We start from the raw sequence: 144,179 nt of genomic DNA on the forward strand, positions 1-144,179 counted from the left end.
GCAGCTGACACAAGCGTGCCTTTTGTCCCGCCGCTTTACACGCTCCCAAAGGTGCTCCTGCATACATCACCCCTTTCAGCTCTCTTCCGAGTTTTCGGAGTGCAGCCCCCTGACCCAGGAGCCAGCCCAACCCCGGCAGGGCTCCAGCACTGGCACAGCCTTCCAGAATCTCACTGTGAAGCTGTACCTCATTTAAACCTGCATGCTCAGGTGTAGGCAAAAGGGGACTTAACAGCTACATTAACTGGTGCTTTTCCAGAGCCCTCTTTTTTTCCTGTCATGGGCCAGTGCAGCCTTCCAGCAGAATTTATGAGCACAGATGGCTGCCTGGGGAGTGCCAACCCCTGCCGCTGCCATAAAGAACCTTCACTGAGTGGCCCCCTTTTCTCTCCAGGTTGTGAAAGGAATTTAAACTTTTCCAACAGGTTACCATCAAGAGAATATTCTTAAATTAACACTGCTCTGGGACTGAGCAAACAAGGAGGTTGTTAGAAACATTTCTATTCCAGGTTTGACTTGAGTACAACCTTTTTATGCGTGTGTCAACCCAGAGGAAAATTGTATTTAACAGTGTAGTTCGTTGGGAGCATGAATACCTTCTCCTGCTCAGAAATTAACCCTAAAAATAATTACCTTGAGAGCAAACTGTGCAAGAGTCTGTGCTATGACACAGCAAGGGGGATCAGGCCACCAGTGGAGTTTCAGCAGGTGCTTGGTGGGTTTCTTTGAGAAAAACATTTCCAGATAAAGCAAATGGGGCAATTTCCCCTTTAGCTAAATCACTCCTTGGCAACAAAGGAGACACAAGCCTTTAGCATCCCCAGATTTTGGACAGGGATATGACCTTTGGAGCACTTTATCATTGCTTACAGCCCTCCTTTAAACTCTTAAGCAATGACTTGGGGCCAGGAAGGTCACTGGTCCCTGCCTACTCTTGAGCTAATGGTTACAAACACCTAGGGGGCAGGTACCTTTAACGTGCCAGTGTGGCCGCCCTGCTGGGAACCGTCGGGTTTGTTTGCAGAGGTGGTTTGCAGGATGAAAGTGCACGCTGGGGTTACCCAGACACACTGCTGGGAGCCCCACAAGATGTTGCTCTCTACTCCCCACCTTGCTGCTGGCTCCAGTCCTCCTACAGAGTTTAATTTGGTGCATATAGCCTTCTGTACCATGGATCTCCTGTGCCTTTGTCATATGGAAAAGCTGGAAGATGGCAACTTCCTGGACTGTAGGCACTTTCCTCAAGAAATGCCTTTCTCATGTAATGCTGGGACAAGGGAATCTGGTAATTCATGGCTAAGGTCTGAATATAAAACCATACGAGAAGGTGTCATCACTGGGTGATTGTCTCTGCTGCACTGGCTCAGGACCCTCACTGTAGTCCCAGCTTGCCCCCGTTGGGTGGTTGGATGTGTGGCTTGCTGACAGCCACAGATGGGGCGGTACTGTGCGTTCAGCGTTCACATTTACTGCACACCCTCCTTGAGGCAAAGGGGAGGATGAGCACACAAGAATGGGTTGCCTTGTTTCCTGTGCAGTGCCAAAAAACAGCTGAAAGAGCTCGTGATCCTGGGCTGGTGCTGTGCTTTGCTCTGGTGTCTCTGGGCAGAACCGAGGCCTGCCCTGGGCACCCCTGTGCAGGCCTGGCTCCTCCCCTTTTTCCTCCCCTCACCTGGTGCCACCAGCATCATCCTGGCCTTGCAGGACAGCAGACCCTACCAGGGTTCCTTTTGCACCAACAACCCTCTGAGCCACTTGCCCAGCTAGATCTATTTCAGTGCCATGCACAGATAATGTCAGGGGCTGAGGCTGGTTCCCAGCTGTGAGCTGGGTTCTAGAGGCGTTTATTTCCAAGCACAAGCATCTGCAGAGCTGGCTTGTGCTCCTTGCAGATGTCTAGTACGCCATCCTTGAGCTGAGAGACTGACAAGGGGTGTGAAGAGCAGCCAGGCTTTTACTCTCCTGCATACACAGGCAGAGAATGTGAAAACATCTACCTCCTCTAATTATCCACTGTGGTTTCCAGTACAGCTTTTATAACTATGGATGGCATGGCGATCACTGGTGGGAGGTGAAACTTTTTGAATTCTCTAACTTTTGCCCTTACTTACTGCATTGATTTCAAGCTGTCCCAGGTAAAGCAGGAGACAGAAGTCATTCCCCAGAGCAGACAAACTCCTTTCTGTCCTCCCATCTAGATCCATTTAAATGTCTGCTACTTAATTGCATCGTAAAGAATCCCAGCCCTGCCCTGGCAATGGTTGCTGAGAAGGCAGCGGTTACCTTGATGAGAAGGGATGGGGAATCAGTGTGACTGTGCCAGAGGAGCTAAGAGCCCTGAGAGGCCACCAAGGGAGGTTCTATTACCTCATGGTCTCTTCTGGCTTCATGTCTGCTCAGCATGGGCAATGAATATTATTATTACAAAGAAGTGTGTCATCAAGACATTTCTCTGCATTTATTCAGGCTGTCAGAAATAAACTACTGGAGAGCAATGCTAGCTCTAAATAGCTAGAGAGATTGGGGAAATTGTGGTTTGCTCACAGTATTTGGGGTGAGGAAGCAAAACTTCCTCACTGACAGCAGTCAACCTTTCCTTACAACCTGTATAACAGGAGTGTCACAGCTGCACAGCTGCAGCTGCAAGCCAGCATTGCTGTAGGATTCTGCTCTTCCTGTTGACAGACTAGATGGTCCTGATCCACAGGTCTCAGACTCAGCACCTTCCCATCACCATGCTCACAAATCCCTGAGAGTCATCACAGCATCTGCAACCTTCAGGGGAATTCAATTGTGTTGCTTTCCAAGCGGCACAGTGCTGGGGTTTCTGCAGATGAAGAGACAGGCTGTCTGCCACCTAAGAGAAATAACATGCAGTAAGATCGGTGTTAGCCACCAGTAAGCTGCAGCTGCCTGTGCAAGCAAGGCAGCCATATTCTGTCTCTCTTTTTTTTTTAAGAACTGTAACCATGTCTACACAGATGAATTTGTCAGGCTTTGCCTCCATCCTTATGAAAAGATGTACCTCCCTGTCCCTGTGGATTTAGGATGATGTGGGAAGAACCCAGTGTCCCATCAAGTTCTGCACTGAGCTTTTGGGTGCCCCATGTCACAACACTCACTGCATTGTAATTGTAAAAAAAGAAAATGTTGCAAATGGAAAATGCAGCCTTTTCCTTTCCTTTCCGGTCTCAAACTGTCGAAAAACCAGAAACTAGTTTCTGACTGTATGCTTTTAGGAGAAATAAACACCTGAGGGGTCCCTCTCCTGGTGTCACTGCTGCTCTGACCTTCCAGGATAGTGCAATAAATACCAAACTTTCAGCACAGCTGTTATTAAATATAAAGATTTCAGCTTAACTCCTGCAATCCCCTTGACAATGTTTCTGGGGCTTGGCTCCCTGCAGGCCCAGGTGAGCCTGAAAAGGAGGAGCCTGAAAAGGAGAAGGGCTGGTGCAGGTGGGACAGCAGCCTGGGGATGTGCCCCAAAGCCAGTGCCCAGATCCATCCTCCAAGAGGCTGCAGAGGGGGGATGCTGCCCCAACAGCTCCATGGAGTGTTTAGAGAATTCAGGGGGAACTGTAGCATGTGAAAGTGCAAAATTTATTCATCCCAGGTTGGCTGCCAGTGGCAGGGCATGGATGGGAAGGGGAATCAGGCTCTGGGAGGTACTGAGCTGTTTGCTTGGGAGGTCACTTGTGCAACTCTCCTTGTCCCAGAGATCAGGCAAAGCCAAAAGCAAATAGCCCCATTCAGCATTTGCAGGAAGAACTGGAGACTTATTTCTTGTATGATTTTAAGGGGATTATTTTCTTGCAGCTGTAAACCAGGGTGAGAAGTTTATGGTGACCATGGGGTTATAGGTAATTTTATCCATTCCCGTATCCTGCATACTGCATAAGCCTTTCTGCTACCCTGACACACAAACCTGTAAAATGGAAATTTGATAATTCCATAATAAAATGCACTTATGTAAAAGACACTGAAATAAACCCTCTAGAGCTGTCTCTTAATTGCTGCAGGTTTTCTAGGATTAACTGCTTTAATGCTATGGCAAGAACATTTCCTTCTCTCTGCTCAGATTCAGCCTCTTGTTTGATTCCATGAACACCACAGGTTGTGAGGAGATTGACAGGTGTGGGCTCAACTTTCAGAAATTAACCAAAGAACAATTCTGAACATTCAGAAGGAAATTCTTAATGTCAGTTAATCCAGTGCTGCCTCCTAACCTCTGCAGAGCTATTCCACAGATGAGCTTTGAACATCAAATATTTCCTCATTAGCCCCAAAGGCTGCCTCACCTCTCCCCAGCTCCCAGGCTTGGAGTTACTCCTGCTGTGACTGAAATCACAGGGAAAACTAAAGGAGTGACAAGTCTCGAGTAGCATCAGTAGGTTGGTAAAGCAGCTGGCACAGAGAGGGATACAGCTGGTCAGGCCTTTGGACCATCACAGCTTTCTGAAGCTCTACCAGGGTAAAATGTAACTCAGCTTGCAGAGAGGCAAATGCGTCTTCCATGGAGTTCCCCAGGGTTTGTCCCACAGGCTCCAGGATCCCGAGCCCAACCTGTGGATCCAGGTGCTCCCCATGGGCACTGAAGCCCAGACCTGCCCGCGCACTTGTGCCCATAGAGGCTGGCACAGCTCGGCCACCCTGCCTGCAGGACACCATCCACAGCCCTGCTCCCTTTGGCAGGCAGTGGTGGGCCAGCAAGGACTGTGACTTTCACACAGGCGTCATCTGTCTGCTGTGTCATGGTAAGAGGCTGGGAAGGAAAGCAGGAAGGTGGTGTTCTGGGATGGGGGTGGTATGTGGGCAATAGAAGAGGCAAAGCTGGAGGAAGCCAGTGCTCAAAGAGCAGTTTTTTTTTTTTTTGAGGCATCTTCGTTTCATTCCTTCTTTTAGACATACACAGAAGTTGGGACTTCACACTTTTAAACTGACTTTTAAGGCTATGTTTGGATTTTCATTCTCACCAAAGAAGCTGTGCTGCAACCCTAAGGCACACCTTGGCACACAGTGCTGCTCAGCTCAGCAGCATTCTCCTGCTGAGATCACATCTCTCCTCAGTTGCCCAGGGAAATGGAGAAAGGCAGCATCTGCCCCGGCAGAGCCTGGCTGCCAGACTTGCAGGAAGAGAGGGGCAGGATCTGCCTCTCAGTTGATGAGGTGATGGAGGAGGTGTCAGGCACTGCCTGAAGTCAGGAGAGTTGAACAGTACTTTTAATTAGTGAAAAGGTACAGGAGAAATGGGCATGATACTGGGTAGAGAAAAAAAAGCTAGGGCAAAGTAGGTAGTGTTGAGGGAGACCAGTTTTGAGAGGTTGGGGAGTTACCTCTTTCCACCATCCATTTACTTGTGATTTTCTTAGGAGTGTGTCACAATGTCACTGTCCCCTTCACCCACTGCTCAAACACTCCTGTTGAGCCTGAGACAAACCAACACCCCTTGAGCTGGGCTTGGCTGGCATCACTGTGCTGCAGCAGCTGATGGAAGGGTGGAAGCTGAGCACCCTGTCAGTTCCACTTCTCACCTCTGGCAGAGTTTACCTCAGTCACACACCCACCCCTACCATTCAAATAAATGTTGTAGTAAAATGGCAAGTCCTCACCAGTAAATGAAAGCTGTAAATGTTAACATATTTTTGAAGTTACTGTACTTTGTCTGTACATACAAATTTTAATTATTGGTAGAAGTAATTTGTTTGGTATCTAACTTGGCAAAAAACAACCATCTCATTCCATTAGTTTTGACTATCCAAAACCATACCCTCCATTATTGCATGGACAGCAAAACCCCTTTCTCACACTCGCTCTGACAGAGCTTCTCTGGACTGCAGAGCCAGCAGCAGCCCCTACTCTCATTTGCATGGAAGAAGAAACTTGTAGGTTCGGGTCAACTCAATTAATGAGTGGAAAAAACCTGTTTCAAATCTTTAACATTTTTTTATTGCTCAGAGAAACAGACAGGAGAGACTGAAATGTCATGTGGGAAAACAGAACATTTAGAAACCTAAAAGACACTCATCACATGAACAACACATTGTAGATGCGTATTAATTAAAAAAAAAATAAAAAACATTAAGCTGGAAATACAACCACAAGGGATATTTCTTGAACAAATATCAAGCTTGATATTTCCTGAACTAATATCAAGGAAGAGGGGAACAAAGCTCAGCCAACCTCTTCCAAGTGTTCACTGGACAGCAAGAGTGAAGAAAAGCTTCTTTGTATTCCTGGAGCTTTTGACTCCTGTAATTATTTCCTAAATCATGTAGAGTGCCTATGTTAGCAATATTAACATTTTAGACAAATGATCTGGAAAACTAAAACAAAACAGAGTAGTGTGTACACTGAGGAGAAAGAGAGGGCCAAGTGACTGAACTGTTTTGACAGGATGTTTTTAGATTAATTTATCATTAATCTGTTAAGAAGAGTTGCTTTTAGCAGTAGTTCTTGCAAAATGTAAGGTCATTAAAGCTTTCATGTGCTCTACTGTGCAGCAGATAATTAAAGGCATAGCTAAAGCAAACTCAAAGCAGGAGTTTTGTATGGAGAGGTGTACCCGGTTAGCACAAGCATTGAGAACAGGGTAGAGAGTGAGAGCCCCCATGCTGAAATGTCTCCATTTCTGCAGGTACTGAACTGATGAAAACCAAACTAATTAAAACCATGCATCTACAGATGGCACAACCACATCTTCATTCTGCTTTCAGACATTCTCTGATTCACCCAAGTCTAGTAGTTTAGTTATTCTGACTGAAGTTGATCATAAATCTGACCACTCTGAAGAAGGTATGGTTGAGGCGTGGTACTAGAAACACTTAATGATCATGAACACATCACCAGAATTCAGAGAGAAGAAGCCTGTGCCTGTGACCACTGACAGCAATGTACAGTTCTATTCATAGTTCTACTGGCCTAAAGACCAGTATTAGGGCACTGCACCAGGGTCACCCTCGCTCATTAATGGACCACAGCAACTCCCTACACCCCTTTACTCACGTCTGTTGGCTTGAGTAAACATGGTCACATGCCAAAGATTTTATTTCCTCTCATACACTGACTTTGCAGGGACTTGTAAGGACTTTAGTTAAGTTATGCAAAGATAACCACCAAAGAAATACATGGACACCAGGTGAGGCTAACTTTGCCTTGTGAATGTCTTGCTGCAGCCTCTTTTTCATATGGCCCCTTAGCTTAATTTACAGTTATGGCTCTCAGAAGATCACTGACAAGAAACCTCACAACTGATGAGGTCATACAGTCATGGTTCCCAGTGGAAATATGGTTTTTGGCTGCTTAAACAAATTCAGAACCTAATGGACACTTTAACTACTACATTCACCATAAATGCAACAACCTTAATTTTATTTATCCTGAACACTTAATCAGAAATTTTGTATGCAAACCTTTTCAAGGCTAGTGTGCACCAGCAAACTAAGAATTGTGTCCATAAGCAGACAGAAGCAAGGAAAGCATGAAATGGAAATGCCCATGCTAAACTGCACATTAATAAATGGATGTACCACTGCAAATCAACTTTTCAGTTATCCCTGTGGTCACAGCCTTACTGGCAGGCATGTTCTATCACTCAGTACAACTACACTGGACAAACAAGTAACGCAGGCTTTGCAACACCAAAAGCAAATGCAGTGGAGCAATAGCAACTGTGAGATTTATGTCCATGTTACTCTCAGTTTAGTATGATATGACATGGTACCAACATGAGAACATGTTCCGCTTTATGAAGCCAAAAACCATCTGAAATGCAATGCTGCTTCAACTCAGATAAGCATATCTGCTCTGGAAATCTGCTAAGTTCAACTAGTCATGTCCTCAGTCTGTTTCAGAATAAACATGAGATGATGTTGACTGATATTTTTCTGATCTTTTTGCTCCTGTAAGTCCCTTGTTGAATCATCCAAAGACAAGTAACAGCTATAAACCCAGCAAACACTATTTATGTTTAAACATTTACTGAAAAAACATTAAGTATAAAAAGACAGGGAGATTTTCAGTAATAAAAATGGGAGGTAGACACATCAGTTAAAGGTGATTTGAAGGCCATTCACAATCTCCCTTGGCACTTAAGTAAATACTAACTTGTCTAAATTCCAAAAATATGATGACAGTAAAATGATTATGTCTCTGTTATAACTAAAGATTAAAAAATCAGAAAATTAAGAGACCATGAGCACCTGTGAAAACAATTCTAAAAAGTTTTTTAAAAATTGCTTCCATTTCACTTGTGTGGAGAAATTGAACAAAATAATTACTGTTGTTTCTCTGAACCTCTTGCATCACAAGACAGAAGATCAAGAACAAATCCCAAATGCTGATGACCATCTCCTCTGCTCTATCATAGCCTCTTTCTCTGCGTCACTGTAACACAACTGTATCTTAAATACATGTTTGGGATGTCATGTGTAGGCCACACCCAAGAAAAACAATGATAAACTCCAAGAGAAGAGACAGAATTATACAATACTGTATGACACAAGACAGAAACATTAAAATTTCTGCAAAAAAGAGATCTTTAAAAATTCCTCCTGAAATACTAACTTAATTCAGAACAAATACTGTGCTGTGTAAAATCTGACACATATTTGCTAAACATTACACGTTAAAATAACTTAAAAACAGGAACAAAGATTTAAGGTATTTTCAGAGAATTTCAGAGTTAGCAACCTCTCCTGTCAGTAAGATGCTCAAATTGTTGCCTCAAAGTCAGTGGTGCATTTTATCAAAAGACATAAAATTATTTTAATCTTATTCTAAAAATAAGGACAGTAAGTTTACTTCTGTCTTATTTGCATGTACCTTTCTTTTTAAAGCCTATGGCTTAGTGTTCACAAATTAAAAAAAAAAACCCTATAAATACAGAAAAATAAAGCTTAATAGCACACAATATAAAAAATTACAAGTTTCAAACCCATTACGTTGTTATTGTGGAAAAGTGCACTACAATTAATCTGCAGGTCGGAGACGCTTTGATCATGTTCATATTTTCCATTATTAAATCCTTAAAAGTTTTTCATCTTCTCAATTAAATGAGAAATCTTTGATCCACCAAGGTTTTGGAAGCCAAATTCTTCTGCCCAAGTGTATTACGAATAAACCTAAATATCTAAGAACATTTTGGAAAACATGTATTAATGAAGAAATACTTACACTAGTATGTTTCAGTATCTAACATAAAATAGTAACTTCAGGTTATCTTTAAATTGTAAATAATATGAATTAGGTGCTTAATTTTCTTTAGCATTTTTAAAACATTTTCCACTACCTTTCTATCCTTAATTATGATTGAATTATGTTTAACAGATAGTCCCATTTTCTACTGAAAATTATTTGTAACCCCTTCATTCAGGATCACCATGTCAACAAAATTAATTTCTCACAAGTCTATTTGACAAAATAAATTAAAAAACTATTTCATAAGGTCTCAGTATAATCTTCTCTCACTGCATACTGCTAACTCACTGCATTTATTATCTAGTTAACTATTTAAACTGCCGTATTGACTCCCATTTAAAAATATTACTTTGCTCTTAAATTGAAATTTACCTCTTGTTGCAAATATGTTAGAATAGCTGCTAAAACAAAACTTTGGGAAGCTAAATCCACAACCGAGAAAAACAGGATATCAAAGATGAGCAGTGTTGTTTCATTGCCATAATAGAGAACATCAGTGAAAGAGTGTCCTTCATCTATGGAAAGAGAATATTTTTTAAAAATTAGTATTTCTGTGAGTTGCAAGTTTGTGGAGTGCATCAGTCTGTGCTGAGGAAGCTGATAAGAAAAAGGAAGATCACAAATAGAGCAATTTATGACATTCTATGGCAACACAGAGATAGTCCTGTCATTCTTTTGAAAATTAATACAAACTTTCCACTTACAAAATGGCATCATACTGATGAACACATTAGGTAAAACCCATGTGTCACACACAGCTCTATTTACTCCTGAAATCTCAATCAGATTACTTTAAAAAGTTGTTTTAAATCAAGAAGCAGATGTAGCTTCCTTGTCACTAAAATTTTTTGTAGCTCTTACCTCTGGCCCCAACTCAACAAAATCATAAAAACATATGCTTAATGTCTTATTTAGGAGGAGGTTCAGAGCTTTGCATTATTTTTGTTTAATGGTCCTCAGAAAACAGGTCTTTTAAGGTGAAAATACCTTTTTCACAGCCTAAGTACTCTAGACCATTTATCTACCTCTTTATTTTATCAAAAAGCACCACTTCTATAAGATAAAAGAATATGTAAACAATTATAAAAAACATATTCTTTTCCCTTTTCCTACTTTTTCAAAAAATGTCCAATACAAGTTTGATTGGAAACAGTGTATTTTCATTATAAATTGTGTATTTCAGTACCATAAAATCCTGATTTATATCTAAACTTCTGGAAACCATAGCAGTCTAAACTCTCAAACAGTGTATTTCTATCAATGCTTGTGATTATGAACTTCATAAACGTGGACATCTGTCACTTTCATCTACCTTAAATAAAAAACATCACAGTCAAATGACAAATTATAAACAGGATTTCTATAACCTAAAGAACTTCTCTTAAATACCTCCCTCACAAGTAGTCACTCAATGATCTCTCCTGCTGTGAAGTCCGTTTTAGATTGTAAATCCTGGGAAAGAAATCTACATAGAAACCAGGATACTTAAAATAGTACAAATACCACACATCTTTTTACCATTATAAAAAATACTTTTCTCTATTGGTTCCATGAACTCCATGCCAAGAATTCGTTCAAGCAGCAGCTTATCTTTGACAATATAATCCATTTCTTTATGAACCTGTAAGAAAAAGAAAAACAGCACTTGTTTTATAATTTCAAACCTGCTACAAAGTGAAGTACAGTTACTTAGACCTTTATGAATGAAACAAAACCCAGTGGTCTATTCCAAGACAAGAATAAGAACATAACAAAAAAGGATTTGTCATCTTTAAGTGCAGTCTGCACTGCTGGACAGCACTTCAATTGTTGTGGGTTTTTTTTTTTTTTTTGAATGAAGCACTGTTCTGGATGCCATAAAATCTTTAACAATAAATCTTAAATCACATAAGCTTAAAGAGGAACTACAGTCCTTTAGATTTACAATTTTTAGTCTGTAGTTAGAGTAAGTATGTTTTCCTTAATATAGTAATGTCAATATACATACATGATCAATAAAAGAACTGAGAAATTTGTTCATGGCATTGTAGGCCCTTGTGCTTTGTTCCAAAGTATTTGCAGATGAGTCCAAAAGCCTGGCAGGACCACGTTTCTGAAATACAAGATCAAGACTTTAACAGAGAAATTTTGTATTTTAAATAACATTTAAAGAATACCAGTATCTCACTTACTCTTGTTAAGGTTTCATGAATCCAGTCATAGTTTAGTCGCATTTTTCTTGAAATGGAAATCTGAAATGTCTGGCCATCTGTGTTTGGTAACAAACCTCTCTGACTACACAGATTTTCCTATACAATAAAAGCAAGTGTAAATTAACATTATTAATGTCATTCATAGACCTAAAAATAGTCAAAAGCTTTTCATTTCCTCTCTTTCATCTATAGATAATACTTTATATCTCTAAATATTTGAAATCACTGCACTCTTGTTCTACTGCAGCCAGATTTCCTTAGGACATGAAATCCTGACCCCTGCTGTCACAAAGTCATATTTCTCATTTCACCTGTGTTCAGTTCATTACCTTCTAATAATACATATTCTGATATTTATTCTGAAGACCTTTCTTTTAGGTCTATAATTTCTTCTCTACTTGTCTCTTTTTTTTTTGTTTCTTTGTTTTGGATTCATAACTGTTTCCATTTGTTTTTCAGGTCACATTTAATAAATCTCAGAAACTGCAGGAAAATAAAAAATTCGACATCTTCATGGGGAAAACCCCGTTTTCCCCAAAATTATATTAAAATAAGCAATTCGATTAAAAAATTGTAGGAACACATAAGTCAAAAACATTTTAAATAAGATTCCTCTGTATTTCAGTGTTTGAGATTTAACTTTCACATGGTTATGTTTTTTTCTGTCCACTTAACATTGAAATAGGAATATCCTTATTTAAGGTACTTTCTTAGTTGTCCCTAAAAAAATACAAGAGTTAATGAAATTTAATGCAGTTTCTGATCTTGTATTAGACATTTTATATTTGCCCAATCTTGCAGCAAAGATATAACATATGACAAACTAGAAAAAATACTTATGCAAATTAATTTCTAAAAAGAATGGGTTGTATCACCATAGTAGAAGAGATGGAATAAAGGAACTGATCGGCAGATTACAAGTTTCTGCATTAGTGTTTCAGATCTGTCTCTTTACAAAAGCCTTTTGGTATGCACCTTTTTGAATGTGGCTGTGACCTTATGAAAAGCTTAAATATTGAAAAGAAGGTTTTTGACTACATGAAAAAAAGCTTTTTAGAGAAACAGGAATTTTATATCCTTGAAATGTGAAGAAGTAACAAGACAAAATAGTGAAATAGTGAAGAAAAAGAAAGATGAAGATCTTGTTGAAAGAACTACTGAGTCATATATTTACATACTAACAGCTGCTATCTTTAAGTAACATGGTTCAATGTAGTGCACAATTGCAGATCCATAATGGAAATGTGTTTGGTCTTTACATAAAGTAAATAAATGAGCAGATATAAACTTGAATACTTTTACTTACTGCTTCTCTTTTCAGGTTCATATTCATTTCTTCCATATTGGTATCTGCATGTCCATGCACTGAGCGACCATGGATATAATGACCAAAGCAGTTGTGTGACAAGAGAAACACTGAAATCTAAGAGATGGGGGAAGAGAGAACACTTTAATCAACAATTATAATTTTATTTTTGATCTGTCTGAATTCACAGTGAAGATCAGTCAAACCAGCCAGTCCTGCTACAAATACAAAGTAGGCAGGTACCGAAAAAAATATGGGAGAAAAATATTTAGCAATTCTTTTACTAGTTAGTTTTATCTATATATAACTAGAAACACATACCAGCTTCAAGTTTAGTTCATCAACAGCAAGGATCTGCTTAATTCCATTGAGCCAAGAAGTTAAAGCTGTTAAGATTTTTTTTTATTCAAAGGTTATTTCTGTGCTACATAATACATATGCATGATTCCAGCTGAACTCCTAAAAGACTGTATTTAACAGAACTCCATTCAGTATGATACAGTACTTATGTGTCACATAAACTCCAAAACTAATTCTTTTCTACAATCCAGGAACTACATGGGTGTTTCACACAGGAGGAATAACCACAGCTGGAAAGATTGATAAAAGAGGTAAATCAGTATTTTTAAGAAATTTTGGGCAAATGAGGTAATCCAATCTATTCTGACTGCACTCTTCTTTGGTTAAAAGGGAATTCCTGCAGTACAAAGCTTCAAAACCCCTAATTTCTGTTACAACTTGTTATTTTTGAATTCTGTATCAGCACATATAATCAATTTAAACTAAAAAAAAAACAACCAAAAAACCTAAAAATCAGGAGTTTAAAAGAACATATTGATACCTATGCTTCTGAATTTTCCAACTAAAGTTTAACTGAAATCTTGCAGAGTTGACCAATAAAATTAGCTGAAGGAAACATCAGCTTTGGCTGTTAGCTAGTAATCTAAATTAAATTAATAAATATTACTTAATATTCTTAAAACTATCTTTTACTACTATTCTACTAGGTACTATTCTATTTAAAATGCCACACTACATATGAGACAAAGAAATACTTACATTGCTCACACAACACAAATCAACAAATTGGCTTATCTTATCTTCAACAAATCTTTCATAAATCACAGCAAAAAATATAACCTGAAATAAAGCAACCAAATTTTCTTTCATTACTTCATTGATGTTATTAAGCCATTAATTTCACTACTTCACACCCACAAACAACAGACTTCAGTAGTGGCCACCATTGCACTGGACTTAATGAAAAGGGATTGACATCCTACTTCCTTTAAGAAGTAAAGTGTTAGTAAGAACCTGCTTTTAATTTTGAACTTGTCAGATGCTTCAAAGTTGTTTAAAATAAAACAAAGTATGTGCATAAATTTATATCTTTGAGAGGATTAGAATTCTGATCCAAAGTCAGATGTGTCATATCTCAGAAGATTCATTTTGAGTCCCAAAGGTGTACTATGCTAAAACAACTAAACATAACAGTTAAGAACATACCCCATGCTATGATAAGCAGTTTGGACAGTCTAGAGATTTATTCTAGCTTCCAAGAACCAGCCTGAAAATGATAATTCAGGATGTCACGTGTTTCACATACTTGTAGGATGGCAATGGCTACCCAGAGTGCAGCAGACACACCAAATCTTAAAATGCGGCTCCAAGGAGCCACATAGCTCTCACTGCTTCTTGTAAGACTGGAAGAAGCATCCATTAAGGCCAGGTTTGAAAATCCCACCACCTGAAGAGATAAGGTCAATATAACAACAGGTGAGAATGAACAGTATTAATTAGGATCCCGTTGTTTCCATCATAACAGGAAGTAAGAAAAAATAATGAAAAATGGACCTGGGAAGAGTAGCCTGCTCACTATGACAGAGCTCAATTGTGTGATCCAAAAGTCACTATTGGGTTCTACTGAAAATCTCCAAAAGATTCTACTGCTGTAGTGTACAGAGATATAACTTCTGCCAAATTTCAGCTCTTTGGTACTATATATTCCAGTGTTAAAGCAAATTTTCATGTGCTTTGCAATTCTTAAAAGACTGTTTTTTTTTTAATTGTATAGAAATATATTTTCCTCCACCATCTGTATAGTTGAATCTATTTTAAACAAAAAAAAAAAAATCCAAAATAAAAAAGATGAGAGGAACACTATGTGTTGAAACACTTAAGAGTGAAAAATTAGCGAAAATCTTTCATAACAGAAGTTGCACCAAAATATACTTGTGGTGGGTTGACTATTTCCTCATGTCCTAGTGCTTGTCACTTGGGAGAAGTAGCAGCCACCTCACTACATCTTCCTTTCAGGTAGCTGCAGAGTCCAGTAAGAATAGGTGCTCTCTTTACTCCCTCTCTTTTAGCATTGCACCTAAGTTGGTCCTGGCCAGCAAAAATGCTCACATAGTCAATCAAGAAAGTTTCAGGACTTTTATTATTTAATTTAAAGGAAAAATTTTAAAAGGACTATAAAGTTGAACGAAAGTGTTAAAATATGTATAAGAACCTCACAAAAACAACTATATGCTACACACTTTAAGAATACTTCCCAAAATAGAAAAAAACTACTAAACTACAAAAGAATAAAGCCCAAACGTTTTTTTAAAAGCTAAAGCACAGTTTCTCACATATCCTGAAGCTGTAACAGAAGGCATACTGCCATCGGGAACAGAACTGGCACATTTTATTTCCTGTATAATAAAAGGGTGCTGCAGCAAATTAGCAGGAAGGAAGCTCAGTTCAGACAAATATGAAATCAGAAATAAAACTGCAGACTGTGGCAGGAGGGTGCTAGTAGGCAAATAAAGAATTGAGTGTGTACACAGATTTATCAGTCTCTTAAGCCCTTTAAGGTAACTCATCACTTAAAAAAAACCAAACAAATCTAACAAAGATCTCTAAGGTAATTAAAGGTTGGATATTTTTTAAAGTCTTCCTTAATGAAATATTGCAATGACCTATACATACCCATAAATTTAAAAATGCATTAAAGTAATTATTTTACTAGGTTACATGATTTCAAGTGAAATTAAAGGTGATTCACTATTACCACAAAGAATGCAAGAATTAAACATCAGACCCTTACATTACACTCTGGTTGTGAATTATAAATGATAATAATAATAGTAATATTACCTCCAGAAAAAAAAGAACGGCAAGCACTTGAAAGAGAGGATTTATTTTCCTCACTGTCTGAATTTCATTCCATTCATTTGCTATAAAGTATGTCCTCCATATGCTCACAGGTGCAGCAGCACTTTTAGTAACACCTTCACCTAAAAAGAGTATGTACAGTAAAGCTCTAAAATTTAATATCTGAGAGTAATATCTGAATTTCACCAAAACTGCTTATACAAAGAAGCATAGTTTGAATTACCTTCAACTGCTTTAAGAACTTTGCCCTTAGGTCTTTCCCAGTCAATAAAGAAAATATCAATAGCAAGTTGTGAAACCAGCAAGTGTAAAAATTGTAGAGCCTAAGAGAGAAAAGTAAGGACAGAAACAGCATATACACAAAGATGGAGGAATAGTCATTGCATGGATTATTCATGAAACATAACAAGCAATATCTTGATTATACATGAGACTGCAACTTTATTACCAACTTTTGATAATAAGTTATGTGATGATGTCCAAATTATGAAGAAAATACAGCAAAGTAACAAATTTAAAAAATTGACTTTTTCCCCATAACATACTAACCTGGACTATGAATTCCAATTCAGTATAATACCCACAATTCATACAATAATTGTATGTGCCATGAAGACAGAACAGTGTGCTTGCTTTCTTGATATGATGCTATTTTATTTGGATTTCTTTATACCTTAATCCTTGAAAGAATGATTTTTCAGTCTTTCTTTCGTGACGTTCTTGAGATATTTATTTTCCTATAAAGACTCCACAAAATAAATTTCTATGGAAAAATTACTTAATTCTCAGAAGAACATAACTATTAGGACATAACATCCACACACTAATAACTAATAACTGTACAAGATATTTAAAAACAAGCCTACTTGTTTTTAGGAAAATAGGATACATACATAGAAGCAAGCTGACAAGGATTTTATGGTGAGGAAAAAATTATTTACCTTTAAACTAAAGGCACATGCTACGTATGTAACAAAATCTTCTTCTTGAGATGGAAGAGGCAAAAGGACAGATACAAACTGCTGAGCCTATAATTGAGAAGTTACATTGAAACAGTACACCTGCATACATGACAACATAATAAATGCTTAAGTGTGAATAAGCTTTTCCAGAAAAAGATCAATGAATGTGTAAAATATTTTAAGTGACTATTAAACAGACTGCAAGTACAACAAATCCTAAGGAAAAAAACCAGGTGAACACAAAATTTAAGCACACAAACCAGAATGTTACATAGAACTTGCCTCAATAGTCTGACAAGAAAAGGAAAAAAAAAAGAAAAAAGAAAATTAATGTCCATGTAAAAATATATTTAATATTACTAGGTTTTTATACATCCAAATCTGGAAGAACACTTACTTTGAAGAATACAAGCCAATAAATCCCTGTGCCCACTGTGACGATAAAGAAAACGTTGGCAAGGTCTCCAGCATAGAACAGTAAGAACTTGAAAACTGTCTGCAATTATAAAAACATGCTGTAGACATCTGTAAAACTGTTAGGTAATGCATATATTCATAATGCATTCATATAAAATGCTATGTAGCTCACATAGGAAACTCTAGTACTGAAAAGTAGCCCTGAACAAAAGCTTTCCACTGTGGTTATATATCTATGGTATTTTCACCAGCTGAAACTCCTACATGCTGGCTGTTGTTCAAGGAAGAATTAATCTGAAAACCAAGTCCACTCAACTCATCAGAATAGCCCTGTAAATACCTGTATTTTTCAGAGCAGCATTTCCTGAATGACAATATCAGAATCAAAAAGAATGCAAAACACCTACTTCCTCAAGTGAGCCTAACTCTGGGGCACAGTTCTATGCAGCTAGGCTAGAAATGATTTCAGTTACCTTCAGAAAACAAATGATTATTATAATCACAGGGAATGGCAGCAAAGGTGCCCTTAAAGAGAGGAAGAGATGTCCCATTTCAGTCTGGCAGCTGTTCATACCTGCAAGTCAATTATAGAGCTTCCTGTCCGCCTCTTCCATCCAGCAGTCTTGAGAAGAGACCATAACACTGCCAGTCCACCCAACACACCCAGTGCAATCTGAAAATAACAAAAAATTATTTGCAGATAATTTTTGCACAAAATATAGAAGTAAATCATTATATCAAAAAATTAAAGGGAATTACAACTTACATCAGTCTGAATCTGTGCCTCTCTCTGATTCATCTCATAGCTGACTGCGAAAGAAACCTGAATATTAAAATACAAAAAGTAAATATACACAGAAATTCTGAAGTGCTACAACCATGACAGACAGTGGTAGCTTTCAGTTTTAGTTGGTGGGAATTCCCATCTAGGGCTACTATAAAAGTACCACAAACATATTTTTTTATGCATATGACCTGGTGTGCTCTGTTGCCAGGCTCAGTACCAGCATGTACTATGCAACTCTTACTGCAGATTTTGCCAGCAGTAATGCTGGGGATGCCTGCCATCTGCAAGATACCAGCTATACCTATTTGTAATTCTTTCAAATGTGTATGATTTTTTCCTCCAGAAAGGAGACACTGAATGTCTGATACTTTCCCTTTTATCACTGATTAAAGGTAACCTTGATGTAATTAGACCAACATGCAAAATCATGGTAAGCTTGCACAGCTCAGATACTAGGGTTTTTTTTTCAACTTGAATGAAATCAAAAATTGTCATGCAGCATCAAAATTGTTCCCTCTAGCTTAAATTTAACCTAAGACCTCTTTTGACTTTGGTTTGAAAAATTTGTACATGGAAGAGAAAATGTTTGCCTTGGTTCCATAATATTCTGGCCTGAGTCTTTGTCACTGCACAGCTAAAATTAACACAGGCATGATAATAAATAGTTTTTCTAATTAAGTTTAAAAGAAGTGTCACCCCTCCCCCAAAGCAATCCCTCCTTCCTGACATCTTGTCTTCCCCAAACATTTATTCCAGTCAGATAGCCATCTATCACTGAACTTGGATTTAAATCTAAATATCCTCAGTTACTACAAGCTCAGTGTTTACGGAAACTGGAAACAAAATTCAATGTATTTTTCAGTTGCATAAAATTTGTTAAATGGAACAAGACATCCAAAATTGGCAATACCCAAACAGATCTCACATAGATATAAGGATGAAATAATATGACAGAAAACTGAGGAACTGAAAACAATTGTTCCTACCATCACAATCTGAATTAATTACTTTCTGGATACAGTGCTGTCTCAGCAGTTAAATAAAGACATCACTTAGCCAGGGAAAAAAGTCTTGATTTTTCTGTCTTTCTAATTCTCTTGCTTTCATGCAACTAATGTGGAACTCAATGAATGCTGCTAGCACAAACTTCTTCTAGCCAGATGTCTATTTGTACTGGAAGTCTGAACAGTTGAAGGTTGACAAGCAGAAAATGCTAATATTAATTTTTTTTGTTCTACCACCCTAAGATCAGTATTTTTACTTTTTAAAGCAGTGTGTTCTAACACACCAACAAGACAGAAGAATGGGACATCTGTGCTGCTGCCCATGAAGGCAAGCAAAAGGACAAGTAGGAAATGTCCCTTTTGCATCTGCTACAGCAGAATTTGGTGATTTTCAGTACAGAAAGATGAAATACTAAAGGATGCTTTAAATATATTAGCAATATTTTAACTTAAACTACACATGACCTGAAATGTTTGTGTCATAACAACCTTCTTTTAATGCACTGTTCTAAATAAAAATACTAATTCATTGCATAAATTGCTTGCAGTGCTGCATAGAGTCCTTTATCTGTTATTTTATGTGTGTAAAATTTTATTTGAACTGTAGCCTAATTTAGCATTATAAAACCAATTTCAAATTCCAAGTGTTTCAAGTTAAAAAAGACTGAAGATAAACTGAAAAGAGAATACTTTTAACTGATTTGTTTTAAAAGGTTTTAGTGAAAACTTGTAACTTCAAAACTCATCAGAATTAGAAACTGCTTATTAGATTTTTATAACCCACTACCAAAAACTGGAATTCCAACAGAAGTAAAAGTATAATTAAGGTAGCACAAAGATCTCACCATCACACTCTGGGTTTCAGGGTTTTGGATAAGCACATCTGTATAAGCCACAGTAATTAGAGGAGGGTAGATGGTTCCTCTCTGTGTATGGGATACCAGACGGATACTGCAGAAATACAGAGTAGATTTTTAAACCGAATGAGTGCTTGGGAAGCAATCATTGAAACTCACAAGGAAATACTAAATGAACAGAACAACCTGATCAATAAAATGGGAATTTCTAACCCAGTGACATGGCACTTCACATTTTAAAAGTACAACTGGAGTGTACAAAGGCATGTTTCATTGCGTTCCCAAATATGCAATGGAAAAACAGCACATATTGCATATTACAAAATACATAGCAAACCGATTTAAGGCAATAAAATGCAGACTGTACAACATTGGCTTTATTTTCTATGTACTATATATTATATGAGTTAATCACCTTATTGTTATTTTGCTAGCAATCCGAATTACCCTTGGTGGTTTTCCCAAGTCATTCTCTTTTCCACTAAGGGCATCCACCAAAAAAAATCGACGAGTCAAAAGCCAGTTGTTCATATTACTGCCTAGAAAACATGACAGTTTCACATACACATTATTCAACACACAAAAAGAATGAACTGTATTAGAAACATCATATATAATTGTATAACACATAGTAACTAATGAGGATTTAAAATTGTTTATTTTCAACTTATACAAATATATAATGAAATGAGATTATTTATGCATATTACGGATTGGAATGGTGTATGCAACCAAAGCTTGCACTTAAACTATCAGAACTTGCCTGTCAGAACCCAGAATGTCCCTTGGACACTCTTGGATATTCCGGGCCCAGGTCAAAAGCATTTGAGACCCTGGAATGCAGCCACAGACCCCTGTGGCTTTGAACCTGATCCATGGAACAATTTACCAACCTTGCAGGAAGAACAAGAAATCACAAAAGTTTAGATATTATAGTAGAAGTAGTCACAAAGTGAAAGGAAGAGTTTTTGAGTGCTGTACAGGGGGGTTTTAGGCCTTGTACAGAGGGGTCTGAGTTTTGTACATGGGGGTCAGAAGTTCTAAGATGGAGGGATTTGGGTGTGCCCTGTCCTCTTTCCTTCTTCTTCCTAACCTCCATGTTCATGGTGATGTTGGCGCTCACAGATTGGTTTAGAGTAGAAAGTCACTGTTCAATATAGGTGATGGGATTTGGGGAAAAACCATAAACATCTAATACACAATGTATGAAATAAAAGAAGGCACCAGCCCCCTGGGTGTCGGAGTGTGCCCTTGCCTGACTGCTGAACGGACCGCAGCAGCTCAGGGAGAAATCTTTTCGATAACACACAATAAACTACCTTGAGACCGGACAACAGAAGACTACTGAGTCTTGCTTTGAAGGCACGGGTTGGAGGAGAGACTTTTCCACCTTTCTGGGCCACCCCAATCAGGGAGTGAGGCCCGACAACACCAGACCCCACACTTGCCCACAAATACTACATTTTTAAAACGGAAACAAGTTATGATGTGTTGTGGTATCTTTAAACACAACACAGTAACAGTAGTTAACATAGATTATTTCTATTTGAAGTTTCCAGATTATTTAAATTCATAGAGATGTTACTATCACCATCTTACCTTGATTAACAAACTTTTCATTGTACTGAAGATTCAAATTTAAAACTGGCATGGCCCAAAGCTGTTGCTGTCCATTGCCACCATTATATTCAAGGAACAGGTCATAAAAGACTGGATTAGCAAAATCCAATAAAATCTTAGAAACTGAAATTTTGCACTACAAGAAAAAAAAATGAAAATTAAAAGATCACTTTTAACCATTTAGTTAGTTTGTCAAGCTGTGGATTCCTTCCCTACAGCCACTTTTTTACCCCATTAAGAGTGCACCTGTCCAAGCCACGAGCAGAGAGCTTCGTGAGAATGCTGTGAGAAATGGTGTCAAATGCTTTACTGAAGTACTGATAGACAAGGCATTCCAGCTATGTGCAAGCAATTACAAAGTACTAATGACTTTATGCAAACTTCTTGGAAATTATTGCAATTAACTAGAATGACTAATGTGGAGAATGAAGCTCTTAAAATTTTTCAACAGATTTGGAAAAAATATCCTAGCTAACCTCACAGACATAAAATTTGAAACAGCATAAACATTAAAGTCAGGAAACATAAATGCTGAAGTAATGAATTCTGGTTCTGGGCCCACCAGTACAAGAGAGAAATTAGGCTACTTGATGCAGTCCAGCACAGGCCAGTATGGTGAGGAAGAGACTGAAGCATCTCTGCTATGAAGAAGAGCTGAGACTCTTGTGCCTGAAGGTAAGAAGGCTCAGGGGGATCTTATCAATGTGTACAAATATTGTACAAGGGAGGGCGTACGAGACAGAGCCAGGCTCTTTTCAGCAGTGCCCAGTGATAAGACCAGAGGCAATGGGCATAAACTGAAATAGGAGGTTCCCTCTGAGCATCAGAAGACAGATTTTCACTGATACAGGTTGCCCAGCGAGGCTGTGGAGTCTCGCTCCCTAGAGATCAAAACCCACGTGGATATGGTCCTAGGCACCCTGCTCTACATGGCCCTGCCTGTCTTGTGGACAAGAAAGCCTCCTGAGGTCCCTGACTACCTCAACCACTCTGTGATTGTGCAAAGAAGATGTGAAAGCAGGTAACTTTTTGCAAATGTGAACAACCATGCATTTAAAATACTCATTTGTCAACACTGTTTTCTCCAAAGCCACATGGGGGAAAAAAGAAGTAATGCATACAATGGATAAAAATTATATTAAAAATACTCATTAAGTTACTGATGTATCTATTCAAACCCAACAATATTGACTGTTATTAATACAGGTAACACAGAATCAGAATCAAATACTCAAGATTTTAAAAAGTAAAAGAGCCCCATACTCAACTAGTTCAATGATCCTAAATACAACATGTTTTCATTCTGTCTGAAATACTGAAATATGGATTAAACAACATTAAACAATATGAAAGATATTGTTAAATATCTTGATAAATAAAAATATTTAACAAAGATTTGCCAATGTTATTTGGTAAACACTTTAAATTTTCCAGAGTAAGCTTTGACAGCTATGACTTTCCAAGACTTTCACACCACCTAAATAGCAGCCATAGTTTTGTATTTTTACACTTCAACACATAATGTGGGGAATGGTTTTCAGTGTTCATTGAGTTAATAAACAATACTAATACATAGCTATGAGATGCTGTGATTATAAAGATGCTTCTTTCTCCACTCCATTGCCAAAGAGACTACCAGCTTCCCATCTAACATATTAAGTGACAAAAATTAATGATGATTTATCACTGGCAGAACCATTTCTGCAGCTGACATAATTTAGTGTTCTATTCCCTCTTCCTTTCCTGGTGTTTAGTAAAGTGTGAAAATCCCAACAGTGTTTTTTCATAGTTAAGACAGGTAAAGATTCTCTTTCCTCTGATGAGTAATCTGTTCAATTAAAATACATTTTCAATATCTTTACTGAATTCAATAAATTCAGGGCATACTATGAAGAGTAAATGGGAACAATATTCAGGCATGGCATGACTAGATTTGCCTTCTTTCCATATGAAAACTGGCCAAAGATGGTGGTAGGAAACTTAGGAGATATGATACAAAGCATATGGCTGTCATAATTCAGGCACTGTGTTCTTCCACTGCTAAGTCAGCAACCTCACAAATACAAATGCCAGTTTAATTTATTGAGATTATGCTATGTAGTAAAAAAGTTTTGTGATGAAGTGAAATAATTAAAAAAACCCTACACTTAGTTCATTTAATTTCCCAAGAAAGAACTCCATGTTGCAGCCTATGCCTAAACTCCAGAGGTTCTTCAATATGCACTAAATAACTAATGACATACAAGGCAGTTTAATTCAAATTTGAAAATAGCATTTTATATCTTACTTACATTTTGTTGGTAAGTTGTTCCAAAAACATAAGCTGCATTCAATTTAGTTTGGGTATCAGGACAAAGCTGAATAAAACATAGTTATAATTTGGTTAATTCAAAGGTATCATCTTCTCATGTGAAAAATATTTACAAGCACTTACGTAGTAAGAGTTCTCACAAAAGATATTTTCCTATTTTTTATAAGAGAAGGATTTATTTTAGGGTAAACACAATTATTTGTTTCACTAACACTGATGTGCTGCTTAAAATGCTAGTTTAGCTTATTCATACTTGCATAGTATTTTTCAGTTCCATCACTGAAATCTGTGGACAGAAGCATCCAAACAGGCAAGAATAATCTTTCTATGGACTGAATGTTCAATGCACTGTACTGCCTCAAGCTCAATCAGAGGCTTCTGCTAAATTCAAGTATCCCATAAGAAAAGAAGTCCACATTCATACAGCCTGGTTTCTCTTAAGCTGGCATTCTCAGAGAATCAAAGCTATAGCAAGTAATAACTTTTTTCTTTTTTTAATACAACACTTATAATTTTCAGCAAAGAACACCAGATTCAGCTGAATCCAGAAATAAAATGGTCCAAAGTCTAACGTGGAGGCCAGAGCCATTTTCCCAAATGAGAATGAAGTCTAAATTTGCATAAAACACAATTCCATTAGTGTGAAACTGAAATTCTGGGAGTTGCTACAATTATGCATTGAGACCACTTTAGCATTGTGATATCATCATGCACAATCTATTGCATTAAAGGAGGCTTTGAATTGAAAAGCTATTCCTTTCCCATTGGCTCTTGATAGCTGTTAAAAGGTTTGCCCTGGAAAATAAATGTGCCCCATATACCTAAACTTATATGTCAGAATATATAATTTTCTATGCATAGTAACTGTCTTAAACACTAGTTTTCCTTAAAACTGGAGACACAGACATAAGATGACTCATCCTGAGGCAATAACAAAGTAAATACTGAATGACAGCTGCTCTTCCGTAGACACAGAAACGTTTGAAGTGATGTGCTCCAACAGAAAAGGAACCAACAATTCCCAATTGTTCTTGCTAGTGTTCCTATTGTCTGTCTAGGGAAATACTGAGAGTGCCTAGACCATCACTGGACTGCTAAACAAATTCTATTCTGAAACATGTTGCAGCTGCCCACTTTTCTCTTTGATAGACTAATTACTATTGCACTTTCTAATTGCTGCTTACTTGCATTTTTCACAGCCTAACTACACAGTGTGGAACTGCTGAAGTAGAATGTCTGTGTCTCTGAAATCTGAAGGTGTAGTGTCCAAGGGTACTTCCAGCCAGTATTCCCCCTTTCTATGTAAAGTCTCCCACCATGTATTTATAACTTTCTGTTATGAAAAAGGCACATGCTGGTCAGAGTGTGCATTTTATATTTAAAACAAAAAGAAATAAGCAAGCAAAAAAATCCCAAGACAACGCAAAGAAAACGGTGTAGATCAGCTTTCCTACCTCCCTTGACAGTGACATAACCATTGATTTGATTGTCACCCCCATGATGTGTGGAAATAGTTGATAGCATCTAATAGGCACATACTCATAGCATCATCTATAAACACATGTGGACACAGAGCTGAAGAATACACTTTTCTCAACAAGAAAAAGAGGTTTAATAAGAAACTATACACGAGCAACTATGCTGAATGGAAGACAGAGATAGCTGGTTCTAAATGATTAACACTATTTTGCAGAGCTTTCCAATATGCCAGATTTATACTGGTCCAAAGGATGAAGGCAGTGTTGATGAATTTATAGTTCTGATTTTGTAGAGATCATTGTGAGCAAGAATAAAGGGTTATTTTCCCTTACCTAGCTCTACATTTATGAACTGTCATTAGTGTAATAACCAAACTCTTGGCTTTTGTCTTAATTTGGCTAAAGGCACTCAGAACATTGTGTTATCAAGAGATGATAACTATAATTAAACATACCTGTAAGAGACCTCCTTCCAAACTTTGCCACTTAAGAAAGTTTCCTGCTGCATCAAATGAGGCTGCAATAAATTTCAGCTTTACATCCTGTTCATGAAAAAAAGATAAAGACCACTGAAACTGCCCAGAAGTGGACATACACATTTTAGAGACGGCTGTCTAATTGTTTATGTTTCCTAAAACTTTCAGCACAATCCTTAATTTTTAGCCCTTCTGATTTTGTTTTTAATTTTGGGTTTGGTAGTTTACTTTTTTTACAAAAACATACCATTCTTCTACAGCTTCACTGGTGACATGGAAAAAAAATCCAAAGGAACTTCTACATACATAGTCATGCCCTAACTTAACCAGGAATCTATGCAGATTTCTAATGTATACAATGCTGGAATCTAGAGGGCTTCCAGGACCTTCAGTGTTAGGAGGAACAACAAGTATTTTAGTTATTAAAACAACTGCTACATTGCAACATTATTAAATTTGAAACATAGCCTTGTAGAATATGGCTGGAAAAAGGCATAATATTTTATTTTTGAGTCAATAAGAAAACTCTAGATAAATTTGGCAGTATAACTGACAAACAGGTTATCACTAGTACTATTTTCTGTAATTAGCTGAACTTGAATAACCTATTTCAGTTATGCTATTTTACAATTAATTTGGAAAAATAAGTCACTGTTTGATTTACTATCTGTTTCTTCATAAAAATGTGCCAATTAACAAACTACTTAAGCAGTTCATCCCTCCCAGGGATGGATATCTGGTTTTGTTAACATTATTTTTCTCACCTCTTTTTTTTTCCATAATTCACTGCAGTAAGAGGAAAAGGCTGGAGTAATACACTGAATCCATCTCTGCTACAATCAGCTTGTAGAGATTTGTAACAGAAATACTACAAATAAATTGAGTAGGGGAGAAATGTGTGTGTAAGCAACAGAAAGTGTTAAACACCACATAACAGTGATGGAGAACACTGTTCTCAGCTACAGAGCCGATAACTGGGCTGTGATAAAACCTGGCACAGACAACTTGTCAGCAAAAGACCCAGCACTCTGACACACTGGGAGGGTGGCAGTAAAGACACAGCAAATCACATTTACCCCTCTTTTTCACATCAGTTCACCATGAAATCTGAAAAAAGGATGTACATATTTTAAAAAAAGACAAAGATCAACTTTGCGTAGATTTATGAGGATGGAAGTAAACAAGACTCTGAAGGAAAAGACAGTGTCAAAACAACTATAAACTCCTAAGGTGTCTAAAACATTTGTCTAATTACTAGTTTACCACCGCCAATCCAGATCCTTGGGGACACAGTGAACACTTAAAAGCTGGCATCCTTTGTTCCCTGTGCCCTGGTCAGACCACACAGGCAAGCACATCTTAGCCTTAAGAGAATGTGGGTATAAGAGCGTAAGCAAAGGAAGAGACTAGACATTATTTTAGATAAATATCACCTTCCTCTTCCATAAGATCTCACGCTGAGTTTTGTTACACTAACTGCCTAAAATTTACCTTTAGTACAGTCACATCTATAATAAATCTAAACATTTTATGTGATTATGTCCTCTTCCTAATGGATGCTTCCCTATGTCTATTACCCCACACTTACCTTATCTGTTCCCTTAAAAGTGAAGGTTGTAGGAAAATGATTTTTCTCAAGCACTTGGGATGCTAATCCTGGTTGGTCACCATAATATAGCCACGGAAGATTATGCCTCCTGAAAAGAATTACAGTGTTTTCTCTAAAGAAACATAATATTTTTCATCAAAGACCATTTAGAATAATAATTTCCATACAAAGCTATTAAAGACGTAAAGTTATGGAAAAGGCAACTTACCAGTAGGGTATTGAATGAATGACGCCTACCCTTGCTGTACTGACAAAAATATACTGAAACAAACCACAGGCATCAGTACTTGAAGAACTCAATGAATTCATATTCATCACGCACATATTTCCAAGAGCTTGGCATGCTGTTAGATTAGAGTACAACTGCAGTGGAGAAACACAAGAATGCAGAAAAAAAGTATTTAATTTCCCTCCCTTTTGTGAGGTAGTCATAAAATTAATGTTATTTTTAAGAAGCCACTCCTAAACCTTTGTGTTCATTTGAAAGTAATTTCATTTTGTCAACACCTACTATTTTCTTCCACATATTCAGGTACCGTATTTTTATAGATCTGCAGATGGCAACATGAAATCAATACTCTCACTTTTTCAGCTTATTTTAGTTGCATCTGCTAGATGGTAAAAAGTGACAGAAATGTCAAAATCTGCACTTAGAAAACAAAGTAAGAATCAAAATATATAATACCATTTAGACTGTATAGCAAAGATTACTCCTTCAAAGACCTAAAACTGACAACTACAGATGCATGTAGTATTTTCTCTTCAGTTTCATGTACTGTGATCAATTTTGGTAAACACACCAGTGCCAAGCGGTAAGCAGAGGTGACACCTGGCATCTGTGTGCAGGGGTCATTGCACTGGTATTAACTTGCCACCTCCTTACCCCCATTTTGTGGGTCAGACCAGCAGCTGCTCATCACAGTCAGGCAGCACCTCTGAAAGGCTGAGCAGGGTGAGGCAGACAAACAGGATAAACTGATGTCAGTGATAAAGAATGGGACCAGTGGGAGAATACATCTCAAAGCTGTGTGTATGTGATAGGAGCAGCTGCAGAGGTGATCTGGGAAAATTCTGAACAAAAGTCTACTGAAATACTGACTGAGAAAACACCACCTGCCAACCTGGGAACATGGCCTGGGAGTCTGAAACATCCTTGAGAAGTGCAGCTGAGTACCTGAACTTCAGAGATCACTGAGATACCATCAGTAAGCACAAACCCAAGGTATTGAAACAGCAACCTACCACCTGGAAAGATGAAAAAAGAGTCTAGACGAGAGTGAGGGTAGAGTAGGAATAGGCAACTGCAATTGATGGTTGTAAATGAAAAAGTAGAAAAACAATCTGGAAAAAACAAAGACTAGCCTGAGATATAAAATGTTGTCATCTATTGGCTGCTCCAGGTGGTGCTGCCCTACACCACCTTATTTGTCTCTGATATAAAAATTACTTTTTACCCAAAATGGAGAGTGAATCTGTTCCTGCCTCTCATCTCTCTCTCTCTCAATCTCTACACACAGAGGAGGTCCCCTACACAAACTTTTCTGTGAGCTCTCCTAGGCAAGTTACCAGACTAGGGATGCCTGACTGCCTCCAGATTCTGCAATGTCGATCATCTTTGAAGTGAAACTGTATCTGTCATCAGTTTTGAGGCCACACTCCTGGGAGTGGTTTCTTGACTACTGTACTGGTACTATTTGGAATAATACACACACATATGGGTAATTCATCATAAGTGCCTTTGCTGCTTTCCTAGTGATCATTTTGTAGCAACTTGTAATATTGAAATGTATGCCTGCTGCTACTATTGACTGCTGCTACCACTGCAGTACACATATAGACTTGCTTTACCAATCCTAACTATACTCACTTTACCAGTAATAACTTGCAGCAATCTCTAATAAAAAAATGTAGGAAATAAAGATTCCATGTGCTTGTGTATTATGGAATCCTGCAAATCTTTATTGTGATCTTTAGAGACTTCTAGACCAGGTAATCCTTTGGGTTGTGACGGATAGGGACAAAAAGTAGAACCTGAGAAATTGAAATCTGATCTTCAGGAGAACAATACAGAAGGAAAATGAGAATGTGTGATAACAGAGCTGGTAGAAGGGAGGCAGAGGCACATGTCCTTCACAAGTGTCCGTGACTCTGTTGCTGTAGCCACTCTTTCACCCATGGTTACTGTCACCCAGAGTAACATAATGGTAAATAACACTTGCATACAGAAAGCAAAGCAAAGCTGAAAAGGGTGGTTTCATGGTTATGAATAACTGAAAATCAACTAAGAGGTAAAGAACAGGTGCCAGTAAATACTGGATATGTAAGAAGTTAATTTTCTGAGTGATCCCTTACTGGATATTCTCATTTATATCCAAATATATGGACAGTAGGTCACATACTACTGAATATTGAAGGATTTTTTTCTTTAACACTATTCATCTTGTGAAAATTCCAATGCTATAGACTTGAATTAATATTGACTAGCCCTCAATATTTCTAAGCATTCTATATATATATTTATTTCTTTTCTATTCATATCTCAAAATAAAATTCTTTAAAAATAAGCAAGGTAACTTCCAAATATAAGAGTGACATGCTTTTATAGAGTACCATTGTGTATAAAAAAGCAAACTGCAAACACTAATGGAACTCACCCAACAGGCAAAGGCTGAGGACTGAAGGTTTTTCAGAAACCATGCTGATGCCAGTGTTATACCCTGTAAATAAGAAACTTTTTCACTGTCTTTGCTCACAACAACTCATTCATAATGTAACATTCTGGAAAACTATGTCAACTAGAAGATGCTACTTATTTTTTTCTAAGAGCTTTCTGTCCTTTGTAAATATCTCAGTCTAACAATATCAGTTCAAAACACAACCATAAAGCAGTAATTTCTTTCACTTCACTAAATTAGAAAAAGTATACAGGACAAGAGCTGAAATATTTAAGCTTTGAATATGTATTCTGTGACACAGAAGTTTTCTTTACCACACAAGGGAAATATTAACAATTTCAAGAGTAAGATGTTGACTTGATGGAAAAATCTAACTCAGGACTAAATTTGCCAAATTAATTACTTCACAACCCCCTTTTTATAACTACTCACATTTGAACTACACATAGCATTCATATATACTGTAAGAAACTGAAAAGACATACTTTCAATAAAATATTACTCAGAAGATGGCATTTTCAGGGAGCAAATGAATGTTTGATATCAGAAAAACTGAAGACTGCTTTTCACTTTCTTTCAAGTGGCAGCTTTTAACATCAGTTCATTTAGGAGCAAAATACATTTCTTAGCCACATAGCATTTCCTGAATTCAAAACTACTTGGAAAATGGTCCTAATAACTTTGAGCAGATTTCACAATTCATGGAAGTTCACTAGCTAAAACAATGAAAACCCCTTCAATCTTCTCAATAAAACATATTTTCATTCATTAGCCAATTCAAGGAGTTCAGCAATTTCATACACAATCTCAAACTTTATAGGCGCCCATCTTCTTCTACAAGCTCTAAGATCAAGCAGTAAACTCAAGCCTTATATTTTTTTTTCAAATGTTTTACACAAATACAAATTTTATATAGTAAAAAAGTCCAGAAGCATTCATGGACACTTCAGCATGCTTTTGTGATACAAGAGTGTGCTTTAAATGCACACAATTAATACAAAACGTCGCATTCTACTTGTTTTGATACTAAAGTAATGTCAATTACTTCCCTTTTCACTTTCCAAAATGGCATGAATTTTTAAAAGCTTACTCCATTATAACAATGCTTACTTGATGTCCATACCTGCACTCCATCTTGATGCAAATGACCTTACAATCACTGGGATCAGACAAAAAAGTTGGAATTTGAAATACTTACTGAAAGTAAATAATGAGAAAGCTTGAAGGTGTTTTAGAATAAATACACTTACTAGCTGTGCAAAACGAACAGCTGCAACTCCCTTTGGGGGTAAGCCTTCATGAGCCAAGAAACACAATCCCCCAGTCTGAAAGAAATAAAAGAATAAAAAATATTAATAAGATATTAATGCACTTGTCAAAATAACTCTTCTTTTTCTGAACTTCAATACAATAACCATTCTTCTACTTACTAGAATGTTTGGGCTGTTGCAGTCACAAGACTTGCTTACTTGGATGAATGTCTTTTCACATCTTACACACCTATAGATCACAAACATGAAGAATGCACTTAAAATGTAGTTAAGTATGACATTTAGTCCTCAGAGAAAGTTGATTACATAGCTTGCCCAGGAACAGCATCGGGAACTTCACTAGTTTGAACTGAAATTCAAAAGTTATTACTGATTTGGTTCTACTATCAGTGAAGTAGAAAATAAATTAAATAATAGTTTATCAGAATAGGAATTCTCTTCTGCCTCCAATCCAAAGCCTGCTTTTTAGTCACACCAAAGCAAGACAAAAAAACCAAGCTGCTGTCCATATAAGGACTTCAGTGAGCACAAAACATGATGGGTTTGATACAGGGTTGTGGATTTACAATTCTCCGCCTTCAAAATTGTCATCCCAAAGATATAGTCTGTTCCTTGGGAATATTCCATTTAAAATAGCATGACATGCTCAAATTTATCATCACAAAAGGCAGAGAGCACCCACCTGCTTCCTGATGCATCTGAGGCAGAGAAGGACTGCTCACTTCCATTACAATGTATGCACAATGCTTCACTAAGCAAAAAGCCATCAACGCTTCTTTCCACTAAGCAGAAAAGAAAAGCAACTGTGATAAAACTGCCTGATGCAAAGTGCCACACAGTTCAAGATAAATGTGAAAAAATTCAGCATCTGTGCAGATCTAAAATAAATTCAGAGTTTATTCTGAAAAAATCAAGAGCACAACATGCAAATAACATCCACTATAAATGAACATTCATGTATGTGTACACTGTTTATAGCTGTGCACATGCAGTTTAGTTTTAAATGAGAAATGTAACATTTCATGTCTAGTTTCCTAGACATTAAATGTTCCTGTTATTTATTCAGAGTAAGATTCAAACAAAGGCCTCACTGCAAAGCAAAAATTCAAAACAACATGTTTGCAAATTATTGGGGAAAAAATTACATTTCATATGAAATGATTCACGGAAATGTCACAATTTCAAGTTTCAAAACTCCATCTTCCATCAACTATATTGTCTGGCAAGAGATTTCAAATCTAATTATTAAAAAAAAATCCAAAGAGAATTAAAAAAAATACAGTACTAATGTTCTTCCTGCATGTCAAATTACAGAATCAGCTTTGCTCTCAATATTTTACCATAAAGGCCCAGAATGTATTTTGTAGCTCTCATAAAGTTTAAGGCAGAAGGCTGGTATTCAGTGTTTTCCAGATTCCTAGGAAAATTTAAAATTATTGATCTGGAAAACACTGAATCTCCAATATACTCTGTTAGAAATATAACCAAAGTAGGCATTTGTAATGCTTATTCAGAGAATTACAGGCATTCCATGTCTTTGAAAATAAGGAAAATTAGAGGTCCCAAGAGCTTTTATGTTTTACACCACTGATGAAAACTCTACTTTGCTCTTATGTTTCTACTATGCAAAATACGCAAAAATCCATTTAGCACGAACACTAAATTTAACATTATTTTTCTGTCTACTGAAAATCATCTGCAACTACTAGAGAGCATCAAGTAAGAAGCACAGGTATAGGGAAGCACATCTCAAAAAGTCACAGGTACAAGTGTCTCAGGGAGGCGTGAAGTCCACTGACACTAATGCCCAGCCATTTGCTTGATTTGCTCAGCCTGTTCTCTTCCACCTACTCATGTAGGTATAATTCCTTTCCTGCTCTTTATACTTCAAAACAGTGTAATGTTTTTATAGTCTATATAAATTGTTGACATTGTTTTTATTCCAACTTTAATGACTCCGTCCATTGCCAAAGAGCTTGAAGGAAGTGATACAGCAGTATTCATTTATGGAATGTTTGCCTAATAGTTTTTATTGCAATGAGCAGCGGTACAGATTTATCTGTTGTTTTTCACAACAATTGAGATCAAGAGCAATGCTGAATTTTTACATTGGATATGAAAACATGCAAACTTTTCTTTCTTACTGAACAAAAGAGTATATCTTAGTAAACTCAAGTATCTAAAACAACTGCTATCATCTCATAATTGGCATACATTTTTTACCTAGTATTTCATTATTGGGGCATTTACAATTTCCTTTTGAAGTCAGGCCTTTGGGGCAAGTAATACAATTCCATCCATCTTGAGTAACTCCACTCTAAAATAAAATAGAAAACTATTAGAATTTTCAAAAATATAGAGATCACCCAATATCTGTGAAGAATGCCTTATCCAGACTTTAGTTACTAGAAAATGTGTTCAGATAAAACATTGATAACACTCACGAAGCTTTTAAAGATAAAAAAAGGCTAAACAATCTGGCAAAAGTAATTTCTAGCAGACATACAAAAAAAAGTCAGGCTCTTCCTAACCTGTTAGCTTACATCCTTCAGGGAAAATTAAAAGTAGACTGTTTAAAAAGAGATACATTGAATAAACATAATAATGCATACAGAGACATTTTGCATATAAATTGCATACTGCAATTGCATATAAATATACAGAAGTAATGGAAATGGAAGAGTTCTAAGTGAAACAGCTTATATAATTGTTTGGAATTTTGTACCTACCCAAACACTTCACATCCATACTGATTTTATACCATGAAGTAACTGCATTACAGATAAAAAACACTGAGGAAAATGAAGACAAATGCTCATCCTCAAGTGCTACTGATGTTACTCCCTTCTCCACTATGACCATTTTATCTTTGCAAAAGCCTTGGCAGCAGATCAAAGGCAAATGCCACCATTGCAGGAAAGAGGAAAAACCAGCAAAAGATGACAACACAAAAGGATATGTCTAACACAGCAAGAAGATGGAAAGAAAAGGGAGATTACCTACACAGCCCATTAACCACTGAACACCTAACTCGGACAAGTAAGCTGCTCTCCTGAGAGTTCTTCTATAGCTATTAAAGAGAAAGAAGTATTCAGGAAGGCTTCACCCTCAAAAGTTGATTTGATGGAAAAATACATTTCTTTGCTTACTATAGTGGGAAAAATCTGATTTAGCCTGCTGTCTCTGGATCAATGCTGAGATTATGACACAAAATTATAACTTAATTTGTCAAGGAATGTCAGAAGAACTGATCAAACTATAATTATAATTAAAGTAACATAGTAGGAGCAGCTCATTTCAAATTAAGAAGACAAAATATTGTGGATTATGAAGATACAGCCTAAATATTACAATAATAATATTTACATAAATAATCAGTTAAGATACCTATGAGCTGAAAAGCATCTTTAACATGGTATAGAGTTGTGCTCTCTGGACAAGGACAAAGCAGAGAAGAAAGGCAGTGGAAGAAACTTAAACACTTAAAAAAATTCTTATTTTGTCTGTGGGGTCAAATCTGTAATGGAAAAAAGCCTACAAAATAATAGAAATAGACAACTCTAAATTGAAAAAAAAAATACTGCATATTAGCATGGTCTTAAAAATTCCCAATCAAAGACTATTAAGCAAAAATATTTTAAATTAATGAAAAATAATTTGCAGTCAGGATAAAATTTAAAATTAAAAATCCCATAATGGTTATCATTTGTATTCTATCATTATGGCAAACATGAAACATTCAATACTTACCATATTTTCGGGGCATTTTTCACAAGTAAAAGAGAACCCACCATTACCAGAAACCATCCTGTATCCTGGCTCACATTCACAGGAACTACCTAAAGAAAAAAAAAACAAATACACTTTTAATCTATATAGAACTGACTGGTTGTAACAGAATACTAAGAACAACTACTATTGTTCTCAAGAGATCAAGATGGATTATTAGATAGACACATAAAACACTTGAGTGAGATGTGAATGAAAATCATCTTGCTTTTTAAAAAATGCTGATGTTACAGTTTGCACAGAGATGTTTTAGGAGAATGTTACAAGGCCTCTGATCTACCAGGGTGGAACAGGGACCCAGAGCTTGTATTTTGTGGGTTTTTTAATTAAACCAAATTTTACCAGTTGGTCTGTAAAAGATATAATTTCTCCACCTAAATCTTGCCAAAGCCTTTCCTCTCTACAACACCAGCATTATGTTTGTATGCAGGTTTTATTTTTTCAATTTGCAGTCCTAAAACCAAAATGTGTTCCTATGAAAAGGTTTTTCAAAATATAACTGTTGTATGAAAAGCTGTTTTAAACCCAAGACTTTTAAAATTGTGCATAGGGATCAAGGTTTATATTGAATGGTTTTCAGTGAGTGAACAAAACATAACATTTTGTATGAAATTAAACACGATTTTCATGGCACAGTATAATGCCCATCTGCTAGTGCTAAACAACTTTTTTTTTTAGAAACTTTTCCTGTCTCAGTGTAATGAATTGCTCTCTGTGTTTTTAAACACATACCAGAAACCAAAATTCATTATATGTACTAATAAACTTTTTTTATCGTTGAATCTTACTGAACTGCGCAGGCAAAAATAATGTCAAATTCTGTGGAAAGTTTTATAACTTTAAAGTACATTCTAATGAGACCAGAAACATTTGTCAAACTGATCAAACATTTCTATTTAATTCTAAAGAAGAAAAAGCCCAATTGGATTAGATCAATGAAGAGTTTGAGATGTGACACTCACAGTGACAATACCTAGATTTTTAGGCATGTTACCTGAAAGCAGAATCCAGACTGATGAGCTAGCCAAAAAGTGTATGGGCAATCACAAGTGGAATTCAGTCAAGATGCAAACATCACTGAGCAGCACCTACCTACACTGCTCCAGTTAGAGCTGCAGGTAAAAATTAACCCTTGAGGTCCCCTTGGAATTTTCCTCTCCTTGAAGCCCTTTATTTAAAGGAAGATTCAGCCTAAAAAGGAATTATGGATCTAGACAGCCATGTTATCACGGGATCTGAAAGCAAATAGTGTATTTTTTTCCAGTAAGTGAACTATGGGATTCATGGTGGTGGTGGAGAAGGTGAGCAGCTTTCACGCAGCAGCTGTGAACGCAGCCCTCCACATCACTGCTTCCGACCGAACTACCAGCTCTGGAGAGAGATGTTGCTGGGTCTTAGTCCCAAATTTGTACACACAACAGGGAACTCCCACTCTGGTTGGACTGTGTATTTTATGAAAGATGGACCCCTTAACACCTCCTTATGCCCTAAAGAAAGCAGCCAACTATCTGTATTTTCCATTTAGTACTGTCAGGCTGTGCTGTATCTGCTCCAAGTGCCCGTGTGGGACTTGGACCGGCTCAGGCACAGCCTGAGGATCTCAGACACTTGGCATCCCAGACATTCAAGTCTGACAAGGAGTTTCAAGTGACAGAAGTGCTCGAGAACATAAATTCAGGGTCCTGTAGAATTTTGCAGATGAAAATGCAAATGCAATACAATGCTTGAGGAAAAAAAAGGTTATTAGAAAAACGCTGAAAGTCATTTCTCGGAGGTGTATCTCCGATACACCACGGCTGTGCTGGGGCCTCTCAGGTCTTCACTGGGTCCCGGCCCTTTCGCGGCTTTCCCAGACCTGCCCGAGGGCGGGTGTTACACCGCCACAGCCTGACCGCGACTGAGCACCTCCCGCTGCTGGGGGCGGATTCAGCGCGCAGCGCGCGAGCCCCGCCTCCCCCATCGCTCACCGCCGGCGCTCTGCCGCTGGTGGGCCCCGCAGGGCGCGCAGGCCAGGCGGGAGCTATCGAAGTAGTGGTCGGCGCCGCAGTCGGCGGGGCGCTGGAGCGGCACGGAGAAGGCGCGGGCGGGGGGCAGCGCGGCCGACACCGCCATGAGCAGCGCGGCGGCGGCGGCGGCCCCGCGGCCCCGCGTCGCCATGGCCACCGCGCGCCCCGCCCGCGCGCGCCGATTGGCCGGAGCCGCGCGGTACGGCGAGCGCCGGGGGCCAGCCGCCGCAACAAGCGATGCGTCCGCGCGGCGGGGCGAGGGAGCGTGTACTCGCCTGAATTTGCGTGTTTGGTCTGCGGAGAGTTTTGTTCGTCTTGTGCGAGACCGGGAGCGAGAAACGAGAGGACATCGAGGCCCGGTTTGCACTTTCCGGTACCTCGTTTCTAGAACTGATGCACAGTGTATCATCCAAAAGGAACACGTGTTCGTAATTTCTCCCCAGAGAGGGAAGCGGTAACAAGGTGAAAACACAAAATGCCAAGAGCAATGGATGCTCAGGCAGTGTTACTCCCCTTTACCTTTTACACCTTTGTCACACTCTTGTTCACATCCCACAGAAGCACAGAATGAGTCCGGTTGGAAGGGAGCACAGTGGGTCACTTGGCCCAACCTCCCTGCTCAAGCAGGATCATCCCAGAGCACAGGGCAACACCGTGACCAGAGAGTTCTTGAATATCTCCAGTGAGGGAGACTCCACAACCTCTCTAGGCAGCCTGTCCCAGTGCACCGCACGGTAAAGTTCTTCATGCTCAGATGGAACTTTCTGTGCGTGTTTCTGCCTGTTGCCTTTTGTTTCATTCCTTCAGATGTTACCAAAACTTTGCAAGACACCGTGTCCTGGATTTTAGTTATTTCTCATTGTCCCCCTCCTGCGTGCTAGTTGCCTAACTTATGGTTTTGGACATTAGCATGCTTTATTTCTCACAGGATTTATCTTGTTGGCTCAAAAACTGTTAAAAGGTTGAGTTTATGCTTTCAAATCAAATTACCTGTCCCCAAGGCTCGTGTTCATGTAAATTTGACTGTGTAAAGACGTAACTTTTTACCAATGTGCTTGATGTGGAAACCTCCACCTTGTACCCCGCACAGAATAAACAATGTCTTTTTTCTAAACCAGACTATCTGGGTAGAAAGACCTCCTAGAGTCGGCAACATTGCTAGGTGAATCGACCAGAAATAGCACAGGTATTTTTTTTGCTACGTAACATGGAACAGACAAGTACTGGATATGCATAAAAAAAACAAGGGAGAACGTAATGTCAGGGAAGGCAGGTAGGATAAACATGAGCACAAATACACCTCGCTTGCACAACCAAAGTACTCTGCCTCTGCCCGTCCCTTTACTTCATCTTGAACCTTTCCTCCTTCTCCTCCATTCCTCCATCCCTGCCTTCTCTTCCTCTCACAACCCAGGCGTGAGCCAGCCCCGAGCTGCGTTAGAAGTCGTGTCAAGCTATCGAAAGAGCGGTGAGTGGTGCCTGAGGCTCGGCCCGCGCCGGCCCCGACGGGAACGAGCCTGAGCACAGCGCACAGCGCAGAGCGCGGCAGCGACGCTCGGTCACCGTGTGAGCGATCTCCACACACGGATCTACCACCGTACAGGTCCGTCACTGTGCACCCGTAGAACCGCAGCGATCCGCTACTGCACCGCTCCCTCACCTCGACCTCCAGGGCAGCGCACCCCCGCCTCCAGCGCAGAGGGCGCATGCGCACTGCCCACGGCGCGGCTCGCGCCCGCGCGCTGCAGCGGAGGGGGCGGAGTCGCCCCGCCCGGAGGGTGCGCGCGCAGGTCCGCGCTCGCGCAGCGCCGCTTCCCCTCAGCGTTGGGGGGGGGGCAGTGGAGGCGGCGCCATCTTGGCGGAGCCGTGCCGGGAGCTGCGGGGCTCGTCCGAGCGGCGTGTCCGGTGGGTGCGTGGATGGATGGCGTGAGGGACGGAACACGCCTCCCCGGGGTGCGGCGTGTGGCCGAGGGCGCCGCAGAGTTTGCCGGTTCTCGGTTACCCGACTCTCGCGGAACCGGTGTGCGGCCGCTCCGTGTGCCCCGGCCTTCTCGTGTCCCAGGGCTTCCCACCCCAGTTTCCCGCTCGCATTGCTTCCCTCAGCCCTGTCCCGGTGCCGGGAAGCAGACGGGCTTCTTCGTGGGGGCGGAGCACCGGCGGCTCGGCGGGGCGCAGCGCGTGTGGCGCGGGGCGGCCTCTCCTCGCCCCGTCCCCCTCGGCCGTTCCCGGCCCTGCCGCCCGCGCGGGTCTCTCCAGCAGCGCTGGTGCAGCGCGGCGACTTGCTCGGAAGCGGTTCCGTGCTACATTCGACCGTGTAGCGGGCCCAGCTGCAGTGCTCACTCATGTTTTCCTAAAGCACTGTAAAAACTGCTATTAGCAGCAGACTACTTCCTCTATTAAGGCTTTTTGAACTACAAAATAAGACACCTTCCCCTGTTCCGCTGGTTATTCTATATTGGTCCAATTTCGTAGACGGGATGTTTCTGTGGGTGTTCTTTCTAGCTTACAGTCTGTGTAATCTTTCAGTGTTATGATAAAAATCCTAGTCTAGTGCAGACTTAGTTTCCTACTGTGTTTACAAGTTGTGGATTATTTTAATGGCTTTAATGTTTGGAATTTCCTGAGACTGGAAGAATAGGTATTGTACTGTTTTCTAGCCAATTTTTCTCATATATAAAATTTCATAAAACTGTACACTTCTGTGTTTTTAAGCTGTGGCATGAAGTTATTTATTTATTCTCCACATCCTTGCTCTCTGAAGTCCTTGTTCAGTTAATGACTTGCTCTTACTTTTCATGACAAGTCAACTCTTTTTGGTTATGCACTTTAAATTTGGATGGCTTGTCTGTGTTTTCTGTCCGTGTGTGATGCTTTACTATACAGTCAGTAAGAGCTATTATTTGAACTTGCATTTGTTTACGGACTTCTTAGAGATCCCATTATGATCTGGGACCACTGTGTCTGGTTTTCACCACTGAAGGTTGTGTATTGTATCCCTGGCCCATCGTGGAGAACTTGCTGTTTATCACCGAAGAATTGTGGAGGAGAGCTGTTGTGAATGATGTTTAAAAATTGGGATAAGAAAGCGGAGTTGTGAATCCAGAAGTACTACAGATTAAATACATCATGAAGTAGCAGGGCAGCGGATTTGCTTTTTCAAGACATGAAGGTGCTGTATGAAAATTCTGCCCTTGAATTCTCCATGCTTTTTTGGCACTGTCATTGCATCTGTTGAGAAGACACGTTGCAAAGTGTTCTGGGTCTGGCTGGGATGGAGTTAACATTCTTCACAGCAGCCCATACAGTTCAGTTTGGATTTGTGGCTAAAAGAATGTTGACAACACATCGGTGTTTTGGCTGTGGCTGAACAGCACTTGCACAATATCAAGGCTTTATCGATTTTCCCTACTCTGTTCCTGCAGTGAGTGTGCTCAGAGTAGGTAAGAAGCTGGGAGGGAACGTGGCTGGGACAACTGACCCAAACTCACCAAAGGGACAGTCTGTGACATGTAACATCATGCTGGGCAACAAAAACTGAGGTAGAGGAAGAAGGATTTTAATGGTTTTGGTTTCTTTGGGAGGATTTTTTCTTGGCTCCCAACGCAGTTGTTAATTGGAGGAAGGCTGGACATCAGTCAGCCTGTGGGAGGTGGTGAGTGATTTCCTTTGTTTTGTGTTCTTTCCACTGGTGAAACTGTCTTTATCTTGACCCACAAGTTTTGTCGACTTTGTTCTTTCCCATCCTGCTGATGGGGATGAGGAGTGAACAAGCAGCTGTGTGGGTGCTTGGCTGCTGGCTGGGGTCGACTCACCACAAAAGTACAGAGAACAGATGGTCTTTAGTGAAGTTTCTAAATGGGCAGTTGTTTTTGGTTTGTTGTGCTTACAGAGTACTGGTGCAGAAGTGACATGGAGTCTGTTAGTGACAGAATTTGGGCTTTGCTCTTGTTTTGCTGTGTTCAGGTGGAGCGACAGTAATGGTTATTGATAAGTAACTCGTCATCAGGATCTAGTGCTTTATAGAGCAAGGTTTGTAGAAGGAGTGTTCTCAAATGCTTGGAGCATTGGGCTGTTGTGTTTGTTTTAAAGCAATGCAGTCATTTGCTGCAGAGGCTTGTGTTCTGAGAATATTGTCCTATTTATTGTGTGATGTTAGAAAATCAGGATATCTTGTTCTTAATGATTGAAAGGCAGTAGAGTAAAGATTTAGGGAAAATACTGAGGTTGGCTTTGTAAATTCAAGTACTTCCTGAAGTTTCTACTTGTTGGATATTTTTGCTCTCTCATTTTGATGGGCTTCACTGTGTATGTAAAGTGCAGTGCTGGACTGGTGAGTAGCATACTCTTGTGAAGTTTGAAACCAGGTGGATTTCAGAAGAATGGATATGTCGTGTAATCCTGAGATGGACCTAAGCACCTTTCAAGAACTCAGTTGAGAATTGTTCCCTCGATACACTGTCAGTCTGTTTCATTGCAACAGTTCAGTGTGGCACAACTGAGACCAAGTAATCTCATCGTATTTACATCATTTCCAGAAGTCAACTTAAATTTTGAATTTCTTTTGCTTCTAAAATGGAAACAAAGATGTGGTGCATGGCATCTTGGAACATGGAAGGAGTTCTTCACATGGGTTCATAACATGCTTGGCTTTAGTATTAGCCACTGCTATGGATGAGCTGCAGCAGTGTAGCACAGTGTGTAAAGCAAAGTACAGGTATCAGCCATTAATTATCTTTCATTTTCTTTCCACAGTTAAGTTGATTTTACAGAATTTATCAGGTCTCCAAAGCAGAAACAGGTAAGCTGTCAAAAGCTTAACACTTCTCACTGAGTATTGTGACAAGATCATACACAGCCTTTTTTCCTCACAGACTTGTGGCTGGCAACTAGGATATGCTTGTGGCCACTGCAGTTAAAACTGTGACTACGCCAAAGAGACAACATTTTTGAATGCTGAGAAAAGATACATTATTGAACAGAACTGATCACTGGGTAGAGCAACTTGTCAAATCAGTAAAGTCATCACTGTTTGTGAGTTACTTCATTTTCCAGTGACATAGTTACTCTTTTTCCTTTCTCCTTTTTTCAGTTAGTGTCCTGGTTCAAAAGTAAACCGGATTTTTTTTGTTCCTTAGGAGTAGGCAGAGATCTCTGGCACATAGTAACTATGCCGTGAAAGACTTGAGGTGTTCTTTAGGTATTGTGGATGGTGAGGAGTGACTTAGATGGATTTTGTTGCCCTTAGGATAGGGAATATTGATAGATTTGTGCATGAGTGCTGGTGGAGTAGCTAATTGTTCTGACTAATCAACATTCAGTGATTTGTTCTAATCTTGTTCTCGTGAACTTGTGGGTTTTTTGATACCTTCTCTCTTGATGAGACAAGGGCATTCATTAAAAAGGCTCTAGCTTCTTAAGTGATAAGATACTGTAACAGCTGAGTATTAAAGACGTGCTATCATGTGTACCTTTTTGTCTGCAGGTGATTTTTGCTGTGGGTTGAGCTCAGCATGGCTGTAGTCATCCGTTTACAGGGGCTTCCTGTTGTTGCGGGTCCTCCAGATATTCGTCGTTTCTTCTTGGGATTGAATATTCCTGATGGAGGTGTGCATATTATTGGAGGAGAGATTGGGGAGGCTTTTATTATATTTGCAACAGATGAAGATGCACGGCGTGCCATGAGCTGTTCGGGAGGGTTTATCAAGGACTCACGCATAGAGCTCTTTCTCAGCAGCAAGGCAGAGATGCAGAATACCATAGAAATGAGCCGGAAACGATTTGACCGTGGGGGACGAGAAACTATGTCTGGCTCTAGAAGAACAGGTACTAATGGTTCTAGTACATCAAGTATTGGAGATATACCACATTTAGTTACAGCTTCTCCAAAAGGAATAAGAAAACCTAGTTACGGGCCACCAAATCGCGTGGAGGCTGGTTTCCATACCAACGGCACAAGATATGGTGATACGGGTATACCTAAGTCAAGCTATCAGTTAAGAAAGGATTCTCACCCGTTTAACCCAGATGATCGTTACTTATTTCTACGTGGTATACCTTACTCTGCAACAGAAGTTGAAGTACGTGCTTTCCTTTCGGGGATACGTGTGGATGGAGTGATTCTGATAAAGCACCGCAATGGTTTAAACAATGGTGATTGCTTGATAAAATGTGCTACACCTGGTGATGCCTTAGAAGGACTTAAACGTCATAGACAATACATGGGTCAGAGGTTTATAGAAATTAGTCCAACTACAGAGGAACGGTGGATTGAATGTGGTGGACGGATAGACATGCCAGATGAAATGGATCACTTTTTGTGTGAAGACCATTCTCCAAGAAGTTCAGGCTACTTGCATTCAAGGAAGCATTCTCGTTCAAGATCACCAAGGAGACAAAGAACACATTCTCGTTCATCTCCTAGCCAGGAATATTACATACACTTAAGAAATCTCTCTTTTAATGTGGAAAAGAGAGATTTGAGAGATTTTTTTCCTGAACTGGATATACACAGCAAACAGATCAAGATTCTAACAGATAAGCATCAGAAAAGGACTAGAGATGCCTTTGTGGTGTTTAGGAGTGAGAGAGAGTATCAGGCTGCTTTGGAATGTCATAGAAAGGTTCTTCTCAATCGTCCTGTGTACATTTTTCCAATTTCAAGAAAGTCAATGTTGAAAATAATTGACTCTTGTGAGAGGAAAAGATCACTGGACAGAGATCATCTTGGACAGGCCATATCAGAAAAAAATTATCGGGAAGGTCATTCCAGCCCTAAGAATTGTGTTTATGTAAGGAATTTTCCATTTGATGTGTCAAAAATTGAAGTGCAGAAGTTCTTTGCAAGATTTGATATTGATGAAGATGATATTTACTTGCTCTATGATGAAAAAGGAGTTGGACTGGGAGAAGCACTAGTGAAGTTTAAATCTGAAGAACAAGCCATGAAAGCAGAAAATTTAAACCGTCAAACATTTCTGGGAACAGAAGTGTTAATAAGACTTATTTCTCAAGATCAGATGCACAAGTTTGGTGTTGCTGCATCATTATCTGCACCAAATGAAATGCATGGTCATTCACATCCGTATGACAGAGGTGACCTCTCCCGTTCAGTTGGTTCACCATCTGGGCCACCACAAGGGCCACCCATGCATTCTTTTGGTCCCCCTGGGAACTTCAGGCATCATTCTGAATTTAGACATCCCCCTGAGGAGTTCATGTGCCCTCCTAAGGATTTTAGGGGTCCACCACCCCTCATGGATTTTGGTGGTGACAGTGAACCTTTTGGCAGAATGGAGTTTGGGAATAATAAAATGGGAAATTTTCCTGAAGGAAGATTTATGCCAGATCCAAATTTCAGTGGTGGTTCTGAACGTGTTGTGCCTATTCTGTTGAAAAATTTACCTTTTAAAGCTACTCCTAATGAGATTCTGGATTTTTTCTATGGCTATAGAGTGATACCAGAGTCAGTTTCTGTGCAGTACAATGAACAAGGATTACCTTCCGGTGACGCCATTGTTGCTATGACAAACTATGAGGAAGCTATGGCTGCTATTAATGAACTGAATGATAGGCCCATTGGTCCACGGAAAGTTAAGTTGAGTTTGCTGTAAAGGAGGAAAAGATGCTCTAATAACACATTCTAGGTTTGACAGTATTGACAGTTATTTTAACTTTTAATTGCTGTAAGATGCAAAACAAACAGTTTCCATCAACGGTTGTAAATAATACCCAGTTCAGTTGTTTAGCTCTTGGTTGAAATACCTGTAGGACACTGACTGTCATACATCAAGGTATGAAAGGATGGAGTTGTAATGCTTTGGGTTTTTATTTTTTAGATTAATTCCAGTCTTATGTCTTTGCATCAAATAAAAACGTAAGTGCTGGTTGACTGACCACACAAATGGTTCAAATAGAAGATTTTCAGTGCTACCTGCATTAGTCAATGACACTTCTTACTGAGGTTAGCTTAATAAAATTTTAAAATTACTGATTTTATTTTTGTTTCTTTTTGTGTAAACTTTACAGGTTTTATTAGGTTTCATATGTTTGCAGGCATTCCTGTTTAAGAGCTTGCTGTTCTCATTAGCTAGCTTTGCAACTTTTTTAAAATAAAAAGGAAATTGCCATTTAAATGTGTGTCTTATATTTAAACCTTGTATAGTTAATGATCCCAGTTATTATGCTCAGCAGATCTGGGTCTTGGTGAGAATGATGCTGGCTGCTTCGTCTGGAAAGAGTGAACTGGTAGTTTGTCAACACAGTAAAGGATGGGTAGTTGACAGAGATTGCAGAGGCTGTGTTGATCAGTTTTTTTCTCACTGTAGTACCTTGGGGCAGAAAATGAAAGTTGGAATTAAATCAAGAGTTCTGACTTCAGTGGTTTTGTTTTATCTTCACATGCTGTGTAATATGAATACTAACTGGCTAATGATACATTCCAGGTCAATCTGTGATTAGTATTAAGTTACATCTGTCACGGGCAACCAAGCTGACAACCGGTACTTTCTTGCGTAATAAAAGAAATGCTTATGTCAGCATTTAGAATGTGTTGTTTGCATTGGTTTGTTACCAGCATATTTAAATTTTAGGAAGAAATAAAAGCTTGGAAAAGCTGTGTCTTCAAAATTAAGGCTTAGTAGGAAATTTGATTGTGTGGGCAAGGACTTTGACATTACAACTGTGCCACATAGTATCTGCAGTACTAAAGGATAAGTCTCAGTCCCCTCAAACTGAGACAACAAAGTTACACTTGGCAATGAAAACTTCTAACCTTTGCTTGTTCAATAACCAGAATTTCTAAACTCATGAAGTTGCGAGGTCTCTATTTCAATTCCCTCCTCAGAGCAAGTTTTGGCTCAAATGGACTACTCAAGGCCTTGTCTATTGCATCTTGAATAACTTAAAGGACAGAGCTGTCCAGGCAGCCTTTCTAGTGAATGATCCCCCCTCACTGGTGGTCAAACCTTTATTACTTTATGTGAAGTCATCATTGGGATTGCAGAACTTCCATGCCAGCTGTTTGGTAGAAGAAAACAAAAAGAATGGAAAGTTTTTTTCCGTAATATTTAAAAGGTTAGTGTAGGTTTATTTCTTCTGCATATTATTTATTTTGTGTTTTAAGTGCCAAGAACAAAGCTTTTTGAATGATAATGCAAGGTCTGTATATGTAGGTTCCTCTGAGCAAAGAAACATAACGGCCAAGTTTTCAAATTCTGAACACATACTGGTTTTTGCTTTCTGGTAGGAATTTGCTTCAGAATCATAGAGTTTTGACTTCTCCTCTGAACTTAAAAGGAATTAAAACTCAACAATTTTGTGCTTTATTTAATAGCTACTTTAAAAGAGGTCGAGCCCAAAGATGTTGGAGGAAAAATAAAGACATGAGAATTCTCAAAATAAATGTCCCTGACCATCATGTTGAAAATTTCATTGTGACTATTTTTGTAAGCTAGCATCTGCACTACTGAGCTGTGTTGAAAATGTGAATACAACTAAATTCTCCAGTTAATCAGTTTTAGACAATCTGTTGATTTTAAAATGCTTCTAGTTACTACACAATAGGAGATTTCAAACTTGGAGGCTGGAAAGGTAAGAGAGTTTAGTAGGTTGCTTTGCCAGTAAAGTGTGAGATTGATTATCTTTTAGAAAAAATACTGTTTTCAGAATAGGTTAGGAGTAATTGCTGACAAGATACCATTTGTTTTTCAGATGGTAAACTTTCCCTCCATCCAGTGAACATATAAAAAGTATCATAAAGCTTGTCATGGCAGAGGTCATAATTATGGCATTACAAAATGGTATTTTGTTTGCCCTGTAGCTGATTTGTATTTCATTTAAAGCCAGATTAGAGTTTATGACTACCGTAGGGTAATCTGTAATGTCTGATTGATAGACCAAAAATTTTTTTTTTTGCTGTCTATAAACAGCTGTATCTCAGAGGATGCACTGAAGCATAGGGAACTTGGGAAGGGATGCCAGTACATCAGTTAAATAGTAAGGTTAATAGGACAGCTGGTTCTTAGCTTATAGCTGTTACCTAGTTGGTCTTTTGGGTCTGTGCATGCCCATCTGCCTCTGTTCCCTCTGCCTCTCCAGACTGGGCATTATATTCTGATTCTGCCTGAATAGATGGTATAGGTGCATGGTGTGATGACAGCATTTCCTGATAATAGGGATTTATAACATCAGATGTTTAGTGGTTTGGAGGCACTGTATTTCCACTACAAAGGACAAATCAGAGACTGCCTATAATTACACGGCTTGAAATCCTGTGCTTCCTTTTTAAGTACCATCCATATAGTAAGGAGTAACAAATGAAATGCTACAGTTTGTGCTGCTGATATAGAACATGAGAAGCTTCCTTAGTTATACCTCCTTTAAAGTTGCTTTTGCTACCATTGTCAAAAAATTCTGATGTAAAAAAAAACAGTTTCTGTTGTCAAACACTAGAAATAGTGATCACCTGCAAAAGCAGCTTGAGGCATTTAGGGAAGGCCTAACAGGAGAGTGTGATCAGCACTCGTAATCCCAAAGGAATGTGCCAGTGTGTTCAACAGAGAGGCAAAATAATCTAGGCAAGAATGGATACAAGTCTGCATCATCTAGGTGCCAGTAATTAAAAACACAAATGAGTGAATGGAGTAACTGCAAGTCAGTCTTACAGTAAGCACTTGTACCACGAGAAAATTCTTTGCAGAAGGATCTTTAGGTAGTATTTAATTCTTTACTAACATCCTAAATTGTTATTCTGGCTGTGAAGTATTTTAGTCAGGAACTTTTAATCTGTAGTTTTGAGTTCACAATTTCTCTGCAACATGCAAAGGTAAGACATGCATGCAGGACAAAGTTGCCTAACACTGTACTTTTCTGGAAGTTTTTCTGTGATTCCTGAAGTTGACTTTTTTTGTGATGTAGGGAGAATGAATTTTATGCTTGTGAAGTGCATAATCTTTTAGAGGGCAATTTATCTAAACAAAACTCCTTTTTTTTCAGAATTGCTTTCTCAAGGCATAGTACACAAATATTTGCTATTTGTATATATGTATATTATATGAAAACCTGAAATTGTTATGAAGTTAGCCATCTGTTTGGAGATGGACTACTTCACTGTAAAATGGTAAAGTGGTGATCACCAGAATCATGATGTGATAGGACTATTTATGGAAGTGCCTTAGTTGCTGAAATAAATGGGAATTAATTACATAGATACTTTTTAAAGTTTTGCTCATGGGTATTTACTCCTTGCCAGCAGTTAGTCGATGTCAATGGTATGTAATGCTGGTGTAAAATTATTTTTTGGGTTTAAAACAACCCTATATTGTGAACTTTTCACTTATTTAATCTCATTAATTTTTGGCAAAATCTGTTTTTCCACATGTCAAAACAGATATGCATTGCATACTTTGTATCAGTGGACAAAAGTAGCATCAATATTATAAATGCATTTCCTTTTTTTTTTCCCTGTAACTGAAAGAAGATTTTGTTATAACTTAAAATTGTTTTCCCAGTCACAAGTATAAATTCTTCTGCATTTGTTCTTTAGCAGATACTAAAGCTGGAGGTGAACAGTGTGATAGCAACTGTGACAGACAACCATGCACTGTTAAAAAATGAACACATGTAACCTCTAACTCCAAACAGGATAAGAAATTACACTCAAAATGTGTAATTTCTTGTATGTTTGATGGAACCTGTAACTGAGTCATGTAGCTAAACACGTGAAATTTGAACTATGTATAGCATGTCAACTAATATAGTAAACATCAACTGCATAAAATATCCACTAATTTTATCATGAAGGCACTTTTATTTAAAAGCAAAGCAGCATTGAACATAAGATACTGGGCCAGGTCCTTATTTGTGACTGTTCATTCTGTATGTGTAAAGGAATCAAAAGTCATCTGAACCTGATGAAAGCCTGAGAAAAATGAAAGTAAGAAAAAAAGTACACCTCACCATGCCTTCTGCCATCCAGGGTGGATAGCAAAATGAAATCTTAACAGGTTGTTGCTGCAAATAGTTTCTTAATTACTACAGTTACTTTAGGATGTATAAACCCAATTATAACAGTTACAGCTAGAGTACTTAAAAAATTCAAGAGGTGTATAGCTATAGAGGTAATATATTGGCAAAATAACAAGCAAACAATGTTCATAACTGCTTGAAAGCTTAGTGCAGTTTTTGGACACTTCATCACATAAGTTTAAGCAAATGTGATTACAATATAACATCTATGCAAACATAATACAGGCATCTATTTAAATATTTAATTTTCTAGCTACTGAAATTGCCCATTTCAGTGGATTTTTCTTCCATTCTTTGAAACTGGTCATTTGTTGTCTGGCACTCTAAAATCAGTGCTGATTCTTGCTCCTGCTGGAATTCTAAATATATAGCCCTGGTGAAATTTCAGATCCAACATACAAAAGCCTTTAGGTAAAGGGTTTTTTTCTCCCCCTTAATAAAAAAGCCCCTCTTAGAATAGTTTTGTTATCTCACTTCCTTAGTAGCATCAAATTCATCCTCATCATCCTCCTCTTCATCATCTTCATCATCCTCCTCTTCCTCTTCTTCATCTTTTCTTAGTATTCTGCGTGAAATCTGATAAAACAAAAATTCCACAAAAGGATATCAACTGTTTGTTTTCTGCAAACAAAAAATAATTCTCCATTGGCATTTTCAGCCTAAATGTCAGGTTTTCATTTGGGGGAGGGGGTAAGATGTTTATTTATTAACTCTTCATAACATGCACACCAATGGAAAAATGCACAACACAGAATAAAAATACTATAATCATTTTTATAAGCTTATAAGCTAAAAATATCCATGTAGTCATTCAGAAGTATTATAGAATAGGGAAAATGGTATTTTTTACCAAATTAATGCTAAAAATCAACAAGATGCAGATCAGATTTTCCTGGGTTGGCTGCTGAAGCAGCAGGCTAAAGAGGAGTATTAGGGCCTAATCCTACCTTGAAGACATCAGACTTCGTCAGTTAAAAGCTCAAAACGATGCTGCTCTAAGCTTTTTACCTTTTTTTTTTTTTCAAGAATGAATTAGACAAACTTATAGTCTTGATACATAGATGAACTTCTTTCCCTGCCCATCAGTGTTTGCCTTTGGAGTGACTCCTCTTTTTGGTTCATCAAACATTAAAAACAAGTGCCAGCTGCCAAGCTTTCATCTCATTTGACAGATTCTGCAGTCTGTACTTTTTTTTAATGAGGGCTCAATTTAACTCCTACTGAAGATAGATTCTTCACAGACAATGCAACATTTACAATTTAAAGAAAGATACTTTTTTTTTTCCTATCCCCTTAAGAAAGAGAACATTGAAGACAGTTATCCAAGTCATCTGGAATGCTTTTGAAAAATTTCAGGTTCAGTAGTTCTCTAAGGGCATCTGCAGCTCTAATTTGGGTTCTATTTTCTGTGTCTTCTCACATACAGTGATATAATAAAAACCTCTGTACTGAAGACAGAGCTTGCCTTTTTTTTAAGCAGCCCCCTATTTTAAAGGTCCTTAAATGCTCATTATTAAATTGACTTCTGACATGTTATAATTCATACAGCCATGTATGTAATGTAAGTTTTTTGTGGGTGCATAAAGCAAACTGTAGTCCTTGAACTTCTGACAGAAGAAAAATCCTTAATCTTGTTCATGCTCACAAAGTACATGATTTAGCTCAAAGCAAGTATTTGCTTACAAATTCCTGAACACAACAGAAAATGGAGTTTATCATTGGGTGAAGCTGGGTTAACTTGAGTTGAAATGTCTAAAGCAGCAGTCTCTCATTCTGTGAGAGAAGAAAAAGTCAATGGGAGTGATTTGTAACTGGAGTTTAAGGAATGCTGCAGATCGAGCCTGTTAAGGTGAAATGAATTTCACTGGGCTAGACTAATTTTCTAAGTTTTTTTCCTAGTTCAGAGCATCTGAAATTCTTCAGCAGAATTTGCATCATATTTCTGAAGAAAAGCTCCCCCCTTTCCTGAAATAGGAACTGTTATGGCTTTATGAGTTTTTTCTGGTCACTACTCAAATACCTCTGACCATGCAGCAAATAACGAAATAGTATATTAAATATTATCACTGGTGGTGGTAAGATGGTTATCCCTAAGAACCAAACTGGATTAGGGAAGGAAGATGAGAAAAGAAATTATGCAGTTTAAATCCAAGTTATTGTGCCAAAGAACTAAAACATACCATTGTTGAAATTTATTATTTTATAACTTAATGCAAAAAAAGAAGAATATTAATTTTTTTTACCATAAATAATTTTATGTAAAAATTAATTCTGTGAGTTGCATGTAGGTGATGACAGTCCTTGCTTAAGCAGTTCAGCTCCATCTTTCACTGCAAATGCTACTTCAGAAACATGGCAATTCTCTCCACATCTTAGTGCTGGAGCATTTGGATGTAGACATTTTGAATAATGGTTAAAATGATACTTTGCTGTCCTACAGAATGTCAGTGCAAAAGTTTGTTATATTTAATGCATGTAGATAAAACTTATGTAGTTAAATTTGACTTTAAATATCTGGAAAAGATCATTCTGTTTTGCTATAGTTCTAAAATATAAGCTGTATCAACTTGAATTGGCAAACCTGAACGTTGAGGATAAATTGCCAAGTGAAGTGTTGCAAAATGAAGGACATAGCCCTTTGTGATAAAATTAATCAGGCTCAAGGAATACTTTCGATTTTTAACATACAGATAATACAAAAAGTTAGTTTACAGAGCTAGAAACAAATTCAAGAATGGTTTGTGTTAAATCCTCTGAAAATACCTGAACTGTGTGACTAGCACACTTTATTCCATCTGGTATGCAGTGACTTCCCACACTGTCCCCCACCTACAGGTTTGTGTGTGTGTGTGTCTGTCTGTCTGTCCTCCCCTGCCCCACAGACTTGGGCTGTGTGATTCTGTGAACTGCTTCCCACATCATTTATACTGCTTGACATTGAAAATTGCAAAGTACTACATTACAGACAGTAAAGGATTACTGTGGAGCAGGAAACTAGATGTGTCAAAAAATTCAGACTGAAAGATCCACAGAAAAGATAAAACAAGTCACCGGCAGGTTTTTCTGAATACAGCATTTTTTTCTCAAGAGATGTTTGGTGATTCCAAAGATTAGAGCCCTTAGTGTAATTCAGCACCATGCTATTTACAGAATCAGAAAGGGCTGCTCTTTCTTCACTGCCCTATGGTGACTGCATTAGTAGGGTGTTCCACCCCTTCTTCTGCCATATGATCCTCCTCTGCAGATACACTGCACAGCCAAGTAAGATGACCTTATTTTTGAATTGCATTGCAGTTTCCCTCTAGTTCTAGATGACTTCCTGTTCTTTTCATGTAAGTTAGAGATTATGAGAACACTAACACCCAGAGTTATAATTAGGAGTGGTCTAGGAAATGAGAAAGGTTAACCTGCAAGTTAGTCAAAATGGAGTTCCACTTCACCTCTGGGAGAAATCATAGTGTACATACTCTCAGTTTTCTCGTTTTTTTTCTCTCTTACCTTTTCTGAATTAGCTTGAATATGAAATTTGCTTGAGTGATAGAGAGGACTGGCAAGTCAGTCAAAGTGGTACTTCATGCACTGACTCACTAGGTTGTATCTCTTCAGATGACACAATTCATACTTTCAACAGAACAGCTCAACTCTAATAATTGATCTGTGTTGAGAGCAGAGAAGGTGTAAAGTGTGTACAAAGTCAAGAAAAGTTCTCCTTACTACAGTATCAATGCATGATTATATTCAAAGAAGAAAGGTAAGATACATGCATTTTAAATATGGCTTTGTCTTTAACTGAAACACTGGTAAGAATCATTGTAGTTACAGGATTACAGTTGCAATGCATTAAAAATAATTTAGCCATTTTGCAATGTCTGCAAGTTTGCTGCTGTAAACAAGTGGTAAAGATATTTGCAAGGTAGCTGGTCCAAAAAGAGTGGCACTGTCTTCAACTGTTTCACTCATTTTTATCATCCTTTTCCTCACTTGCTGTGAATTTTCAGAGTATACAGAGAGGTCCGTTGGTCATGGGTTTGCTCTGCTGCTAGAAGGTATCACTAGTCTAGATTAGGATCTGGTAGAGAGGCCACACTCTAGAATTTGAATACTAAAAATATGCAATTATTTAAAGAATGTCACTACTCCTTCAAATAAGCTCCTAGATCTCTTCTCTGCAAGCTGCCACAGTTTGTTGCTGGAAGACTTAAGTATTGCTGGAAAGAGCATTTGTCAAAAGTAAGCAACACAGCTTTAAGAGCTGAGGGTTTTCTCCCTTCAATGATAAAGCTGCATTATCAAGAGCTTATTATGATATTTATGCCATTGAAAGTTTCCTTACATTTCTGATGGTCCTGAACTGAGTAAAGACAGTGGATCCATATGCATTAGCTAAAACATTATCTTAAGTAGAGCTTTAATATAGTGATTTAGTATGTAATTTTTTTCTTACCTGTGCTGTTCTCAGTGAAGATTTTGAGGAGCCAGTTCTTTGCAGGGGGGACTTGGAATTTGCACGAACTATGTCTAAGCGAGACTGATAGTCTGGTGGATAAAGTGAGCTCCGAAAAACCTAATCAAATGGAGAAAGCTGTGACTTAGATGCTTGCAAGCTAAGAATCACCAAGACTGAAGCTTGCAGAAATGCAGCACTGGAAACCTGATCTAGAGACGTGCATCGACTGTAGTTTGGACTGATCACTTTTAGCTGAAACGAAGTCTTTGCTTAACCTGAGACACATCAACATACTTATGTGGTCAAAACTTCTTTAGAGGTTTGGCGGCATTTACACAGGGAAAACTGCAATGATTTCCCACCAACATAGCCTGAGTTTCAGGCTAAGCTAGAATTATGAACCCCAGCAACTCCTTCAGGCTCTCCATTTCTTGCAAAGATGAACTCAACCCCTTCACAAGCAAATCCCCGCTGTTCGTCACAACTGCATCAGAAAAATGTTACTTGCAATGTACACGAGATGCACAACTCAAGAAAAATTTGGGAAACCTCTTAGAATACAGGGGAGACCATGACATCCATTATATTTTCAAGTTATTTCAATAACAAATACAGCTATTTGTGCAAGACTTTAAGTCAAGGAGATTGTATATTATGGCCAGTATTTTTATGAAAAGTAAATAATTGTCCAATTAACAGGAAATTTAAAATGAGATTAAAAATTTGGTTGTGAAAGACAAAGTACTGACTTTAAGGAGATTTCTGAATTGGTGCCATGTGACATTATAATTGCGAAACTAAAATAGTACAAAATTGCCATGGCATAGTTTAAATGAAGTAAAATTACCAAGTAGTCTTAAATATGACTGTCACTGAAGACTCATGGTTTTTTAAGTCTTGTGCTAACTTGGTTCTGAGCTATGTCATAGACAGAATAAAATTATGACTGGTAGGTTTACAAAAAAAGACTGAAAATGATCCAACTTTTTTGACAAACCAAACATACATATACGACACACACTTCCATGATATTAAGTTTAAAGACCCAACATCCAGAAGAACTGCAAGACTGAATAAAGGACTGAAAAGCATATCTTGGGAAAGAGAGACTATAATTCAAAAAGAAAAGAAAGGGTGACTTGAAGCTGGTTACTGCCACAAGGCAAAAAACCCATTGTAGTAAATAACAAATGTCTCTTAATTCTAGAACAGCCTAACGAAAAGCATTAAAAGATGAAAACAAGCAAACAAAATTCTGGTTAGAGGGAGATCTTTAACGCAGTAATTAATCTCTACATCATCTTATCACAGCAGTGTAAGATTTTTTTCTATGTGCATCTTTAGAGCAAGACTCACTGCAGAAGTGTTCTTTAAAAACTGTTTTATGTTTAGCTGAGCTTGGAGTGGCAGGTAATTTTTTGAGTCTCTTTTCTGTGTTTTGTGGGAAAGATTAGATTGCCACTGCAGTTGCTCCCTGTTTGTGTTCCCTGAGATTACACACCTGCATGCTTGCTGAAGAAGTGCAAAAAAAGAAAGCTTGGTATACATGAGTTTTTTCTAGGAACCTGAAGTTTTTATAGCATTTTTCTGTGTGGGACATGTGTAGCCGAACTGTGAAAACTGTTTTTATATAGGAAATAAACAGAAAAACAAATCTCAATCACTCTTACCTCCAAATCTTCATTTTCATCAATATTTTGGATATTTTGATAGGCAGCAGTATATATCTCTAAAGCTTTCCCATGGAACAACATTTCAATAGTTATAAATTCAGAAAATATGTTCTGAAAACAAATTAAAATATTTGTTTTCTTAATGCAGTAAAGTATATTTGCACTTCATAAAAATACCGTATTCTGTGTTTGGTATTTCTGTGATATAAATAACTGCATGATACTTAGTACTTTTAAACAGTCAGACCTAAATTTTAGACATTAAACATAAATTCTGGCTGGGCTATCACTTACGCAGTTGTTATTTAATAATAAATTCCAAATAAATACTTCAAAAGTAAAGAGGAAACATATTAGGAATAACATGTCACTGAAAAGTCACTTGATAATCTCCAATATGTATTCCCAAGAGATCATCAGTCAGAAGTTTTGCTGTTTTGAAGACTTTTATAATAGGCTGAGGATAAGTTATCTGTAGATTCTCTATCTATAATTTACAAATCTGTGAAATATTCATGAATACCATGAGATTTGCATTTCAGTGAATAGTAGAATGTTGCTAATCTTGCCACTGACTAACTATAGTAATTTTACTATGCAAGATGAAATATGAGCACACATACTTTGATGTCCCTTATCTTCTGTTTCTCAAAATTATCAATGGTTTCCTCTAAGTGCCGAGTTGTGCGAGTAGCATCCAGTGTTGCTCTCTGCAGTTCACATTCAGCCTGGTAAAGTAACACAAAGGTGAAATTAGTCTTGCATTTGATACAAAGCTATTTGCTGTAATTGCCATGATTTAAGTCCGAGTTTGCAAAACAATACATATCTGTGTTACAGTATTTTAAATCTGTAGCTTAATGAACATATGAAGATGCTTTCTACACTGTTGTGACTTTGATGTGAAACATGAAAAATGACCAGCTGCAGCCAGTCAGCAAAGTCCCTCTGCCCTGATTCATTTTCTATAATAATCATGGGATAGTTTTACTGAGCCAGTCCTGACATCCCACTGACAACACAGTGACTGGGTGTAGGTACTTAACCCAGCGCAGGCCAGAGTGGTGGGTGAGCAGGAAAGATAACCCCTTGTTTTCTACTGCAATTAACCTGCTGGGTCCAGAAAGATTCTTTTCCAGTACAGTGTGCTGAACCTCATCTTAGTAAGTTTTTACAAATTATTTAAATAGACAGTTATAGCAGCAGCTGTAACTAATGCACTTACCCTGTAAATATCTCAATCTCAGGCTAGAGTTACTGTAATTTTTAGATTCAAACGCATTTCAGGTATTTTATGTTCTTAATATTTCTGTATTATTAAAATATCTTATAACACACATCTTCAGGAGGGCACTGGGAAAGGGACACATCAACCAATTCCTAACACATAAATACAATTTTTTTTCTTATTTTGTCACTACAAAAAGCATTTTAGATAGCTATTTTAATTAGATATAATTATAACTTTATAGAAGGTTCACTACCATTTAATGAAAGACATTGAAACTATTCTGATTAAGTCAAGCTTGAGAACTGTGTACTATTACAAATTAACAATGTACAGCTGTAAGAGCTTGCACTTGAAATCTACAAGATTTGGGTCTAAACTTCTGTTATTTTCCATACATTATTGGTCAAACATCATACACTAGTGATACTTACAGGCTCAGTCAGTAAGTATCATCACAAATCTGTTTTGTCATGAGATTTGGAAGTAGTATATGGCTCAAGTACTGTATCCTATGATAAAGTTGTAAGGTTCTTCCCATTTCTACAAAACTGCAACTGGAGAGGATTTTTTTTAGTGGAAAAAGACACCGCAGGTCCAGTTCCTGTAATCTAGCTTTTAGTGTTACATGTATAGAAACCTAAGGCATAAGGCATGCTCTATTCACTTCTTTGATTGTAATCTGCTAATCTTATTTTACAGGATTATCAATTTGAAACAATTTCCTTTCAAAAACAGCCTAAAATCATAGACACAATTCTGCCATTACAGGGCAAACAAAATTGATAATGATCTTTAGTAATACATAAGGTCACATGTTCATCTCTCTCTTGATTTTGCCCAAACCACAGGAGGGAAGAAAAGACATTTTGTTTATGTTCAATTACTTCAATCGGTCACTCTGGAAGTGATGGCAGCTATTATGCATACACAACCCTTACATATACAAATACAGTATGTTATTTCTATGATAATCAAATACACCTCCTCAATACATCTTAGATTGGACACAATTTGTGCACATATGGTTTGGGAGAGGAATTCTGGTTGTTTTACAGTGAAGTGTCTAAAGTTGCAGAGCCTGCATAGTTTGCACAACAGCAGTTTGGTATTTTCTCTTCTGAACACTCACCTGTGACTGGAAATATTAGTAAAGGAAAAAAATGGCAATGTAACAATCAATATTCATGAACGTGTTCATTTTCACTTCTACTTTTACTGTGAACTATTTATCTTAGTTATTTCAAAACATCTATATATTTAGTGCTATTATTATGTTGTCTGAAGCCTCTGGCTGTAAGATGTAAAGGTTGTTAGAGCCTTGCTAGAATTCAAGTATCCAGGCCAAAACATTCCAGGAGAGCTGTCTGTTTTGGACTGAAGGCTTGGTTATTTATATTTAAAAGAATAAAATAAAAAGCAGGCAACCTACAGTTTAGCAGACTTCTTCAGGAAAATAAATCTATTTTGATTTACAGAAGTGTATTTTTAAAAATCTGGTAATGTTTTCCTTTCAAAGCTGTGCTAACACACCATTTCTAAGATGGGAGTGAGTACAGATTCTTTGCTATCTGTGGCCAAAGTTGTTCACTGCTGCAACATCACAGTTGCTCAAGAATAAGAGAACCCCTGCAGGAGCCCAGCTGATGAGCTCTAATGTGGTAAAGCCTCTCTCAGATCTGAAAGCTGACCTGCATACATCCTCAAAAGCAAATTAACACATTCCTGCTTCTAATACCTTTTTATGTGTTTTAAGTGTCAATCTGACCTTTTTAAGTTTCAGTCACTTTAAAATGCGGAGAGGCAGCATTTGGTGCTTTTGCCATGTGCAGAATTAGACTGTACTGAGATTTTATAACTCTTCAGGCAAAGCCTTAAGTGTACGAAACAGGTGTTACAAGAAGCTAAGTCACAGAAGAGTATTTGGGAGAAGCTTAGAAAAGAAACAAGAAGAAATGAACTAGGTGCCAGTGACATACCCATGAAATGAAATGGGAATTAGCTCGAGGGAGAAAAATGGGACCAGTCTCCCTTTGGGAAAAAAACAGCTTGTTGTTATAATTTACTCCCTTAATTTCAACAAAAGAGAACTTTGCAACACAGCTCAAGTTCTAACCCTGTGGCTGACACACATCTGTCTTTGTTACATGAGGAATTCTAATTAGTCATGACTTGATTTAACTGATTTGATTAATATTAAATGGAAATTCTCTGGCGAAGACAAAAATAAAATGTAATTTTCCTGTGTTCTGTTTGACCAACGCAGTCATTTTCACTCTTTCTACAGTCTCATGCCCCAGTCACTACAAAGATCCTGAAGATTCTGAAATAGAGTTGATAAAATCCAACAATGAAAAGGACTGCTTAACTCTCAAGTCCAACACTAAAATGTAATAAAAAGTAAACAGCACATCATGAAGCTACATCCTGTATCATAGTACACAAGCATAAAGGGACTGAAGTAGGATTACCGTGATCCCATTTATTTTGGTATTCCTTAGATTCTGATTGCTTCAAAATTTGAAACTTTAATGAGATTTTAATGGAAATTCTAATTCAGTTTGATGGAGGCTTAATTTTTCCCACCGTGATACAGAATAATGTACTGGGGAGGGTGACTGGTCTTTGGAAAGGAAGAGTAGTCTAGTTCAATATTCTACTAGCAGAATAATAACTTTCATGCAGCTGGAGTAAACTCATATCCCATCTAGGTACCAAGACCAAAATGGCAGGGAGAAAAACAATAAATCCACAGAAATAAAAAATAAATTGTCTGATTACACTTACTTTCAAATAGTTCCAAATTCCTGGATGTAATTTATGCCTACCTCTCTTGCATAATATGTAAAATAATTCATAGTTTCTTTTCAAGTCAAAAGTGAGCAACTACTGCTCTGTAGCAGCTGTAAGTCTTCATTAAGTTTAAGAAAAGATTCAACATTGGAAACAGTCCTCTTCCTTAGACTGTTATTACTACTTCCTAAACATAACAGTTTAATTCCAAAGAAATGTAAAAAATATTTCTCATCGTGATTAGAAATGCAGGATACAATAATGTGTAGATCTGATGGATTCCGCTGACGTGTCTTTTCCAGTTGAGATAATTGCTTGGCTTCTCGGTTCTTCGCTGTTAAAGTTGCTCTAAGATCATCCTGGAAATAAAATGTTTTAGACATGTTTGAAATACATCTAGGATAATACAAAATATGCTCTCTTCATACATGCATTGCCTAGAAAACATGAACAGCTCTGCTTCAAATTAAAACAGATTTTAGTGATCTGTAAATTGATCCTATGAAAGAGAAGTCAGTGGGGACTGAGAGAGTTTAGCACCTTGTGCAACTCCCTACAGCACATGTTATAATTGAAAATGTGGGGAAGGAAAGGAAAAGATATTCACAGCTTTACATGAAAAGTATAGCAGATGGTCACAAGCTGAGATCCCAAAAGTGTTAAGAAGGCAGACTCATTCCTGACTTAGCAATAGATTAAATGTGGTACTTAGAAATAAAAAGCAACATCAAATAAATTGGCATCATTAAAAAAAACCCAAAGCAGGCAGCAGTCAGTACCAAAGAGAAGTTATGAATATAACTGCTGTCACTGCTGGCAGTGGAGCTGCTGATTGGGCTGGAGCAGAAGTCTGATGAGGAGTGGCTGAGGGAGCTGGGAGTGTTTAGCCTGGAGGAGGCTCAGGGGGAACCTTATTGCTACAGCTCCCTGAAAGGAGCTGTAGCCAGGTGTGGGTCAGTCTCTTCTCCCAGGCAATCAGTGACAGGATGAGGACATATAAGCTGCACCAGGGGAGGTTTAAATGAAATGTTAGGAAAATTTTTTCCATGGGAGGAGTGGTCAGGCATTGGAATAGGCTGCCCAGGGAACGGATGGAACCACCACTCTGGAAGTGTTCCAAAAAGGTGTTGATATGGCACTCGGGGACAGTTTACTGGTGAACATGGTGGTACTGGACTAATGGTTGCACTCAATGATTACAGAGGTCTTTTTCAACCGAAACAATTCTGTGCTACAAGGTACCATATTCCATGGCTGAATTCTGTGGCTGAAAGGGTTAAACTGCATATTTACATATATGCATTTAGTGAAGTGTTTAAAACTGTTTGAAACAAAATACATCCAAGTAATGATGGAGCTGGAGAAGATAAAACTTAACTAATCTAGAAAAGGCAGAAACTGTTGATAACTGGTTTTGCTCCATTTCCAAAGGAGTAGAATGTAATTCTAGGAAGATCTGTGACAATTTAAGAATGTTCATCTACCAGTTTTCTCAAATTTTTGTTCATGCTATAAAATTGTTTTGCTAAGTGGTTGGTATTCATGGAATGTAAGATTATCAGTCAAGTATTTATCACTCCACTGATGCTGGTATGGAGAAGGTCATTAATTTTGATGGTTCCAGTTTAAAGGAGGAGTAGTTTAGAACAAGTAGAAATACAGTCTAAAGTCTAACAAAATCTGAGGCAGGATTGGGCATGCATTTCAAATGACCTTTCACTCTAAAATACGACTTCCCATTTATTCACTACTCCAGAATGGAGTTACAGCTATTAGAATCTATCATATTGGGAAGTTGTCTGTGCTCTTTTCTTGGATTTCACAGTTTTAATGCTTGTATGTTTCCATGACTCAGAAGGATATGCAACTAAGAGTACGTCTTTCTAATATGTATGTCTTTCTATGCAACTAAGAGTAAGTTTTGTGATCCTGTGACCAGATCACTACTCAGTGACAAGCACACGATTGAAAAGTTTCACAGCGCTGTGTGTTCCTTCAATAATGAGGCTGCACATGAGGTCAGGGTCAAAACATACAGTTTCTTCCTTGTTTCTATCCTTACTGTCCATATGTCCTTGTATATAAATGTCATCTTCCTTCAACTCTAGGGACACAGAGCTGGCTTCTGATAATAAAAATTACTTCATGTTCAGCCCATCAATGCTGATTTTACTGCTGTTCTTTCAGAAGGGAATTTACCCAATCTCTAAGGTCAAAGGTCAAAGACTACTGAGAAGGCCTTTTGCTTTTATGAGAACCATGTGGCTACAAGAAAAGCAATAATACAAATTTTTCAATTGTTTTTTCCAGTTGTAAATTTTAAAGGTAGAGAAAGAGAAAAGAACTTATTTCTTTTTGAAACAACAAAGTTTTCCATCTAATGGTCACAGCTGCACGTTTAGTCCTATTTGATGACTGAGCCCTGTTAATAGCACTTACTTTCTAGGCCCATTTAAAACAGTCAATCAGATTTAACACTGTGGCTTGAAAGGGTGCTGTCTTTCATGCAAAGTGTACTTGAGGATGCAAAGTTCTAGAGTTACCATTATTAAATTCAGTATTTTCTTTCTAGCATGTAGTGACTTTGGAAATGCCTACAGGGACTGAACTGTTCCCTCCTCTACCTCTGTTTTCTGTAGCAACAGCCACCATGAAACATATTTCTCTAATAGATGAAGTGTGACAAAGAATTAGTGCTACTATGGCCATAGTGGTAAAGCTGTATACAAGTTTTGGATGTACAAAAGTAAGGCACAGTTACATACATATTTTGTCCAAGAAAAAAGTGCAGAAAAAAAAACCCAATAAAAATATTAAAAAGCTGGGGAAATGTAATTGATGGTGAAAGAATCAAGGTGTACATTACCTAACAGAAAAAAAAAAGAAAAAATTGTTTTACTAGTATCTAAATACCTTCATCCAGAAAAAAAAACCCAGAGCATTGCAGAGCTCTTACATCTCAGTGGAGCATATAAAAAGAACTAAAGATTAGATGAAGTCTTTCATTTAAAACATCACAAACATCAACTAACCACTAACTACTACCAACAGTCCTACATTCACCTCCAGTGTCTTTAGACCAAGCGTTGACATGTTTTTGCAAAATATGCTTTAGTTACACTCTAGGAAAAGTGGAATGGAAAAGGCAATGAGATAAAAGGTACAAAGAATATAAAATTATTCATAGTCCCTCTAGGTTTTAACTATGAATTCAAGTCACATGTAAGAACTCTGGTCACCCATCTATTTTCAAATCATACAGAAGTACAGCTATAGTTTGTCCACCAGACAATGAGCTGGCAGAGCTTCATCACTGTACTGTTACCTGCTTTAGTCACTGAAGTTATTAAAGCAAATCAATCCTTTCTTCTGCACGTGGATCACCTTGGTTTTATGATGTCCTGTTTTACATGAAGAAAAGGAACCAGGAACAGAGTTGCCAAAAAGCAGAAAAGTGAAGATTGATATATAGAACAATGAAACAGAAAGAAATCCTCATCCTACATTTAAGCTGTGTTACAGGACAAGAATATTGTTTTAGCTTCCACTGAAGCTATTCAGCATTGTAAACCAGAACAAGTGAATGAAACAACTTTACTGCATTAGCAGATCAAGGACAACACTACTCTGATTGACCCGGACCTCTTTAAAGCATTTAGCAGCACAGGACTTTGATGTCTTACACCACACAAAAAGGAACAGTTGTTTTTAGATAAAGCACAGAAATACTGCTGTGTACTTCCTTGAACAGATCAACTGAGTAAGCAGCAGTGAGAACATCCCCTTTATAGCAAGTGGCTATAATGACATACTCTGCCCGATTTAACTTAGTCAGCTAATGTAGTTACAGCTAAAGCAGTCCTAGAACTAGCAGCTTGTGCTAGATTTACATGAGTGACAAAATTTCCTTTGTCACTAAATATGTCCCAGTGATTACAGATGATAACTGAAGACCAGGTAGTTGAAGTTTTAACCAAGGTTTGTGGTCAACGTGCCACGGGAAAAAATAACCATTTAATGGTGTACATCTTTAGAGAACTCTATCTTAGTTCAAAGGTAAACTGGCAAAATAGTTGATCTCACCTACAGTTTAAAAATGCTCTTGTATTCCTCACTATAGGTAAAATAAACATTATGCAATGCTTTCTGACATTCTGAAAGGCAAAGACCACAGGAAATTCAATTTACTGTTGCAAGCAACAACTCAGTTTCAGTTGCTTCTGTCCTCAGCATTACTGGATATCAGTGGCAGAGCACCTCAAGAAAGTCTCTTCAATGCTTTGGAAGCCCCAGGCATTGCTGTAATGTTTTGTGTCTCCTCAGCAGCCCTACTGCCACAAACACATGAAACTTGTCTTCCACCCTCAGCATTTATACCCTACAAAGTACCCGGTTCTAGATGTCACAAATTGGTGACCATTAAGATATCAGGTTTTAGGCTCTACAGTCTACAACTCTGCTAAGGACTACCACAGGTAGTCCTACTCAAGTGTAGGATGCATTTTCTTCACAATTGTTTCTCTAACCACCAAGTGACATAACTGTGAAATAAGTTCCAAACACTACTTGGTTCTTCACCATATGAAAAAGAAAATCACAAAAAAAACTATAGGGAAACTGCTGGCTTGAGATGCACTGCCACCATCTACTCAAATTAATGACGATGAACATGCCGCAAGATTTTTGTTTTGGTATTTTTGTAAAATACCATCAGATAATAATAATAATTTAAGCTTTTGATTTATATAGATTATGGTACAGACATATAGATCAATTACAGATTTGAGTCTGCAGGATTAAGGTATTATCTGTATAAGATACAAGTATTACGAAGATCTACTTTTATTATCTGCTTATTGAAAATTCCTTGCTCAAGCTTATCTTTCCTAGAGGAAAGAAACTTACAGGTATTTTAAGGGAATATTTCAAACCCCTATAAACATTGTTTCAAAAATATAGTGAATGAAGAGACCTCAGATTTTTGTGTATCTTCAGGTCATCGTGATGACTTAACAGAGAGGGATTTAGGCACTACCTACTTATCAGGTTCAAAAGTGTTTTCTAAGTTATGAACTTTAATGTAGAACATAATTCTGAGTTAGAAAAGCTGTTAAAGGCAGCATATTGATGACTAAAAGCCAAAGTAGTAGTAGTAGTAGTAATAATATCACCATCATCATCAAAATCACACAATAATAAATGACATTATCTATAAATAAAAAGTCCTGAATTTACATTATCCAGGAAATTTCGTACTAATGCCTTTTCTGAGCATTTGTTTGTGCTCGAAGAGCCCTGTCTTCACATCAAAGCTCTTTCCTCCAACATATATATAGCTTCAGTTCAGATGTCTAACTACATAATTAAGCTAAACTGATTACTGAAATACAAAAAATCAGAACCATTTTTCCCATAAAGAAGTTTTCAACTGAGTGGCCAGAACACAGAAATGCACCTTGTGAGAAAACACATGTTTAACCTACCCTTTTAAGTTTTACTATGGTCCCATAAGATTTCAGAGGTTCAACAACCTTGGCTTCCAGCCTGTCAACCTACAAAGAGAAATCACAAGGTTGCTAAAATCATCCATATTCATAGTGTGTAGAAATAGGAAACAATTACTTTAATAGTGACTCATCTTATTACAAATTAAATCCATATATGCTGAAAAAATATTAGGATAAGGGTTTTTAAAAATTTTGTAAAAACTACAGTCAAGTACATTAACCAAGAAGGAATTTATTTTCTGAAGAACTCGAGCTGATTTCTAGTGGAATTCCTTTTTTCTTAATTAGATCAGGATAAATGAAACATGGAAAATTATGAATACATCAAACTGAGTACTAAATACATCCAGCATTGCATCTTGGAGTTCTGTGGCTTTCTGTCTAAAGATCAGTGTATTTGCTGTACATTTACTGATAAGGTTACAGACTAAGCAATCTTTACTGTACAAAATGGAACACTTAAAAATAATGGAAACAGCATCACTGGTACTGACTGCACTAAAAATGCCAATAACAGGGTATGTCATATGCATAAATGCTCTTACAGATGAGTGGTTCTGAATTTTTGTTTCAGTTCTCCTAGTCAGAAAAACAGCTACATATGGTCAGACAGGCAATAGGATAAGACCTGCTTGTCAAATCTGACAAAACTGTCTGAGTGGCCCCAGTGTAATCTGCCAGTGACTTATGGACCATGAGTAAGTCCTGTGGCCCATCACTGCTACATCCACATTAGGACAAGGTACATACCTCTGGGACGGGACAGTTCCCTCTATACTGATACTGGTAGTCACCAGTCAGCCAAAATCTATGCCAGCTGAGCAAACATTTCTCCTTGATACCATCTACCAGTGCACTATCAAACAATTTCACTTGAAGTGCCAATAGACTAGAAAGGAATAGGTCAGTAAGGCTCTAAACAACACACGTGTTACACACAAATAACCTGCCCATCTTACTTACTTACCCTACCACATGTTGTGGTACCTCACACCTCAGTATTTGTATATCTAGCACTGCAGCTAAAGACCAGAAATTGATAATCCTTGTAAGATAATTTACTCTTGCCCATTTTGTCAGCATACAGGAAAACTGTTAAGTGACTTGATGCCCAGAAGAAACAAAGCTGAGATAATATATTTGGAGGAGCAAGCAAAGGAGAACTTGATTTAGAGACTAAAAGCTTTTTTTTCTGCTTCTGCCTTTTTTCTTTCACAGGGCAATGCTGGTTTACAGACAGGCATGGCAGGAGGATGAAGCCAAATGTCAGCTTTTAAAAAGACATTTAAAATCAACAAAAGCAAAACTCTAGTTGTTACATGTGTACCTCAAAATTACAGGTTCAGAGCTGAATGATGAAAACAGAGAGATCATGCAGTCTGAGTTCACATTCACCTCTGGCCACAATATAAATGTAATAGCAGAGGATAATTTGCTATTACATCAACTGAAGAATAAGGACCTACATGTGGCTCAGCTGGAGCCAGATGTATAAGAGCGTATGGAAAAATAAAAATCGCACACACCCTAAGGTTTCTTATTACTTCTTAAAAAATCCTCCCTAAATAGACTGTTAAAGATCCACACATATTCCTTGTATTTCAAACTCTCTGCTTCCCATATTAACTACTTTTAAAAGGTTTTCTTTTTCCACTTTGTTATTATGAAGAGATGACTTGCAATGCTCTTCAAAATAAAAAGTCCTATCTGAAGACATAAAGAATGTCTCTTCTTATAGTGGGTCTTAGCTGTTCAAAACTATAAATGGGAATTTTCTATGTTCTACTAAAAGAATAGATATATACTCCAAAAACTAGTTTGAGTACATGTAAATGAATTTCTATATAACCTCAGTATTTGGAATTCTGCATCGTATGTTACAGTTTGACTGGCACCACACATAAATGTGTAAGTGGCATAAACACCTTTCTTTGCACTCTCACTCATCTAACAGAAATTTGATTATATAGTCCCGTATGGTCCAAATCAAGTTTGTATTTTTAATGTTGAAGTACAAACTTATGAAATCTACAGTGGTCCCTGACAGTACCTCTTCAATACTATTTCTGATAATGCTCAGCAAAAGGAAAATGACTGATTTTGCCTCAGCTGCTGCTAGACAACTCAAGTCACACAACTAAAAAGAACACTTTATTAACCATAAATCATAATCTAAAGTGTAAGACCAATAAAAAAAAAAGCTGCTTTTTCTCAAATACTTTAAGTGTTCATATGGATAGTTTTCCTGTCTTCAACAGTACTAATTTTAGGCAGTTTTCCCTGACGTGATTAGGAGTGTAAATGATGACTGCTTTGGCAGCCTACCCTGCTCAGACATTAATATATTTAGACGTGTTTTCTCCTGTTTCTCTTCTGATTGCAGAGTGTATGATTTCCCTTCTAATCACAGATAAGTAACTGAAAAGTTCAGATGGCAAACACAACATGTACAGCTTTAATTTTGTACCTCTGCCTGGCGATAATCTTGAAGTCTGGAGAATTCATCTGCAAAGTTTTTCAGTCCAACTTTTAAGTTTGGTGTCTCTGTAGCTGCATATGCATATATTTCATTTACTAGAAGATCTGCTTTGTCTCGTAGTCTGGCAGTTTTACGTACATATCCAGCAAATATTTGGCACAATTCACCAAAATGTTTTTCCACATTTGAAACAGCATCTTGCATTTGTCTAGTCTGATTGTCCCTGGATACCAAAGAAAAATAAGACAGGCAGAAATGTTTACAACACATATAGAAAAAAAACTATATAATTATACTACTAATAATTTGGATATCTCATTTCAGTGCAAAGCAGAAATTTATTCTGAAAAAGAGAATGTTGTAACTGATGTAATATGTGCTTATTTATGAATGCATAACAAACAAACAGAAAAGTAGATTTACACTTAAAGATCCAGTAGACAAAAACCCAAATCACAAATCTGCTTGGAAGTTTTCCTCCTGCATTTGAGCAAAATCTGGCTATTACTAATGGCATTAGTTACTAACACAGTGATAACACCTGCAGTCTCAAACAAGACTTCTGCAAGACCACCCCTTCCTGCAACAGCCTTCAATCTAAACAGGCAAGCATTGGCTGGAAAAATTAGGCAGTAGAGGACAAACTGCTAAAGATATTAAATGTTCTTTAAATTGCAAACAATTACCAAACTGCACTACAGAGGATAAATACCACCAAGAATTAAAGAAGAAAGGTGAATGGACACAAGAGGTGAAAACTGTAATACCACTGAAAGGACATTAATCACACTAATAAATTGCTTTATTTTAAACTACATAAATCTAATTAATTTATTTGATCCAATGCCTGTAGGTTTCATTATTAATGATTTAGATAAGTCATTCCAGTAACTCACAAATTTCACTTTGTATTTTGCTTTCATATTCCTATATTATTTGATGGTCATGTGAACTCATGCCTGTTGTTGATCAGACTGCATCAGCTGTAAGACAATTCAGCTAACAGTGCCTGCCAGATACTGGGTCCTAAGAAGTCTCTACGGTCTAACACAAGGTTCTTGATGTGAGATGGCAGAATTCTCTGCAAGAGGATTCACTCCTACCACTATCTTGGCAAGGGACAGAAACAAAAATTCCCTTCATTTCTGTAAGCTATCCCAATACTGCTGACTAATATTTAAATACTGACTTTGTATCACGATACATGAGGATCAAAAAAATTCGAGAAAATGTGCTACTTTGAGACTAAACAATACAATCAAGTCAAATGAGGAACACCTTTACTTCAGGAAAAGTATTTCATGCCAAAGTTCTGCCTAAGGCAAAAACCCAGTTGGGTTGCTTCATGGCAAACTGTCTGGAAGACTGTTCAAAAGAGATTCCATTAAGGCTAAAAAAAAACCCCATGGAAGTTATTCAGTCCTCCAGGACATGATGGAGCACAGAACCAGTTAAACAGGGACGGTTTCACCACGTGAGTAGGCAATTAAGAATTTCATTCAGTACTAATAAAGCTGTTTTTCAAAACTGCATTACCTGATAAAATCTTCAGTAAAAGGTATATATTTCCTATTTTCTTGAAAGATCTTCATATCAGAAAGTGTTTCCCTCCAGGAGGAAGACATAATCACCCACTTTACAATTCAGACCTTACAGTACACCCATGCAACTAGTATTTAATTTTGGGACGTGAAATACTACGTCTTCTTAAGTGGGGATATAAAAGTTTTTATTCCCCCTCATTATCGCGACCGCTTAGAACTGTCCACAGAAATTCGCGAGAGGTCGAAATAAATATCGCAGCACATCTTCACTCCATCTCTGCATAGCACACCAGGCCTGGAAAAGTTTTGCGGCCTTTACCGGAGGAAAGCAGAAGCGGCCCCATCTCCTAGGGAGGCAGATGCGCTAAGAAGGACCGTGCCCGCATCGCTCCCCGGTCCCCGCACCACCCCCGGGCACGCTGCTGGAAGCAGGGCCTCCTCCCCCGCAGCAGCCCGGGGCTCCCCCGGCCCTCCGCGGCCCCGTACCTGGCGTCCAGCCCGCGGCCCAGCAGCATCATGGTGGCGATGGCGGCGGCGGCCGGCGGGAAGCAGGGAAGGAGGGCGGCGCTCCGCGTGCGCTCGGTTTCCATGGACACCCGGCCCGGCCCCGCCCCTCGGCCTGCGGGACGGGAGGCGCCGCGGGGCGAGCGCAGTCCCGGAAAAGCAGAATCAGTGCGGCTGGAAAGAAGCGCTGAGATCGTCGAGTCCAACCTCTGACCGAACACCACCGTGCCAGCCGGAACATGGCACTGAGTGCTGCGTCCGGTCCTTCCTTAAACACTTCCAGGGACGGTTACTCCACCACCTCCCTGGGCAGCCCGTTCCAGTCTCTAATCACCCGTTCTGTGAAGAAATTCCTCCTTATGTCCAACATAAACCTCCTCTGGCTCAGCTTAAGACTATGTCTTCTTGTCCTGTCACTTGTTACCCGGTAGGAGAGGCCGACCCTTGCCTGGCTACAGCCTCCTTTCAGGGAGCTGTCCAGAGCGAAGAGGTCCCCGTGAGCTCCTTTTCTCTCCGGCACAAGCACCCCCGGCTCCCTCAGCCGCTCCTCGCAGGACTTGTGCTCCAGACCCTTCCCCAGCTCTGCTGCCCTTCTCTGGACACGCTCCAGCTCCTCAATGTCCTTCTTGTGGTACGGGTCCCAGAACTGGACACAGCACTCGAGGTGAGGCCTCACCATTGCCGAGTACAGAGAGAAAACCCCTGCCCTGCTCCTGCTGGCCACACTATTGCTGATACAGGCCAGGATGCCATTGGCCTTCTTGGCCACCTGGGCACATGCTGGCTCACGTTCAGCCACTGGCAACCAGCCCCCGAGGTCCGTTCCGCGGTGCAGCTTTTCAGCCCCTCTTCCCCAGCCTGTAGCACGGCAGGGCGTTGGTGTGACCCAAGTGCAGGACCTGGCATTTTGCCTTGTTGAACCTCATACAGTCAGACTTGCCCTATTGATCCAGCCTGTCCAGGTCCCTCTGCAGATCCTTTCAACACTCCTGCCCAACTTGCTGCCATCTGCAAATTTATTAAGGGTGCATTTGATTCCCTCATCCAGATCATCAATAGAGATACTGACTAGGACCGGGACCAATACTGATCCCTGGAGGACACAAGCAATGACCGGTGCTTCCCACACATGAGCGCACCCAAGAGCAGGGGCACTGTCAAGGCCTGGGCTGGTACAGGAGCAGAAAGCCAGAAAGCTCAAGCCTCTCCCATTACCCCCCCCCCCCAAAAAAAAAAAAAAAAATTCAAAAGGCTAACTTGTCTTCACCTAAGGAAGAGCTGTTGAGGTTGGGCAGCCATGGGAAAAATCCCATGGAGCACCAGAAAAGATCATAAAAAAAAGAAGAAGAAAACACAACCAAATTAAATCGAAAACATAAAAAAAACCCTTAACCCCCTCTTTGTAGTAGTAATGTATGGGAAATGTGGCTTCAGGACTGTGTGGCCATGATCCACATGACCCCATGTCAGAGTCCCTGCACATGTTGTATGAGACTAATGCAGAAAAGACTCTAAAGGAAGAGAGTGGGAATTGTGCTGTGTCCAACACAAAACCCTCTGGTATTACAGTGGTCCATGAGAGCTAAGGACTTGGACAACTGTCAGCATGCTGGCACAGAGGTACACGGCAACAACTTCATGCAGATAACAAACTTTAATTTCCAACTAAAACCAATGGCCAAAAGTAATGAACAAGGTGGGTAACGGTGATGCTCCCCTGGCATTTAGCAGGTTACAGGTTTAGTGTATCCATTGAGATTATGTTACTACACAAAACTGTACATGTGCACACACATGCACGCACACACACACACACACACACACACACACACACAAAGAGGCTTCTCCCTCAAGGGTACCTAGAAGATCTAAGGGTCAAAGGATCACTCAGGGAAATTCAGTCTGAAAATAGTCCCTGCTGTGGGAGAGAGTGGTGAGGAGCACTCAGACCAGGGAATTCTCCTTGGATGGAGGTCATGGTGCAGAAATGTCACTGTCCTGTTGGCTGGGGACCCTGTCTGTGGACCGAGGGCTTCTGCCTCTTCCCATTCCCTCCTTGAATTGTGAAAGGTTGGTTGTCCCCATGTGTCAGCCATGGAGAAGGTGAGTGCTACTACCACGTATGTATGAAAAGAACTTGATAGGCTTACATGAGCAAGTGAATAGAAACTGATTTAGTTAAAATTTGGTTTTTAACTTTTCTTTTTGTTTTTTCTCTTGAAAATAGATAATTCAGATCACTTCAATGAAAACTTTAATTCACACAAAGCAAAATACTCTTCAAATTATGAGGATTTAATTAGTGGTTTGGACCAACTTAAGCTAAAACAAAATGTTGCCAATTTTTTTTAAGGCAAGTTTGTGAAACCAGTGGTAAAACTCATTCCAAAGGTTTGCAGCCTTTAAGGATTTGGTAGACTAATATGTCTAAATGGAAAATGTCTTTCAGAGGATGCAAGGGTGAGAGGGCAGCTGTTACTTGGAAGTCTTAATTTCTCAATTGCATATCAATGAGGCTTCAATGTTTATTGTTGAATCTTCCCACAATTAATAATCTAAAAAATCAACTAAATGACCTGCCAAATAATGACATCACTATTATTACTGTGCAGTCCTGTAATTCTCTGTACTGTAGCAAGATCCAAGTTTATCACTCTTGGATCTTATTCATTACACACAACTACCACTGAATTACAACTCGATCACCCCTCTCTTGAGTGCATCACACTGCTTGGTATCAGGGTGCAGTACAATCCATCTCTGGATGGATTTTTTGAGGGAGATTTTTTTCCCCAAATTCTCCTTCAGTTATGTTATTTCTGCTGTCTGCATGTTGTTTATGTGGCACACTCTCTCACACATACCATTCCATTTTATTCCTTCCTTCACCTAACTCCATTTACATCTGAGCACTTTATCCTATATGCAGACAACTGACATGCCAGGGCAAGGCTTAGCCTGTTAATTGTTTTTTTCTCACAATTTTTGTGCTCCGATACCATCCTCCTCTCAAGTGCTTAATTACAAGTCATTGCCCTTGACATGTTCTTTGGACCATCTCCTGGTCTCCTGAGGTAGTCTTGTCACTTCACAAGGACCTGTACTCAAGCAGAACCTCCCACTCACAAATTTTAAGAGCTCTGAAAGTTGAAAACATCTATTCTACTACATAGGGCATGTTTGGACTTAATCACCCAGGAATGGTCAAGCAAAGCAAGTTCCAGAATACCCAGAAATTCTTAATAAACAGCAGAATGGTGCTATATGAGGTACTATACAAACAGTAAAAAGATCAGATTAATTTGATTTGCTTCAAATTATGGGTCAATGAGAAACAGAAACTGCCACTCAATGAAAGGCTAAAAGACTAAAATAAGGAAAAGTTACTTGTGATTAAAGTTCAAGAAGTACTTGTCATTGGAGTAAGACATGAAAGAGGAATCACAGCTCATCTTCAGTTATTGCAAACTAATTCTGCTTCAGTCCTGAAGTATGGTACTTGGCATAGACATTAAAAAAACTTAATTTATATATGCTGATTTCATACATGGTTTGACTTAATAGTTCTTAATATGATGCTGTAGATAGTCCTGGAATATACAGCCCACCAGCTCCAGCTGCACAGAGAAAGTTGAAAATAATGTCATGAGGGCCTGTTGAGATTTTGAGTCATCAGAGTGTACAAGAGCACAAGCTGCATAAATCATGGAGTGGAAAAATATTTTTGTGTGATGATTTAGAAATAATTATGGAGAATTATGTTAAAGTTATGCCAAATTTCCTGCTCATTACCTCTAAGTAAGTTTCCAGAATAACATACTAAAGATGATGACATCTTATAAATGACAAATTCTGCAGATAAGAAAGCCCTGAAATATCCAGTTGACAGTGTTTTCCAATATTCCTCCAGAGGATAAGCAACAGACTCTTCCTGACTTAAATCAGCTTGAGTAAATTCTCTGTACTGGTTTATTGAACAACACTATGTAACTCCAGCAGTGTTCAGCAGCAGTGAAGAATTGCCTGTCATTACTGCACAGAGAAAACAGGGTATGCATAAGTCTATGGAAACTTCAGAAAAACTAATTGGGATAGAATTTCTTCCATCATATTTAGGGAATGCCTTAGCCCTTAGTAAGGTAAAACCATATTTCTCTGTTGGAATTTCACCAATGAATATGTTCTAGATATATGTAAAATACCAACAGAATGTTTAGTCGACTTTTGTTTTTGCTAACTCATGTTAATTTATATGGTATAGTAATTACAGAGTGATCCATACGGGTCCAGGGGTTCATCTGTGCACCGTGTTTGATTAAGTCTGTATGTAGATGATGAGCTGCCGATATAGTCATGTTACTACTTCTTTTCTCACAGTGTGTTTATAACTTTAGAATATTTTTTGCAGTCTTTAAACTTTTTATATAACATTCCATTTTCCTGTTCGCCTATGGTATCAAGTATTATTATATGTATTAAAAGGCAATCATTGTAGACCTTGAATGTCAAACAGCATTATTTTAGCAGAGAAGTTTAGCTCCTAGCGGATTCAGCATTGTTTAGATTTAATAATTTCAAGCGTTTTCTCCTTCTGTAACCATTTTTGTCTTTGTGCTATTTCACTTTGGGCCTGCAGCTCCCTTACTCAATGTAGTAACTAGTCCACCTCTTATTCCTAGCTCTGTGTTTTCTCAGGAGCAAAAAGCAGCTTTTGGGAAACATCCTTCTCTGATGCACAAGCTTCCAATACCAAGTTTCTGATATCTTAATTAAAAATCAGTTAGTTTGTTAGAGAAAAAATTGTCAACATAATTAGAAAGGCAGTAAAACATTGTTTCCTCAGGCTAATACCCGCAGGCCGGTATAACCTTCTGTCATCCATTTTGTCAGTGTTGGTGAAAGCATAGCAGCCTCTTGATGATTTATGCATTTGCCTGTTGTTTTCTTCCTTGTGCAGTAGAGCTTTAGCCACTGTCAGAGGCAGGATGCTGGGCTAGCAGGGTCTTTGTTCAGCACAGGCACTTATGTTTTTAAGGTGTTATTTTTTAATAAACAAAGAGGAGTTATTTTGTTTACTTGAGTTCCTTGTTTACCTCTGTGTAAGTATTTCTGCTCCTGTGCTTCTCTTTATGCAAATTAAGTTCAAATGTGAAATGCAAAATATGTCTGGAACATGCTGCTGTACAAGTTGGTTTTTTTTGTGTCTTGCTTTCAGTGATTTGTTAGACAGTAAGGTTTTGTTCAGTGTTACTGCCACTTTTTTCTACCATGTAAACTTTCAGACTTGTTTTTCCCAAACTCTTATTTATGTAGTAGGAACCTGAGTCCTTGGCTTGCTTTCCCAGCCTGACTAATCCACGTTGTTTCTGGTTTATCATTAAGAGCTACTGCTCAAATATGGACAGATGAAGATGTCCTTTTTTGACCTTGGTTTATGATGTTTGATTCTCTATTTCAGGTAATCATATTTGTTGTGATGCAGACCATGATCTCAGTAATGTTTGGTGAGCACTGATTCGTATTTCAGGGAAGGAATTGGAAAACATCTGTTTCTTGGATTCACTGTCTACGTGATTCTGAATGTTGTTATTCATTGGTATCAGCAAATGGTGCTCCGGTTTTTGTTAGTTGCACTGTAGAAATCCAAGTTTAGGCTGTCAGAATGCTTCACCTGAAGCCTGCTCATGGTTCCTGAGCTGTGTGGCTACATTGTGAACATTGCTGAAGACAAAAGGTCTGTACCAATCTGCTTCTGCTCTTGGAAAGACAGGGCAGAGGGGACTTTTGGAAAGAGACTATTACTACACATCTCCATGGAGATCTTTAGTAAAAAGCAAAGTATTTATTTGAACTTAGGTAAGGAAAAGCAGTTTTGGGTAGCAGGTCCGCTACTCTTTCTGCAATAGAGTCTCCCCTTTCTTCACTGTCACAGCCTGCTCAGCTTTCCAGGGCTCTGATTGATGAAGGTAGGCAGTGGAGCCAGGCTGCTTTGCCATTCCCCTCAGGCTAGTGCCAGAAGCAATCTAATCTGCCTTTTGTTTTCAGATAACTGTGTTAATAAACACATTAATTAAATAGACACTGTTATTATTAATATAGTACATAGTTTTAATTAGTAAATAGGTCTTTTTCCAGACATACTTTATTATTGAAATGAGTGAGTCAACAAGAACAAGCAAGTCAGAGTTATTCACTTTCAATTTGGTCTTTATTAAACTATAAAACTGGTGTCAAGTCATTTGGCTGCCTGAAAAGTAGAGCAGAGAGTTATTTGATTGCCCCATTCAGCAAGCAGGGAATTTCTCCTAGGTCCTTCACAACTGAAGTGAGTGGAGTTGGAAGAGTGATGATATGGATGGAGCTCACGTATTTGAACCAGGAATCTCCAACATGTACCAGGTGCAGTGCCTTTGATGGCAGGTTCTTCATGTCGTCTGCACCAGACTTATGCTGGTAGTCATGGCAGAGTTCCTGAAGGATGTCTATAATGCTCTCCAAGAATGAGGTCACAGACAGGGCATGTTTCTAAATTGCTTTTCACATAAGCAACTTCTTCCCAGAAATCCCAACAAGTGGCAGGGGTTGTCTTACAACCTTTCTGTAATTCCTGGCTCAGTAGGCGTAGAGGCTGCCCACCTCTGTGCTGTGTGCCTGGATGGGTCCTGTGGGCCTCTTGCCGAGCCACTGTGGCTGAAATAATGCAAAGGCATGAAATGGCCCTTGTGAGTGCTCTTATGGCATGGAACTGAGGCTATACATGTCCTGAGATGTGGTTTATGAGATATTTGCAAGCCTTGCTGCAATAATGTTGAAGGATGGTAGAGAATGCAGGGAGCTAATTGCAGGGCAAATGGGCATGGCAAGCCCAGAGCAGTTTCAGCCAACTGGCTTTTGTGATCATTCCCTGGAGGAAATTATTCCCAGCACTATGCTTATACTTTGTCTGAGAGAGAACAATTTGCAACTGACAAAAATAGGGTAGTGATAAGGCAATTAAGCAATACTTGGGTTTGTCTCATGGCCCTATGACATTTAACAGTACCAAAGAACAATAGACCCAAAGAATCAGTAACACACAGGATCTTTTCCAGGTACATCTAGGATCTCTGTGCAGATCTGAACTGCAGATCTGGTCTTTTGATCAACCTTGAATTTGCTCTCAAGTTTATAAATATTTTATAAGATTTCAAAAGGAAGTTGGTATTGGTTTCATTTAAGTCCGTGACAGTTCTGTCATCAGCAGTAGGAATAAATTTTTTTCCTTAGAGAATTCTTTTCCTCTTTTTGCAGTAGTAATATTCCATTCATGGCAAATGCCTGTACCAGGAATATTTTCTGCAGCTGAAGCGTCAGCCTAGAGTGAGGCCGTGCTGAAGACGCTGGTATGTGATAACAGCTACCACTTGGTGGCATCCACACCATACTTTATTTAGCTGAAAACTCCACAGCCAGCAATCTGAGAAAAATTTGGGAGTACCTGGCTTGACATTCACTCCTTAAGGGTGTTTAAAATATCCTTATCCTTACACTGGCCTGGATTGGTCGGGGCCTGACATGCATGACCCACTTTCTGTTTGTATTGTAGTGTGGGAGTATACACATTTATTAACTTTGCAGTTGACTCAAATAATCAAAGTGATTAAACTCTATCTCGCTGCCCTTCTTTGGAAGACTGTTCAACTATTTTTTATTCACAGAAAACATGCTTAAACTCTTGGATCCTTGGTCTTGACCTTGCTGCTTACCTTACCTGAGTTTAAAATAATGTTTCATTTTAGACAAGTCAATTAGAAGTAAAAATAGCATAGGTTAAGGGGAGAGTGTACTTAGAAAGACTTCTTGAATCTTTGATTTACACTTCAAAGGAAAAATATTCAGACTCATTCTGGAAAGCATAAAACATTGGCATTACTAAAGAATGTTTATTAGCAGATATAAGCAACTACAGATTCACTTTACCTAAATTTTGACATTTAAATGAGACATCAGAGATATATTTCACCTGCCAAAATCTTAATTTGAAGGTCTTTGTCTCTGAAATGTCATATAGCACAACAGTCACATTCAGTTTGACTCTTATGAGTACCTCACTTCAGATTTAAAGTCGCAAGCTTGTCCTGCTTGCATTTGTTGTCAGAGTACAGAGAAGAGAAGCAAACACAGGGTAAGTGGTTGGACTTGACAGGTTGGAAAAATCTTTTCCAATGTAAACAGTTTGGTGATTCTAAGACTTTTTTTTTAAATGCTTGCTAATTATAAATTGATTTTTGGCTGGTTAGTGCATATATCCTTAAGTGGGCAATTTTTCTGATAGTCAGGTGTAAGGAGAATCAAGAACTTTTCAGCTGTTCAAGACTTGGTCTTCAAGTCCTTTGTCACTTCAGGGAATATAATATAGCAATGAGCATGGTGTGAGATATAACTTAATGACATTTAGCTGTTTGTGAACTGAAACTAGAACAATATTTCTGCTTTTACATTTTTCACACATAAAATCCACTTATGATGGAAGTGAAGTAATAAATAAATTAATAAATAAAAATCTAAGAAAACGGTATACTTGTAACTTGTAATCTAATTGCATTACACAATGATAATTGAATGGTATCTTGACATTTGAGTGCTATTCATTCCTTGCTTTCATGCTTAGGTTCTTCACCTTCTTGGAGGTGAAGTTAGAAGGTATGAGGGTTATCTCTTTTTTTATTTTTTACTTTAAAATAAATTTCACTCCTGATTTTCATTCATTGGGGAGATTGTGGAAATCAGGCACTTCACAGTGTTTTTTAGCCTTTTTATCCCCTACTAATAAAACCAAAATAAAATTGAAAAAAGTTTCTAAGCACTTGATAAATAATCATTATTACTAGATGAGATTGCTACTACTTTTGGAGGAAATAAAAGATTTAACTATCAATTGAAACTCACTGAATTATTTTGTGGTTCTTTCATCCTAACCTGATCGATCTCCCATTCCTCTCAGTGTCCTGTATCAGTGTGGCGAGGGTTGGGCTTTAAATAAAGCACTCATGTTGGTATTCTGTTAATTTTCAGTTTTATTAAGCAGGCTAAAGCAATAATCTGAATTAATTTCTTCTTGAAAGTCTGAGAATCCCAGGAGCAATACATGACACTGTTCCATGTTTCAAACCAAATAACTGATGATGCTATCAAATAGCTGAATTTAGAGAACACTTCAAAATTCTCAATACCTCATAGTTCCTCAGATCCCTCTAGTCCTTTGACATTGCTTGTAATTGTTGTTAGGTGCATTTTTAAAATTATGAGAAGGCCTGTATTGAGGTAAACTAAAGTGTATGTGTCAGTCTGCTTCTAGAGGGCAGCAAATGACTGTGTTTTAGCCACAAGAGAAACAAAAAAAGTCACACACAATTCTGCCAGCAAAACCAAAGGCACAATCCAGCATCTTGTAGTCAATAGGAAAAGCTCCCACTGTCTTTGATGGGAGCAAGATCAGGACCCTGGTGCTTTCCTTGCTTTCTTCCCACCCCCACTTTTTCAGTGGATAAATAGTGTGCATAACATTCATTGGACCCCTGTTATCAATTGTTAGTTTTTTAAACTATGGACTATGGATGCAAACATTATGGTTTTTATTAACATTCTAAGGCTACAGATCATTTGGTATAAAAAGTACATGACACAAATGTAATAGTATATATATTAATATGAGCTCATTGGGGTTTTTTATCTGTTTTGTTCTGTGGTATTTAAAGGAATGTGAATTAATTCTTTGCTCTGTCCACACATGGTAGAGAACAGTGGGGGAGTGTCCCTTCTTTTGGAAAAAAAAACCCCACCATTGGTAAATTCACAAGTATTGCTTAATACAATCAAAAGAAAGAAAAAACGTTGTAAGTAAAGTATTTATTTTAAATGTATTTCACTTTTACTTACATAGGTTTACATAGGATAGGTTTACATCCTATAGCCCTCCTTATCACAGCCCTGGTATGTTCACAAAAGCTTATACCAATGTAGTGTAATCTAAATGGTGATGAATTGGCTAAACATCTAATGACTACTATATTTTTCTCAGACAGTGATCTATCTCCACAGAAGCTGTTCTAACTTTGTAGCTCCCAGGATACCTTCCTCTTCCTTTTTATTCCACCCCCCAAAAAAAAAAATACACAGTTCCTTTTCAAAATTTCATTAGTTGAATTTGTGCAGAGCTAGAAGAATGGGAGCAGGTCAGATAGCAACTTCTTTAGAGAGCCTGGTTTGACTCTTTATCTCTTTGTCTCTTTGCTTAGGATGAGCTGAAGTTTTGTGCTTTCCATACCTAGGGGACAGCCTGGCTTCAGATATAAGCTGATGAAATTGTTGAGCTTCTCTAAGGTGTGATTTATTCCTCGTGGCTATCTATGAATGTAGAAGACTGAAGGCAGCCACACTTCAGTACATTCTGCTAATACAAACTCTGTGTTGTTGGCTGGGAACATGGGTTGTATATCCTCTAGCCTAGAGGGCATTTTTTCCAAGTATCAGATATCAGAAATAGCAGTGTAACAGAATCAAACTCTGGCTGTTGTCATTTTAGTGCTGTCCAGGTCAAGAAAGGGGATTGTTCCAGTAGAGATGGAGAAACTTTCTTTCAGCTGTGGAACATCCCAGAGCATTCAATCGGATGGTTCTGGTTGAGGGAGAACCACCGTGGATTGTGGTTGCTTCACTCTTGCCAGTGATGACCTTTCTGGGGAGAGCTGGTTCCCTTGAGGGTGCTCAGAGTCCAGAGCTGTGGCAGGAGGATGTGTGTGGTAAAACACTTCTCTTCTGGAGTCCAGTGAAACCTGCAGCTATTATTTTTTGTCTCAGAGATAGCCCTTACTTCTTTCACTAGTGAATGATTCTGGTGGCAATCCTTGTGCAAATCAGGTCTCTTTTCAGTTGCATTTTAAAACATTGTACTGGAATTGCCTTTTCTAGGTCCACATTAGTTTTTGCTGTGTTTCTAGTGCTGGTCCTGGGTATCTGTGTCTGAAACCATTTACAGTTCTGATTCAATTTTATAATAGAAAAATCTAAAGAGTGACTCACACCAGAGTTTCGATTTTTCTTTTCAATGGTTATGAATAAAACATAGCATAAAGGGAAAAAAAAGCTTTTGTTGTCTACTTCTGAGGGTACAAAGGAAACATTGAATATTCTGTGTGACTTAGTGCCTGAAAAAATCACAGCAAGGCTTCTAGAAAAGTCAAGAGGTGAATACTTTAGCTAGATATGATATCTTTGAGTTGCCTCAAACAGGGTACTGTAGAATTTTGCACCCATAAAAAGAGAGGGTTTTTTTCTCCAAAGTTTAGTTTTAGCTTTTGGCAGTTTGTATATCTAGAAATTATGATGTTAGCAGTCACATACTTGTTTCTTAGAATAGAACAGTTATTCATTACTCATTTCTGAAATATTTGCACAGATACTGGCCCACAGCATACTGTAGTTTAGGCAACTAAGTGTATTATTTCTTGCCTGCTGACTTCTCCAGCATATGGTACTTTATTTTGTTAGCCACAGAAATGCTCTATAGCCTTGCAGTAGCTTTGAGTGTGGTTCATGGCTTTCAACTTTAATTATGCTTAATAACATAATACATATGCAGCAAATAACATTTCCCATATTTAAAGTGTGGTTCTATTCTGAAATGTGATGATTTAAAGATAATTCAACAAATAAGTTCCTTGTGCTAGTCAAATCATAACTTACTACTATACCCAATAAATTTTCATATCTGCCTTTCCCTTATGTGGTGGGTTGACGCTGGCCAGACTCCAGGCACCCACCAAAGCCTCTCTACTGCTCCCGTCCACAGCTGGACAGGGGAGAGAAAATATAACAAAGGATTCATGAACTGAGATAAAGACTGGAAGAGATCACTCACCAAATACCAGCACAGGCAAAACAGCCTTGAATTAGAGATATTAATGGAATTTATTACTAAGAAAATCAGATAACGGGAAAGAAGATATTACTAAGAAAATCAGGATAACGGGAAGTAAAATAAGACCTTAAAACCACCTTCCCCACATCTCCTCCCTCTTTACCAGCTCTGTCTCCTCCCCACAGCAGTGCAGGGAGACAGGCAATGGGGGTTATTGTCACTTCATCATCTGTGTTTTATCCTGCTGCTGAGGGAGAGGAGCCCTTCCCCTGCTCCACCATGAGGTCCCTCCCATGGGAGACAGTTCTCCATGAGCATCTCTTATGTGGTTTCATCTAATGAACAACAGCTCTGTGCAAGCTTCTGCATCCCATGGGCAGCAGTCCCCCTCAAACTGCTGCAATGTGGGTCACTCTCCCAAGGGGTGCAGTCCTTCAAGGACAGGCTGCTCCAGTGTAGGCTTCTCTCTCCATGCTCCCACAGCATCACAGCCTCCTCCAGGCATCCACCCTCTCTGGCGTGGGTCTTCTCCATGGGTTGCAGGTGGATGTCTGCACCTCCATGGACCTCCATGGGCTGCAGGGGCACAGCTTCACCATGGTCTTCCCTATGGTCTGCAGGGGAATCTGACCCCCAGTGCCTGGAGCATCTCCTCCCCTTCCATCTTCACTGACCTTGGTGTCTGCAGAGTTCTTCCTCTCTCGTGTTTTCACCCCACTCTTCTCTGGCCTCAATTACAACCATGCAATAATTTTGGATTTTTTTTCTTCTTCAGCATGCTATTGCAGAGGTGTTACCACAATTTCTAATTGGCCCAGCCTTGGCCAGTGGCACATGCGCCTTTGGAGCTACCAAGGATTGGCTCTGCTGGACAAAGAGGAAGCTTTTAGCAGCTTCTCATAGAAGCTGCCTCTGTAGGTCCCTGGCTCCCAAAGCTTGGCCATGCAAACCCAATACACCGTAGCAGGGCAGAACCAGCAGAGTCGATGCCCATGCTGGTACTCTACCCTTCAACCTCCGTGCAGCAATGCAGCTGGTGCATTCAAGGGTGAGTATACTGCCCTGTGGCAGCTCTGTGAGCTCTTCCCTTATTATAAAGATACCCTATAGGATCTCTGCCTCCACCCAGCTGAGTTTTTTATACAGTTATTATTGGTTAAGCTATCAGAAAAGTCTTGAATAGACCTCAGTAAATGACTCAATCTTTTGTTCACATTTCAGCAAGGACATCAATGAGAATCAATAAAAATAATTTAAAAATCTGCGGATTGCTGTCACTTTTTTCTTTCTCATGCTGTAGAGAGATGATTGTGCTGAGGTAGAGTTTTTGTTTTGTTTTGCTTTCTTTCATTTAGACTAGAGGATTTTGTCAGCCCTTTTAAACTAGCCATGCTCTCATTTTGATACAGAAGAAGACAAGTAAGCCAGCTTGACAGGCACAAGCTCAAACACAAAGTGATCAGGAAGTTAAGGACAGAGATAACAAAAGAAAAGTTGAGACTTCGTTTAGAGCTGTCAATAGCTTCTTAGTATATATCTTAACTTCTATCAGGGCATAAATATGCTGTGGGCACAAGAGACAGCAGGGCTGTGTGCTGCCCTTGGAGCTGCAGGTGCAGCAAGGGATGGGGAGGTTGGTGCTGGCTCTGAGAGCCATGCAGGTGCAGTGTGTGCTGGCTGTGGGCTGATGGATGTGAGCTGGTGTCTGCACAGCAGTGCACTGTGCATAGGGCAGCTCACCTGGAGTTCCCTGCAACAGGCTCCCTTCTTTGCACAGGAGATGGCTTAATTTTCCTACAGAGAAATGGTTATGAACCGTTCTCATTTTTTTGCACAAAACTGACAAGAAGCAGGAATTTGGTCCTTTTACTTTAATAAACATGACCACCTTTACAAGCCAATAAAAAACTCCAAGCCACCTCAGACTGACATCAATGAAATAAACAAAATAAGCCTTTGTTGCTGCTTTGAATTTCCTAAAAAAATCCATTCAATATCTCAATGTGGAGGCAGTCTGTACAGTAACATGAACTACAATAAACTCATCCCAGTACATGCTGAAGTTTCACGTACACACGGACACGCACACACATAAAAGTAAACCCTTTAACTTAATCAGAAAGCAATTGAAAATGAAGATTATTTTTCTTAATTACATTGAAAATAACTTTATTTTAAATGGTGTACCAGTTTTCATTTCAAATTCTCCTAGAGATGGTGATATTGGTTGAAGAATTCATGCCACACTTTTTCTACAGCTTCCTCAGTATAACAATCTCTGGTTTGTTATATGAGAAAGGTAAAAGTTGATTTGAAAAGTAGCACTAAGCAGGGCAACTGTTGCTTAGACTTCCTTTCAGAGATCAAGGCAGCCGAAGGAAACGAAATCTTTTGGCAATAGCCAAACTCAACGCTAAGAAGAAAATTCCATACCCTAAAAATAATTTCATAAAAGATTTTTCTTGTGTCTCTAGCCAAAGTTGCAGTAAAGTTCTCACACAAAAAAGATAAATCATTGATCATTTTTCTCCTTTAAAAATTGCATTAACCCTGGCCTCTCTGCAGTTTTAAATTTAGATCAGACACTGGCACTTAAGAATAACCCTGAAAGATGTGCAAATGGCTTTGTGAGTAGGGATGTTCTCTGCAGAGGTTTGGCTAGTGCTTGCCACAAGGCTTGGAAATGTAGTACCAAGGGCTGTTTTGACTGGGCCTGGCCATCCTGAGGTCATGTTCTTCCTATGGAGTTTGTCATCCTGGCTGCACAGCTGCCAGCTAGGGAGCATTTTGGCAAGTCACCTTCTTGCTGTGATACTGAATGTTCAGCCCTTAACACGTTCCAGGTGGAGAGGAGAAATGGGATGCTTGCTTCAGTGAAGACAGTAATGGAATGTGCCTCTTCAGACTTGCTATAGGTTATGCAAAATTTTGCAGTTAATCATAGTGGATTGCTAGATACAAGGCAAAAGCAGGTCTGAAAAGTTTCAGTATGGCTTCAAATAAAACACACAGAAATTTTTTTCTAACATCTATAAAAATGAAATTCCTTAAGAATGATCAAAAAATGCACAATAGAATTTATGCTCACCTCCAAAGCTCGAGTAATGACAATGGCAAATTAGTGTTGTTTTCTAAGGTTCTCTTTGATAAAATGACAGAAGATATTGTGTCTGTTAACAATATATTATATCCTTTTTTCATTTGAGAAAATGAAGACTTTTGAAATGGGCATGTTTTTATTTTGGACTCAAATAATGGAAATATTAAAATGTTTCCCATTACTGTTTTTAGCTCCACAGTTTAAAGCAGTATCATCCACCATATGCATGATTATTTTCAAGACATTAATAATACCCCATTACTAGTGTCTCTAGCTCTAAGAGACTCCAGCTTTGAACTTTGATAATGCATCATCATGATATTGTATAATTTGTAACAGATAATGCTGAGAGTGTATACAACTTAATGAAAAATGGAAAAGTTATTTGTTTTCAACTAAATGTATAGTTCCTGTACTACATAATACATGAATAAATGTAATAGCTAACTTATTATTTCTTCTTGAGGTTGTATGTAGACACTGCATCCTGTCTGTCAAAGAGCTTAAAAATTACAAGGGAGATTTAATGTTGCCAGCCTTGAAGATGAGAAAATAATGAAGCATGTCCCTAAAGGTGGTTAATTATATATTTTTCATTTGAAAGAAACTTAAAATGTTCTTTATCTCATATAAATTACTGTTAGGTATGAACTGCACAACTGCAGATTTATATTCTACCATGAAAATGAAAATATAGAAAACACAGAGATGTTTCCAGTGACAGTTTTCACTGCTAGAAGATTTCTATGGATACATTTTTAAAATTAAAGCAGTTTGGGTTTGTGTGTGCTGAAGCTTAAAACATAATTTATTAATTGAATGGTGAATTGCCACAAAAAGCTTGTGACAATTTTTGGCCATAGGCATTTGCACATAAAGCATGCTTCATGGAAAAAGAGGAGAAAAATGGAAAGTGATGGTGAAAAAAATGCTGGTAATTTAGTAAATTAGAAGCATGGTTGGAAGACTAGCATGTCTGAGGGATTCAGTTGAGTGTTTGGTCTTATTTTGGAAGTTAGAAAGTCCCTTCTTATCTCTAGTGTGGCAGCAGAAGGATACATTCCTGGTGCAAACATACTTGGACGATTTGCAGAAATTTGCTGAAGACTGATTGTGCTAAAGGTGAACTTCAATTAAATTTATTTTGGTTTTATATGCAAGGAGGTTTAAGAAATGATTAGAAAACCAAAAGAAAGTGAATATTACAAATGTTAAATATAATTTAAAAAATAAAATTACATTTTATCATTTATTTTTAATTTGACCTTTTATTTCATAGTAACAGGAATGCATACTTAATAGGAAAGTGAATGATATGCTAAATATAGCCATATTTTTATAATATTTTGTTTAAGGTAAAGTATTATTCCTTATATTTTAAAAGAGCTAAAACTGGTTTATTTGGTTGGGTGTTTTTTTTTTTAGCATCTCTGTTCACAAGTTCTTGTTTTTCCTTCTACAAATTCAATATCTTATTTCAGGGTAATAGCACATAAAAGTAGAGAGTACACTTGCCTGAAAAATTAAATTATAGTAAATTACACTTGTTGCACTGGTTCTACACTTCTGCTAGAGAAAATGCAAACAGAACTAAACAGCATTTTCTCTTCTGTCAACCTTGTGCTCTCTGAGTAGGAGCTTGATATTTTTACTGAGGTTTTGAATTAAAGTAACTGCCTGTTTCATCTCCACACTTGGTTTGGTGGGGGCACGGTGTATTTTATTTTGAAATTGCAGCTATATGACCATTTACAGCTATCTTTCTTTGTGGATGGAAAGTGACTTCAATGAGAAGATGCAATGAAGTGCTTGTAAGCTGGGCTGTAATGGAGCAAGGGGCTTGAATAGGAAAGAGAGGTTAAAGTCTTGGCTGGATGTAGAGGTCTGGAGGCATTGGAGAGTTCCAGCAAGCAGCTTGGTCCTTGGTGAGCCATATACTGTGCAAGGCTGGGGAACTGCCACCAGTTGTTTTTCAGTCAAGGAGTCACCTGATACTCCTTTTTTCCTTCTGCTCCATACGCAATCAGTCGCCACCTTTGTGAGAATGTTCATTAAGCTGTTAGGCACAAGGCTGCAGCCCCAGCTGGCCTGGGATGCAGCAGGAGAGCTTCGTCCAGCTGTGTCCAGCTTTGTCCAGCAGCCTGTGGGGGTCCTTTTGGTTCCTTCAAGGTCCCTGGCTAGGCCTCAGAGGGTTGCACCTTCCAGAGGAGAGGCACAGCTGTGAATGTTGTTCTCACTAGCTACAAGTTGTCTGTGCTGGCACAAATTGAAGTCAAGACCTCATGGGCAGCTGCTGGCTTTGCATCACCTGAGTGAAGTACAGGGCAGGCATGCTGGGTAGCAAATGAGGGCTGCTGTTGAAATTACAATGGAAGGCACTCAGGGAAATACATCCAGTTCCTGGGAACTCTTTTGAAGGCAACAGGGTGAAGGATAACTTTGAAATTAAAAGTTGACATTTTGCTTTTCATTGAGTTTCTGGCGTATTGCTGGTGTCAGTCACAGTTTTGCAGCAGTGAGAAGGTGTGACCAGAGACCCCACACCTAGGCTTATCTCCCTGGAGACTGGGCATCCTACTGAGGCACACAGGTTCTCTGAGACGCAGTGTCTGTAACAGGCTTTTAAGTTTGCAGGAAACCCCCACGGCTTTTATGAGATGCAGGTAGAGCAGCAAGCCTGGTTGCTACTAGTGACAGAATCAGGCCTTTATGTGGTTAATAATATGCTCTGTGCAGCTTTAGTAATCAGTTGAGAGAAATTTTGGCTTCTTTTGAAAAATCAAAGTGATCATTAAATTACACTGAGCTGACACCAGAAATGAGTCAGAAAGGATCTTGATCTGAAAGCTTCCCTGTAGGGCACAAACATGCATCCTCAAGCTTTTCTCTTCTTTCACTGGGAGGGCTTGCCCTCATCCAGTTCATAACTCTTTGACTTTCTGCCTGATATTGGTAACTTTTGAAAAGTTGCCAAGGGGCAGAATTATCTGATTCACAGGAACATTTGCACGTTCTCCAAAAACCCATTTTATTTCTCAATAAGAAAAATTGTTGTGAACTCTCGTAGGAGAGTGATCATCATTTCCTGCTCAGACCATGGGGAAAGAGGCAATTGAAGCACTTAGCCTGTCTATAATCATGATTTGTCATGCTGTCTGGAATCTTTTGTTGAAGTGGATGAATGTAGCAATACTGAACAAACAAAAAGTTGAGGATAGGGCTATTGAAGCTGGATTGATCTATTTATGTTTACACTTCATAGACTTTAATTGGTATGCTAGGCTAATATTTGCTTCCCCACGTTTCTGTAGGATTGCTGTATGTAGTAAGAACCCAGGCCAAGGGCTGAAAAAATTATGAGGTCATATTTGCAGTGGAAATTATTTTGCTGCAATGATTGTTAACAAGGAGAGCAAAACGGATCAAATAAATTGCTGGTTTCCCCAATAAATGCCAGTGTTACTTCTTCTAACATGATCAGGAGCTGTAAGGAACAAAAATAACATTTAAAGACCCTCCTTGGTTTCCAGAATAAGCACTGTGGCCCGAGTGAAGGGATAGTTCATACTTCATGCTCCTCTCCATATTTGACCTGGGAACTATTTGCGTGAAAAATGAACTTTGCAGACAATATGAAAATAATTAACAGAAAGGCAGGACTCTACCTTTTATTTTAATTTGTGAGCTGCCAGAACCAGATCTTTGATGCTTCCTGTGCAAATGGCCTCTCAACTTCCTGAGAAGGGATAGTCTACAGTTCACCGTCTCACTTCCTCGGACGGAAGAACCTGAGTCGTATCGCCGCGTGAGAGCTTCTCTCTTCATGGCCTCCTGGTTGTCAGCATCTGTGAGCAGATGTCAGAGGCTCTCCCCGGGGTGGGCAGGCTTACTGCTCCTGTCCTTTCACAAGAGGATACTTCCTGACACTGTGTTTCTGCGTGTGTGCGCACATGCCTTCTCTCTAAACCCTCTCAAGTGAAGTTAAGAAGCAGTTAAACAAAGTTCTCCAGCTGAGACCAAACAGATCTGTTGCTGAATAGAATTCCTTAGCATTGCTTTCACAGACAGAAAGAGAGGAACAAGTTCGGGCAGATACAGAAAACAGCAACTTTGCATGATTGCAATAGATTGAATAGATCTATAGCCCTAAAGCTAAAATTATCCATCTTGGTTTGAATCTTTTGTATCTTTGTGTTATCTTTTATGGGAGTGCTTTTCCACTCACTATCTAGTTTCTGGGATTTTAGAGGTTTATTATTTGCTGAGGCCTCTTTTTGAGACCAGTACCTCCAGCAGAAACCTGTTTGGCTGCTAAACAGTGTAAAATTTTGGTTGGTATGATAGAGGGACAAGGTGCTAGGCTGTCCCCAGCTGGAAAAGCTGGCTGCTCTTGGGAACTATTCAAGTAAGTCTGCACAATCTAGGAGAGACTGAGCAATTTTTAATAACTGACTGAACATTAAATCCTCCTGTAGCGAGCCACTGCCCTCTTTCTTCTGGTTCTGGTCTTCGATTTCTAATGTAAATTTATTCATGGCCATTTGTGTTGGTGTTTTGCTTTGATTTATTTAGCTCTTTCCAGCCTGATGTTGCTCCTTTTATATTCCTGGAAAGAAATTGTATCTCATGTGAGACTTTCTTTTGCTGGGTTAATAACCTGAACTCTTTGACTCTTCCTCCTCCCCCCACCCCCACTTCCCTCCCACCAACAGTTCTTTTAGATCATTCCAGCATTTCCCCCCACTTTTTTTTTTTTGGTGGAAATTGGTCACCAAGCTAATGAACAACATTCAGTTAGAATTTACTGCTGACAGTACTGCCAATGGCAGTAATGACAAGCCTCTTTTTGCATTACAGAGTTAATCCTAAATTGCATGACTTGTCATGCCAAAATCACCTCCAGTACTGACACTTTGTTTAGGATCAGCCATATAATCAGTTAAAAAATGCTATTTTTTAAATTTCTGGGTATTAGTAAACCAACTAGTAACAACATTTCTTGTTATTAGCCCTATGTGATGGTATCAAAACTGAAAGAGGGTAGTTTTACATTAGAAATTAAGAAGAAATTCTTTACTGTGAGGGTGGTGAGGCACTGGAACAGGTTGCCCAGAAAAGTTGTGAATGCCCCATTCCTGGAGGTGTTCAAGGCCAGGCTGGATGGAGCTCTGAGTAACCTGGTCTAGTGGAAGGTGTTCCTGCACATGGCAGAAGGGGTGGAACTAAGTGATCTTTAAGGTCCTTTCCAACCCAGACTATCCTATGAATTTATGACTGAGGCTGAGGTAAATAAATGAGCTCACTGTGTAGCTCAGAAAGACTAATGCATGGCATGATGGGATTAATAATTTTTAATTTCATTACTAAATGAAATATAATTTTTTATTGATGCGAAGCAGCAAACATAGCTGACAGAATGCTGGAAATAATCAGAAAGGGTATCCAGAATAAGGCAGGGGATTCTGAATGCCATTTTGGTCTCTGCATGTCAAGAACAGAGAAGGTACAAAGACAGATAAGATGATTAAGAGGATGGAGCATTTTCTTTGTGAGGAGAAACTATAAAGGCTGATACACTTAAAACAGGAGACAAGAAGGTTGGGGTTGCAGTGTGATTAAGCTTTTGGAAATTGTGGAGATATTGGATAAGCTGAACACAGAATCGCTTTTAAACAAATTTCTTGATATTAGTTATATAGGGAGCTTGGTGAAGCCAGTAGGGGACTGGTTTAAAACATGAAACAATACTCTTACTTCAAAGACAGGGAATTGCTAGATCTAGCTGCTACAGAAGTCTGTGTACACAGTGTCAGCAGGCTCAAAATATATTAGTTTGTGGACATCAGGTCCAATTAGATCAAATGACTTAGAGCCATAGACACTCAAATTGTGAACAGTTCCAAATACAGAGAATCCGTAATTTCTCAGGGCTCCCTGGTCCACTGCTTGACCACCCTTCCAGTGAAAAAGATTTTTCTAATCTTTAATGGAAAATTTGCATGTTTCAGCTTGTGTCTGTTGCCTCTGCTTGCATCACCGTGCACCTCTGCGAAGAGAGTGACTCCATCTTCTCAGTACTCTTCCATCAGGTAGCTGAAAACCGCAGTGTGATGCTCCACTGAGCCTTCTTCCTGCAGGTAGAACAAATTCAGGTTTCTCATCCTGTCTTTATACCAGCTCCCAACCATACTGATGGGTCTTCATTGGTTTTGCTGCAGCGTGTCCATGTTTTTCCATTGTTTATTTTAAATAAATGTGTTAATTTGAAGCAATAGCATTTTGAACTGATAGCTTCCTTTTAAAAACTTTTATAAAACTCATCTCAAGGAGTTTTTAAATCTGGAGAGACACTAATATCATACTCATCCCCAGCACTGAAGTATATGACATCTGGTCACTGATATTGCTGATCCTACAATTTGGACTTTCAACTTGAGAGTGCTATAAACTTCCAAATATTCAAAGTGACATTTGCAGAAATATTCTTCTTCCACCTTCTAGAAATAATGTCATAAACATTGTCAAAATTCATTAAGTTTAAAGGGCAGGAACATCTCCTCTCTGTATAAGGGGCAGGATGAAAGCCACATACTCCAGAATTTTGATGAGAATTCCTCAGTTGACTTAAGCTGGCTGTTCCAGTAATGGTAAAGTTCCAGGTATTATCTGCATCTCCTGTAGAGACTTTCTTCCTTTTACTTCTGAGGTAGAAATCCATTTTGTAGCTTGAACAATGAAATGAGTGATCTTCTGGCATTAAGACTGAAATAATGATGGTGCAGTCAGTCCACGGAAGAAAAAAAACATTTAATTGTCTTATGAAATCTAAGGGCCAAATGTAGTTCCTAAGGTGCATATCTGCATTGTACGCACCTAAAAGAATGTAGCAACTTACAGGTTTTCCTCTCTGCAAGCCAGCAATAAAAGTCAGATATCTGCTATGTATTGATTTACTCCACTGCTCCTAGTCTGAATTGGGTAATAGCTTGCCATTAGCTCGCAGTTCATCATCTTGTGGCATCTAATCAATACATCAAGTGGTAGCTGCAGTTAATCTTATTTCTACATATCAATGTACAGATCAGCACAGACTTTTGTTTGTTTCTCTTCATCCTCTTCAAGACTGAGCCAGGAATTCCTATTCTTGATGGCAGGATGGATCAAAAAACCTACTGCATTCCCTCCTTCCCCTTCTGTAATTTCCCCATACCCCAGACTTGAGCAATTCATATCACTATCTAAACGCAAATTTAATCTTAATCTAAATTTAGACACTCAGTCTTCTCTTTCTTCCATCCTTTCCATCATTACACATTTCAGGCGTATCATCAGCTCTTTCTGTACGTGACTGGCACTTGGTTTCGTCTGCCCAGCTCTTTCCTGGAGCCCCCTTTCCAGTCCTCTCTCTTATAGTTTCCCACAAACATTTACTTGGGTAGTTTCTTTGTCCTTCCTTTCATGAAAACAGCAGGCTTTTTCTTATAATAATTTTTTGTTCTGTACTGCTTTTTATGTTCCTGACTTTCTGGTTGAGATACCTGTACAAGACTTAATCCATAGAATCAAAGAATCCTAGAATGGTTTGGGTTAGAAGGGACCTTAAAGATCATCTAGTTGCAACCCCCCCTGACATGGGCAGGGACACCTTCCTCTAGACCAGGTTGCTCAGAGCCCCCAAACCTGGCCTTCAACACTTTCAGGGATGGCACATCCACAGCTTCTCTGGTCAGCCTCACCACACTCACAGTTATAAATTTTCATGGAACAGATCCTCCTAGAAGCTGTGCTAAGGCACATGTAGAACAGCGAGGTGAGTCAAGACATCCAGCAAAGCTTCACTAAGGGCAAGTCCTGCCTGATCAAACTACTGGCCTTCTGTGATGGGATGAGTTCATCAGTGGTCAAGGGGAGGGTTACAGATGTCATTTATCTGGACTTCTGTAAAACCCAGAAGCTGACTTCTGTTGACACAGTCCCCCACAACATCCTTCTCTCTAAATTGCAAAGGGATGGTTTTGGTGGGTAGACCATTTGGTGAATGAGGAAGTGATTGAAGAGTTGCATACAAAGCGTAGGGATCAACAGCTCAAGTTCCAGTAGATATCAGTGTCAAGTAGGGACCCTCAGGAGACCATATTAGGAAAAGTGTTATTTAATATCATTATTAATGACATTGACAAAGGGATTGAGTATAGCCTCAGCAAATTTGCAGATGACCAAGTTGAGTGGTGCAGTTGACACACCTGAAGGAGGCAATGCCATCCAGAGGGACCTGGACAAGATCTAGAAGTGGGCCTATGGGAATCTCATGAAGTTTGACAAGACTAAGGGCAAAGTTCTGGGGATGAACAGATGGAGAGCAGCCCTGCTGGGAAGGACCTGGGGTTGCTGGTGGGTGAGAGGCTGGATGTACCTGGCAATGTGCTTTTGCAGCCTAGAAAGGCAAACGTGTCCTGGACTGCAGTAGAGGAGCTGTGTGCATGAGGGTGAGGAAGGGGATTCTGCCCCTCTACTCTGTGCTGGTGAGACCTCACCTGGAGTGCTGCATCCACCTCTGGGTCCCAGCACAGGAAAGACATCAATCTGTTGGAGCAAGTCCAGAGGAGGCCACCAAGATGATTGGAGGGATGCAACACCTCTCCTATGAGGAAAGGCTAAGAGAATTGGGATTTTTCAGCCTGGATAAGTGACAGCTTAAAGTTAACTAAATCCCAGCCTTATAGTACGTGAAGGAAGCCTACAGGAAAGACAGAGAGTGACTTTTTGCAAGAGCATGTAGAGGTAGGACAAGGGGGAATATCTCATATGGTCCAATAATTTAGTTTATTTTTTTAATGCAAATTTTCTAGTGTAAATGAATTGGTGCATGTGGTACAGCAGCATCCCTGCAGTCACGGTCCCCTGAAGGCTGAGGTCACGGGTAGCTCTGACTCATGTGTTCTGGCTTTCACTCCAGGGAAAACAGGCGATGTCAGGTTGAAGGAGCTGGTGTGTGTGCCTGCCTTTTGCCCAAGTCCAAATTTCTGGAGTGCATATTACAGCCCAGGGAGATTGGAAGTGCTCCAAGGTGCCCCAGCTTGGACACAGCCTAAAAGGCAAGAACACTCAGGGATTTTGTTATTTTGTTTTCATTACTTATCTATATTTGGACCCAATTCAGACAAAAATAGAAAGAAAACACAAGCCCGCATTTGTGTTACCTGTTTTACAAGTCACTGCTTTTAGTAAAAATACATTCACGTGTATTATACAAAGCAAAGAAATAATGCTCCTAGAAATAACTGTAAGGTCTCTTTTTGAGAATATCAATAAAAATAGAAACAAGTTAAAATTAAAACAAACACATATCTGATATAAATTTGACATTTATGAGCCATTTGCTTCAGATGCACATTTGACAAGTCTGTATGGATCCATCAGAAAAAAAGCTCCTGCGCTCTAGAGGAAGAGATGAAAAAGTATTATAAGAGAGCATGTGAGTCACATGAAATGGCACTTAGACCCACAAATGAGTAGTGTGGGCAAATCAACTGAAGACATGTGGCACAAGTTATGAAATTACAGCAACAAAAAAAGGATGAGATGAGCGGGATGCCGTGAAAAGAAGGAACTGCACAGCAATGGTTGAGCTTACTTTGGATGGGCTGCTAGCTGGTGGGAAAAATAATGGATACAGCTGGATAAATTATTGAGTTTTGGATGAATTTTGCAGTGAGGTGCTGACATGAAGTACTTGTCCTCATGGCTATTTTCCTTCATTTATAACCTGGTCACCCATCCATCTCCAAACATCACTTTCTTTATAGTGTACACTTCTGAAATTGTCCCCCTCAAAACTGGGGAAGTCATTGGAACAATAAAGAAAAATATAGAGTTCTTTCAAGAACTAATAGTTTTGTTATCATGTGTGAGTCAGCTTGTGTGGGAGTTGAAGAGCTTTGTAGCACATTTTTTAACTCTGTGCAGCTAGTGAAGTTTAGTGTTTAAATGAATGCCTGTGAAAGTTGTTTCATCCAACTAAATCAATTTATTTTAAGTCTTTGCAACAAATCTGTTTTTACAATCTCTTTGGTATTGGGTTAAATTCCTCAGTGTAAAATGAATTGCATATCAGATTTTGCATATTACGAAAGCTGTACCCACAGTGTTTCCAGGCTTGAGAATATTAATTGGTGGAATTTAAAGATGAATACAGATGGCAAGCCTATTAATAAATGATGGGTAGGGAAGTACACACCAATTCTTAGAAAAATATTGTATGTGGAGTGTATGGTGTAGTTTAAGATAAGCAAGATTTTCATCCCCAAAGAATTTTTATATATTTGCAAATTAGATCTAATATATGTATGTAATAGAAAAGGATAACTCTGCAGCAGGTTGAAATTGCTCACTTTTAGTGAAAAATAGAAATAGTCTCATTAAGACAGAATATTAAACAACAGGCAGAGTGAACATCTCTTGGCTGAGTATAAGGAAAAAAAAATACAGCATCTCTCTATGCAGTGTAATACTGAAGAGGCAGTCCTGTAACATCCAAGTGTGTACTCTCAGAGCTCAGTGCAGATGTGCATGTGCTTTGCAAGGATTTATGGGCTGTGACAGAGACAGTGCAACATTTTATGAGAATATTGTGAGTGCCAGGACCACTGACCAACCAAATGCTGCTGCTGTATTCATACGTGGTGATAACCTTGGTCCTGGTTGGGGTGCATGTGGATGAGAAGCTGATGGCAAAATGGTACTCAGTGAAGTCTACTTTGGAGTACAATATGTATGTGTAGTCCAGGGAAAGTAAAAAGCTGCTGTGTCACTGAGGTGATGCAAATATGTGCAGAGCATCCTGGCACAGCCTCAAGAGAAGAGCACCCTGTGGGTAACTTGATGTTGACCCATATTGCTCTCCATGCACTACTGGGAACTCTTAAGAGTCATGCAGTGACTTTTGCTTCTGTGACACACAGACAACAGTAAGGACTTGAGTTTAGCTGCTGAAGAAGAAACCTTTCCTTATGGAAATGTCCTGCAGAAGTTAATCTGGGAAATGAAATTCATAAATTCAAACTAGTCAAATAGTAATTTTATAAAAGTAGTTCTTAACTTTTCACTAATAACTTGGGTGAAGGGGCAGAGGCCTCCTCAGCAAGTTCCCTGACAACACAAAGCTGGGAGGAGCGGCCAATACCCCAGATGCTGTGCAGCCCTTCAGAATGACCTCGGCAGGATGGAGACATTCCAGAGAAGAACCATCTGAAATTCAACAAAGGTGAAGGCAGGGTCCTGCACCTGTGAGGAATAACCTGCACCAGTACAGGATGGGGGCTGAGCTGCTGGAAGCAGCTCTACAGAGAAGGACCTGGAGGACAATGAAATGTCCATAAGCCAGCAGTGCCCTTGTGGCCAATAAAGGCCAAAGGTATCCTGGGGTGCACTAGGAAGACCATTGCCAGAAGGTCAAGGAAGGTGACCCTGCCCCTCTACTCAGCCCATGTGAGGCCACATCTGGAGTGCTGTGTCCAGTTCTCCACAGTACATGGAGCTGCTGGAGTGGGTCCAGAGGAGGGCTACAAAGATCATGAGGGGGACTGGAGCATTTCTCATATGAGGAAAGGCTGAGGGAGCTGGGACTGTTCAGAGATGACTGTGAGGGGACCTCATCCATGTCTGTCAGTCTCTGCAAGGAGGGTGTCAAGAGGATGGACCAGGCTCTTCTCTGTGGTGCTGAGCACTAGGACAAGAAGCAGTGGGAAGAAAATGATGCACTGGAAATTCCACCTGAGTCTGAGGAAGAACTTTACTGTGCATGTGACTGAGTACTGGAACAGGTTGCTCAGAGAGGCTGTGGAGTCTCCCTCACCAGAGATACTCAAGAACCATCTGGACAAAGTCTCGAGCCATGTGCTCTGTGATGGCCCTGATTGAGCAGGGAGGTTGGGCCAAATGATCCACTGTGGTCCTTTCCTGTCTGATCATTCTGTGATTTTGTGAAATTTTGGTATTGAATTGAGGGGGAGGGAGCTGATGGATAGAAGGAAGGTTGGAGAGAAACCTTCATGCTATGAAATTACAGAAAAACAGATAAGTTAAATTTGATATATACTTCTTTCAACCTGAATGCCAGTGTGCAAATTTCCCTGTATATTATAAATGTGGAACATTTCTCACAACACTTAAGTTACCAGGCTCCCATTGGCATAACTTCAGCCTAAATTTTACTCATTTTCTTCATGGGTTTAAAATCTCTTGATCAAATCCAAATCACCTTTTTAAGACTCTGGGATAATCCTTCAGGAATACTTTCAGTAGTTCAGGGCTTTAGTTTGTGCTGCTTTATGATCAGTCTTTTGTATTTCCTGTACCTAATTATGCATTTTAATGAAGCTTGCCTCTATAACTTTCATCTCCCATAGAGATGATAATTTTCACTTAGAATAATTTTAGAATTCTTTCAGATGATTAGTACTCTCTAGAATATATAATTTTTTTACTCTGGCAGTTGAAAAGATCATACTAGTAATTTATGCCTGTTCTAGGCTCAAAACCTACCTGAGTTTAACCAAGCCAGTTTTAAGTCACACTGTGGAAATCTACCTGCAAATATACTTTCACGTTGACTGAATCTTGAGTTGGACTGATAGATATCAGTACAAACAAAGAGATGCAACCTGGTTTTAAGTGGATCTGACACAGTACATATTTTGCAGTAATACCCCTGTATTGGTTTGTACATCAGTTTAAGTTTTACTACTGGAATGGGCTTCAGGACCTTCAGCTTTTTCCATTTCGCACAGAGGAGAAGCTGACCTTTCAGCAGCAGTAAGTCTGGTTCATATGGATGTCACTACCCACAGTCCCCACTGACTAAGGTGGGTGGTCCCGTGGTACCAGCAGCAAAAGGTTGGGGCAGCAAGCAGGGGGTGGGGAAGATGTGGTGGTGGCTGGGTGTGATGGGCTGCTTATTTGCACAGGTACAGAGAAGACTGGAAATTACTGAGTGAAAACACAGCCAGCTTAAGAAATGAATTTTTGACTTAGAGCTGTCAATGTTTCCAGCTATTTTTAATACTTGCCTTGCGAGCAGAGATAGAAGTATGAATTTGGTAGCAGGCACAGGTGGTGCCATGACCTATCCTTTAGTGTCATGGAGGCAGAGGAGGATATTACTACCTGAAGTCCTCTTCAGCTAGGTGGGGAGATGCAAGTGGGGGTGATTGTAAGGAACATTCCTTAATTGAGACTCTATGTGTTTGTTGGGGAGGGCTGGAACAGCTGGAATTGTTGACACAGACCCTTTGTAATCCTGCTGGGATCATCATCCCTGAAATGGATTTTCATAATTGGAAGAGTATGAATAACATAAATAAAAGGTGGTTATTTGCCTTGTTTTTCTTCTTTTTTTTTTCCTGGAGTTTTATACTATAGTTGTGAGCCATCTCTGTTAGTAGTTGGTGGGTGGACTGCTCTAATGAATTATTAATAATTGCTCTTAAATTATTACTTGAAAAAACTTTTATTATGAAAGTACTGAGGATGAGTGTTATTCTTGGGGACTTTTTTTGCATTTTTCTGTGAAGATATCTTTATTTTGCTTGCTTAAGGAAATAAAACTTAATGTGGTAATGGGAATATACATGTGTGTGAATTATGTTTGTGAAGGCATATGAATACAGCTACCTTAGTGCCTTAATGTTTGTCTGACCAATTTCTACAAAATTTAATGAAGGGATAGAATTCTTACAGTCACTGTGTTCTTAAACATTCTGTGAAAAAATAGAAATCCTTGTAGCGGAAAGAAGCCCTTTTAAGGACTTTGCCAAAGGGAAGACTTCTGTCTTTAAAAGACATCAAAGAATCCCAGTGGAAGGCTTCCCCCTTGAGATGTAAACCAGCAGGGTGCTGTTGGCTCCACTGCAGGGAAAGCTACTTGTTTACTCAATTTGGATAACTCCTGTCCATTCTTCAAGTCAGGAGATAATTTTTTAGTTAATTGTAATGTTAACTTAAAGGGGACTTGAGGAAATGATTTTTTTTTGGTTGCTTTATTTTGGACAATGCAGAAGTCTAAATGGCAAATCTACTTCTTTCCCTTCAAAAGTGTAGCTGAATTAAAAGGTGTTGTGTTAATATAATTTATTCTGGAGAAAAACCCCCCAGCCCAACCTGTATAAATAATAGGGGCTACATAGTGTTGCTGTCTCCTCTCATAAAAGTAGAGGGAGAATGGATGGAACACAACAGTCAATGTTCTCAGTTACAAAAGTGGAAATTCAGTCACTCAGCAGTCATGCTGGGCTGCCTGAGAGAAAAATTTCAAACGACAAGAGGAGATCTGAATGTGATCTGATCCGTGGGAAGGAGAACTCCTAAAACTATGTCACAACCTCAATGCCCTGAGAGTGGATTATTTCTACTAATCCTTCTACTGATTACTAATAATGAGAGACAATGCAGGTTAAGCTTAAATATCAGCTATGAGATATGATTGTTTTAGAGAAGACATACCTGAACCATCTTTACCTTAGGTACCATATATATAGGTGCTATATATAATAACCAGCTGCTGCTAAGTGGCCAGCTTCTGACTCAGAGAAATCATCTGATTCACAGAAGCTGTTGATTCCTATTAATGGGGTGCACCCTCTCGGCCCTTCCAGTTTATTTCTAGCACAGCTGTCAATGCAAAAAAAAAAAAAATAATGTTGCAGGAATAGGAATAATTTATGAACTTTTGATTGCAAAGAAAATTCTCAGAGAAAGTGGAAGCAGCCTGGGACTTACCAAGGTGTATGTATAATATTTACAGATGGAGGTTGGAAAGAAGTCTTGAAGGATGCTGAAATAGATCAACTTATTTAGCAATATCTAGTAAAGTTTTGAACAGCTTCAAAGATGGAGGATCCATAAACCCTTAGGGTCCAGTATTTGACAGCCCTTGTAGTAGAAGAGGTTATCCTGATATTTAATGGGAATTTTGTATGTTCCAGCTTGTGTCTTCTGCCTTTGGTCACCTCTCTGTTCACCTCTGGGAAGAGAGTTTCTTCATCTCCTTTGTACTCTCCCATCAGGTAGCTGAAGATAGCAGTAAAATGATCCAGTGTGCCTTTGTCCAGGCAGACTGAAGTCAGGTTTCTCATCCTGTTCTCATGTCTCTTGCACTCCAGCCCTGACCATATTGGCGGCCCTTTACTGCCCTTGCTCACTATGTCCGTGTTTTTCTTGGACTGGTTACACCTCCTGGACATAGTCCTCCAGACTTATTAGTGCCAAACAGAGGAAGAACCACTTGATGCAATCTGCTGGCTACACTCCTGTTAGAACAGACTAACTTGTTGATTGTGTTCATTGTACTGCTTACCAAAATGTCAAAGCCCTTTTTGGCAAAATTTTGATTTTTTTACCATTTTCTTTATTTACCGAGATTGTACTATTGCTTAGTATTGTTACATCTACATTGAAAGATTTGGCATTTGGCTTCTATGCACCTTATAAGATTCCTGCCAGCCCATTTCTCAAAGATGCTGAAGTCTCTGCACAGCAGCTCTACCTGCAGCATATTAACTGCTCTGCTCAGTTTGATCATCTCTACATTACTGAACGTCTACTGGGTCTTTCATGAGAGTATTGGTCCCAGTATCAATCTCTAAGGGATGGCACTGGTAATGAGCTGCTGGTTGGGCTTTGTGCCACCAATCATAACCCTTTTAGCCTGGTGATCCAGACTGTTTTCTCTTCATCATCTGCTTTTCCAGCCAATATGTCACCAACTTGGCCACAGATGACCATGAGAGGAAGACGTTGGTAAAGTTGTATAGATTATCCTACTGCTTTCTTCTTGCCCACTGTGCCAATCATTTCACCATACAAAGCTATCATGTTAGGCAGAATTTGCCTTTGGTAAATCCATGCCAACTCTTTCTAATCATGTTCCCTTTTCCCCATATATTTTTTAACATAAGTTTACATATCTGAATTGTTTCCTTGTGTTGTCTGGAGTACATACAAATTAAAGTCTCATTTTTTTCTCCTAATTAAATGGGATATTGTGAATCACTCTATGAAGACATTAGCACAAACAGCAAGAAAATTTAAGTATATCAAGAACAGCAAACCCATAAAGGAAGCGAGGGTTTTTGCCAGCTTTTGAAGAATAACAAATTATTATGACAGGTGCACAGGCCACCAAAAACCTGAATGATTTCTTTGTATAGGTTCCCTCTTCAGAAGGTGTCAGGGAGTTCACCACACTGATCTTACTTGTGTCAGGTAATGATGGAATGATGACAAGGAACAATTTTTTAAAGACACTGGTAAAATACCTCCAGGACTCTGGGGGAGCACCCAGGAAATGCCAAGACATCCAGTAATGAGGATATGGTTAAAGCTTCCTGCAATAACACATGACCTGGATTGAAACTGCAACTGATTAAAACCACAGCACAATGAAAGAGAATAGTAGCAAATTTGGGGATGATCCTAGAAAAATCAACAAAACTTATAGTAGTTAAACTGGATGAAATAGCTAGAAATAGTTATAAAGCATCCAGATGACATGATATGACAGAGCACAAATTACAGTTATAAAAGGGGAAATCTTGCATCTGTAGAGCAAGAATATTTTAAATACTTAGACATAAAAACAGATAAGCAGAATTCATAGCCACCATTTACTTGGATTTTAAAAGGCATTGTTACCTGTTGAAATATTGAAGAAGTAAAGAATTATTAGTGATGAGTTAGTGTGGCTAGATTTAAACAATTAAAAGCTAAATTTGAATTAATCTATAATTTATTTTAAGTCAGTAGACTGCAGGCCAAGTAGTCTGTAACCAGCACAAGTAACAGCTGACATAATCGTTTTATGGTTGAACGCTCCCTCCTCCCTCTCCCTCTCCCCTCAGGAACAAGAGTAGCTGTTGCCATTGCATTATCTAAGACTCCATAAGCAAAACAGGAGATAAGGAAAGCAAAAAAAAGCCTCCTTGGAAAGATAAAGAAAGGAATGCAGCAGCTCAGAGAGGAAAAGTGACTGCTGAGGTAAGATGAGGAATTACCAGCTTTAAAGAAAGAACCGGAAAAAAATTGTAAAAGGTGAACAGAACAGTGGAGTTGTGGATGCTTTGAACTTGTGAATGCTTTGAACTTTAAGGAGTTGAATCTGCATGATCTCTGCTGTAGAACATCTCCAGTCTCCTGACTCACAGGACATCTGGCCAACAGACTGGTGAGAGTTTATTAACAGAGGCTACATGTCACTGCTTAGCTCTGCTTGGTTGTGTATGTTCCAGTAAAGCTTGTTAGAGGATGGACTTTTTTCTCTCAGCTCTTGATTACCCACTACCCACATTTATCACTCTGGCATCAGGTTTGGCATTTCTGGGTGGGCTTGAAAGTTAAGTGAAGTGAGAAAGATAGGCTCCTGGGAGGACTAGGGGTTTGAAGGATCACTGTTTTCTTTTCTGAATGCAAGGAAGGTGGAAGTGCCAAGATAACTTTGTTTTGAAACAGGAGCACTTATCTCCTCATACATTACTATAAAATAGATTGGAAATAACTGGAAGCTAGCAATTTGCACTTCAAATGTATATGCCTCCCACCCAGTCAGTTATGGCATGCAAAGAGGCATGTGACACACGTGGTGATACATCTGCTGTCAGGAAAGGCTTGTAAGAGTCACATCAGACCCTGGGATAACTAGGTGGCCACTGCCTCAGCTAAACAAAGTGGAGGAGGTCAGGATCTGTCTCCATCGCTGTCTCTATCTTTGATTTGTTAATAGATGAAGAAAAAGCAATGTAAGGCTATGAGGGCTTCCTGCCCAAACTGAAACCACAGAAACAACTCCTTTTGGATGGTACTGTAAAAGTGACAAAGCCAAGAAATTGGGTATTTTGGTTGGTTTATAGGTGGCCCAGATTACAATGGAGAGGAAACACCTCACGTGGGGTGTGTGATGGGGACTGTAAGTATTAGCAAAATGATCCAGGAAAAGTTGCTGTTAATTTATGTTCAGGTTGACAGATGGCAGCATTAAAAGACACCTTGGTGGATCAGCCACTGCTAGGATCCTGTTTCAGATTGTGCAGTGAGGCACCAGCTCTTGCTCTGCAGGAAAAGGGTGTGCAGTCAGCAAATAGCACATCTCCTTCAGCTTCAGCATTCAAGGCTGTAAGTCTTCAAGAGATGGCCTGCTCTATCATCTCAAGGAAGGACAGAGAGTTTTGGCAAGATATTATTGCAAACACCAGATCTAACCCTCTCTGATTTAGTGGGATAATTTGGGATGGAAAGTGGTATGGTGTCACAAGCATATTGACTTAGATAAAAACTTGACAGTGTCTAAACACACAAATCAGGTTGTTAACATGTGCTAACCCTCAGGGAAATTCAGGAATGAATAAAACCTTGAAGAGATTATGAAGTGGTGCCTGATGGAAGTGAAGATGTAGTGATGTGTGTTAGGGATATAACATTTATGACCACCAGTTACATGCAAAAATAATTAACTCAGAAGAGGATGTCTAGACTATAGAGCATAGTTGTGAAATGGACCCTTCTTATCCCAAAATTATAATATTTTCACCAATTGACTGAAGTATTTCCAACATACAGGAAGAGAGCCAGCACAGCTGCTCAGACAACGAAAGGACAGATGTTTCTCTGACAGAAGCTGGCTATGACTTGGGCCTGTATGTCACAGGAAAAATTATAAATGATTATGTCTGGCATTAGGGTTTACACAAAGGCTTTGCACTGCTGGACATCCCCAGGGAGAACTGCTGAATGCTGAGGATGGCTCTGAAAGAGGTTGTAAAGCAGCAAGGGAAGGTCTGAGAAATGAATCTCCCAATAATCCTAATGCTGGAATGAGGAACTACTGCATCTCCTGGAATAGAAGAGACTTGAGGATGCTCCATTTGTGATTAGGAGCGTGGCTGCCAAATAAATTACAACCATATGGTCCAACAGACAGATGGATTCAAGGCATGTTAAAGACAGTGTCAGCTACACACCACCAGGTAGCCGAGCATACATTAGAAGCAAATGTTCAAAAGATGGATAAAGTAGCATGCGTGTTGCATCTGGCAGAATGAAATATTGGAAACTGAGTAACAGAGAGTCAAATGAAAAAAAAAACACATGCTGACACTTCAGGGGATGAGACTTCAGGGATGAGACTTCTTAGAAGTGTCAAGTAGGCCAGCCTCACCAGCTAAATCTAAAAAGGGGAAAAAAGGCCAGAGAAAAACATGTTCTATTTTTCATATTCAAATGCATGGAAAAGATCATAAAGCTGAGGATTTGACTTTCATTTTGCAGAAAAATCAAAATGTAGCCTGACTGGGGCAGAGAAAATTATAAATATCACAGCATCTCTGGCCTTGTTTTCGTGCAAGTACTTTCAAATTTGTGATTTCAGGGTTTCCCCTGGTTCCTGGTACATGTACCTGACAAAACTAACATATCTATGAGAAGTTTGGCAGGAAAGGTAATCGTTCCCAGTTGAAAAGACACTCTAACAAAGGCATTGGAATCCAGGACATAGTTAAATGAAAAACAGATAAAGAGTAGCACATATTGGTCAAGGTATAAAGGCTACATGAAAAGATACCGGAAATATGAAAACAAAATTTTAAAAAGTGTGCTTAAACTTGTCTAGTATTTAACACTCAGGCTACATGACACGTCTTTTATGTCTACCCTGAACACAGCTGCTTCATATATGAAGTCTGGCTGATCCTACTTGTTGGCCATGGCACTGAGAGGAGCAGGAAACAGGGAACTCAGGCAGATCAGTAGCATGAATGCTGGGGTCCCTACAGTGTTGTACAAGATCTCTAAGTCCTCCTAACTGAACAGAAGCCAAGCCACAGTACTGGAACAGTGATTCATAGGAGACGTGTTGCAGATCCAATGTTATTGAAAGTACTGAAAGGATAGAAAGTAAAAACAAAAACACAAACCAAAGTCTCTTGTTCTTGGTTGCAAACAGCACTTGCAGCAGATGCGCTGAGATGGAGACTGTCCTTCCCACTGAGATCAGAAGGATTGTGTTGGATTCAGCTATGGATAAAGAGTGGCAAGCACAGACTTGATGGAAACTATTCACTTTTATCCAGGATCAAGTTCTCAGTTTAATGATTGCCTGGTGTGTCATTTTAAGATCACTCTGCAGAAGTATAAGAAAACAGCATTAGCGTATATATGAAAAGGATGTGTGTGAAAAAGATGTGTGTGTTGCAGAACAACCTGTGAATCTGCTTTAGTTAATGACATCTCCAATCAAACTGTGTTTACTGATTCAAATGTAGCAGTTATTGGATGTTTTTTTTGCATAAACCACCTGTGTTTTCTGGTGGATTAGTCATTAATTACTGTACCCAGCATCAAAATATAATCCCAAATGCAACTGATAGGAAATTGTGTGATGTAAAATAAATATTAAAACACACAGATTTTTCAATAACTATTAGAAATGCCATGGAAGCAGCCAGAATGGCCTTGATGGTTGTGTGCCCCAGTGGTAGATACTGGAATGAATTAGAAGAATGAAGAATATCAATGGTATGGTTTTCTTTGGCTGGTCAGTCACCCACAGTTGCTGGAGTCTTGAATGCCTCCGTCTGGGCCACCAAGAAGTATTGGCTGCATTACTGGGCACCTCCCAGTAAGCCTGAAATGCCATAGACACCTGCCATGCCAGGCCTTGGTGCTGATAATAGCCTCATTTATTAAAGGAGGGTCTTCAAGGAAGGTGGGACAAACAGATGGTAGCTGACATGGGTTGCAGTTAGTGTAATAACATTTTTCTTGAGAATTTTTCTCTTGCAAAATCAAGCATAGGTGCTGTTATGTGCTGCATATGGGACACAAGGAACAGAAAAGGAAACTGGGGGGAAATGTCCCTAGAAAGACAGAGAAAGTAGAGTAACAGCTGAGAGAGGAAAAGCAATACTAAAGCAAGCCTCAAAAACAAACATGGGAACAAAGTCAAAAGATCCAGAAGAAAGAAGCAGTGAACACTTTGAACTCAAAGGAGCTGAATCCACTTAGATCCCTGCAGGTGACCACTGCCAGGCCCCCAAGCCTCCCAGGATGTTTGAGTTAGAGATTGGTGCGATCTGCTACAAAACAGTGCTTGGGTTATTACAGCTGTGGAGGTATTTTGTGAAATTAATTTCTCAGGTGTGTAGTGCCTGCTATGCAGATTTATCATTTTAGCAACACAGGCTGTTTCTGCTCTCAAAGCCACTTAAGTCTCCGGAATAATACAAAGACAAGAGTAATTAATATCAGAACCTGTGCTACATCAGTTCTTCTAACTTCTGTGAAATAAAGAGGATATTGTAAGTGGCATGAGTTTTCAGCACAGAATGTGTTCATTTCAACTGATGTACTGTGAAGGGACAGTTTATACCAAAAAACTACTTATTAATTATTGGATACAAAACCTACCTATTGTATTGTGTTGTATTTAATTCTCTTCTGTCCACTATCAAAGTCCCTGAATAACTCTTGGGGTTATGCCTCTTCTCAAATACCTTTGATATTATATCCATGATTATGTATTCTCTTTGTTTAACTCATTAACTTTTTGTTTTGCCTTTTAAACCATTTTTTTCCCTGAGATTGTTCCAGTGTGGCTTTTCTGCAAGCTTTGTCTTTGGAAGATAATTTAGGGTTTTCAGAGTGAAAATTCAGTTTCATTGCTTAAAGAAACCTTGTTAAAAAAAAATGGCTGATATACTAACCCTATTTTCATCCACTTTGGTTATTAAACAAATCTTCTGGGGATTATATAAATTCAGAGATTCTTGAACTTCTGCCAGAACCATGGTACACTTCCAGTGGGTATATATAACTCTTTAATGCCTAGAATGCAGCTGGATGTGTTGGGTTTACAGATACCCAGAGTCTAATGCACATTGTCTGCTCCAACACCAATATGTTCTTTTGCCATAACTCTTACTAGATTGTTATACAATAAAGAGCCAGGTGCCAACAATCTTAGCGATGATGCCCCAGCTAAATCTGCTTTAGATGAAAGTGCACCTGCTAGAAGCATTTCCCAGGACATGCAATAATTTAGCCTATAAATTCAAATAATGCTTATTCTCTTGGTTAAATCACACCTAGCAGTTTAGTCAGATACATAAAGAAAAGTTGGTACGTATGCCAAAAATTAATAAATTTGAGTCTCTGATCACAGATACAGATTTTACAGCCATGGAACAACATGAATTCCAGTGGAGTTACTTCAGATTTATACCATTTAAGCATGAAAAGGTTTGGAATCACTTGTAAGGATTTTCTATTATTATCTGGAAAAATATTTACAAAGATGTGTTCTCCTGCTGTTTTATTGAATTGTATGCAGTAGTAATGGATATGTGGCTTCTGTCTCGAGCCCTAGTTTTCAGATTTTAGGGCTGCATAACTTTCTAACCATGAGCTGTTTCAGAGCTAACCAAGTAAAAGGCTGTTGGTGCTGTAGGGAAATTTTATTGCCTTTAATGGATGCAAAATTTCTGCACTGCCTTCACTGAGCAACAACACAGGGTACAAATCACCAAAGGCAGTCTACCTTTTGTAAAAGCTTTTGTTGAATAGTTGCAGCTTAGGCCTGGAGTACAGCATTTAAAGTCTAAATACTTCACCTTGTGACCTTGTATAACTCATATGTTGCTCTTTAGAAATTACCCCCTTGAAGAGCTTGTTTCTTTCCACTGGATATATGGTGCTAAACTAACTTTAGGTGGTGAAAGTACACACTTGTGTTAAAAGTGGCTGGGGGTGTAGGTGCCTTAGAGAATTTAAGGATTACAAAGGACTTTGCAGATATGTTCAAATCCATATTCTGGATAACTGAAAATTATTGTTGTCACATACCCTGAACATTATATCATCTTATGTCATTGCCTGCAAAGTCTTATGCTAACCAGAGTTGCCTAACTAGCACTCCTGGTGGGATGTCCAGGAGAAAAGGGGAGCTGGATGGCTGACAGACTGGTTTATTGTTTCAAGTCTTATTGCTATCATAATGTCTGTGATTAAAAGTAGTCCCACTGTCACAGGCAGTTGTTTTCTATCTGAATTTGATAGTTTTGTTTTTAAGCTGAAATACAGTTTTATGCTGTGTGCACAGTAGGTAATAATAGGTCTTCTGGAATGGTCTTATCTAATGGCATAATTAGCATTTTAAATACAAAGGTTCCTTTTTCAAACCATTGCAGAGTCTTCTCCTTGCTTTATTACAGTATGAGTAAAACTTCTGTACAATGATGAAATAACAGCACATTTTCAGAAGCTGTGAACACAGTTTCTGAATAAAAGAGAATATAAGTATAATAGTATTTTTTTATGATACAGAACTAATTAAAAATTAATAAATGGTTTTGTTAATATAATTTTAAGTAAGTGTAGCATGGCTTGCTGTGTTAGTCAGCAGAGATTGTGCTCTAGAGACATACAACCTCTTCTGCTGAGGAGTTGGACCAGTCTGGCTTCTAATTAGTTTTACCATGCTCTTTGTTTCCAGTATCTGCAGGATTATGGGGGTCTGCTATGTCCAAAGAGGCTTTTCTGTGTGGGGTTGTCCTTTAAGAGCAGATGTTCCTTTAGATTTTTAGGCCAGCAAATATAAAATCTGAGTGGCCCAAAGTGTCTTTTTAACAGTACTGGAACTAGAAGTGGAGAAGTAGATCCAGAGTTATGAAATCGAACCTGATTCTGTGCAGCAGCTTTTCCTTAGCTACATCCAGCAGATCCTGGACAGAGTTGAGAATTAAAAAAATAAAAAACAAAACCAAAAACAATAAACATGTTAATACTGGTATTATTGCCTGTTCTTTTGGCACTTAGCTTTCCTCTTGGAGAAAAGCCAGCTCATCTTCTGTTTTTTTCAGTGTTATTGATTCTCTTGAGATGCTACATACTCAGGTCAGGCTTTGTGATTTGTGTTAAAGTGGTGGAGCTGAGAGTAAATCTATTAATTTATTTCAATATAGGAAGTAAGAATCTGAACACTTACTGCTGTTGCTGAATCAGTAAACAGAGGTTAATAAATGGTGCCACTCTGCAGATCTTTTTTTTGCAGACAGCACCTGGAATAATCTTACAGGCATTTGTAGGACATTAAGTATGAATGAATTCAATGTAATTTTAAACTTGCAGACTTTCAGGTAACAGTGTGGAAGAAAACAGATAATTAAGGGGTTTTTATTATAGTTCTGAAGCTGGAAACTTGAAACCATTTTGGAGTGACTAAGTTTTGCTGTGAAAATAAACATGTTTCAATTGCAGATCAGGGTGATTTTAAGAAACAAGTTTAGCTGCTGCACAAAGGTTATATCTGCAAGAGTTATAAAAAATACATCATGCACAGGAGACCAGAAGTGAAGTGTTACAAAGGTGAGAAATAAAATGAGTATGCCAGGAATGAAAAAGGTTATAGTCTGGCTGGAAGGTAAGTGTTGAGTGGTCTAGGCATCTGCACAGTGCAGATGGGACTGATGTATTGTAAGCTTTTGTACATATCGAGAACTACTTAAGATCACAAACTTTATTGCTATATAACTTTTTCAGTGAGTACTGTTAGCAAAATTCACAGAAGGATTCAAGTGAGAAGTAGATTTGTTCAGAGAGATAGATGTGATGGTGATGGTCTGAAAATTGTCAGTAAGGGAAAAACTGGGAGGAGGGACAACTTACCGAGTGGCAGAGAGCTGCAGGAGAGGCTGGTAATTGGAAGGCTGTCAGTGTCTAAGAGTTAGAAGAATGAAGTTAAGCTCAGTATGACTTTTTGGAAAAACTGGCAGTGACACCATTCCAGATTTAAACCTGGGAGACTTCAACACTGCCCATCAGAACAAGTGCTAATTAAGAGATCCCACCTTGCTCTAACTAGAGCAATGTAGAATTCACCCATTTCTTATCTCCTGAGCCCGAACACCAAACAGGTGACTGTGACTGCAGTGCTATTTGTTATTAGCTAGTACAGCTGGTACAGCCTTTAGACAGTAGCTCTGGTGCATGTGATGAGTCCTGATTAGGTCATGCTTAAAAGATGTGATGAGGGAAAGAACCTGGGTACTATTACCTGTTTTCTCTAATAAAATAATGCTGATACAAGTACAATTTATCTTGACTACTAGCATAATCTTAGTCTTGTATGATTTGATTTTGAAAGCAGAAACAGAGGTAGAAATGAAAAAGGAACAGGAAAAATTAAAGGGGAAAAAGCATGAACAATTCAAAATGTGGCTCTGGCATTTTTTACTGGAAAATGAAGCAAATGAAATCTCAGTCTGGATATTTGAAGGGATTCAGAGACCACACAAAATTGCAGAAAGGAAGGGCATTTATTAAGGTAATGGGAATCATTATAGTGTGGTTTTGGGAAGCATGGCTGAGTTTGCTTAAGTGCAAACTAGATAAGAGAGGATGTATATAAAAGCTTAAAGAGATCAAACAGTGATATGGGCGGGGGATTTGGCTATCAAAATTATTTAGGATTGGCCAGCTTTTCCAAATACCTCTTGTGACTAAAAGGAGAATGAGGAGGAGCAATACAGCCAGTTAGTGTGGTCTTATCAGTCAAATCACTAAAACTAGAAGCATCTGTTTGGAATGGGAAATACACTTGGAATGACAGAGTTGTGTTTTAATAATACATCAGCTGTAAAGTGGAGTTATCATGGCTGAGAGTTAGCAGGTGGAAGGACAAAACAAAGGGGAAAAAAGAGTGGCTATTCTACACCAATAGGTCTGAATGAAATTCCATTAGGGTGTTATTTAACTAAAATAAAAAGCAACCCATAGGTTGCTTTGTAATTCTGGTCTATTTCAGGATTTTGTTACCAAAACCAGAAGTTAATCTTTTTAAGCTACTGTTTTTCATCCCAGTTCATAGACAAGCAAATAAAACTTTTGTGTTAGTGAGTTCCTTGTCCAAAGGTGAACAAAACTGCAACAATAACTTAAATGCAGACAAAACAGGAACTTTGTTGTGCAGGAACATTATTTATATTAATTTCTTTGTTAAAAATACCTTAAATGTGTGACAAATTGTCAATATCAAAAACTATTAAGGGAATTAGCAGGGTATGTATCTGTTCTGTACACAAGTCTCTTTGGTTGTCACCATGCTTTAGGATAGTCTAAACACCAGAGAAATCTTTTACCTCTTAAACATTACCTGACCGAGTAGGAAACATGGAGGGAGAAAATTCTCACTGTTTGGATGGTGTTTGCTACTTGAACTTCCATCTCTCTCTTGTCTAAGGAAAGATACAGTATGTTGGATGAAAAACACCTGTGGACAGGACCTGAGCCACAGGCAGCTAATTGGACCTTGGGGACTAGATTATTGAGAATGGCAAGTGATGTGAAGAGAAGAATGTTGATAATTTCAGGAGAGTGCTCAGTGGGACAGAGGAAAGTTAAATTTCATGGTGAAGGTGTAATGACGTTGAACAAATACAGTGTGAGGTTGGGTGAAGATACCTGGTGTTCTTGCCCTCAAAAAGGCAAGATTTCCTGAAGCATTCTCACTTAGATAAGCTGTTTATTAAATGTGGTGTGTGCAGCTTGGGAAATGCACTGTAAGAAATACTTCTGTACCCCGTAAGAACATTCCCTTATTGTTCCCTAACCTGTTGTCATCACTACAAGCTCTGACCTGGACCTCTCATTAATCACAGCTGAAGAGTTTTGTAGTTCTCACACCAGGGAAGGAAGTCAGGGTTTTAGTTCCCAGCAATCTTCTCTTGTCCATAAATATTATTGTTACTTTTGTGGGGAAAAGGAAAATTAACTTTCTCCTTCTTTCTCCTGGACTAAACTTGTTCCTTTTAGTGAGTGCAGATATCAGCAATAGTAATGGAAAAAGAAAGTTCAGCAGTTGTGTTATTCAAATTTCTTTCAACAATTGTGTTACTCAAAGAGAAAAATTAAAACCCAAATATTTGCAAAACAGAACAGTACAAAAATGCTAAAAAATCATCAATGATGAGACAAGGTAATACGCAGAACTAGGTACATTCTGCTTTTGGTTGCACTGAAAGTTCTGGATGACGAAACTAATTTCAGGTTACTCCAGGTTTTTCTTTTTATAAGAAAGAATAAACTCAAGCACATTTATTAAATAAGTTGCCTTCCTTATGATATCAAAATTCAAATATTAAAATGCTCTGGTTTTAGGTCTTATACATTCCTGAATGTGCAGAATTCAACACACTGAACTGGGATTTAGAGCACGACAGGTGCAGATTTATGAATCTAATAGTATTGTGATCTTAGATTTAGTTTTTGCTGTCAATTGAACTAAATACTATCAAAATATTGTACTGGTATGTATATAAGAATGCTTCTTTAAACAATTTTGCACTGCTGAGCTGACAGTACTTAGCATATCAAAGCAGCAGTATGGTTGTAATACTCTGTTCAAATTAAACTGGGACATAAACAGAAAATAAAATAAACCATGTATTTTTCTTGAAAGATCTGAAAATCTCAGATCTAAAAAGTATTTCCAAAGCCAATGGTAAATTGAGGATATTCTGTGCTATAAGAGGTCATTTTTTTGGTTGCATGACTCTTTGTCCAAAAACTTTTTGAAGTTTCACAAGGAACTCCATCAAGAGGCTTTTCTATTGAAATCTAATGCATTCTGTCACATATTTTGCCTAAAGAATGAGAACTTGGCTAACTATAGCCAGAGGCAGGGCAGCAGAAATCGTGTACAGTGACTGTAAGTGGAAGTGAATGACTACTGACTGCCCAGGCATGGGATGGGAAGGAGAGCTCAGCTCCGGCTGAGGCACGCTAGCAGGGTTGTCTCGTTCCCTGAAGATGTCCTTTGTGACCCTTCTCCTTTTCTCTCCTTTTTCCTGGGGCGAGAGGCCCCAGCAGGCAGGAACAAGAAGAGAGGAAGATGGCAGATCTGGAGGCAGGGGCTTAAACAGGGCTGTCTGTGCTTCCCCAGCAGCTATGTGGGACAGAGCAAAAGCCTTGGCTTGCATCTGCTCCTGAAGGGGGGCTGCTGTCAGGCACACCCCTGTGCATGCTGAGGAAAGAAATGCCCTCCTGTGCAGATGAAGATGGCAGAGAGCACTACTGCTGTGGTCCCTGGATCCTCTGCCAGTCCACACAAACAACACAATTTTTCTGTTCTCCAGACATTTATTTTTTGAGTGGAGAGGAGGGCTGAGCACTCACAGGACAGCAAAACAGAGAAATTAACAGGATGCTCAGAGAACTAATAATGTCATGGGGAACTACTCCTGATTTACTTACCAGATAAAAAGTGGCAGAATCAATTAAACAGCCATCAAACCATCCAGTGCCTGGCTGGCCTCAGTGACTGTAGTTTGCATGGAATCCAGTTTCGAATGCACAGACATCACTCTTGTTAAGATCATTTACCCAGTTAGTGCAAACTGGAGCTCATGTTGTCCCTCTTAAGAATCGGGCTAACAGTGAAATAGCACCAAAGACATTAGTTCAGTTTTTGGATTTGAGTTCTTTCTAAAAATTCTGGAAGATGCCTACATTTTAATGCTATGCATTTCTTCCTGAAAGGAGAGATGGAGATTTGCAGGTGCACATTGTGTGTACATGTCAGCGAGGGAGAGGCGGCTGGTTCATCGCACAGGTGTCTGTGCAGAGCAGCAAACCTCTCAAGTTGGTGGAATCAAATTACATTCAGCACTGTGCAGTGCAAATGAGCTTTCTTTTCTGGGCAAATGAGAGGTTTTGTAGTTCACAGATATTTAAGTGGGATTTTTTTGATAGTCAAACCAACAGGCTGTGTGAGGACAGGCTGAAAAAGGGATGTGAGGTGCAGGCGGCAGCTGCATCTGTTCTGTTGTCATTGCTCAGCCTTTCACCTTGCACGTGCTTAGTATATTGTAAAAATAATTGTAAAATAGTAACAATTTCTTCCATCTCTCTTCCCCTGTAAAATGCTGAGTGAAAAAGTAGTGTCTGGAGAGCAGTCATTTTTGTGGTTGAGGAGAAGAAAGGAAGATAAGAGAAAACACTGATGTAGGGGCATTATCCTTATTTCACCTTGGTGTTAACAAAAGCCTTAACAAGCCTGGAGCCTGAGTGCAGAAAATGTGCTGGTAAGTGTGTGACCAGCACATCTGCTGCTGCAGCTGGGTGGGAAAGCAGGAGCTGCTGGAGGTTCCAGTGTTTCCCCTGTAATGGTTCACGTTGCTGAGGCTGTTGCACTCAGCAGTAGCAGAGCATGGCTGGGGAGAAAGCAGGGCACCAGCAAGGAGGAAAGCCCTGGGATGGTTCTGTGGCTTAACCCCAGTAGACAGCAAGACAACACACAGCTGCTTAATCTCTCCCCCACTCCGTGGGATGTAGGGGAGAATCAGAAGGGTAAAGTGAGAAAACTTGTGGATTGAGACAAAGGCAGTTAAAGAATATATAACACCACCCCGCCCACACAATAAAACAAAGGAAGTAAAAAACAACAAAGAGGAAGGGACCCTTCCCCTCTCTCTCCCCCCAAGAAACACAAATTATGCAAAAACAATCAATTTCTCACCACAAACTGGTTGGTGCCCAGAGCAACATCAGTCTCCATCAACCTCCACCTCTGCCCAGTTTTATTGCTGAGCATGATTCTATATGGTTTGGAATTTTTCTCTGGTCAGCTGGGGACAGCTCTTCCAGCTGTATCCCCTCCCAGCCCCTTGTGCACCCCCATGTCCTCACTGGTGAGGCGGGGTGAGAAGCAGGAAAGGCCCAGCCTCCGTGTGAGCCCCACTCTGCCATAGCTAAAACATCCCTGTGTTGCCAATGCTTTTCATCACCTATCCAAAACACTGCCCCACACCAGCCACTGTTAAGAAAATTAACTCTACTCCAGCCAAAACCAGTGCAAATTGTTAGGGATGTGGAGCCATTGCATTGGGCCAAACCAGTGTTCCTGTGTTCAAGGGACAGGTTTCAATCTCTTGTGCTTCGTTGTGTAGGAAAAATAATGAGTCAGGACCAACACTGGTCCTGATCCTTCAGCCAAGGCTTGCACAGATCTCTCCCCTGCAGGTGGTGACATTTTTTGATGCATACGGGCAAGAAGAGGGAAGAACGTGTAATTAGAAGAAAAAAAAAAAAAAGATGAAGGAGAACAAATCAATATAGTATTTTTTTCTGGCTTTGTTAATGAAAAAATGGAATTGGGAAATGGAGATACCGTATATTAAATACTTTGACAGTTTAAAAAAAAACTGTTAGCCACATCTATTGAGACTGCTTAATTTTTAGAACTAATAGCAAAGCAATTCCCAGAACAACAGTTCTCTGAGCTGCAGTGGTACTCTGGGGATCCTGCTGCTGTTTGTAACAATATTACCCTTTTTTTTTTTTTTTTTTTTTTTTTTTTTTTTTTTTTTTAAGTTGCATCACTCCCCATTTATTGTGCTACTTGCTGTGTGATACTTGTGTGTGATGAGAACAAGGGAGGTTCCTCTTTGGAGTGGCTCCTGAATGTCTTGCCACAACTCAGCCAGCTCTCCCAAGGAACAGCTGCCTCCTCCATCCCCTGTTGTGCTGATAATTCAGCAGTCACCAACTTTCACCCAGCATCAAAGGCAGGTGAGGGGCAGATCACTGATGATTTTTTATGCAATGAAAAACACCTAAGAAAGAAATGTGTATAAATGACTGTCCTTTTCCAGGACTTTACACAATGCTCCATACAATAGTTGATAACATTAGGTGAAGGTAGCACAGTTTGAAAGGAAAGCACCTGGTTTTGTTGCATTGACCTTTTCTGCTGTAGTACAGGATTTTGTAGAAAGTTGGTTGAAAAAAAACAGTTATCTGCCTCTTACCCAGAAGCAAAAATGGACAGAAGAGTTGGTACATTACTTTTCTTTTACCTTTATACTTTGTTATCAAAATGTTATAATACAGCATGCACTCACATTTTTTAATGCAGGCATCTTGGCATGGATCCATTTATAAATATTGTTTGTAAATGCCAAGCTCACATTGAAGGCAATGGGGTTTGAGATGTCTAGGATCAAGCACACTCAGCCCTTGAGTAGATTTGCAATTTGTGTGAGAACTCATATTTGTTTGTGTGTCCAACCACTGCATTTTTTGTACAAAAATAAACTGATTCTTAAGCACATATTTTATCTTCTTTCATAAATCTATAGCTGTCAAAATCCAGGCTGTACTTTAATGTGGTCCTTACTATGTCAGTCTTTCCTGTGGGTTAACATGCACGTAAGTATCCACAGAAGGAGAAACCCCAGAATTTTCTGCTCTTCCACATTTACTTGCTACAACTGAGTATTTACCCCAAAAGGTTCTGTACTGGACAGCTTCGATTACAAACATGAACGTTTGAATCTGTTCCACACTGGGCCAAATTGAGAACCGGTATTAACTCCAGTTTGTCTGTTGGGTTTGGGAAGAAGGTGGTTTCTTCCTTTTCTAGAGAGAAGTGGATTTGCTTTCAATGTAAAAATGTGCAGTGGTACAAATATTGCTTGGGCTGTGCTTCTTGCAACAGATCTGAATTTGGCCTAGTGTGCAAACACAGTCTTAGATTGAGCAGGAAATCCTTGATTACTGTATGCAATTCCTTGCTTTCAAATGAAAACAGGTTATAGAATGTATTTAATAAGCATCAATTTACCCCAATTATGCAATTCCCCCCCCCCCACTCTAATATTAGGAACCCTTTCTTCTAATGGCTCAAAATGTTCTTCTAAATCCAATTTTACGTGTTCAGGAACAATTTATACCCATTTGTTCTCATGCCACCATTTTCCTTTAGCTTAAATAGCTCTTTCTTCTCCGTGTGTTTACCTCCCCACAACATATTTATAGGCAGCAATCATAACCTTCATTGTTTATCACATCTCCATTCGCTACTGTAATTAGAAATAGCAGCCCTAATTTCTTCCTTTTTCTTTTCTTTATAAAATGAAAGATTGATTATTGGATATTTGATGCTACCAATTTTCTTTCTTTTTTTCCATGTTAATTTTAAATGGCATCAATTTGTTTAACTTGCTGCTCATATGAAAAAAAAAATTATGCCTAATTGGCTGCATTTTCATAGCTACACAAAGGGGACATTGCATAAAGGCAAAGCAATTGGATCCCCTGTCAAAACAAATTAGAAACTATATTTTTGTTCTTGTTAGGGTAATCAAAATACTTGAATCCTTCACAAGCTGTATAATCATTTGACCTATTTATGACCTCAGGTGCACTTGGTTCACCTCCAAAGACCAAATGAAGTGATAACTGTAGCTAGTCAATAATCCAGGACTTAGCTGGCCCAGGAGACATTAGTGTTAGTGTCCTATGGGTGATGTCTAAATTAGATGGCCGTCAGGTATGTGTACACTGGAGTGGTCATTAGAGTGGGCAGATGTGCACAGCTAATGGCTTACAGTGGGGATTGCTGCAGGGGAATTCCTTGAGAAAAAAGTGAGTTAATGTGAGACAGGCTATACAAAAGGGTGCTTTTGTGTGGCAAGTATTTTCAACATACAGACTAGTTATGAGTAATTGATGGGCAAAATATGTGAATTATTAATTTAACATAAAACATGAAACTAATTGGGTGCATGAACACCAAAACCATATAAAGGAAGCTTTTTATTCTAAATATGTAAAAAGCAGGAATGCAGCACAGAGCCTTATGCGTAACAGAATAAAGCTCTACACATGTAAGCAAAAAAATGTCTGTGACTGCAGCATTGAGAGCTAACCAGCATTAGTCCCAGATCACAGAAAAAACTAAGTGCACAAGTGACCTATGTTCCAGCATCTATGCAAATCTCCGGCAGATGCAGAGATTTATATACACTTTACACACCCCTGAGGAAATAAACATTTTGTACCACTGATGAAGCAGATGTATTTTCCTCTGTGAAATGTGCATAGAATCCGATCAGAAAAAAAGTGTTTAATGTATTCAACACAAGCACACACCATCCCTTAACTTCACCAGTAAACTGGAATAAAGAGCAATGTTGGACCAGAACTAATTAGAGGGTTTATTGCATGCTATGACTGTACATTTGCAGGAGTGCTTTAGAAGAATCCTGTGCCATTCCAACTGCAATGGAAATTCTTATCCAGGCATAAATAACTTTTATATTGATCAAAATTGGCATTGTGATGAAAAAGCTGTCAATGAGAGGTATTACAATCCCTTGAAAATTTTGGTGTGAGTTTTCAGGATTTTCTCCTCCTCCCCTCCCACTTCTGTCTTTTAACTTTGTGGATATGGAAGATAGAAAAGTGAAAAACTCTGGACAAAAGTCATTCCCAAAAAGAGCCTCATAGAGTAACCAGCCAAGTCTTCCATCTGGATATTTTGTCACAGGAAAGATAGTATTATGCTGCAAACTTTGAATTTGTACTTATAATTGTTTTGGTGTCATACCATCAGAAGAAAAGAACACAGGGCAGTTATGGCCTGTGTAATCCTAAACTATAAAATGAGATGTATGTTTGAAACGTCAAGGCATTTGAATGTCTTATGCCATGGTCATGGAAAATTATGCAAGGATGCATGAATAAAACATTTTTAGTACATAAACAGAGTAGAAACATAAGAAAAAAGGAACAAAACATGCAATAATGGATCAAGAAGGAAATTATTCCTTTAATCTTTTTCTGACTTTGGATCATAGCACTCCAAGTAAAGCAGAATTACTCCTAGTAATGTCCAGAGAAATACATAATTTACAACCTATCCACAGCAAAGATTTTAATCCTCAGGTTTTTCTGAACCCTACAGATGGAGAAATTATTTTTAGCCCTCCTAAGCCTTTGATATTTCAGTGAGGAGATCCAAAAAGGGATGCATTAGTGTCTGCAGATTTAAATGCAGTATTAGCAAGATGTTAGTGTTGAATTCAGGACAATGAAAGCCAGCCTCACAAAGCAAACAAATCACTCATCCTGCTTCTGCCATCAGCTGGCAATAACATTGCAAGGAAGACTGCTTGTTCCGAGGAACTTGTAGCTCACATAGTGACACAGATATTTGTCAGTCTAATGAAAGCCTAGGAGAAGGGAACATATAATTTGGGGATGACTTAGGTAGCTGAGTTATTGAGGGGTTAAATATAATACAATTATTTCTTCATGCCAAGAGATAGGGCAGCTGATTTGGAGATATGACGCTTTAATGATAAATGAGTTCCTGCGATTATTCAGGACGTTATTGCTCATTGCCAGCGAGACAGGTTTTGGTGCTTGTTAGCTGAAAACCCAGGATCTGTCAGAAGCAGGGTACTAAGGAGATCATTTATACTGACTAATAAAAATGAAGTGTTCTCATTCTAGAATTGATTCTTACTAATATCGTTTTGCAGCCGGTGAAGTGATATGAGAAACATCTAAAATAAAGACTATCTTTCCAGACTCTTGCTAAGAACAACCCAGCCCTTCTCAAAGTGCAGACCTTTCTGGTTTTGAATTTAAAATTAACTTTATTTTGCTAATTTGGCTTCCTTCAGATAATCATCTGGAGGTGCAGTAACAACAAAATAGGTTTTCTGCTGGCTCATAGGTTGGCATTGGTCCAGTGAGTAAGTAAAACTACAGGGAGCTCCACATCTGAGAATCCCCATTCCAAGCTATATCTGTCTGAGTTTAAATGGTTTTAGAGTTTTAAGAGCTTATGATTCTCCAAACTGTCTCCATGGATTTAATACAGCATTGAGAAATTCAATTCCCTGGACAGAGACATGAGTTTTATGCTGTAGAAACTGTGACTGGTGGTGAAACAAGGAAGGGTTAATTAGCTGATCAGATTTGCTCTGACTGTCTGTCATCCTCAAGAAATTCCATGATCTGGAAAAATAACTAAGTTGGTTTGGGGCATAGAATGAGGGACTCTGGGTGTTTCCCTCTTTTGGGAAATTATGAAGAGTTTGTTTAAGAATAGAAATATTTCATTTAAAAAATTGGAAATCTTGCAGAGATCATAGTTGAGTACAAAGGCTTGGTGTCTCCCAACAGGTAAGAAGGCAGTTTTGAAAGACTTTTGAGTTCTGTCATCTACATGAACTGTTTTTCTACATTTTCTGATGGTGACACTTTCTTTCTGAAAACTTCTGCCTGCTCTCAGAATTGACATAGCACTAAGGACAGTCAAATAAACTACATGGATTGCACAGTGTCCTCACATGCAGAGCCCCTGTGGTGAGGAGGTGGAAGAGAAAACTGGCAATGATTTGGAAGAAAAAAATAGGCAGAAGCAAAATGAGCGTTTTGAGAATTCAGAATTTGTGATAGAGGAGGAAGTGTGCTTTAAAAACTTTAGCATGGATAGACAAGCATTATTAATTTTCACCCTTTTCTCAATTTAAAATTACTTTTTTAGTGTTTAAATTTTGCCTATTTACAAAAGTTAACCAGCCTGTATGTGGTGAACAATGAACCTGACTACTGTTCAACTAGAGAGGGAGTACTGACTTAACATTTGCCTACCTTAGCAGTGAGAACAAGGTCAATCCTACATGCTGGCACCTCTTCAGGCAATAGTTCTAGTTTAATACCAATGATTTCTACATTGCAGCAACATTTTAACATCACTTTTTCTTCAGATTCCTTGTACCTGTCTGATAAACAGGAGATGCACTGTTCCTGAGAGAACAGTGTGAACTGAGGCTGAGGGGAATACCTGGGGCAGGGTGGATGAGGGTGCTGCTCAGCTCTGGTCCCCTGGAGATGGAGAGAGCTGTGGCAGAGGGTCAGGATGCCAGAGGGCTCCTTTCTCCAGCAGGCCTGGCCAGTGGTAGCCCAGGGGAAGTGGTGATGCTCATCTTTCACCTACTGTGTGTTAGAGCTGATGAAAACATCAAACAGCAAGAAGGAGAAGCACAGAAGTGAAAAGAGCACGATGGAAAGAAGATGCAAGCATGCCAAGAAGAAGAACCTCCTGGTGGAGCAGTAGCTGAGGAGGGAAACCCAAGTCTGTGAGCTCCTTGGTTGTCTTCCTTGGCCTGAAAGACCTCTGCAGATCAAAGGAGCTTGCTGTTCTGTTCTGGAAGCAACAAAAACTTTTCAAGTATTTTTTTCTTCTGGGAAAAAGAGAGATATATGTATGTGGCTGTGAAAGATGTTTAGGGCACTGTAACTGCCTGGGAGAAGCTCACCTTCATCTGTGTGTGGTGCCAGGTTACTGGCTGAGAGCCACATGGCTGTGCCTCCTGTGCCAGTTCAAGGAGTATTTCACATTTCTCAATAGTCATCTTTTTTAGAGAGATTGAAGCATTTTCAGAGAGGTAAGCAGAGGCTTGCAATTCCCAGAGACACATCTGACAAATTCAACTCTAAGGCTCTTTTAAGTGCTCGTGTTTTTTCTGAGTCAGACAGAGCAGGTCTGGAACCTGGAGTTTTGCACAATTCTTGGTGTCCTCACTACAAGTGCAGAGCCAACATTTTTTTTCCAGTTTGACCAGAAATTTTATTCTGCTGCTGGAAAACATTTTCTGGCAGAAGTTTGCTGATGCTCAGATAAACTCCATGAAAACCTTTTCTGTAGATGAAGTAGTGTGTTCCAATTTCTTTGCCATAAAATTTGCTGTTAAAACATTATTTCACAGAAATGCATCCTGTACTGGAGACTTACAGGGGAATAATTGCAGTCAAGCCCTAGAAAAGACTGGATTCAAAACCTAGGGAAAGCAATGAGAGTTTTCCCTTCAACCTGTCTTCCCCTCAGTGGGTCTTTCAGTGCACTAATGCAGCACCAGTTTGGTGGGAACCCAGAAATTCCTGGTTGCTCTTTAAAATCTCTTTCCCATAATAGGCTTCGTTTACTTGGAATGAGTCAATTAAATTAGCAGTTTATCTCAGCTAACTAACTTCTAAACTTCTCAACTGCCTTTGCAGTCCTGAGGGCAGCTCCACAGATACTGATCACACTGGACAGGAGATAGTGGCGTTGGGTTGATGGGCAGCTCATGCCAAAAGAGAGCACCTAGCTCAACTTGTCAGTGATTTCAGCCTTCAGGATGGATATTATTGCTGCAAGTGCAGCAGCTCCTCTGGGAAGAGTTATACACACATTATTCACTGGAGACTTTTTTAAAATTAAAATTCATTCTCCAGGGAGACTCTAACAGCCCATGAGGATGCTGGAGTGGAGGAAGACTATAAAGAAATGCAATTGGTCTGAAAGGAACTATTTTACTATTGCACACTCCTCTCAGACTATAAAGAAATGCAATTGGTCTGAAAGGAACTATTTTACTATTGCACACTCCTCTCTTTCTTCTGTGGCTGCAGCCTGGACTCACTGTCCAGTGTTGGGAACTGAGCATGGGGCTCTGGGGTCTGAGGTGCTGCTTGGAGCTTGACAGGAGCTCGACAGCCACCAGCTCTCTCTCCAGCTGGCTCTCCACGGTGGGAACTTCAGCACGTGGCCTCTGCGAGCACTGCTGTGCGCTTCGGCATCAAAGGAGAGCACTGCCTGCTTTGTCCCACCTTTGCATTAAGAATGGGAATGAAAAAATTGAGCTCTCTGAGTCAGGCTTGAATTTCTGATCTCACACTAGCTTCCTCTCTGTTTCTCTTCTAATTAGTCTCACAGAGAGGTGCTGGAATCGTTGAGAGGTTCCTGGAGGGAATAACAGAGTACATATGCCTTTTGCCCAAAGTGTAAGGGGAAAAACCCCTCCTGTTTTGGCATTCCTGGAAACGTGCAAATAATTATGTTAATGCTGTTTAGACACAAATGATCTTTTGAAGCTTAGAACATGCAAGGCTACTGGCATTTATTTTTTGGGGGGAGGAGGAGCGGGGAGGGGTACTGTGGACAAAGAATGACAGGGTAACTAAAGAGAGGGCATTTGAAGCTGAACGCACTCCTGGGATCTCTGGGAGTATGTCAGTACCAGGGGCTTTTCCCATGGCATTTCTGCAGCTTTTATCTGTTTTCAGCACAATTACAGTGGATCTGCAGGGACGCTGAAAATTCCCCTTTAGGCTTGATTTGGGGAGCCCTCTGATTGCAGAATTGATTTCTGCCTTTCTAAAATTTCTGGCTGATCATCCCATTAGTTAAAGTGTGTGGAGGATGTGAAATGGGAAGCTACAGAAAACTAGGCAAGCCCCATGTTTATTTTTTGCTCCCTCTGATGGCTCATTCTGAACCCTTTATGCACTCATAGCTTTTTTGCTGGCCAGTTGCAATCTTAAAAGTGACAATAATAATTCAGGTCACAGCCTAATAAAGCATCTATAAACATTCATATAAACATTCATATCTTCTGGCATGTGAATAGCCCATTTGAACATCAGGAGTTTTATTACCTTGCTGTTTTTGTGAATAAGAGATTTTCCATGTGTCTCAGCAGATACAGTGATTAAGTAAACTAATAAGAGAGGAGAAAAGCAGTTTTGAAAAGTTTTTTGTTTTACCAAGAACCACAGTGTAATTTGGGTTGGAAGAGACCTTTAAAGGTCACTTAGTCCAACATCCCAGCAATGAGCATGGACATAGTCAACTAGACCAGGTTGCTCATATACATCTATCCCTTTGATTTTTATGTTTTAAACTTATTAGGAATAGAGATAAAAATATTAGATATATTTATATTAAATATCCTTATTTTACACACTTTCAAACCTAAGGGGAGTATTTTGATCAATATTTCCATATGAATTTCATTAGTCATGGAAACCAATTAGTTCCTAGCAGTATCTGTAATACAGATGCTTTCCACTGGGAAATTTGATGAAATTTAGCTCATTTCTCATAGGTCCCTCGATGCCCATAAGAACAGCAATATCTTTCAGGGCCACTACTGGACCAGAGTGGCAAGGTCACGATGAAAGTTGCCACCTCCTTCTTTGTTCTGTCTTTGTGTCATTAAAAGGAATGAAGGAATAAAGATTCAAACCTCTGGATTTTGCAGTCTCTAGAAATCCCCAGTTTTCCCACTATGATGGGCTGTAGATAGAACACAATTTAATAAGACAAAAGGATATTAGACATAAATACATTTTCAGCCAGCACTTCCTCACAAACACGATTTCTTGGAAATTGTGATTGACTGACAATCTTGCTTATTTTCTGTAGTACCATTTGAGCTTCTTCTTTTAGCAATTGTATGTTTTTATTTGAACTACAAATAACTTCTTGCCAATTATGCTGATGAAGTGTGAAGCTCATTCAAAATTCCTCTTTCAGATTCCAGTTCAGTACACAATAATCTTCTAACTACCTACGGTTGGATTGTCAAGGTAGAAGTAGGTTATTTGTTGCTGACATGATTTGACCTACATTAGAAGGAGAAAAAAATAATTTCCCCCTTTTTTGCTGATTCCATAACCTGTATTTACAAAAATTTGTGAAGTCCATCCTTAAGAAAAGAATTTTGTATCTCAGGCCAAAATGTGTCACCACAACTTCAGTTAGCTTCACTGCAGAATGTAAGAGGAAATAATTTACTCTAGTATTGGCAAAAACATGTTTTGATTTGAAATTTGTATGTGCATATATGTCCTTCAGAGGAGCTGATTCAAAAGAAAAAGGTGAAGACTAGTTAGCAGCCTGAAGGATAGGGAATTCCCTTGGGATGATAGCAGCCATGATTAGAGCACTTTAGACTGGAAAATGACTTAAAACACAAATCTCTTACTATTCAAGCAAACACTTTAACCATGCCTAAGGTGACTGGTATTGACACTACTTATTCCAGGATTTTTTCAGTGTATATGCCAAGGCCTGATGTGTTCAGAGATAAACCCATGCTGCTGCTTGTCTGTGTCAGGTGTGGTCTGTTTGCCCAAGGGAGAGGAACCCATGGCAACCCTTGTACCATCTTACTAAATTACAGCAGTGCTTAGGCAGGACATAGGAATGAGTCTGTTCAGACTTTATTCTTCTGAGTAAGAGCAGATGTCTGAGTTTAGGGGTCTGGTTCAAAAACCAACCAATCAACCAACCAACCAACAAGTGTGGACAGGGCTAGTCTTGGGACACAAGACTTGTTAATCACTTTCCCAGGCTTGCAGCTGTCTGGATCCCAAGATAAGTTGGGAGTTTATTCTTTTTTTATCTACACTCTACAAGTGAGTGCAGTTGTCATACATTTACACTATGAATTGTCTGAGAATAACCCTCTGGTAAAAAGCTGTTCTCACTACCAGAAAAGTTACTCTGGGTGGACATTGGTGAGACCAAGGTCAAAATTTATCCTTTTGGGAATTTACAATCAGACTTGTTTATGCAGGGAAAGTCAGAGTCAGTTTGTATTCTGGAAACTCAGAAGCTGGTATAGAATTGGGGTTTTAGCAATCACTTTCTTTGGCTGGTAACCAACCAGTTACTTAATACTAATAAAGCCATGTGAAACAGTTTTTGCTGAGGTTCTGGTTAAAATTGTCTTTGAATAGTATTTAACTCCAAAGATAAGCCCCCTGCAACTGCAGACTAAGGTACTTCTCAACATCAGTATGAGAAAATTGGTCTCTACTACAACTCTGAGTGTAATTCTGAGACAGGAATAATTCAAGAACGTAAATAATTAAACCTGCTAAAACTGCAGTTCCACTTTCTCAGTCATATTGGGCCACGATTTTTGAGGACTTTTACCAGACAAATGAAGCTACTTGATGTGCTAAGGGGTTAATCAGTCTGGTTTCTTAACAATTCTTAACCACAATGAAAACATTTTAGCACCTAAGAGGAGAGATTGTGGGTGAAAAACGGAAGATACATGATTTATCACTCCCCTCACAAATAAAATTTATTCATTGCATCCACCAGCCATCACACAGATGGTCAGAAAATTGGCTTTGTGTAGGGATGTGGATTCAGGCATGAATATTAATATGAGACAGATGTAAACGCATATTAATATGCATTTGCTTTGCATGGACTGACATTACAATATTTTCATTAAAGAAACCGCATTTGAAATGGAAAGTATAGGTCACCTTTTTAAAACATAAAATAGTAGGGTACAATGTATTTACATCTTCCTGGAACAACAGAAACAGTGGAACAATTATTTTAAAAAGAAAGAAGAGCGTGTGACTTTTCTTGTAGAAAAATATGTTGGATGCAACACAACAATTAATAAATCAGGAAAACATCTCTCACTTTGTGGTTAAAACACATTTCCTCCCTTTTGCCTGCCTTGTTATGCTGGCAGTAATGCATGTCGTAAAGGGGGTGATAGATACCGGCCTACAGATCGGCATACGGTGAAGTTCAGCTAAGTTAGGTAGACTGACTAAATTCATTCTGTCTCAAAATGCACCACTCAATATGTTGTTGTTTTTCCAATGGCAGCAATGCATAAAACCCATAAGATTTATGAAGATATAATATTTCATGTGGGTTTTTTTTTTGCAAGGGACAGCATTGATGTTCACAACACCATTCACATCTGTGCGTTGTTAGTATTTGCTCATTGTGCCTGTGCCCAAATAGAAACATGGTGTCATTATATATGTCCCATTATAAAAGACAATTTCACAGATATCTGCTAAGCATTTTTTTGCAAGTGTTCTGTAATGGAAATGTAATTTCAAAGGGAAAATTTTATTTATTTTATTCTTCTATGAAACATTCAGGTGCATTCTAGCTGGTAGCTCTAACACTTGAATGTTTGAGAAAACAGTTTTATAGTTACACACATTTGCAAGGAGAGGTTGTTGAAATCAGGATGAAAGGTATCAGCAGGCTGTCCAGTGTCTTGTTAGATTCTATGCACCCTTTGAATGCACGTATGTGGTTATAAATCTGTGGAAGCACCTGACTGGCTTCTGCTTGCACTGTAAGGCAAGTAGCCCTCGGCATCCTGCACGTGCAGTTGTGAGCTCAGGGAGCCTACTCTTTCCTCTGCAACTGTGTACTTTAAAGATGGCACCAATGCTGGTGCAAACAAGATGGAGCTTTTTGTCCCTGTTCATTCCCTGTGGCTAGCAATGAAAACCCTGTCTATAAGATGCAGATAATAATTACACTGCTGTAAATTGCTCTGAGTGTATATATATCCACAATATATTATTGGCCAAGCCCCAGTGCTTGCTAAGCGCAGCACAGAAGCTGCAGCCCAAGGGGCTCCTTGTGCTCCTCCCTTCCGTGAGGCTGCTCAGGGCGTGGCACAGGAGCCCCCTGCTCTGCTTTGGGTGTGGCACCTGCCCCTAAAGGAAATGGGTTTGGAAAAGGCTCTGCAGAGACAGCTGTGACACCTTCGTGCTGCCAGTGGATTGCCCTGGGAAGGTGGCATTTTTGATTAGCTTTTTAGAGCAACCAATCACTCAGGCTGGCACAGTGAGAGGGGGGTAGTGTGTGGTGCTCCACTGTTTTGGGAAACTCTATGAAAACAGTAGCCTGTTAGCTCTTCATGGCTGCCAGATGCCAATGGAGCTTTTTTGTATTTCTTGCAGCAGATGTTAGGTAAATAAATATGGACTCTGTGACCTTTGCTCCAGCCCTCCCAAGTGCTTGAGTGACTCTGAGGCTCCTCTGCACATGTGTGTGTGTGTATGTCAGTTTAATGATGGAAGGGGAGAAGGAAAGTTTATACTTGTTTTACTTCTCCCCCTCCTCCTTTTTCAACTTCCTGAGTTTCAGAAAGGCTCCAGCTCAGCTGTCAGTCAAACAGAGCATCTCCAAAAAGGCAATGGAAGGGGGAGCAAGCTCCCAGCTCATGATACGCCTCTGTCGATGGAACAGAGGAGATCTCATTCACACAATGTGTTTTGTATCACAGGTAACTTCCTCAAATTCCCAGTCATAAATCTTGCTAATTCAATATTCTGTGGTCTGATTCATCTGGCAAGCTAGTAGAGGTGTCAGAAAATCTGGCAGCTCCCAGGAATGCTTTTCTTTCATGACTTCCTTCTCTAGCCCCATATTCAATATGTCTCTTCTCTCTCCCTCTTCTTTTTCCCCCCCTCAAAAAGTCCCAGAAAAACAGTATCTTATTCAGCAAGCTTTCCAAAATTATTTTCAATTAAAAAAATATAGATTAAAAAAATTACTTCGTTTTTTTTTTAAACTAAAATATTTTAGTTTGTTGAACAAGCCTAGCTTATTTGTGGCTCATATCAGCTAAGCATTCAATTGGATCTGCCTGGGATACCAAGTTGTCATCAGGGAGTCTGATTTCTTATGTCTCACACATGGCAAGACTCTGACCAGGTGGACTGTGGGAAAATAAGGATGGTCTCCTATTGTTTGCTTTCTGAAATTGTTCAATATTCACATTTCCTATCCACGTGCCAGTTTTCATTTAAATGGTGCACAGACCACTAGTTAGGCAGTGGAAGGTGGGAGGTAGGCACAGGTGTGACAAAGCTCTGTTACCAGAGAAGATCTCACCTTCTTTTTAAGTGACAGAGGTTTCTGTAAGAAGTGAGGCTATGCTTAGCTCATTAATCCCCTCTGCATGTACAAGTTAATAGGCCATATACTACATGTTATATGCTGGAAAGCTTAATGTTTATGACTTGTCATCTTGAGAGGTATATTTGCACAGTTAAATATGTTCTGGTATTTTGAAAACAAAAAGTAGGTGTGTGGTATGTGTAGGTTGTAGTACCTGTAGCACCTCCTCTGGGAAAAAACAAAAAAACTGGCTGAAGGCCAAAAATTAAGTCTCCTTGTAAATGAAATAGTTAAAAAAATATCTTTCTGTATTTATTTTTCATTAGTAGACAATCAGTGAAGAAGAGAAGAGAGCTGGGATCTGCATCTGTTTGTGATTACTTGCTTTGCTTTTTATACTACATGAAGAGTTCCCATAAGATTGTTTTCAAGACAATGGTGTTGGAGGTTCCTTGGGCCCCATTGGATCAGACTTCAATTATCCTCATCAAGATATTTTCTTTCTGTCCTAGCAGCAGTTTGGAGCAGTGGGGACTATAGTATTCACCTCCATCCTGAGTGACTATTCACGTTCTTCCAGGAAGTTTGTTGGCTTTGCCCCTGACTGAGCAACTTCATCTTGCTCTACTCAATAGCCTGCATTTCTTTCAGCTTCTGTTCTTTGTACCACTTGCTGTTTTCTACTTAAATGCTGTTCTTTACAGTATTAAGAGGTCAAACTCTGTTTCTGTCTTTGGGGAAAATAGAGATTTTTATGAACAGTATCATTGTGAGCAATGTCTTGGAGAGCTGATGGGTGCCAATGACTCCCCAGCATGCTAGTGAAGGCCAAAGGGCCTGATGGGGCTGGCACTGGCCATCAGAGGACATGATCTCAGTGCCAGGCTCTGTGGGGCTCTGCATTGCTTCCCTCTGGATACTGTGAGGAGTGTGTTGGCAAGATTGGACATTTGTACAGAGCTTTAGCCTTTCCTTCTATTTTATTGCCTTGAAATTACTCTCTTAAGCATAAATAAAATATTCACAATGCCAAAAATGGGTAGCATTCCCAGAAATGTTTATAAAGAATTGGTGTACATTTGAAAAATGGGAAATGGTGATACCTCTGTGGAGTTTGTATGGGAAGAGCCTTCCTGTGGGTGAGCTCTGGTGTGGTGTCTGGCACCGGGGATCAGCCACAGGGTCTGCCTTTCTGCAGGCAGGTGCTGCCCAAGCCCTGTTAGCCAGTGCCTGGCCCACTCACCTCCAGGGATTGCGCTTTAGCTTGTTAGTAGGATCAGGATGATTAATTCCTGTCCCAAACTCACATCTTTCTGAGAAAACAGACAAACAGACTATTTCTCTGAGTTAATGCAGCTGTTGCTTCCTTACATAAAAGATATCAAGGCATGGTCCCTGTTGTTTAACTGATTACAACCATTCCTGAGTCAGTGGAAGTGGAGCCTCCCTTGCTCCTTTGCACACCCTCCTGAGCAGTAATAGATAAATTTTAATATAAAATATGACTTTCACTCAACCTTACATTTTAACTGTGTCTGCACTTTGTCAGACACACTCTTACAAATGTCTAAATGGTTGTGTAGTCATTTCATGGTGAAATAGTCTTGGGATGATTTGACCTCAACACTTTTTTTTGTTGATGCATACTGAAATAACCACGTATTTGTGGTTCAAGTCAGTCAGGATTGTTTTCTGTCTGCATTGGATTTTCAAGGGCAGATGGCTTCCAACGTCTAGAGCTCAATTCAAGTTAAAACTGGAGAGGAAGTAGTTTGATTTTTTGCAGGAATTACTGTCTAAAAAGAACCTGACTTCAACAGATTTCTATTCAAAACCCTTTGATTCCCATTTTCCATCTGTGATAAATTTGGGTTGTTATTGTTGGATTTGTATCTTTCCTTTGATAAACATATTAAAATATGGTCAAAATAGCTTTTTGTCTTCTAAAAGATATACTGTGAATGAAACCCCCTCTGATTTCTACGGGTTTCGAAGCAGTTTTCCTGCTTTTATTACAGTTGCCCCAGGTTTTTGCAATTCTTTGCTTGTGCTTTGCTCACAATGCTAATGCAAAATTTGTGTTTGGCTCAGAAAGCAGCTGTAAAATGGAATTTGGTACCTGGAGATATTACTATTTCCCTCACATTGACACTTTCCCCATTTTTTGCCATTGATTACTACCTCCACCAGAGTAAAACTAGGAGTCGTGGCAGTCAGTTTTGGGAGAAATGCTGAATACTACACATTTGATGTCAGGCTTGAGAGTGTTCCTATGATCCTTTTGCTTTCTCAGCGCAGGACTTACCTCTCAGACAGTGTGAATGCAGAGCTTTTAATCTTTAAGCCTCTGGTTTTGCATTTTCCCCTCATCAAGCAAGCCATAGCTGCAAAAAGAGACATCACATGGACAGCTTGACCATAAGCTGTCAAGACCTTATGGTTCTTGCAGTGATGGTCAATCATGGTTACACTGTTCTTCCCAGAGTAGTTTGGATGACCTAAGATGGTTGGAGGCAAAAAAAAAGGAACACTTCAACTCTGATTCACACTGGCTTGAACTGTGGTCATCTGTTCCTAGTTATTTCCTTTTTTAAACTCTTTACTGGTATTATTACCAGAAGGACTTGGGGATGCTGGTTGATGAAGAAACTTGACGTGACCCAACAATGTGCACTCACGGCTCAGAAAGCCAGTGGCATGCTGGGCTGCATCCAGAGCAGGGTGGCCAGCAGGGCCAGGGAGGGGATTCTGCCCTTCTTCTCTGCCCTTGTGAGACCCCACCTGCAGTGCTGTGTACAGTTCTGGGGCCCCCAACAGGAGAAGGACATGGAACCATTAAAGTGTGTCCAGAGGAGGGTTACAGAGGCACTCAGAGGGTTTGAACACTCTCCTGTGAAGACAGGCTGAGAGAGCTGGGGTTGTTTAACCAGGAGGAGAGAAGGCTCCAGGGAGACCTTACAGCAACATTCAATTACTTGAAGAGGGCCTACAAGAAGGCTGGAGATGGACTTTTGGCAAGGACACATAGTGATAGGACAAAAGGTATTGGCTTTATATAGGAAGAGGGTAGGTTTAGGTTACATATTGGGAAGAAATTCTTCACTGTGAGGGTGGTGAGACACCAGAACAGGTGGCCCAGAGAATCTGTGGATGCCAGGCTGGATGGAGCTTTGAGCAACCTGGTCTAGTGGAAGGTGCTCCTGCCCACAGCAGGGGAGTTGGAACTAGATAATCTTTAAGGTTCTTTCCAACCCAAGCCATTCTATGATCTTCGTTATCTGTAATAATATTATTACAATTTGCCAACATCTATGTCATTGATGAGTCCAGCAATCTTAGCTGTTGGTCTGTAGCTGACAATGACGCTCTCTTTGACTGGGACACATGTGGGCATCCAGCTTCTTGAAGCAAGCAGGACCTCTCTGCAACAGCAGCTGCCCCTCGCTGCTGCAGCTGGGCCAGACCTGGGCAGTGTGCCTGGGTGCTTGGGGTAATTTATTCTCTGAACGACCCTATCATTCACCAGATACTGATACCCACATTTTCCTAAGTTGTCTGGCCGACTGAGGAACACAAAATGCAACAATCATTTTCTTCTAGGTGCCTCTCCTACTGGATATGATTTTGATAGGAGAGGAGATAATATTTTTAAACCTAAAAAAGGTAGATTCAGACAAAATATATGGAAGATATTTTTTGAGATGAGGGTGATGGGTGATGGAATACTGGCACAAGTTGGCCAAAGAGGTGGTAGATGCCCCATCCCTGGGAACATTCCAGGCTGGATGGGATTCTGAGCAACCTAACCTAGTTGATTTCCCAGCCCATGGCGGCGAGGTTGGTCTAGACAGCCTTTACAGGTCCTTTCCAACCCAAACTATTCTACACTTCTTTGATTCTATGACTCTATTATTCTATGATTTTCTTTCAGTCTTCCTTCCCAGGCTATGGCATTGAGACCCTGGCGTTGAAAGTCTTATTATATTCTCTTGATTTGAAGAGCAGCATTCCTTCCTTCAGCAAATAAGAATATAACCCTAAAACAACTAACTTAACTGACAATATTTCACTTTCAGGATATTTTAACCCATATCAAATACTGAATATTTTGTCCCCTGGAAAGGTGAATTTCTCACACCTTTACTGAGAATTGGAAAGATCCCCCAAAACAGTTGCCCCTCCCTGGTGTAGGCAAGGAAACCTTGGAATGATGAGGATGAAATGCTGCCAGTGCAGCCCCAAAATCAGCCCCAGGACTGTGCCGGGCTCAGTAAGATTACACAATGCAATTGGAACGTTCAGATTTTTGCTGTCTTGCTAAGTTTAGGGTTGAAATTCAGATTCAAACCCAAGTTCAGCAAGTTTTCATCTTGCTAAGCTTTTGCTCAGTGTGACACACTGTGTATTTTTGCTTCAGTTAATGGGTTATTTTTGTTGCACAGGGAGGATTAATTGTACCGTGATCATTTTGCAGTTAGTATGTCATGGATATTAATCAATCTGAGTCTGGAAAAAGATGAGTATTGATCTGTGTTATTTGCTAGAAGTACACTGCCACGTTTTTGCTTGAGAGCTCCCTTGTGAAATATAATTTGTTTCTGCAAGCTTGAAACAAAAATTCAGTCTCAAGAAGAGCTAATTAAAATAATGACTTGGTGCTATTTCAATATTAATTAACTTTTCAGTCATTCATATTGCTGTATGCCTTCCTGTGATGACTGCAGGCCCACAGAATTAGGTAAGGACGTGGACTGAACGAGCACTGTGGCCAAGCACAATGAGAGCCCAGGCAAAGGGCAGGTTACCACAGCCTGAGCACCCATCTGTGCCTGCATGGCAGAAGAGCGCGGGACTTTGACTCTGAATGAATTGTCAGGGAGTAGGATGCAAATATCTGCATTCCTCCATGCATCCTCCATCTCCATACTCAAGGATCCACTCTCCCAATCTACCATCTGGGAATGGCTCTGGCTTCTCTCTGGGGCACCTCTGTTGGGTGGAAGAGCCTGGTGGTGCTGTTGTGTGACCTGGCCTCTGCTCTCCTGCAGAGGCTCCTTGTGACCTTCCTGTGAGTGAAAGGGGGGCTTCTTGCAGCAAAAAACATGCTGATGATGTGACTGAGGCCACCAACTGCTATCACAAAGGCGACAGTAGAGCTGTGAGCTATTTGGAACAGCTTTTGGGCAACACCAATCTGGACTGAATTTAAAAAGAAATCTGTCTCAGTGGTTTCTCTCCCTCCCTTTACATTCCTGATATTTTTTTCAGTTCCTGTTTTTTTAAATCATAAGCACTTTAAAGACTGTTTTCTGGTCTTTAGTTTTGGACAGATGAACAACAGAACTTTATAAGCTGATTGTGTTCAGATGTACATCTGCAGCAATAATTGGGAACCACAAGGACAAGGGAATGTGTCACTCTAACATTTCACAATCAATGTTGGAATGCAACCACAAACAGAAACCACATTCTGTTGTTAATTGTTTGATTTAAACCCATAAACCCTGTAAAAGTCAAAGACATAAGAACAATAAAATCACATAATACTGATGAAAGGCATGCAAGTTTTGGGAACAGATTCTTGTCCCCAGATTCACATCAGCTCATGCACGGATCTTGTGTACCAAGTTAAGATGTAAAGTCTCTTTTCAGACTCCTGGAAGCAGTGCTGCAGGAGGGAAACTGGGATGACCTGAATGGTTCAGGAATACAGGCACATCCTACCCTCTCTTCTCCTCCTTTTTCCCCTCTCCATTCTCTTTCATGCCCCTTCTCTCATGGTAGACCTTGCTATGATTCAGTCTTTTCTCTAAACTACTGTGTTCTCCCAAAGAAGCAGCATTAAGGAGTGTTTGTTGTTGCCATGCAGCTTTGTTGTAGTTCCCCTAGATTTCAGTGGAAATTCAGTTCTAGTAGGAAATTTATTGTATTAATTACCAAAAAATAATAAAAAAAAGTTTTGTACACTTCCTTCCACAAATTCCAGGCCTTCAAAACCCCTTAGGTAAAAGGATCTGGAGTTTTCAAGTAAAACTTTCCAAGCTTTAATCTCAAACAAATATTCCTTGTGACTGTCTATTCAAATAAAAAAATTATGCTCTTTCATATGAAAAAAGTAATTGAAAGATTTCAGTGACCCCTAACTAATAAATTGTTTGAGTATTGACCTTTATCTTTGGATAAAAAATTAGATCATTCACCTTTGTTTCAGCATTGCTGCCTGAACATGGTCCTGCTTTTCCTATTCTGACTATGATGGTGAACACAAAAGGTTCATCTCCCAGGCAGGAGTAATGAAGCACCATAGGACCTGATAGCTTTGGACGTTTTGCACTGAGACAGACTTTCTGTCAGTCATGGGTTAGGAAAACTAGGTGGATTTCCACTGTTCTGCACAAAATAGGAGTAAAAGTAGTCTAATGTCTGAAACAACCTTAACTAGGACCAATGAATCTGCTACCACAAAGATAAGACCATATATACTTGATCCAACCCTCATCTGAACTGTTTTCTGGAGATCATGGTATTTACAGACATACATATACAGGACAGCGTGTGATAGTTACAGAATGTGATAATGTGAACACATATTTGCATTCCATGGTAGGAAAGTGGAAAGATGGGATCATAGACACTCCAAATCATCTGAAATACAAAATAGAAACTACCATGCTGAAAACTTTAGAAATCAGGCTTGGTAAGCTTGTCTCTGAGTTTTCAGGTAAAAAAGTGTATAAATAATGCCTACACTTTTCCTTATATGGAATTTATCCATTTGTATTCTGTTCAGGCCCCTGTTTCCCATTTAATTCTTTGTTTCCAAGTTTGTCCATTTTTATTTATCACCTCCTCTACTCCTCTCCAAAATCATATTCTGGTAGTTCACCTGCCTGGAAAAAGTTCCCTGCTTCTCTAGAGTCAGATCTACTTCTGCTATGGCTTGGTGTTGGCAGAGATGCTGTTGGGGCTTGGTCATTTGTGGACAAACTGCGAAGCAGGCAGTGTTGACTGAATGATGAATATCAATGTAAAGTGAATTGAGTCAGACAGGCTTTTATTGCCAAGAATAGTAGGAAACTGTTTTATTCCTTAATTTGCTGACAGCTCTGGCAGGTTAAAGAGCCAAGTGTCATATCAGAACATTGCTGGTACATGGAGAGGTTGCTGATTACTTCTGGATTCAGCTAGGAAAAAAGAGAAGGAAAAAAGTAGGATAGATTTGTGTCACTTTTGCTGGAGTGGGATTGTGTCAGTAATATATTGCTGTGAAAGGTTACAAGTTGTTTTCTATATGCTTTTACATTGCTAAAGCCCCTTTTGGGTGCAAGTGTGTATTTTATTACGAGAAATTAGTGAAAAGTAACCATCACACCATGGAAAAATGTACAGTAAACAGAAAGCTCATATTATAAGTTTGGTATCAGTTGTTTAAGGAAGAATGTGCATATAGAAATAAATAGTACTATGAAAGAAAAACATGTAAATGACAATCTCTTTCCACTTAACTCTACTTTACAGGAAGAAAACTATTTTTTTAAGAGTACTTACTCTCAGGATCCAAAAAATACTGTTATGCGAAAAACATGGCAATATTGCACATTGTCTTCTTAAAGTGTGAAAAAAACCCCCCCATATAAATCTGCATAGAATAACATTTAACACCTTTTTCTGAACTACACATTTGGAGGACTACCTTTACATTTCCAGGTTTGTCACTGATATTTAGTGAACATGAGAAATCTTTCCCTAAACTTGCTGTGTGTGTTTTCAATCGCCCCTTCTGAGCTTGTAAGATGAAAGTTCCTGAAAGATTTCCAACCAGCTGTACTTTAAAACTGATTACTTGATTTTTGTAAATACACAAGAATTATTTAAATACAATTATCAAATAGAAAGGAATAGCAACAAATTCAGGCTTAGTGCAGTCACCAGCATATATGTACATAATGTTAGCTGCAAGTTTAGGACTTGTGAAATGTACATCACTTTTTCTTTCTGAAGGCAGCCCAGAAAACAGAATGAAGGAGTAAGGTGACACAGCAAATGTGAGCCCTGTTTTAAAATTTCTTGAAACTAGTATATTGAATCAGGAGAGAGCACAGTTCAAAAGAATTACCTTCTTTCCTTGATACTAAATTGAGGGCATAGGTTGGCTGCCAGGCTTAATTTTACTCTGGAAATTATGGAAGCCTATATTTTACTGGGTATTTCCCTGTGATTTGCTTAGGGTGGGTTCCAGAATCAGTGTAAGCCTGTCTGGGCTCATGCTTTGCAGTAACTGGGGCACAGGCATCAAGCAGCTACACAGTTGTTCATCCACCTGGGTTCTTTCAAGCTACCACTTTTCAGAACCTGCACAACAATACTGAAAATTAAAACCAGTTAATAGAAAAAAGTGTTAAATCAGTGGCCATAAAATTTAATGGGTTTATAGCAGTCTTAACACAGTAGGACTGAATTATCATGTTAATTTAATTTCCATTACTAAATGAACCAGAAGGCACAATAAAGGTCAATTAACCACCCTCTTCCTGGTCTTCTTTTAGTCTTCTGCTGTCTCTTTTAAATCACAGTCACCTCCAAAGCACTCAAACATTTTCTGGAAGTTCATGTGTTTCTCTTAAAGACTCCAAATGAATACAATACAGCTAAGAACACATCAGGTGCTCAAATAAATGGATTGCTCTACTATGTTCTAGCTGTATCTGTAGATAAATTTGTGTCAGAGCTAAATAAACATTGCAGAGAGGTTTATTTGCTGGTATTCGTTGCTCTGTCATAGTTTTTGGACCAGTTTGGAAGATTAACATTAGCTCCTACCTATGTCCTTACAAGCAAATGGGGTGTGTGCATCCCTCTCTTCTTGTTTCCTCTGCTCACAGTGCTCTCCATCACTGCTAGTAAAGCAGCTTCAAAGTCTTCCCTAAAATTAGCATCTGCCATGATCCTTCCAAAATTCACAGCAGTTAGCCTAAGAGACTGCTTAGCACATTGCCCAGGCTTATCTCTTTTTAATTGCTTCTCTCTGCAGTCATTGATTTCCTCCTACCTTACATCTGGAGTGCAAGGTCTCACTTGCACCATGACAAGCTCATCTTGGTCATTATCCATAGAAATATCCATAGAAAATCCATAGAAAATCCATAGAAATATCCATAGAAAAGAGACTGGGCACTTTAACAGGACTATAGTAATGAATGCTCTAGGTTTTTTCAGAGGCACCTATGATTTCCATCGAGATGAGCATGCCAGCCATGTGGTTTTGGTATTTTGGATCATGTCACTTGCCAAATTTATTGGTGTGTTGTTTGTGTGTGCTCAGGAGGGGCTGTGACACCTGGGTACAGATGCCAGTAAACTGCAGGAGGGCTGAAGCACAAAAGGTGAAGTCTCTGCAATGTTGAAGCTGATGGGAATTCTGCCTGTTGATTTTAGTAGCGACAAGGTTATACTGGAGATGTTTAACTTCCCAAGGTCATGCAGAGTCCCAGAGATCCTGCTGGGGATGTAGTCGGATGTCTTGGATTGCACCTTGGCTACGCAGCAAATCTCCCCTCCCTTCTGAGTAAAGTCTGCTCATGTCTTAAGGCTTCCTCTGGAATATATTCCTTATATGTTCTTGATTATTTCCTTTCTTCAAAATACTGTTTACAGACAAAATTATTTCCTTATTTCTCTTTCTGTGGTGAAATGGCATCCAATGAATCATGATAAGAGCAACATATGTATCAGAGTGTTTTTATTTTTTATTTATTTGTAAAGATTTTGTTAAAGAATCGGCAAGTTTTCCCACCTCATATTTAAACAGCCTTGAAATAGTGATCTAAAGAGATGTTAAAAAAAAAAAAGATAAATCTTTAATTTTGCATATTCTGTGGGCTGAAATTGCACAAGGCCTGAAATGTTGCCATATAAAACAGTGCTCTTTGTGTGGTCATATGTGCAGCATGAGCTGTACAGAACTGACACAGCCTGAGGCAACTTTGATTTCTGTATCCAGGCAGTACTATTTATGAGGTCCACAAATGAATTTAGACCCCCTCCCCCCAACGCAGGCAAACCCCCATTATGTACCAGTGCAGAGTGTCTGTTGTGGGACCTGGGGCAGGAAATGGAGAGGTGCCTCCTGCCCAGGCAACTGGGCATGCAAGACCCCATCCCCTCTGGCATGTGGGCACAGACCAGCTGCATCTTCTACATATTTAATAAATCTGCCCCAGGTCTTGCTAAGCAATGTATGTTCTGCTGGGCTTTTAAAGGACATGGTGAGTGAGTAAGGTTATGTGTTACTGGGGTGTTGTTCGAAAATTCAGCATAGTTTCCTGAAAGTTCAAACTTTTTCCTACTTTGGGAAATGAAATAAATAGTGCCCAGTGGGTTTCTTACAGAAAAATGCAGGCTGCTGTTATAGCAATGTAAAAGAAGAGCAAAAATAAAGATAGAGAACTAAAGTTTAAAGAGATTTCTGCAATTGTCGATTTCAAATGCAGAAGCCCCTTAGGCAAGTGTCAGGCGAAGCTGGTAGGAGGGAAACCAAGAATAGTTTGTAGAAATAACTCCAAAATGTCATTGAAAAATAGAAGGAATGAATCAATTATATAGAGCTTTTAAAGCCATCCATTAGAGAACAGCAGTTCTTTGCAATAGGAGGAGGGGAAAAATCCGCAGAAGTTTATTCCTATTAAACCATAGTTTGTATTCTAAAAGACAGTAATGCTGTCTGTTGGCATGTATGAATTCTTCAAGATGTATTTATAAATCTATTTATTTATAAATCTATTTATAAATCTATGTATTTAGTTATTCTGCAGAAACAATTCCAACCTGTACTGATGATATTCTAGGTAGGCTCATATTGGTCGGTTTTTTTTTTTTTTTTGCTTTTTAACATTCAGTGTGTCAGATCCAGACACACTGATATTGCTTTTTTTTTTTTTTTTTTTGTGTGTGAAGGCTTATGGTGGGCATGCCTTTGTGGTTATCTCTTAGGTTTCAATTCGTAAAGTCTTGTCAGACATCTGGAAATGATAGCTTATGATCTGACACAAGCAATCCTGTGCCAACCCTAACCATGAGCAGCCAGGTAGCCAAAGGGAATAACTCAGGGGCTGAACTCTGCACAAGGTGTGCTTAGCTTGATGGCCAATTCTGAGTAGTAATCCTGTGAATATCAAACCTGTCCTGCAATTTTCTGAGCAGAAGAAAGACTTTGGAGAAGTTATTTGGTCCATAGTTCTAAGTTTTCATTTGGAAGAAATCACTTTGGAACTGGATGAACTGAATATGTCAATATAATAATAAAATGTATAGTAAGGAAATCTTGGATCCTGAAACTGGTGGGCATGATTTAGCACCTTTGATCTCTATGTGTACCTCTTAATTTTAGACAAGTCAGGAAAGTTAATATGTAGAATTTGGGGATTTTAGCCAGCACAATGTACATCAAGATCTTCAAAGTGATTTTGGATGTGCCAGATTTGAGATATTTATTTTTTTATCTACCTTAAAAGCTGCCTATTTTCATGGAGTGCACAGAGCATGCAGAGACCACCTGCTCTCTTTCCCCAGAAAAGGTCATAGCTGTTAGATTTTTGTGTGAGGCAGATTACTGATTTTTTTTTTTTTCTGCACTTAAAAATAAACATGCTTTATGTTTCTTTCCCCCTTTTTATACAAATATTTTTTAGTTTATTTGTATGACTGGAATGACTTCCTATGACTGATGTACTTTGTATTACACAACATACAGTATGAAACCTAGTATCTGTTTTCCCTGTTCTTCAGACTGAAATGGCTATTGGGTTAAGCTGGTGGTAGCTTGAGCTGCTTTTTTGGGGATTGTTATTGAGTTTCAGCCAATTAAAAGAGAAAATTAGACACTGATTCATAGAATCGTTGGATCAGTTAGGTTGGAAAAGACCATTAAGATCAGCTAGTCCAGCTGTTACATCATATGTAATGCAGTAAAAAAATAATTTTCTTTGACCGGCTTGGCCACTGAGAGGAAAGTGCCAGTAACATTGTTTCTCTGAGAGGAATGTAACCTATGTCTGCATATGTATTTGTTTCCTGCTGCATCTGCCAGGAAAGCTGGAGAAAGATGTTACTCATTACCTACTTGGAAACATCTGTCCATTTTCAGAGCATAGCTTTTACAAGGCATGATATTCAATATTACATTTACACATCCTGAAAAGATTTAGAAAGGGAACAAAACTGTTACAAACAGTGAAGGGAATGTGGTTAGACTTAGCAGTCAGAAATGAATGAACATGTTTTTGCAGAGGAACGCCCTGCAAAACTGCTGCTGGAGAGCAGGGCAGCTGCTTGTCTGGCTTGGGCACAATCCCATCCAGGGTCTTCTGTCTCTCTCCCTGATGCCCTCCTTCTCTTCATCCCAGCCAGCCAGAGTACTGCCCGTATGGCACAGCTGTCCTGGTCAGGCAAATTACAAAAGAAACCCAAGACCTCTGTTGCATATACACAAACATAACTCCCTTTGCCCTAGTGGTGTGCTTAGAGCTTGATGGGTTCCTGTTTGGAGCAGTGGGACCTAGGTTGGTTGGTAGAAACTTCAAGAAAAGGGTTATGATAAGATCTGAAGTTCAGATTCCAAATTCATCAATTACCTCAACTCTTATTTATTGTTGCTTTAATCGTTGAATACTCTTCTATTTTCTGCTCCTTTAGTCATGAAAGTGGAACTAAATGTCCATTTTACAAGTCAGTGTCGCAAGGCCCTGAGGAGCAAGAAGCCTTACTATTGACTGAAAGCCAGATGGTATAACCTCATAATATACTTTTGTACAGGGAGGTGAGCCAGTTCAATGCTTCTCTCCCCTACCTCACACCCCGCGTCTCTCCCTCACATCCCCTTCACAGACAAAGAGAGCAGGGATGCAGATGACATCACTTGGGCTAATGGCCCTTCTTCTATTTATATTTCTCAATTGGGGATTGACTGATTACATTTTTATAGTCACTTGTCCTTTTCAACTCATAGAAAGATTTCTTTTCCTCCTCCTCTTTTTCTTTTTTTTTTTTTTTTTTTAATTTTTTTTTTTTATTAAGGCTAACTGTCATCCCATGGAAAGCTGTCTCCTTTCAGGAAATCTTAAACAGGATTGCACACATTATCTCTCTGCTGGTTATGCTGCTTTTAGTGTTGCACAACTGCATTTGTCTGAAGGAGATGTTTATTAAATACAGATACACATTACACAAGCACCATGTTCGTGCATAGCATCTTGAAATCCACCAGGGCATGATTTGGTAGAGAAATTATGATTTCTCTGGAAGTCCATGTGTTACTCAATGCATAGGTTCATTCTCCAGAGATTCCACACAGATTTATACAATGCTAGAATCAGATGTCTTTTTTTAAGGTTTAAATTAGGCTCTAAACCAGTGAGATATTTTAAAATTATCTACACTAAAAGTATTCCTAAGACTGCAAGTCTGTATCTAAGCAGCTTTTACTACACTTAAGTTACAGAAAACATTTTCTAGGATTTTAATGTTTGTTCAATTAATCCAAATATTATGTGGGAGAATAAAATAAATGTCAGTAATCTTTGCAATTTTTAAGTTAACCATATATTATTACTGCAATATAATTTAAATGTGCTATTTAATTACAAATGCAAATATTCTTAAAATCAGTATTAGACAAATTTTGAGGAGAATGCATCATAAATCTCTAATGTATTATGGTGAAACATAAGTCTGTTTAATTTAGCTGAACTTTTAAATTTTAAAAATTATGCAAAGTCAACTAGCTTGAATAGGTGGGGCAGAAAAGGCAGGAGGGTTGTATGTAATGGAGGGGCTGGAACGTAGGGAGCTCACAGTTGGCAGTGGCACACCTGAGAGCCTCTGGGTAAGGAGTAAGGGACAAACAAATAGATGTCATCATTGGAGTCTGCTGTAGACCTCTCAGGCAGGATGATGAGGCTGATTAATTAGGGGCACCTCCAAGTCATCTGTAGTTGTCCATTATGGGGGACCTCAGCTGGCTGGAAATTAAGTGGGAGCATCACACAGCAATAACAAACAGGTCCAAGAGATTCCTAAAACATCTGCATGATAACTTCATGGTACAGGTACCAAGGGATCTGACTCAGAAAAGTGCCCTTTTTGATCTGCTCCTTGTCAACAGAATGTATCTCATGAGTGATGTGGTGATTGGCACCATCTTGGCCATGGCCACCATGAAGTGATTGAGTTTAAAATCTTTGTTGACAGGAGGAAAAGTGCAAGAAAACCTCAACTCTGGTCATGAGGAGAGCAGACTTCAGGCTGCTCAGGGACCTGGTTAGAAAAGTTCCCTGGGAAAAAGCTTTTGAAGGTGCTGGAGTCCATTGTGCTGGTCTCCTTCTGAGCACCACCTCCTAATGGAACAAGAATGGGCAATTTCAGACTCTTGGAAGTCAAGCAAATAAGTCAGAAGGCTGGCTTGGCTGAACAGGGATCTTATTTTTGGTCTAAGGCAAAAAAAGGAAGGTGTGTGCCCAGTGGAAGCAACGTCAGGTGACCTGGAAGAATACAGAGATGCAGCTTGCCAGTGCAGGGAGAAAATTCATACAGCCAAAGACCAATTGGATTTGAAGCTGGCCAGAAATGTGGGGGGCAATAAAAAGTTATTTAAAATATATTAATGGCAAAAGCAGCATAGAAATAACATCAGCCTGTTACGGGATGGGGACGGGCACCTCACAAACAGGGACATGGACAAGGCAGAGGTGTTTAATGCATTCTTTGCCTCTGTCTTCAACACAGATGATGGACCTCAGTGCTCTGAGCTGGAGGACCATGGCTGTGAGAATAATAAACTCTCAGCTGAACCTGAGCTTTAGTGGGATTTGCTGCTCCAGCTGGATCCCTGTAAGTCTGTGAGTCCTAGTAGGATTAATCCAAGAATACTCAAAGAACCGACGGATATAATTGTGAGACCTCTCTCAGTGATTTTTGAATGGTCTTGGCAATCTGGAGAGGTCCTAGCTGACTGGAAGCTTCCTAATGGTGTCCCAGTTTTCAGGAAGGGCAAGGAGAATGACCCTGCAGCTGGCTCTTCATTGGGCACAAAGGGTTGTAATAAATGGGATGACATCACGCTGGTGACTGGTCATTAGTCGGGTTTCACAGGGCCGATTCTCTTCAACATCTTCATAAATGACTTGGATGCAGGACTTGGAGGCATACTAAGGAAGTTTGCTAATGATACTAAATTGGGAGGGGGTGTTGACTCCCTTGAAAGCAGAGAGGCCCTGGAGAGAGTCCTAGGCAAGTTAGAAGGCTGGGCAGTCACCGATCATATGAAGTTTAACAAAGGCAAGTGCAGGATTCTGCACCTGGGATGGGGTAATCCTGTATGTACAGACAGCTTGGGGAACGAGAGGCTGGAGAGCAGTGCTACAGAAAGGACCTGGGGGTCCTGGTTGGAGGTGAACTGATTATGAGCCAGCAGTGCCCTGGCAGCCAGGACGGCCAACCCTGTCCAGGGTGGGCACAGCATCACCAGCGGGTCAAGGGAGGGGAGGAGATTGTCCAGCTCTGCTCTGCACTGGGGAGGCCTCACCTCGAGTGCTGGGGGCAGTTTCAGGGCAACACAACATAAAAAAGACATTAAGCTATTAGAGAGTGTCCAAAGGAGGGCCACAAGGATGGTGAAGGGCCTGGAGGGTAAGGTCCCTACTAGTTCCTCATCTGCCTGTGAAGTCTGTAGCAGTCTGTGGATATTTTGTACACGTCTTGTATTTTTTTAAGTTTGGACTTTGTCTGAGAGAATTCTTGGGTAACCACTTACAATTTTCTTCAGACATTTAATGAGGACGTACTAGATTTTTTTTTACTAGTGTTGTTTCCATTTTAGATGGATTCAGGTACGTGATAACATTCTGGATTACTACAGTGTTTCCTTTTCCAGTTTCCATGCTGTGTTTATTACAGCAGTTTCCTATTCACAGTGGTATCTGGGTATTATTTAGATACTGAAATTTAATATGAAACCAAAAACATACCAGGCAGCCTGATTCCTATCTTTTTCACTTGTCAACAAATGTAATACTTGTAGTAAGAACTGTACAACTGGGAAAGTCATATTTAAGAGATCTCACTCTACAGCCCAAAGCTGGGCAGAAGCAGACCTTGTGAGGTCTCAGCTGAAACCTGAGATCTTAAATCCTTATCTAAAGATAAGGCCATTTTATATGACTGCCCTGATTTCATATCACATGAGTTAATGTCTGTGAGTCAGCAATAGAAACATCTCAGAATATTCCAGCTACCATACTGACACGAGGAAACACCTGGGTATCATATTAGGTGATCTAGAAGGAGCTAATCTGGACAGATGTGGTAAAAGTGGTTGAGGGAAAGTAGTTTCTAAGATGCTTATTTATATGGTGTTCAGTAACAGCATCCAAAGAGATTTTCACCCTGAAGATTCTGAGGATGCCTTACAGATGACATACTGTCTTGTAAATCCATGTGTCTTGGTTTTGGGTCACGCCATCCA

General features: G+C 39.2%; 3 protein-coding genes and 1 long non-coding RNA gene across 11 annotated transcripts; 2 read left to right on the plus strand and 2 right to left on the minus strand.

Annotated features, from left to right (window-relative positions):
* Nucleotides 1–5,926: 5,926 nt before the first annotated feature.
* TMEM67 (transmembrane protein 67) lies at nt 5,927–37,286 on the minus strand. 4 transcript variants are annotated; one of them, XM_068184949.1, is made up of 28 exons: nt 37,079–37,286; nt 35,073–35,161; nt 33,546–33,639; nt 32,005–32,104; nt 31,482–31,551; nt 31,302–31,376; nt 30,031–30,093; nt 27,585–27,739; nt 27,356–27,464; nt 25,747–25,833; nt 23,794–23,859; nt 21,482–21,638; nt 20,298–20,421; nt 19,871–19,976; nt 18,001–18,057; nt 17,809–17,907; nt 17,215–17,313; nt 16,797–16,883; nt 16,079–16,178; nt 15,838–15,977; nt 14,303–14,443; nt 13,756–13,836; nt 12,697–12,813; nt 11,370–11,486; nt 11,186–11,290; nt 10,717–10,819; nt 9,571–9,713; nt 5,927–9,130 (listed from the first exon to the last, which is right to left on the minus strand). In XM_068184949.1, exons 1-28 carry the CDS (start codon nt 37,266–37,268, stop codon nt 9,050–9,052), a joined length of 2,955 nt encoding a protein of 984 aa, XP_068041050.1. In that variant the 5' UTR covers nt 37,269–37,286; the 3' UTR covers nt 5,927–9,049. The 4 variants fall into 4 exon arrangements, 3 of the variants coding, with proteins under 3 accessions (XP_068041050.1, XP_068041062.1, XP_068041069.1); XM_068184961.1 differs by lacking the exon at nt 37,079–37,286 and adding an exon at nt 36,200–36,220 and having other exon boundaries at nt 35,073–35,157; XR_010997346.1 differs by lacking the exon at nt 5,927–9,130 and having other exon boundaries at nt 9,575–9,713; nt 10,588–10,819.
* A 3,572-nt stretch (nt 37,287–40,858) lies between these two features.
* CIBAR1 (CBY1 interacting BAR domain containing 1) lies at nt 40,859–69,450 on the minus strand. Of its 4 annotated transcripts, none has more exons than XM_068184997.1 (9): nt 69,299–69,450; nt 67,257–67,491; nt 64,766–64,834; nt 59,540–59,641; nt 55,885–55,989; nt 55,259–55,372; nt 53,586–53,705; nt 49,616–49,717; nt 40,859–47,718 (listed from the first exon to the last, which is right to left on the minus strand). In XM_068184997.1, exons 1-9 carry the CDS (start codon nt 69,400–69,402, stop codon nt 47,602–47,604), a joined length of 1,068 nt encoding a protein of 355 aa, XP_068041098.1. In that variant the 5' UTR covers nt 69,403–69,450; the 3' UTR covers nt 40,859–47,601. The 4 variants fall into 4 exon arrangements, with proteins under 4 accessions (XP_068041098.1, XP_068041117.1, XP_068041108.1 ...); XM_068185007.1 differs by lacking the exon at nt 40,859–47,718 and adding an exon at nt 48,904–49,034; XM_068185016.1 differs by lacking the exon at nt 53,586–53,705.
* On the plus strand, nt 42,628–47,017 carry RBM12B (RNA binding motif protein 12B). The gene has a single exon (XM_068184982.1). It carries the CDS (start codon nt 42,628–42,630, stop codon nt 44,725–44,727), a length of 2,100 nt encoding a protein of 699 aa, XP_068041083.1. The 3' UTR covers nt 44,728–47,017.
* A 30,671-nt stretch (nt 69,451–100,121) lies between the features above and the next one.
* On the plus strand, nt 100,122–104,211 carry LOC137471031 (uncharacterized). Of its 2 annotated transcripts, none has more exons than XR_010997367.1 (3): nt 100,122–100,575; nt 101,211–101,533; nt 102,922–104,211. It is a non-coding gene; the product is annotated as an uncharacterized lncRNA (long non-coding RNA). The 2 variants fall into 2 exon arrangements; XR_010997368.1 differs by having other exon boundaries at nt 101,211–101,346.
* The last annotated feature ends 39,968 nt before the right edge of the window (nt 104,212–144,179 follow it).

This window comes from Anomalospiza imberbis, chromosome 1 (assembly GCF_031753505.1).
Source record: "Anomalospiza imberbis isolate Cuckoo-Finch-1a 21T00152 chromosome 1, ASM3175350v1, whole genome shotgun sequence".
NCBI lineage: Eukaryota > Metazoa > Chordata > Aves > Passeriformes > Viduidae > Anomalospiza > Anomalospiza imberbis.

Bases quoted from the DNA above. Each gene is read 5' to 3' on its own strand.
- RBM12B (XM_068184982.1), top strand. From the start codon at position 42,628: ATGGCTGTAGTCATCCGTTTACAGGGGCTTCCTGTTGTTGCGGGTCCT.
- TMEM67 (XM_068184949.1), bottom strand. From the start codon at position 37,268: ATGGCGACGCGGGGCCGCGGGGCCGCCGCCGCCGCCGCGCTGCTCATG. The intron at 17,314-17,808 runs GTATGAACAGCT...TTATAATTGCAG, and splicing joins GCTCTATAATTGACTTGCAG to ACAGTTTTCAAGTTCTTACT. The intron at 12,814-13,755 runs GTAAGTATTTCT...CCCATCTCTTAG, and splicing joins ATTTGTGTTGTGTGAGCAAT to ATTTCAGTGTTTCTCTTGTC.
- CIBAR1 (XM_068184997.1), bottom strand. From the start codon at position 69,402: ATGGAAACCGAGCGCACGCGGAGCGCCGCCCTCCTTCCCTGCTTCCCG. The intron at 55,373-55,884 runs GTATGTGTGCTC...ATTTGTTTTCAG, and splicing joins AGAAGATAAGGGACATCAAA to AACATATTTTCTGAATTTAT. The intron at 49,718-53,585 runs GTAAGAAAAAAA...TTGTTTTATCAG, and splicing joins CTTCACTGAGAACAGCACAG to ATTTCACGCAGAATACTAAG.